This window comes from Musa acuminata, chromosome BXJ1-8 (genome assembly GCF_036884655.1).
Source record: "Musa acuminata AAA Group cultivar baxijiao chromosome BXJ1-8, Cavendish_Baxijiao_AAA, whole genome shotgun sequence".
In the NCBI taxonomy this organism is placed as follows: domain Eukaryota; kingdom Viridiplantae; phylum Streptophyta; class Magnoliopsida; order Zingiberales; family Musaceae; genus Musa; species Musa acuminata.
In genome coordinates this window covers 9,625,894-9,731,959 of record NC_088334.1, presented here as the reverse complement: position 1 = coordinate 9,731,959, position 106,066 = coordinate 9,625,894, and the positions used below count along the sequence as shown (strand labels likewise).

The 106,066-nt window shown below is 39.6% G+C and overlaps 8 protein-coding genes across 13 annotated transcripts; 2 read left to right on the top strand and 6 right to left on the bottom strand.

Moving 5' to 3' along the window:
* The first annotated feature begins 8,970 nt into the window (after positions 1 to 8,970).
* On the top strand, positions 8,971 to 11,096 carry LOC135583266 (uncharacterized). Of its 2 annotated transcripts, none has more exons than XM_065078910.1 (4): positions 8,971 to 9,274; positions 9,373 to 9,491; positions 9,679 to 10,717; positions 10,802 to 11,096. In XM_065078910.1, the coding sequence occupies exons 1-4, from the start codon at positions 9,191 to 9,193 to the stop codon at positions 10,874 to 10,876; spliced, it is 1,317 nt and encodes a 438-aa protein (XP_064934982.1). In that variant the 5' UTR covers positions 8,971 to 9,190; the 3' UTR covers positions 10,877 to 11,096. The 2 variants fall into 2 exon arrangements, with proteins under 2 accessions (XP_064934982.1, XP_064934981.1); XM_065078909.1 differs by having other exon boundaries at positions 9,367 to 9,491.
* Positions 11,097 to 11,104: 8 nt separating this feature from the next.
* LOC135587457 (BRCA1-associated RING domain protein 1-like) lies at positions 11,105 to 15,584 on the bottom strand. Of its 2 annotated transcripts, none has more exons than XM_065078906.1 (14): positions 15,394 to 15,584; positions 14,699 to 14,752; positions 14,549 to 14,619; positions 14,373 to 14,477; positions 13,966 to 14,282; positions 13,672 to 13,789; positions 13,548 to 13,594; positions 13,254 to 13,354; positions 12,741 to 12,927; positions 12,555 to 12,649; positions 12,341 to 12,467; positions 12,062 to 12,227; positions 11,783 to 11,901; positions 11,105 to 11,656 (listed from the first exon to the last, which is right to left on the bottom strand). In XM_065078906.1, the coding sequence occupies exons 1-14, from the start codon at positions 15,480 to 15,482 to the stop codon at positions 11,345 to 11,347; spliced, it is 1,908 nt and encodes a 635-aa protein (XP_064934978.1). In that variant the 5' UTR covers positions 15,483 to 15,584; the 3' UTR covers positions 11,105 to 11,344. The 2 variants fall into 2 exon arrangements, with proteins under 2 accessions (XP_064934978.1, XP_064934980.1); XM_065078908.1 differs by having other exon boundaries at positions 13,548 to 13,591.
* Positions 15,585 to 16,369: 785 nt separating this feature from the next.
* LOC103994226 (DExH-box ATP-dependent RNA helicase DExH1) lies at positions 16,370 to 33,680 on the bottom strand. Of its 2 annotated transcripts, XM_065078904.1 has the most exons (16): positions 33,390 to 33,680; positions 31,150 to 31,295; positions 30,476 to 30,575; positions 30,182 to 30,397; positions 29,966 to 30,061; positions 28,754 to 29,029; positions 25,449 to 25,652; positions 25,194 to 25,349; positions 24,254 to 24,346; positions 22,314 to 22,532; positions 21,073 to 21,228; positions 20,722 to 20,995; positions 20,433 to 20,625; positions 19,896 to 20,082; positions 17,341 to 17,709; positions 16,370 to 16,781 (listed from the first exon to the last, which is right to left on the bottom strand). In XM_065078904.1, the coding sequence occupies exons 1-16, from the start codon at positions 33,663 to 33,665 to the stop codon at positions 16,650 to 16,652; spliced, it is 3,093 nt and encodes a 1,030-aa protein (XP_064934976.1). In that variant the 5' UTR covers positions 33,666 to 33,680; the 3' UTR covers positions 16,370 to 16,649. The 2 variants fall into 2 exon arrangements, with proteins under 2 accessions (XP_064934976.1, XP_064934977.1); XM_065078905.1 differs by lacking the exon at positions 33,390 to 33,680 and having other exon boundaries at positions 30,476 to 30,579; positions 31,150 to 31,285.
* Positions 33,681 to 49,407: 15,727 nt separating this feature from the next.
* Positions 49,408 to 50,235, bottom strand: LOC135589079 (uncharacterized). Its single transcript, XM_065081386.1, has 2 exons — positions 50,132 to 50,235; positions 49,408 to 49,885 (listed from the first exon to the last, which is right to left on the bottom strand). The coding sequence occupies exons 1-2, from the start codon at positions 50,233 to 50,235 to the stop codon at positions 49,408 to 49,410; spliced, it is 582 nt and encodes a 193-aa protein (XP_064937458.1).
* A 5,636-nt stretch (positions 50,236 to 55,871) lies between these two features.
* Positions 55,872 to 63,443, bottom strand: LOC108953669 (protein NPGR2). 3 transcript variants are annotated; one of them, XM_018830829.2, is made up of 7 exons: positions 63,124 to 63,442; positions 62,889 to 63,039; positions 61,813 to 62,061; positions 60,821 to 61,070; positions 58,767 to 59,980; positions 58,349 to 58,499; positions 55,872 to 56,346 (listed from the first exon to the last, which is right to left on the bottom strand). In XM_018830829.2, the coding sequence occupies exons 3-7, from the start codon at positions 62,044 to 62,046 to the stop codon at positions 56,030 to 56,032; spliced, it is 2,166 nt and encodes a 721-aa protein (XP_018686374.2). In that variant the 5' UTR covers positions 62,047 to 62,061; positions 62,889 to 63,039; positions 63,124 to 63,442; the 3' UTR covers positions 55,872 to 56,029. The 3 variants fall into 3 exon arrangements, with proteins under 3 accessions (XP_018686374.2, XP_018686375.2, XP_018686373.2); XM_018830830.2 differs by lacking the exon at positions 62,889 to 63,039 and having other exon boundaries at positions 58,767 to 59,977; positions 63,124 to 63,443; XM_018830828.2 differs by lacking the exon at positions 62,889 to 63,039.
* Positions 63,444 to 66,960: 3,517 nt separating this feature from the next.
* Positions 66,961 to 70,688, bottom strand: LOC103993162 (cyclin-dependent kinase inhibitor 4). Its single transcript, XM_009413122.3, has 3 exons — positions 70,068 to 70,688; positions 67,594 to 67,794; positions 66,961 to 67,465 (listed from the first exon to the last, which is right to left on the bottom strand). Exons 1-3 carry the CDS (start codon positions 70,454 to 70,456, stop codon positions 67,396 to 67,398), a joined length of 660 nt encoding a protein of 219 aa, XP_009411397.3. The 5' UTR covers positions 70,457 to 70,688; the 3' UTR covers positions 66,961 to 67,395.
* A 9,224-nt stretch (positions 70,689 to 79,912) lies between these two features.
* Positions 79,913 to 81,128, top strand: LOC103994227 (vignain-like). The gene is made up of 4 exons (XM_065081375.1): positions 79,913 to 80,357; positions 80,434 to 80,660; positions 80,743 to 80,883; positions 80,964 to 81,128. The coding sequence occupies exons 1-4, from the start codon at positions 79,913 to 79,915 to the stop codon at positions 81,126 to 81,128; spliced, it is 978 nt and encodes a 325-aa protein (XP_064937447.1).
* A 6,619-nt stretch (positions 81,129 to 87,747) lies between these two features.
* LOC135588973 (carbonic anhydrase Nec1-like) lies at positions 87,748 to 89,449 on the bottom strand. The gene is made up of 7 exons (XM_065081302.1): positions 89,250 to 89,449; positions 88,951 to 89,168; positions 88,754 to 88,860; positions 88,575 to 88,680; positions 88,317 to 88,474; positions 88,179 to 88,232; positions 87,748 to 88,077 (listed from the first exon to the last, which is right to left on the bottom strand). The coding sequence occupies exons 1-5, from the start codon at positions 89,347 to 89,349 to the stop codon at positions 88,325 to 88,327; spliced, it is 681 nt and encodes a 226-aa protein (XP_064937374.1). The 5' UTR covers positions 89,350 to 89,449; the 3' UTR covers positions 87,748 to 88,077; positions 88,179 to 88,232; positions 88,317 to 88,324.
* Positions 89,450 to 106,066: the final 16,617 nt, after the last annotated feature.

The window sequence follows — 106,066 nt, the reverse complement described above, 5'->3', positions numbered from 1 at the left end:
GAACTATTAGTACAACATTAAGAAGATCTACTAGAAATAAAAGATTAGCAATTCCTAATGATTATATTGTATATCTATAAGAATCTGATTATAATATTGAAGGAAAAAATGATCCTGAAATATTTTCACAAGCCATAAGTTGCAAAGAATCAAATTTGTGGCATGATGCTATGAAAGAAGAGATGAATTCCATGATGAGCAATGGAATCTGGGATCTTGTAGAGTTGCCTAATGAAGCAAAGGCTATTGGTTGCAAATGGGTCTTTAAAACTAAGAAAGATTCGTTAGGTAATATTGAGAGATACAAGGCAAGACTTGTTGTAAAGAGATTTACTCAAAAGGAGGGAATTGATTATACGGAAATGTTTTCTCCTATATCTAAGAAAGATTCTCTACGTATTTTTTTCGTATTAGTTGCTCATTTTGACCTTGAGTTACAACAAATGGATGTAAAAACGACATTTCTTAATGGAGATCTAGAGGAAGAGGTTTATATGAAACAACCTGAAGGTTTCTCATCTAGTATTGGTGAACACTTGGTTTGCAAGCTTAAGAAGTCTATATACGGTTTAAAATAAGTCTCTCACTAATGGTATTTTAAATTCTATGAAGTGATTTCTTCATTTGGATTTGTTGAAAATCCCATGGATCAATGCATATACTAGAAGGTTAGTGGGAGTAAAATATGTTTTCTTGTTTTATACGTAGATGATATTTTACTTGCAACTAACGATAAGGGTTTGCTGCATGAGGTGAAACAATTTCTTTCTAAAAATTTTGACATAAAAGATATGGGTGAAGCATCTTATGTCATTGGCATTAAGATCCATAGAAATAGACCTCGAGGCATTTTAGATTTATCACAAGAAACCTATATCGATAAACTTTTAGAAAGATTTCGGATGAAGGATTGTTCACAAGTGTTGCTCCCATTATGAGAGGTGATAGGTTCAATTTGAACCAATGCCCAAAGAACAACTTTAAAAGGGAATCAATGAAAAACATCCCATATGCTTCTATTGTAGGAAGCCTTATGTATGCTCAGGTCTGTACTAGACCTGATATTGCATTTATTGTGGGAATGCTAGGTCGATATTAGAGTAATCCAGGTATGGACCACTAGAGAGCTGCAAAGAAAGTGATGAGGTATCTACAAGGAACCAAAGATTACATGCTTATGTATAGACATACAAACAATCTGGATGTGATTGGTTACTCAGATTCAGACTTCATCGGTTATGTTGATTCTTGTAAATCAACATCAGGATATATTTTTATGATGGCTGGTGGAGCTATTTCTTGGAGAAGCGCTAAGCAGACCTTGACTGCTATTTCTACCATGGAAGCTAAGTTTGTCTCCTGTTTTAAGGCTACTTCACATGGTGTATGGCTTAAGAGTTTCATTTCTGGACTTCGAATCATGGATTCTATTTCCAGGCCATTAAGAATTTTCTATGATAATTTAGCTACTGTCTTTATGGCTAAAAATAATAAAAGTGGAAGTCAAAATAAACACATCGACATTAAGTATTTAGCCATAAGAGAACGTGTAAAAGAAAAGAAAGTGGTCATCGAGTATATTAGCACTAAATTAATGATTGTTGATCCTTTGACTAAAGGCATGCCACCTCTGAAATTCAAGGATCATGTAGAGAAAATGGGACTTGGTTCCACTTTGTAATGATATTGAAACTCTTATATATTGTAATATTTTCTCATTCATGTGCACATTATTTTGAGAAAATATATTGTTACTGAACCAAGAATAAACATAAGGTTTATTCATTAAGTAATATTACCATATTAAGATTAAGAAACTAAATATATTGTGATACATAGATGATAATACTCGCTCTTAGAGGACTTATCGCTATGATTCATGTATTTATTTCTTAAGAAAGTTATTCGAGAAAGATTAATTCAAATTATTAAGCTAAACGTATGGACCAAGTGGGAGAATATAACCGTTATTATTAAATATCTTATTTAATAATAATATAACCGTTCTAATTAAGATTCATTATTTATTATCATGAATTTCTTTATTTATTATGATTTAAATGATTTCAGTCTTTTATTCATTATACATGAATCATTATTATTAAATTAAATATTTAATATCATTAAAGTTCTTTATTATGGTCCAAACGTTACAAATATGAATTAAATCTTGAACGTTATGAGTTGGTGATGATAAATGTTCTTGATGGGAGAACATCTATATATATGAGGATTTTGGTCCCTAGGCTTGTTAGGATCGAGAGCACTAAGAGGGGGGGGGGGTGAATTAGTGCAGCGGAAATCTTTCAGCGATTAAAAACGAAAGCTGCGTTCGTTCGATAAAAACTATTTTGATGCAAAAGCCAATTCTAAGATTACTTATGATTAAGTGCAGTTTATATCTAAACACAGTTTGCGTCTAAGCGCAATTTATGCAGTTTGCAGTTTGCGTCTAAATGCAGATTGCGTCTAAGCGCAGTTTGCATCTAAGCGCAGTTTGCGTCTAAGCTCAGATTGCGTTTAAGCGCAGTTTGCGTCTAAGCGCAGTTTACATCTAAACTCAGATTGCGTCTAAGCGCAGTTTGCGTCTAACCGCAGATTGCGTTTAAGCGTAGTTTGCGTCTAAGCGCAGTTTACGTCTAAAATCAGATTTTACGTCTAAACACAGTTTGCGCAGTTTCCGTCTAAACGCAGTTTTAAAGGGATCTGAACTTAGAAACTTCGTTCGTAAAAGCGCAGAAGACAGTTTTGCAGAATCAAAACGTAAACGTAAACTGTAATGTATGAAAACACCAATTTACGTCTGAATGCAGATTCGGAAAGATCAGCACTTAGAAACTTGTTCGTAAAGGCGGAGAGAGCAGTAGCTATGTAGGAGGTTTGCAGTAATGATAAAGTGCTCAAAATAAATGCAAACCAGAGATTTAGAGTGGTTCGGTCAGTCTTGACCTACTCCACTTTTGGCTTCCTCCACCGACGAGGTCACCGACGTCAACTAGAAGCCTTCCTTCAATAGGCGAAGGCCAACTACCCTCTTACAGATTCACTCCTTTTGACGGGCTTAGGAGACAACCCTTACAGAAGTTTTCTCTCCTCTCTTTACAACTCAAACTTGAAGAATAGAAAGAGGAGAACTAGCAGTTTTGAGCTCTAAGAAACACAGAAAGATAGCAAGATTTCGAGTGTGTGTTATGTGCTTTCAGTGCTGAATGGGTGGGGTATTTATAGGCTCCAACCCAGTTCAAATTTGGAGCTCAAAACGATCAAATCCCGGAATTCCGGGATCAGGCGGTTGCACCTCCTGACTGGAGAGGTTGCACCGCCTGGCAGAGCTCGAAGACTGAGCTCAGGCGGTTGCACCTCTATGTCAGGGGCGGTTGCACCGCCTGAGTCTGGCTCGGAGACTGAGCCCCGGGCGGTGCCACCTCTTGACTGAGGCGGTTGCACCTCTCTGCCAGAGCTCGAAGACCGAGCTCAGGCGGTGCCACCTCTCTGTCAGGGAGGTTGCACCGCCCAGTCTTGCTCGAAGACTGAGCTCAGGCGGTGCCACCTCCTGCCTGGGGCGGTTGCACCACCCAGCTTCGCTGGGAGATCCTCTCCTGGACGGTGCCACCTCCAACCCTAGCGGTGCCACCTCTTTCACTATTTCAGCTCACTTGGTTTGGCTCCAAACTTGGTCCAAACCAGTCCGAACTTAGGCCTAATTGACCCCTACTTGGGTTATAGGATTAACACCTAATCCTAACCTTAATTAATGTGCTAACTATGATTTTAAAGACATTTTCTAAGCTATTACAAAGTCCGCAAGTCAAGACTTCTTCTGGCGAGCTTTCGGCAAACTTCCGGCGGTCTTCCGATGAACTCTCGGAAACCATTCTGTGGACTCCCGGCAAGCTCCTAGACTTCACGATTTGATCTTAGCGAGTTCCAACGAGCTTCTTCGGCAAGCTCCGATCTTTCTCGGCGAGCTCCGCGAACTTCCAACGAACCTTCCGGTGAGCTTCCGAAAATCCTTCGGCAAGCTCCCAACTCATTCTCGGCTAGTTCCGGTAGCATTCCCGATGAACCTTCGGACTTCCGTCGAACTCTCGAACTTGCAACAAATCCTTCGCGCTTGACTCCGACACTTTGTTTCGCTTTATGTCTTCATCGTTATCATAGTTAATCCTGCACAATTAAAGCAAAACTTCGATCGAGACAATTAATCCTAAGCAATTAACCAAGTTGTCCGGTATGACATTGGTCCCTCGACGCTTCGTCTGATTCTTCGGTGCATCGTCCTCTCCTGCGGCCTATTGCCCAATCGGCCAGTTGACTCCGCAACTCCGATATCCTTGGCACAATAACCGCTCTTCTTGGCCCGATGCCCGAGTCCACTACCCGAAGCCTTCTGTCAATACGTCGACCGATCTACCGGCCCGACGTCCAATCTTCTGACATGTTCCTCCGGCACAACATGATTTTCCTACTTTAATTGTCTCATCCTGATCAAAGCATCCTGCGTCACTCAAAACACATATTAAATCATAAACATATATCAAGTAGTTTCATTATCAAAATACGAGATTCAACAAGGCTTAATCATCTCTTTGAAGCAAAAGGGTTTCCTACACCATCTAAAGCGAGAGTTTTGAGCCGAGAGGTGCCAAAGTTCAAGAAGAAACCTTTGCAGAAATTCTTGATAACAATGGCTGAAGGTATGGTATTTTGTTTCCACGTCAGTTTTATTGTGTTTCCATTATAATGATTTAGAAACACAAGTTGGCTTCAATGATTTCTTACAGGTACTAGATTGACTCTTGTATTTCTCTTTGAATCGAACCCCATTTGTTGTTGTTGATTTTTTTGCCATTGGTTGCGCTCGTTGTTGGCAACCAGAGCGCCATTGTCCAACCTAGTGGTTGAAGGAGTCATAGCTATTTCCTTCTTGTTGAGCCTCGGTGGTTGCATTGTCACAGACGATTGTCGTATATCCGTAACATTTTCGTCAATGGATTGTTCATCTCTTTTATTTATTTTTATCTATGTTTGTCAGCATGTTTTGTCTTGTTTTTATGTTTTTTTATTTGAAAAATATAAGCAGGAACCATTTGCAAGATTGTAGAATGATTACTCACTATAATGAGCAAAATTGTTCCAAAATGGCTTAGCTTTCGCGTGCCATGATCTGGCTTTTATGTGCCATGACTTGTTTTCTATAGGTTGTAATGTAGAGAAAAATATCAGTCATCTTAGCACCATAGAATCTTCAAGTGACACTTGGCTAGATGAGGCTTTAAGGTAGTGTTGGGAGTTGATTGGATTTATAAGTTCGTATGTTAGGCCTATGGGAACTTACTAACACGCTCAACACCCAGTGAGCAGTCATTTGTGAATTCATTTGTCTTCTAAAGTCCTTATTTTCTTTTTCCTCTCTTGTACATTGTTTACTGAATTGTTTATAAAGTTTCCATCTTCGTGAGATGTTAGGACTTCTTCGCTGTTCGTTTTTGAACTAATCAATTTACTATTTTATAGGTCTTTCAAGATCTGAGTGAGGCTGCAACTACACTGACCCTTTGTGGATGAATAACGCAAGGGTGCTTCATGACTTAGGAAATACCAGTTAAGTCTGTAAAAGCGTAATAGCCTTTGCTAATAGGAAAGAATGTTGTTGTCACCATCCTAGTGAGTGTTGATGGTTGCGATCATTGTTGCTAGGGTAGGAGCTCAACCTTGCCAGTCCGTTGAACTTTGGTAGTCATGGTCAATGTCATCAAGGCAGGACATCGCTATAAGCGTTGCTAACAGGGCAGAAGGTCATTGTCACCTTCTCGCTAGGTAATGTTATACTCGAGTTACACTTGATCACAGTGTAACACTATCCAATGGCGATGGTACTACTTATATCTAATGGTTTATTAACCATTGACGATGGTGTTGCCTCAAATCAAGCAGTAGTATCGCATAAAATTATAGTACCCTTTTTGAACAATTTAATTCCTAAAATCATCTAAAAATAAAAAAATGATACTAAAATATTAGAATTATATTAGGTTTGTTGAAAATTCTTTAAGTTATACTTACGTTATACTCTATACTCTAGTTACATTTGTGTTACACTCAGATTATATATTCAAAATATAAATATCATGGACAAAAATAATCTAAAAATAAAAAAATAATATTATACATACTAAAACTATATTAAGATATTTATAGAGGAGTTTTGATAAGTTTGGTGAAAATTTTTAGAGTTACACTTGGTTTATACTCAGGTTACACTCAATTATAGATTCAAAACATAAATCTTTTATTTAGATAATTGATCACTCTAAAATTAAAATAAATTAGAAAAACTAGTATTAAACATACTAGAATCTTATTAGGATATTTAAAAAAGGAGTTTTGATAGGTTTGATAAAAAATTTTGAGTTACACTCGCATTACACTCAGGTTACACTTGAGTTAATTCGATCGATTCAACTAAAAATATCATATTTGGATAATTAGTCATTTTAAATTTAAAAAATAATTAGAAAAATTGATACTAAACTTATTATAATCATATTAGGACTTGTATATATATATATATATATATATATATATATATATATATATATATATATATATATATATATATATAAACAAACGGTCTTTTTGACGTTTAACTATAATATCCCAAAATCCTTTAGGTAACTTTTTTTTTCCTAAAAATGGATTATATTTTAAGGCTTCATATATTTTCAACTTATACATCCTATGGACTGTCGATAGAGTAGCTCTTGATCGATCCTTAGGTGTCGCAAAATGGATTACGGAAGAATGGATCATCAAATGATCCAAATAAATGATCATTCATACCTAGGGTCATAGGATGGCCCACTCTATGATCTTTAAGTATCTTATGTAATCTTTTAATTTTATTTTATTCTTATACTTAACATATTCTTGATCCTTAATTACATATGTCCTATAAATAGTTTAACATATCAAATAAAAAGTATATTCTAAATGTATAGATAAAAAATATTAAATTATTATTCCTCGATATTCTTAAACGATAGTAGATGAGACTTAGTAGCTGTCGGGACGAGCACTTGATATACTTGAGCACTTGATATACTTGCATAACATGTGTATACAACAATTATAAGAAAAAGTTCTTATCTCACTCCTATTTGATAAATAAAAAATTATCTTGCTCTCAATTTGCTTGGGCTAAACTCAATTAAATGTAAAAATGTATCCCTTTGTCTAATATTTTCAAATATTATACAGAGTAAATCAATATATAGAAATGTTAGGAATATCTACTAAATGATCAACGAATAAGATGTATGAGAGGGGGGGGGTGGGGGGAGCTCAAAATTGGAATGGGTGTTTGAAAGCTTCTTCAACTTCAAACCTAAAAATAAAATTTAAATAGTTACATATAACTTAATAATGATTAATACAAATGTTTAAGTTATAATATATATTACCTGTACTAAGGACTTAAGCTATCTTCTTTCCACCAAGTCTAAGGGATCTACGTAATGTCATAATTATGTATTTATGTACAAAATTAAAGGTTGTAAATGAGGGACATTATATCCAAAGTTTATGAGATAAAGAAAAAAAAATAAATTCGAAAATAGACATATCACAATATATTAGAGAGTTTAACACCTTTATATTCTAATCAAGCAATATACATAACTAAATGATCAAGTATAATCAAATATAACAAAAGTGTAAATAGGAGAATTATCTTCAAAACTATTTAAACTTCTCAAAAATTATTATAACATATTCTAACATATTTAGTACAACTTTTTATAATTATCTCTTATTTTAAGATTTATAATTAATAAAATAAGAGATTTTTTATCTTGAATCTATGATTAAGTGTAGCATGAGTGTAACATTAGTGTAACTAAAGTTTAAATATTAAAATTTTCTCCAAACCTCTCCAAAAGAATAATAATATTTTCTAGCATATTTTGTATCATCTTTTATTTTTTTTCTAATTTTTGGGTCATTAATTAGTGAAATAGAGGAGTTCTACGTTACATACGTCATATAATGTAAATCAAGTATAACCTGAGTATAACTTGAGTTTAACTTAAGTGTAAATATATTCAATTATTTTTAAATCTACTTAAACTTTTTTAAAACTATAATAACATATTTTGTATTAATTTTTATTTTTTTATTTTAAAATTAATAAATAGTGAAATAAGAGATTTTTTTATTAGTCTTGACTTTATTTTTTTGGTGTTATTCAACTTAGTTATAAAGTTTTAAAGAAGTAGTATCAAAAATTAAGTTTTTTTTTAATATCTTACATTTGTGGTCGATGATATGATGTCACAGTCAACAAAAAGATTATACTGTTTGTAATCGAAGAGGAGATGAGATTACTGGAGAGGTGATAATGTTGTCGAGAGGAGATGAGGTTGCCATCGCTCAATGATATCGTTGATGAAACTATAGAGGATGCTATTATCGTTGATTGTCGGAGAGGATCAAAGTAAGCCGTCACATAGAAGAGCATATGTTACACTAACCATCACTATTGGATTTGAATTAGATCGTCAAGATCACTATAAAAAATCAAACCATTATAAGAATATTTTTAAAATTTTAATAAAGGGACGTCCTTAATAAGTAAAACAAACATGAGACACTCTATGATAAAACCCATCATTGGAAATTTTTTTTTTGATAAAATGCCCATAAAAATAAGAAAAGTAATAGTTACATAGTATAATAGTTTAGAGGGATATTTTATAAGATCCAAGACCCTACAATTGTAACACGCCGTGGACCCCACGCCTGCGACTGGACCCCGCCAACAGCTTGTGACCCTCCACGTGCGAACTTTCCAACGCCGAAGATGGGTGCGGGAGCGTGTACCCAACGATCGGGTAGCCCTCATTATTCCTCCTCCAACGGTCACATTTCCCTTCACCCTCAAAATGAGCACATCTCTTCTCGACCGTTTTGGCTTCTCCCCCCTCCCTCTGTCTCTCTCACACTTCTCCCTCAAGCTGTGACCGACCCAAAACACAGCACAACCCAACGCGATCCTCTTCTCTGCTTCCGATGAGGAAGCTCTGAGGACGTCGGATCGGATCTCCCCAGAGAAAGCATCTCGCGAGTAGGGAACAGAAGACACAGAGCTCTTCTTCTTCTTCTTCTTCTTCTTCCTTTCCTCCTCCTAACAATGGGATGCTTTCTTGCCTGCTTTGGGGGTTCTAAGAATCGAAAGCGCCGCCGATCACCCAGGAAGTCGCTTCCACTTGAACGGGTAGGCTTGATTCGGTTCCCCGATCAATTAATCTAGGGTTTCAGGATACGATTGTTCTGTCGTTAATTGGATCTTGCGCATGCACTTGGTAGGCGCAGGAAAGGTGCAGGCCGCCGCGACCAAACGTCTCGACGAAGCAGATCACGCCGAAGTCCCTCACGCCGGATCTTTCGCCGCTGAATCCTGCAGTGGAAGACAACACTCTTCCGGAGCTGAAGTATCGCGTTCTTGCCTCCACTAACTGTTCATTAGTTGTTCTTTTAGCCGTGATTCCGAATCCTTTGTTTCTATCGCTTTTCATGTGTTTGTTGAAATGTCGATTCGATTCCTCTGTCCTGTGGTCTCTCTGTCTTGTACTTTTTCTTTAGCATTTTGGATTTCTCTTACACTGGTTTTGGTTGCAGAGAGAATCTCGCGCAGGGGAGCTTAAGCCGCACTAGGAAGAAGGTGACGTTCAATCTCAACGTCCAAACTTATGAGGAGGTATCAGGCGATGAAGATTCAAAGTGTTTGTTGGAAGATGATGAAGGACCCGAAGCGGTAGACGAGGATGGGAAGCCACATGAAGGGCAAGATGAATTCTCTCCCAAGTTGGGAGCTTTCCCCTTAAACCATAGGTACCAGAATTGTGAGATCAGCGATGACGACGGTAGTGATTGCGGAGGAGATGAAGAGGAGGACTACTCGGATAGTGATTTTGACGAGGAAGAGGACGATGAAGTGGGTACCGAAGAGAAGGAGGAAGAGTCGTATGATTCATTCTTCTCTTTGGCAATTGATGAGGAGCCGCAACGGTTGCAGGAAGTTCGTAGCCCCGAACCCAAGTGTCCCTCTTCCCCAGGTAGGCAGCCGATCCTTTTGGCCGGAGGTGGTAACAAGCGCGATAGGAGCCAATATGTGCATCCGGTGCTGAATCCCGTGCAGAATTTAACTCAGTGGAAGGAAGTTAAGGTGCATTCGGCACGGGCGAAGAACGCAAAGGTAGAAAATGCGGGCACAGAGAAAGAGAACCAGATGATGTTCTGTTCAGAGGCAATGAACAACAAGGCTAAGAAGCCCCAAGGATCCGTCGAGTTGGATCGCACCCCTAATTGCTCTACCAAACAGGAGATCTCTGTGGATGCCAGCCTTTCGAATTGGCTGTTGTCATCGGAGAATTCGACTGTGGAAGGGCCTGAGGCGAGCAATTCTCCGAGGTCTAACTCAGCATTTAGCCGAGAGGATCGGCCTATCTTAGGTGCTTTAACTGTTGAGGACCTTAAGCAAGCATCGGTTACATCTTCGCCAAGAAGGTCGCCCAGCAGGAGCACAGATGAAAAGCCGATATTGGGTACTGTGGGTAGGTACTGGAACAGTAAGAACCAGGGAGATGATTCAGCTTCTTCTCATCAACCTAGCAGCGGACACAACGGAAGTCCAAACACCACAATCAAGTACAGAGAGGTAAATTGATTATTGCACTGCATGAAATTTACCTATTAGGAGGATTGTAAGCACTTACTTCAAATATCGCTTTGACTGTTGCAGGATAAGCCGGTGAACTGGAATTCCACTCCTTTTGAGGTGATGCTGGAAAGAGCTTTAGAAACTGGTACAGCTTGAGCATGGTGATGTTAATTTTCCTTATCGGTGAGGTGTGAGTTGAATTGGCGTGCCTTAATAACGTCTACGTTCTCTTGTGGCTATCAGATTCCAGATTTTTCCTGCTTTGTTATTATAGTCATGTCTTCTGCTTCTAGTCATTGATTTTTGTCATCCCATAAAACCCACTTGTATGTGTACTGGTTGATGATTTGTTAGCAGTAACAAATATTATGCTTTATTTATGTATACGTGGACTGACTCCTGAAGAATCAATCTATAGTGATTATTGATCAGGCAAATGAACACTATTATGTGCAACCTCTAATAGCATCAAAGAGAAGTGATAACAAATAGTTACACTGATAAGTTAGCTAGAATCAACTCATGGATAAATTAGTAGTGGCATAACAATAAATCACATGCATGGATACAAACAACAAATTCAAAGCACACCAACAATCATAGGAGGAGATAACTCGAAAGCAGTTAGATGTTTCGTGGCAGATTGCAAGCAGCTATTGCATCCAAAAGCCAAGTGTGGGCTATTACCCGAGAGCATGTCTTAACTGCAAAAGCCTCAGCATCTTCTTTCCTCTTCCTTATGACTTCGTTTAGGTCATTTGAGTCGCTTCCTTGCGGGGGCTCCACACTATAGACGATGAACGTCATTGGAACCACTTCACTCTTCTCCAAAAATCTCCCACCAGCGGCAAGAATCAGATTTTCCAGATATTTCTTGTAATTTGGCATAAAATAACCATTGAAATAAAAGGTTAACTCAGCAAACAATTTTGGTGCCTGCACAATAATCGTTACATCATCAAACGGTGCAGACCAAAAACAAACAAATAGCTTCGAAAAAGAAATAGTGAGGAAAGCTATTCTGTTGAATCGCATGTATGATATAAAAGATATGAGAAAAACCTTTTGCATGGCTCTCATTCGTCCATTTCTTGGTCCATCGAAGGATCCATGAATGTCATGACTGATCTCGTAAGGTTCCTCTGATACTGGATGACCAGCCTCCATGCAAGCTTTAAGCCCTGCATGTGGCAACACAAGTAGCCGAAGGTTATCGTAATGCAGTAAAGATAGGCTGATTTTGATAACATAAGTTATTATGACATAACTGAGCTATAATTTACTAGTCGAGTTCATATAAGTGACAGCTTACAGAAGATACCATCTGAAATAGGTACTTACAATCTACACGTAGAACCCATTTTCCAGCTAGGATGGCCATTAGAACTTTAAGCGTTCTACTGCAAGCACCATGCTCATCTGTGGCAGCAATTACATGCGTGATGCTCGAGTTCCAAAGACTGGTTGCAGCTACCCCAGTTAAGCTGACAAAGTCTTCCAGCACATCCTGAATACCATTCAAGTAAATGGTTTAAGCATCAATATGAGCAAACAGTTTAAATAGAGCGGACTCTTAAGATGTGCAATGATTGAATCGAAAGAGAATGTCAAAATGATCACCTTATCCTCCCTGGACAGGGCAGATCCACACAACATCCATTCTCTTGTCTCGCAAGGTGATGCAATCCAAGCATCTCCAGGATGTTTCATGGATGAGGTCTGATCCATCCGTGGACTGGAATGACATCTAGTACCAACACCCAGCAAAATCAGGAGGAGATTAACTTATATAAAGTAGCAAGAAGAATGCATCAAATATGAAGAAAATACACACGGTGTGTTACTGGTTGATTGCTTCTTCTTGCTACTTGATCTATCACATGGTAACTTATTTGAAGAATGGACCGGGCAAAGCAACAGAAATTTCTCCTGATACAATAAAGTACGCAGACTATGATTGTGATTCCTCAGTTGCTAAAAGAATAAAGAAATGAAATCACAAGGATGGGGAAAAGCTTACATAATCCCATCTGCACCCTGAGATGTCATTGGCACAAGGGACATGATAACTTCTTCTGCAGCTCTTGGTGTAACAACCAAGTGCTGCCCCTTTCAAACCGCAGTGGCTGCATTTGATCTTTGACGCACGTGCTAGTTCTGCCTCCAAATTCATAGCAGTCTCACCAACAAAATAAACTTGTGGTGCCCTATATCAACAAAAGTTTCTATACATTAAAGTAAACTAAAAGACAACAGGAGGTATGAATAGTTTGGAATAGGTAGATTATCACCCCTACGAGCAGATACTTGCCAATATAGTACCAGTCCCAAATGCACATTAACATGATACAACAAAACTAAAGATAAATGAAATACAATAAAAAAAAACCAGTTATAAAGATGCAATTGCAAAAATACTATAACCTAGTTGCCATCTCACATAAATTTCATCCCTAGAGAGAGTGCAGTTTGGAAATGAACAATCTAATAAAAGGATCAGTCAATCAATCATGACAGTAAAATATTGTCTTACCATTCTATGCATCTTTGATGGACATGTAAGACATTAGCCTGCAAAGCTTGGTCATCTGTCATTTGCTCACCATCAAGATAGTGTAACATTGGTCCAACTGCCTGGAAATTTCCCATAACACATTTAGAGGTCCTCTAAATTCAACAAAGTTTGAATATAGTCAGCTAGGGAGGGCTCCCAGTGAATCAAAATTTATGTTACCACTTACCCATGAATAATAAATTTAGTGAAGAAAAATTTTTAGGCTTTATTATGAACAATTGGTACTACTAAGAAGGTTTCACTATGGAGTACCTCTGTGGCTCCTGAAGTATGGCAAAATGCACAATCCACCAGCTCTTCTGTATGTAAATAATTGATGCTTAGGTTGCAATATGTAAATAAGATGACTCAAAATTATACATAAAAAATTCCTTACCATTAACTTTATCTAACTTCTGCTTCTTTGATTCAATAATACAGTCATCTTCTATTTGGCAAGCTCCACTGTCCAGACCCCTCTTGGACAAAACTTTAGGGGACAATCTTTCAGTTGTCTACAAGAAAAAAAAAACACTTAATTGCATACTGAATTACATTAAAAAAAGTACAAGGACAGAACTACAATTTCTGTTTCTGTAAGCATTTTGTACTGTGTAGGTAACCAAGTACTTTCAGTCTAAATTATCCCCAATATCCTTTGCAAATATACATTGATAATAAGCCAACTTACTGGTTCACTTCTAGCATCATTGCTGTCATAATCTGAATCCTTCTGGGAGCCAGATGACTGAGGACTACATGGATGCCTTTCTGTAAGAAATTTATTGACTCCAGCTTCTTGTCTAACCTTTTTACTTGCATCCTTTTTGTGTTCATGAGTTTCCCCTTTATGGTTGAATTTTCCAGTACTCACTGTACCAAATAATCTTGTTCGTGACTTCACATGACCAGACCTTTTCTCATCCACATGTAACACTTCCTCTTCAAACTTCAGATTCATGTTATTATAGCCTGAATCTGGACTTCCATCTGAATGCATCTTTATGTCTAAATAACAGTCAAAATCAGAGTCATTATTTCAGTCACCACATAATGTAATAACAAACAAAACATACATAAAGGGCACATTGACATCACCAGAAATATCAACTTGTGGGCCTTGTTTGAGAGCAGCACTGACGCTAGAATTCATATTTTTGCAGATACTAACAATTGCCTCAATGTGAACGGCAGATCTTAATTCTGCAACATTTGAGCAAACTTGTAAACAAAAGCTGTAGCATCAACAAACTTTTCAATTGGTATCGAAGTACCTTGTTCACGAAATGCTGCTTTGCAGATGGCACAATCATATGCCTTTGTCACCGAAGTAGCAATACAGGCTCTGGCAACATCCAAGAAAATTAGAGCAATGCATATTAACCATTTATATTATTCAATTCATAATTGTTTGGAACCCAAACCTGCAATACATATGATTACATGGCAATAACATCGGAATTTTGAGCAATTTCAAACTGCCACAAAAGAAACAAAATGCATTAGACCACCATGAATACAGACGTCACAAGCAATTGACAATGAATATGACCTCAACATATAATTTATCAAAACCACCGAGTCAAAAAAAGTAAAACATTTGGTTAACGAGTGCATGGATCGCAATATCTAGTTGGTTTGTATAGTAAAACATTAGGGTTTTGATTGCCAAATAGGGTTGTGCAGATGCCAGCACACACAAACGACAGGCCCAAGTCGAGAGTAGAAACTTTTATGCAATCAACAAAGAAATGAGACTCAGACCCATATCGCCATATTGTAATATTGAAACCCCGGCATATTCCATCTACAAAGGATATAGAGATCTAGTAGAACAGACAACTCTCGTCAAACGGGATAGGAAACTTATGGCAAACAGATTAACCAAGAACTCAGCACACAGAAGTAGCTCCATGAAACGAATACAGTTTTGGAGACTTGATCCTTATACAAACGACACACCAGAAGCCAGCATCCCTCTTAAGCAACCTAAGAATCAATGTTCGGAACAAATCCTTAGACCATCGATGCGGTGGAAACTCTCATTCCTGAGAGAAACCACCTAACTTCTGATGCGTATAGAATCTAAAGAACGATTAAGAGAAACAAAACCAATTACCAAATGGCGCACGTCAACTCCAACTCCATCTTCTGAAGATTGAGAAGCAAAGGATTCACGAACCGCCTGAAACCCTCTGAATCCCTCATTCTGCTCTCTCTCTCTCTCTCTCTCTCTCTCTCTCTCTCTATCTATCTATATATCTGGTTGGAGATGTAGGAGGATGAACCGAAAACTCTCTATGGTGGGGGATTTGGAAGGAAGAGGACCGACTTCGGACCATATACCCTGGACGCGAGGGGCGGGATAGCTCCCAAATAGCGCATCGGGATCGGCATACGGACGCGTGGATGGTGGGGATCTTCGCTGGGCCTTCCATCGGAAGGGAAGCGCGCGGGACTTTTGATTCCGGTACGGGGGCGCGCGCGGGATCGTTTATTTGGCGCAACGAATTGGAAGTTCTGGTCAAGATTTTAAGAGGAGAGTCAATGGAGAGGTTCGGGCTACATCATGTTCTGGTCCCAACTCAGCCCATCCTGTCTCGTTGGACCTATTGGGCTCACCTAGGCCTGACCCAAGACTCGTATATAGATTCGGGATCAGCCAGCTACACCTCAAATATCAAATAAAATATATAAATTCTGATGTCTTCCTGTCATAATATATTATTTCAGAAAATATAAATATCTTGTTACATATATATATATATATATATATATATATGATAAAAATAGGCCCTTAAGCAAAACATGTTATTATGTGTCATCTACCCTACAATAATAATAAAATCGGACTCATCCACGTTGGATATGCTCCAACGGTAGTTATAAATGTGGAACCTCACCTCAGTCATGGTAGTAAGATGCTTAAATGGTAACGAACTATAACAAGTAGCAAAATATCACAGTAATAGTATGAAGCAAAATTTTGAATCTCGATCAGGAATCAATTTCCATGGATATACCCACTCGATAATTAATGAAAAATATTTTAAAAACAAATACCACAATATTGAATGAAGCCAGACAACAAAAAGTTTTCAGGAACAGTTAACCAAGGAATCATTATAATCTACTATTTTTCTGTGTCATCATTGGATCACAAAAATCATGCCATATGATAGCAAAAATAAAGTGCCATAGTTTCACATCTCCTATGGGAATAAGAACGCTCAAACGAGAAGCAGAATCACTGTTGGAAGGAGGACGTGCAGCTTCTATCTTGCTTATATAAATTGCTGAAGGATGAGAAGATAGGAATACTCTCTCTCTCTCTCTCTCTCTCTCTCTATATATATATATATATATATATATCATTCAGTGGTAGACATTCTGGCTGTGCAATAGTTCGACAGCTGCAGCAACAACATCAATACCCTCCGAATGGACATCAAGCGCTGGCTCCTCAATTTTCCTTTGCAACAGTTTGTTAAGCTCTCCTCTCAATCTCTGTCAAAATTCAGTGATTAATATGCAATTTGAGCAGTCTAACTTGTAAGAATCATGACATGAGTATTTACAAGGCACAATAATCCAACATATATGATCAGAAACTCATTGTTTCTTTAACACGTTCATCTCATTCAAAATCACGGCAGGTCTTACATTGTTCCTACTAGTTCAGCAAAGCATCATTCCAAGATTGGTGTGCTTTTTATTAAAAAAAGAATAATATGCTTCGAATTTGGTCACCTGATGCTTCAATCAATAAGCTTTTTTATCCTGAGTAAGATCTTTATTTTTTTATGGGAAAGCAAACCGAAACAGACTGAATCAGCATTAACTCAATAAATATATGACAGGTCCCCCTGTTGGCATATGCCTCATGGGATGGTACCCTAACCACTATCAAGCATTTAAATTAGACTTAAAAACAAGGAGGTCATATATATATATATATATATATATATATATATATATATATATATATATATATATATATATATATATATATATATATATAATTTATTCTTCTTGTACATTATTTCGATTAGGAGGCTTTCCTTACCTGAATAAGATGTAGTGTACTCTTTGGTGCCGAAAAGTGAAGGTATCCACCCAACATCTCGATGCCCTCTCCAGATTTACTTGGCATGAGGCTGCCTCCAAACAAGAGCAAAGCATAGTCTGAAATATTTGTCGAATCCCTGATATATATACTTGAGGTTTTCACTTTGTCGCTGTAAATCATGTAAGGCAAAGGGAATAGATGGACCCCTGCATTAACAGAGGAAGGATGGATATCAACTTTCCCAACATCTTTGCTGTAAAATGCTGTCCTCTTCCCTCTCCTTTTGCATTGGATAACATTAGGGTAAAGCCCAGCACACAGAACGGCACATATCATTTCCATATCATCTCCATAGTGGTTATATGCCTGAAATCAAACATACAAGAACATCATATGCATACAACACCATATTCAGAAGGACGCATATATAGTGATTAGAAGTGCTAAGACACCAACAAACACTTATTTAGAAGATCCTAAAAGCAACAACAATAGAGTGGCCACAGCTATTTGGTATTTGGCCACATAGTTCATTTCTGACCATCTATTTTATCAATGCAGTGCTCTCCTTTAAACCATAGATATTGGGCAAGTCTTGTTCTCAAATGTCTTTCAGGAGCCTTTGCCAGCAATTGACAATTATGTACCATTATCAAAAGAGGATAATCTTATGAGCTTTCCTTTGTTTCGAAGTAGCACAACATGAATAATTCTCTGAATATAACCACGATAAAGCAAATTCAAAGATACATATACATTGAGAAGTGCATACCAAATAAAACCTTTTCTGTCAAGGGAACATTTTATTTAGAAAGGCTTTTTTTGCTGGAGTACCATCCTAGAAACCCATCTTAGTCTGGAACTCTGGATACCCCTGCAATTGTTCCAATTGCCCCTGCACCCCTGGAAACTACAAGAGGTACCCCAAGATGATCACTTAAGGTAGTCCCTGTTCACACTGGTTGCTGGTGCTCTATCTCTCTCTCTCTCTGGTAAGTCCTACTGGTCACCATGGCAATCTCTCTTTCTCCATTTCACGTTCTCGCTTTGCTGTTGATCTCTCTTGATTTTGCTATCAGTCTCGATCTCTCTTCTGATTTGGCTCTTGATCTCTGTAAAACCTTGAGAAGTGCACACATTGAGAAGTGCATACCAAATAAAACCTTTTCCATCAAGGGAACATTTTATTTAGAAATGGTTTTCTGCTGGAGTACCATCCTAAAAACCCATCCTAGTCTGGATACCCCTGCAATTGTTCCAATTGCCCCTGCACCCTGTAAACTACAAGAGGTACCCCAAGATGATCACTTGAGGCAGTCCCTGTTCACGCTGGTTGCTGGTGCTCTCTCTCTCTGGTAAGTTCTACTGATCACCATGGCAATCTCTCTTTCTCCATTTCACATTCTCGCTTTTGCTGTTGATCTCTCTTGATCTCTCTTGATCTTGCTATCAGTCTCAGTCTCTCTTCTGATTTGGCTCTTGATCTCTATCTCGAAGTGTCCATCATCTGTCTCAGTGTCTCTTGCCATCCTGAACTTCTAGTTGCTTTGTCAATGTCCAACTATCTCCATCTCCAATCAATATCTCTAAACATCTTCTAAGCATCTCTCAAATATAGGCAGCTAAGTCTTTTTCATGTGAGCCATTCGACCATGCAAGCAGTTTGAAGATTTATAAGTAACTAATGTGTCGGGACTGTTTCATATTAGAAGTTTAGCTAGCATAGCTCGAGGATAGTTGCCAGGAATTCTGTTTCCCACTAAACTTTGTATTACCTGGAATTCATGTCGGAAATATCATTCAATTATTTTCTCAAGGTTTTTGGGAAACCTAAACCTTGTCAATCCAACACATAACAGAATTTCTATAATTAGCAGGAAATTCATAACTAACATACACAGTTAAGATATTTCCGACTGTTTCATATTAGAAGTTTAGCTAGCATAGCTCGAGGATAGTTGCCAGGAATTCTGTTTCCCACTAAACTTTGCATTACCCAGAATTCATGTCGGAAATATCATTCAATTATTTTCTCAAGGCTTTTGGGAAACCTAAACCTTGTCAATCCAACACATAACATCATTTCTATAATTATCAGGAAATTCATAAGTAACATACACAGTTATTATAGTTAAAATGCACCCCCTTGTTTTATTACATAAATCAGTTTGCTAATAGATCAATATACGGGGAGTAAATGATCAAATAGAAGTATGAATGATACCAAGTGAAAAATCTTAATCCATGGTGTATACTTTATAGTTTTCTATGCATTTCTGTAAAATAAAAATGCATTTACATGATCAAATAAAAGTACAGTATGCACCTTATCTTCTTATACGTCTCTTTCCTATTCCAGCTTTAAACAATTTTTAAAATCCACAATGATAACTAGCTTCAGAGTAACCAATCCAAGGGTCACAAAAGTCAACAGATCCAAAGTAAAAAAGTTTGTAAAAATATCAAAGTTCGCTCACGAATATCTATCCCAAAGGAAGAAGATACTGTAAAGTGGAACCATCTGGACACGAGAATGAGTCCAGAATACAAACCTTGGCACCTTTAGCCTTGTTCACAAAACCTATGTCAGATAATAGATCCAAGAACTGGTTTCTCATGTCGTCCATCATTTGCAAGGTTATGGGGGACAAGAAATTCTCCCAACAGAAAGCTCGTTCTCTTCCACTGCGTTTAGCACCCTTCCATGCTTCAAAAGCTTTTAAAAGAGCTATGTGATCACTGCAAAAAGTTCAGGACTCCATCAAACTTGTGCATAAGGCACTTGGCTATTTCATTGATCAGGGCTAAGAACATAAAATGCCAGTAACTTCCTATACTATAGTGCTAATAAGATAAAATCCCCTGTGAAGCATTAAAATATTACAAAACAAGATGAGCAGTGTTAGTTATTCTTAAAAACTCAATAAAGTTGAGCACTGCAGGATTTTCGGAACACAATGTAACACGGAGTAGCAGGGTTTTTCCTCCAAAAATAAGGGCAGCGACTATTGAATTTCTGTGACATATAATTTCGTATACTATGAACCTAAAAAGATCAATCAAGTAAGGCGAGCAATGGGTAATCCTACCTGCAAGAGTCACCAGCAAAGGATCTTTTTACAGCATCAGCTTCTTCTTTTCTATTTATTGGTAGAACAAATGGGTCACGATGTGCAAGAGCAGCAGCAATCGTCAGTGCTGGATCTAGGCACTGGAATATAGACCCCATAAGCAGCATCTTTCCAATATTTGGATCCAAAGGAAGCATGCACAGATGGCGTCCTGTATCAATTAAAATACATTTAAGAACACTAGTGAGGAACAAAATGTGCTTCAGTGGAGAACAACTTCAATTAATTACATCGCACCATGACACACCTAAGGCAGTAAGCTCCTCGGTGTCATCTAGCGCTCCAATAGTTTTCAAAATTTCAATTGCATTTTTAACAGAGAGCGGATCAGGAGGCTGAAGTGCCTTGGCCAAAAATGTTGCAATTGCTCCAAGCTGTAAGCTTTTAATATTAAGGCATAGTTCTTGTAAAGGGGTTCGAAGAATTTCAGGTAATTGATACTGGGGCATAGCATCATGAAGAATTTTTGGGTACAGCCTATAACACACCCCAGGTTGAACTCGACCTGCACGTCCCCTTCTCTGTGCATATACTCTGACAATCAGTTGTTACATTGAATCTATAATATTTATCCAACTTCAAAGTTTAATTGATTTACCTGATGTGCTGAAGCCTTTGATATCCATGACGGTAACAGGCAAGCCAGTTTATTGAGAGCATCATAACTTGTTTCTTTTGCTTTTCCACAATCAATGACATAAACAACATCATCTATTGTAATGCTACTTTCTGCAATATTTGTCGCTAGAACAATCTTCCTGAAATATCAACAGAATTTCATACATGTTCAGATGCCAAAATCCTGTACGTCTCTTCACAAAGAGAAGTGTTTGGAATCCTTAAAAACGAGGCCTCCTAGGCTTTAATGGCCGCTATCAGCACTTTAACAAAGTGTAAAAAGAAAAGGCATAATGCTACAAATGCACACTACGCACACAACCTCTAGCATCACAGTTTAAAAAAAAATACAAGTTATTTTCTGTTCTCGATATGCAGGCAAACAATTTTCCCGTGTATCTACCTCTCCTAGTATTTACCATTATTAGGAAAAAAACTCAAACTCAAGTTTGCTCATTCAAAAATCTGGCTGTCATGACACAAAGTTGAATGAACTTCAAATCTAAAAACAAATAATTCGAGTGTATAAAAACACAAAGAAGTTAACTTCCACAATCTCACATTCAAAAGCAAAATTCCTCAATTTAGATTGATGATCTATAGATGGATATCCTAAATTATAGGATTCCAGTGTCTCACCTTATTTCAGCATGAAAAATCAAGGTTCACAATTTCATTGACCATACCAGTGCACCAAGTATTGGTACAACAGCACATATTGAGTTTTGTAAAATCCTAAAAAATAAAAAAAATTAAAGAAATTGCTTGCTACAGGACCTGTACCACCCTATACCAAGTGGTATGGGCCCTATACTGGGCACACTACTCAGTTTACCCTAGTCCACGTACCGATAGATTGTCAGACCGATAAATACCTCCCGCACCATACATAGTAGCTGTCTCCATTCATTTAACAGAAACATCAAAGCCTATTTAAAAGCCTTAGACATAGTAGCTATCTCCCTTCATAACAAAGGTATCATTTTATACAGAAAATAACATCACTTTTGCATCCGATTTGTTTACTGTGACAAACTTGCAGATATAAGCAGTACAGAGAAGTTACAAAAACAACTTTGGAAAGCCTGCCAAAAAACATAAAACTTGGTGAACAGAGTCATGTGTGATATCATGCAAGCGTAACATTACTGACAATGAATAATAACATAATTCTCAATGCAGCAGCTGAGCTAGTTCTTTTCAAAGTTTTACCAAGAGAACTTGCCTCATATTACTTGGAGGTCTGTCAAAAATTTCACGTTGATTGACAGTGGGCATTGAACCATGCAAAGGAAGAACAAGAAACTTGCTAGAATTCCCAAGATAAGTGTTCCCTTTAATTTTTTCAAGCAGCTTAGATATCTCATCCCAACCCGTAAGGAATACAAGGATAGCTCCATCCCCTTCATGGCGGCAAATATGTTCGATAGTTGCTTCCACCTAAAAGTTAAGACAAAAGATACATAATAAATAGCTATTGCAGATGAACGCAACTCTATAGAATAAAGGTGCTTTTGTGGTACAGAACTGAAATGGATAGAGTAATTCCAGCTAATGAACATATTTGTTTGTCTGATCATCAGAGGCATCTGTTCATGACTTGCATTTGAAAATATATACATATATTATAAAATATGTTCGATAGTTGCTTCCACCTAAAAGTTAAGACAAAAGATACATAATAAATAGCTATTGCAGATGAACACACTTCTATAGAATAAAGGTACTTTTGTGGTACAGACAACTGAAATGGATAGAGTAATTCCAGCTACTGAACATATTAGTTTGCCTGATCATCAGAGGCATCTGTACATGACTTGCATTTGAAAATATATACATATAATTATAAAATACATAATTTTCTTATACACCATTCATTTAACAGCTGGGGAAATCACATTTACCTGATATAAACTTTGGGACCAAGTAAAAGAAGAGATGAAAGTAAGGCATTCTGGGGATCCATCTAGAACACATCATTACAGAAAGTAAAAAGAAAGAAATATAAAAATGTGACAATCATGATTTAAAATATCAGTCCAATATGGATTCCAATACATCATCAGACTGGTACCAATATACTGACATGTACCGCAGGTATTATTCACAAAAATAATAAAAATATACTGATCAGTATTTGAGCCATCTAATCCTTGTGCAGAGAGGAAAATACACGTGAGCACATGCGAGTCTGATTGGTAATGGAGAACATTATTCAATTATGCATTCTGGTGAGATTTGAAAGGGAGAAACATCTCCATCAGAAACTCCAGCAAACTGGAAGTCAGTTCATGCTGCATTGAAGTTGAACCATTACCTACAAGTTTCTCTAAGTAATTTTGGGTGAATACCAGTAGTTCTACAATTTGTTTCGTCTGAGGACATATCAGAAAATTTTGTTTGGTGCAGTTTGACAGCTGGCCATAATTTCTCTTTTAAGAGAAACTGCAGGAAGATGCTATGGGGAAGCACTTCTGGAGGAAGATGGTACTAAGTCAAATCCAGTTGAGGAACTGTCAATCATGTAAAAGGTAATAGACGTGATATTTGGTTAATTTTTTATATGTATATTTGTGTTGGTTTGTCACCGAAATAGCACTTCTAGTGTTCTATACTACAAGTATCTTATTAGATTATTTATTTCAACCCTATCTGAAACCTCAGGATCCTGTTGTACTGGCTAAAACTGTCCTCTGATCACTAATGAAGTAGGCAAAAGGTAAAACAGAGATAATATCAATTAGTTCACCTTTCAGTCTCCTAACAATTTGATCTCACTGACGAAAAAGAAATCCAGATGCCGTTTGCTCGTACAGAATGATTATTTTTGGATTTGTTTCCACATATTATGAGAAATTAATAAAATAATCACAACAAAAGGGAGAAAAAGCTTCCTGTTGCTCTTAAGGCTTTTAGAGTGCCTTCATGCAGTCTAGTAACAAATGCACTAGCTGAATGTCATTCAGTGCAACTGACAACTTTCTAATAATAAGTAGCAGTTATCAGAAATATGCCTTAAATAGGTCTATTCTAGCAGTCTTCACTTAAATGGCTTAAAATTAACACATCCAAAAGTCACGAGAAGTGTCATAGAAAACACATGAAACTGCAGACAAGCAAATTACAAGGAAGCTTAAATCAGGTAAAGTTCAAGATCTTACAAGACCCAGATCCAGTTGTCCACCATCCCAGGCTTCAAGAGACTGTCTTGTAGGAATGCTGTAGTTCTTGTACTGTATATCAACATCAACATCCTATATGACAAAAGAATGTGACTTTTTTATAGGCAATTGAGTAGGAAACAGTAAGATGAAATTAACCGTATCTCAAGTATTGCACCACATCAAAGTCAGCAATTTGCATCAGAAAGCACCCAGAGAACTCCTCACAATCACAATACCAAACCTATTGTTACATCTATCAAATATAAGGATAATTGACACACATAAGTACCTGGAATGACAATCATGACAACAAGAATAAAACCAATCAAAGCATGTTATCCATCTCTAAGATTGGTAAGTTAACCTATGCTGGGAGGTGATTGGCTGAAAATGATCAGATCATCCTTGAAGATAATTTTAGGTGACTCTGGCCTCAAAGATATTCACTGATGGAATAACAAAATCACCATTGAACAGGTAGCAAGTTCTCAATAATTTTCTCAACCGAAAAGGTTGTTTCTTCAAGGTAAATGATAGCACACAGACAAAATAGATGGAGGGCCAAGGTGTACCAACTTAGGCTAAGGCTTTATATTTGATAATTGAGATCCAAGTCATGATGACTATCTTCTGATAATAGATACGATGATATGATTAGGTATACTATTTTATGTTTTAATTAAATATTTAACTTTCACATTTCTTAAGTTATTGTTAACTGTTATCTTTATATTCTTTAATTACTACGTTATCAGGAACAATCTCTCATTATTAATATTAAATAATATAATTAATTACTTGTCATTTTTCATGACATGGAACTTTATGTTGCATGTAATGAAAAGGAGAGTATAAACACACAATTTTAGGAGAACTTAAATTTGCTTTTTCAAAGGTATAAAGTAATTCAACATGAAAATTAAGAGAGGGCATCTACCTCAAACATTTCTGTCAAAGGATCACTTTTTGCCGATGGTTGCCTTCTTCTCCTCCTCGAGTTCCCTTGATAATTATCCAACTCATGCTTAATCTTGTATCGAGTCTTTTCCAGTATGTCCTCTAGAAACAGTTCTGCTACAGGAAAAGTAAAACCCTCCAAAAACAAAAAAGCAATGAAAGAAAATTATTTCTCAATTTGTAGAAAAATGGACACAAGCATAGTAACTAAAGTGTGCATAAAAGTTAAGAATACCGGTATGTGGATGACTGGTGCATTTCCAAAGTATCTGGAGAAGAGATCAGCATTCAAAGTAGCACTCATTAATATTAGCCGAAGGTCAGGTCGCCGTGGCAGAAGATCACGCAAAATTATAATGAGGAAATCCTCATTAATGCCCCTTTCATGAATTTCATCAACAAGTAGATGACTAACACCTGCAAGGTCTGGCTCCTGAACCTGTCATATTAATGCCAGTTTGACCAGTAAAGGCAAAAGTTTCAGACTCAGTTATCTTTAAATGCGACAATAAACTTATTATTATATAAGAATAATTTGTATTAACAGCTCTTTAAGAGTTAAGACAAAGTTGAACTTGAATGTAAAAGTATGATTCGAAATACAAGTGAAATGTGATAGCTGAACTATTACCAAACTATTCGAGGCATATGAGAGATCAAATATGTTCAAGAGAAATTTTCTCAATACAGAATACTAAAATTAGAGGTGCTTGGATTTATGCCTAGTGATCTGTGGTTGCATGGGTACATGTACGGCAGATGCATGGAAGTCAAACAGCGTAATAACACTCCTTTTAGTTACATATACCACATCCAACAGATGGCACAAAGTTGCATAGACTTACAGCATTTGGTTGATGATTATACAAATTACTCGATAGCACTAATAGTTCGATTCATCGTACATAATGGTATAAGTATATGACCATCAATCATCATCATAGCTTGTAAAACCATATAGTAACTACAACCCATAAAAAAACAAAGCAAGGCTTGCAATACAGTCATGTAGAATTCAGTATGGCTTTTCTTAGCACTCGGCATGCAATGGGATACCAACCCTCGGTACATCGGTGTGGATCGTTACCGTACCAATCCGAGCCCTGACTGGTAATTATGAACCTTGGAATGGAGAATTAATGCAATAAGACGCCACCGCAATATAGTACTTATTAGGGAACTCAATTTCGCCTGGACTAATTCTTACCAGCCAATATTTACCAATTAAAGTACACAATCCAGGCACTGCCTGCTTGTCCCCACTGGTCCGCCTGGTATGCCTCCTCCTCCTTTCCCCCTTCACTTCCTCTTCTTCTCACCCCTCTTGTTATCGCAACACATATCAATGTACTGTGTATTGGTAGGCTGGCATGGATCCGTTCTCTAGCAATCCAACCATAGCCCAGCATGGGTCTGGTACCCAAAACTGCTATCCTTGGCACTTATTTTTCACTCTCACTTCCGTCTCTTTTAGTTTTTTTTCTCCTCCAGTCTATTTCTCCTCTGACAACTTCCTTTTCTTTTCTCTTTTGTCTTCTCTTCTACATCTTCCTAACACAGATCCCCTTAACAAGAACCATGTCTTCAGTGTTAGTGACAACATAATGGCAAATTATTTTTGCTAAATCTCAATACGGAAATTATTTTTCTCAAGCACAAGCCTCCTTTCCAGTAGCACAAGTTTTTTTGATCAAGTTCTATGAGTAGAAGCACACAATGGTTGTTTACCGCACAACATAAGTACTACATCTAAGTATCACACAAATCAATTATTATCACTGTAGATCATCAATTCAAATGGCAAAAATATCTATTTTCTATTTCTAGTGTAACTTAGCCTGCTAAGCTCAAATAGTCTTCTATCCAAAACTGATTGTAAATCATTGTGTGTAGAGACAAGGTCTTTCAGGTGCATCAATTTCATAGCGGTTGATTGATAGGATAACACCCTAACAACCATTTCTCCAATCAAAGGGGCGAATAAGGCCTCCCAAGCTATCAATCAAAAATTTAAACTAATAAGAGAACTTTGTTCCATAGAGAAACGGACACAACATCCAACCATAATTTCTTGGCCTTACAAACTATCACGTATAAATAGGTGTTTATGGGTAAAGAACTTGTATTGACACAACATATAGATCCTACCAAAAGAGATCCGAGACCTCTCACAATATGAATGCCAATAGTAAAATAACTTGGCTAACCTGTATTAGATCCATGTTGGGGTTCTTATATAGAAAATAAACTTTATTAAACATTGAAATGCTTTCTAAGAAAGCATTCAAGTTTAAGAACAAAACCAATCTCAAAATGACAGGAAAAAAATTTATATATTTTACTACAAAGAGCCCTTGAGAGGGCCTGGTCCGCATATTCTCTGCAACGAGTGGTTTGGAGGTTGTTTCCATCCCACTCCCACTGCAAAATTGAATCGAGATCTTTTTCCTTCTACAGCAGGAGCCATGGTGCTCCTTGTCTACTCACTTGTAGTAAGTGAACACCCTCTTGAGATATGCACTGCTTTCAGTTGTATCTCTTTTAGGGCAATGGCTTGAATGTGTTAATGGTACGTAACAACACTAAGCACAGGCATGTGCTGCACATACTAGTATTGGCAGAACACTTGTTGCACTGAGGTGATATTCTTGCTCAGGACTATTGATATGGGGTATATTTTTACACCAAACATAAGCAACATGTGGCCCCAAATTTCTCAAACCCCATTATTACCGACTAGCATGATCACTGTGTCAGCATCAAATCTCGACAGGGAACATTTCCCTCATAAACCGGATGATAATTCTTCACTAAATATATGCAGTTAGGGCCAAAGGGGGCCTCTTCTCTAGGTACAGGAGGAGTATTATATCTGACTATGTAAAATACTTGTTTTTCCCCACCTCCGACTGATCCTGACTTGGAGGGGCCTCACTGAACATGCCCCAGGCACAAGTTCTAAAGGATCTGGACACCTCGGAACCGACCACATCAAGAAGAGTCACCTCGGCTAAATTCCTCTTGGGCTAGCTTCTCTCGAGCTCAGTGAACTGCAACAATACGTTTTGCTGAGGAAGTGGCTAGACCGGATCAGAGTCAGTGTATCAGATTGATGATCAAGCTTGACCTCAACAACAATGAAATCGTACTTACTATAGTAGCGACATGTGTCAGACATTTTAATGAAACACACTTCTCTTTTTATGGACGTGCTACTCTATCTTGTCTTTTCTCTCTCCTTTGTAGAGAAAAAGATGACTCAGAATTGCACGAGTCCATTATTATTGTCATATGTTTTGATGAGAAGCCTAGGAAGAGTTAATTTTGGTTAGATAAACATCACAAGTGATGGGAATGGGATAGACATGATGCTCTTGATGATTGCTGAATGAATCCAGATGGGAGATCTTGAAGCCAAAGCCATTTTCTTGTATGGAAAAAAAGATCAGAAGCTTAATAAAATGAAACAAATTCAGATTTTGATAGAAATAGAAAATGTAATTTCATCCATCAGGATATCATTAAATAGATAGGGAGTACCAGCCTTCGGAGTAAGACTCCTGTTGTGCAAAACAGTAAACGTGTTTGCTCAGAACGCTTTGCTTCTAAACGGATCTGGTAACCAACAGTTTCTCCAAGACTTTCACCCCTTTCAGAAGCAATGCGTGCTGCAACAGATATAGCTGATATCCGACGTGGCTGAGTACATATTATACTACAATCTGCTCCTCGTAGATGTTCAATCTCCTGCTCTAATATGAATTGAGGTAGCTGTGTAGTCTTGCCACAACCTGTCTCTCCAGAAACAACAAGCACCTATATGTTCAAACAAATTGGTAAGGCTATCTGGCCAAATACCATGCAGTTAAAGAAACACCGTGGAAAAGAAACCTTGTTCTGAGAATGCATAAATCAGGCAATACAAAGCAACTTGTTAAAAGAATGCCTATAAGTTCATTCTCTGATAGTTATAATCTAGGGATCTCACAAAGGTTTCAACGGATTAAAGAGAAGAGGGTGTAAACTATGAATTGAACTGTTGGTAAATGATGGGCACAAGACAGAGGTCCACAAGCATCTCATGTCAACCCATGGTAGCACAACGCTTTCATACTTGGTGTATATCAATCAGTTAGAACTTACAATAATGCAAAATTTCACCTTGCTATCAGGGTTTAACTATTTTCTAAAATGATGAAATTGGTAATGTCAACATTAATATGAAATCAAAATGGAGGATGTAACTTACAGTCAAAGGAAAATAATTGTGATGTAAGGAACATGATGAAAACAAGATTTCCCATAACATGTTAAATCCATCATACATGTTACTGCTATAATTCTTTCCGACTCATATTGCCAACCATTTTTCACAAATAACTGATAGAGAAATACACATCTTCAGTTCCATCTGGTGCGACTTCAAAAATAAACCATCTTTACATCGTCAAGAATGAATTCCAAAAACCTATACCTGACAATGATCCTAATCATCTAAAAAATTTTACCATGATCCCAGTCCTAAATAAGTTTGTTGTTTATGTTACTGCCAATACCTTGGACAGTCTAGTAACATAAAAATTAAAACCCAAATTTTGGAAATGATAAAAGAGCCAAAAAAACTCAATACTTCTATGCAAGCCCAATATTGTAGCACAGCAAAAAGACACAGCATGATCTCAGCCATAGAGTGATTACACAAGACATGTGATGATATACTCCAGTGACAATGGCCAGGAAGAGAAATTTTACCTCATTGCCTGCCACAGCTTTCAAAAACTCATCCTTGAGTTTGTAGGCTGGTAATTTTTCCCTGAAAGCAAGCATTGCTTTAGTGTTGGGGGATGCCTACAAGGAGCACATACAAATAAGATATAATGACAGGTAGAAGCAACAAACTAACGACTACTTCCATCTCACATGAAGCAGTGTCATCTAGAGAATAAAAAAGAAAAACCAGCCAAGAACCTTCTTGGAGTTCTGCAGCTCCCTAAGTTCAGAACTAAACTTCTCCTTCATAGTATCAAAAGATGAAGAGGATTCAGATCTAGAGATGGGCACGCTAGACAAAGGTTGCTTCTCCGCCTGAGTGAATGTACTGGTGGAACTATTTTGGGTTGATATATCTTTTGATCTAGCCAAAAGACTTCCGACTCTTCTTTCAGTTTCTGTGGACATTTTAATCTGCATATACATGACAAAATCTTCAATATTTCAAGTTGTAAGAGAATTTGCAAGTCCCAATTAATAGTTATGAAGTACCTCTTTTTGTGTTGATCCATGTCTTTCATCAAGATCAGCACGATAATCTGGTAAAGGAACCTTGCTAAATACGAGTGCTTTACCTTTGTTGTATGCATGGCTTCCTTCCCAAACAAGCAGACAAGAAAAATGCAACATCATCAGATATGGAAAAAAGCTGCACATTTTTAATGTCAAAACATGCACCATATATTTTTTTCTGATCCAAATATCAGGACATTAAAGCTTGTTATTATTGTCGTTGTTGTTACCGTATATAGCATAAAGCTCATGATCAAATATGTCTATATAACTACAAGTCCAATCAGCAAACAGCAAATAAATAATAGGCTGGACAGAGATGAAGTGAAATGATCTATTCAGCTGCATATCTGGTGAATGTCTCACTTGATGCCTAAGTGGATTCATCATATGGATGGTTGTGTAAGTGAAATGCAGCCAGTATAATGTGGCAGCAGCCTTATTCTTCTTCATTTTGTGGCACATGATAACAGCCTTACCACTGTTATTCTGTACATGTCAATGTCATCACAATGTTCCAATAATAATATTCTATAACTTAGGCGTACAATCATTCATTATTAACAAATAGAAGAAAGGATTATTTGTGTTAATTATTGCTTAATAAAGAGAACCAAGTCATGCATATAGCACCAGGAAAGTAGGAATCTTACAAGTATAAGCCTTGATTCTGAGCCATATTTGCCAGAGTATCCTGACCATCACGCCCAAAGTTACGTTTAACTATCAGCTCCTGCTGGCTACCTTGTTTTAATTGTTGTATCCTACTCCACCATTCATTTTCATCCAGCTTTTCCACCTTGATAACATCAGAACATGAAACAATATATCCATTTGTCAATCAACATACCAGTCCAAACCATAATATTGCGGCAGAATTTTCAAATGCTTGACAAGAATAATGTTCTCCAAAGAAGAAGCATTTGTGGAGCCAGGAATAAGAGCACAGGGACTTTTGTTTCCCCCAAAAGTTGGTCTCATAGAACATTAGTTTGGCACTAAATAAATGTAAATCAGATACCAGTGCTAAAAAGAATGCTTTCATTAGATGAGAGCTCCAATTCCAACATCCTATACTACTGACAGTAATTGATCTCCAAAATCAAACATATTCTAGACTTTTGGAAACAAAAAGCAAATGCATGTTTTAAGTATAAACGAATATCATGTCCTCTCAAATTTCCAAGTAAGGATCTTCATCCAGGTTTCTCAATGTAGATTTTTGGGTGGAATCTGCAGCTTATAAGATGGACAAATACGAAGGTTTTCATTCCTTCTCTTTACACCTATTGAAAGCAAATTCTCGTCCATGAAAACTTACTTCCACCCCCAAGAAGGATGTATTGATGCTTTTAAATCAACTTTCTTGGTAGCTACGGTAGGAGAGATCTTGTTTTTGAGTAAATACTTATTGATAATTTTGCAGTCTTAAGTTTCTTTAACAGTCAAGAAGTAGAAACCTTTGCTTCCTAACATCGTTCAAATCAATGCATCTCCTTTGTCACCCATCTTTGATCATGAGGTCCAACATGCTGAGACAGCTGCAACTCGAAATCAATAGCTAATCTTTCGATCATATCTATTCCTAAATCCTGAAACATCAGATTATTCCACAAACAGGTAGACAGTGAACAGATGCTACATGCTCCGTCCCAAGAGGTCATTCTACAGGTTAGCACTTACAGAGGAAAATTTTCCCAGGAAATTTTATAAGAGTAATTTTTTCTTAATTTGCATTAGTTCAAACAAAATAGCATATTTAGATCATTAATTTTTAACAAAAGAAATGAACTGTAACATGTGAAAAAAATTGCTTCAGAGTGGGCAAAAAGTAAAAACATACAAAAGTCAAAGAAGACAAAAAAGGTTATAATCAAAATCTATTAACCAAGTCCATGCTATATAGATGTGAATACCATAACTTAATTAACCATCATGTTCATCAGTAAGAGGCCGATGTACTAAAAAAACAGCAGCTCACTTCAGAGGCATAACAACAAGTGAAGAATATGGCCCTACAGAATAGACTGTTTGATAGTCCAGCTTATTGAACAAGAGAAAGAAATATACTACATTCGTTTTCATTTTAATCAGTCAAGAATGCAAGACAATTTCAACATAGTTAGAACCAGTGGATGCAGAATGTCTTCTGAGGACCAGAAAGAGAATGAGATAGAACAAAATAAATAAAAACATGCTTGCTTGATGTTTCTCAAAACATTAATTCCATGGAAACTATTTGACATTTGAGTAGCTTTCTTTTTATATTTATTATTTAATTATCTAGAAGATAATCAACTATTCTATATTCCTCCCGCATAATATCATCGTCAAGAACCCATTATCTCCATTTCCACCATAGGTCCAATACATGGCAATACAATCCATGAACAAAGTATCAGAAGGAGAAAAGGAGCGAGATCTTTGGTAAAGTGCAACTAGACTTGTTGTCACTCATATACAACAAGCTCAACCAAACGTAGTCCTTTATTTAAATTTCTCACATCATCACGATGAAGAAAGGGGCCACAAAAAACAACCATAGGTATCACAAGTCCATCAAAACCATGAATCGCCTGCTAAACCAGCACGTTGTTGGAGACCTATGGCAAAACATGTAGGGGATATATCAACGAATTCTCTGACAATAACGGAAAAGAAAACCAATTAACTGTTTTCATCCAAACATCCGATCAAGAATCAGCAAATCGGATCAAGTATTAGTGTTCTCCTAATATGGAAATGATCTTATGATTCGTAAAATGTATTTATGAACCGAACAGCCGAATCTTGGTAAAGATGACATCAAAAGCAAGGAAACAAAGGAAAATTAAATGACAGAAAAGGAGAACAGTACAAAATGAGATGAGGCAAGATAGGAAGAGGGAATCACCTCGCCGGCCATCTGGCGAAGACGCTCGGCCCTCCATTGGGGATCCCACCACCTCTGCTCCCCGCGACCGCCGCCCCTTCCCCCGCCTCTTCCGCCGCCGCCGCCGCCGTCGCCCCTTCCCCCACCTCTACCGCCGCCCCGGCCCCCCCTGCGGCCGCCTTGGTAGTTGGGGCGGTAGGACATGGGACGAAGAGTTCCCACGGAGAGACGGAGCTGTAGAGACTTGGAGAACGCCAAGGAGTGGTGGCGACCGCCTGTAGCGCAGCACAAAGTCATCAAGGCAACTTTAAAGAAACGAAACAATGATAAAGCCAGCGTCTTTGGGCCGCATCGGTTCCTGGGCTTCGGCTTATCGTTGTTCACATACGATTTCCCTACCCAGATGCCCGCCCAACTTGAGCCAATCTCAAGTAAACCCTAGAAGCCACTCATATCACCTAACAGTTGTTTCCTTTGTACATGAACTACGACCACGTGTAAACTTGCGGGAGGGACACCACACTACCTGCCAATGGTGTATGCGTTTTGTTTGAATTCTGATTCCGCTAGTGCAGCTGATATCTTATCAAATGAGCAGATCCGAGGCGGCCAATTCCCATTGACCCACGAGAGGCTCCTCGTCTCGAGAACCGCCCTGTCGCCGACGCGTACAAATACCGGTAGAGAGGCATCTTCTTCCTCCGCCCCCAATCCTCTGGAAGATTCATTATATACCTAACACCAGAACAGTAGGCTCTTCGATTCATATGCTTAAGAAGAAGAATAGAGAGATTCTAAGTAGTAAAAAACCATGTTTAAGATATGTTAACAAACAAATACACTGTGATTGCTGAGTCAGCATGGTTAGGTTCGCGGGTCGATGTCGGAGGCTTTGTAGTGAGTTGGATAATGTGGTGGCTGTGTCCTCGAAAAGGAGCGTCGGTTGACGCTGGTGGGGATCCGGGCTGATTGACTGTTCTCCTTTGCGCAGGGGATGGAGCGCCCTAGGATGAGACGTTTGTCGTGCACGGGTGGTCGTTCGCTTACAAAAAACAGCTCTCATCGGGTGATTTTCGGCTTTTGCCCCTCCGACAAGCAAGTTAGTAATGGGATCGATTGTGCTCTTGTTGCCTCTCCTCCAGGCCGAAGGCCGGCCTGAGGTTTTATAGTATTGCCTGAGGGTCGATAGCACGTCGATTCGGCATGGCCACTGACCCTCGAGGGATGGGACGGCACCTCTGACCGGTCGTCACCTCGGGGCATGTGAAGCCACGTCAGATGGCATCGCCCCAAGCTCTCGGGACGGGATAAATGGAACAGCTTCTCGATACGATTCGGACTTGGCGTGTTGTCACGGACTTAGCTAGTTTTGCCTAAGTCGTGCGGCACCCTTGCGTGTCCATCCGCAAATGTCAACCTCCCCGAAGCCTCCCATGTTCCTTAGGACCCACAAAAGAGAGAACGGGTTAGAGAAAACGTCTCATTCGGGATCCACAAGCAAACATCTCTGAAAACACTTCACAGATAATGTAAATTACAAACAGACTTTACAAGCTCTGAATAGTTACACAACAAAGGGTAAAATGGTCCATTATAGATCAAAAATCACTCGCAAGTGTCCATATGATACAACCTTTATTTACAAGCCTAAAGCGGCCACCAACCTAACTGAAATGAGACTATTAAGTCTTCGACCGTCCCTCTACATGTTGTACAAAGCATGAACATACCAAAAGACACGGACATACATAAGCATTACATCAAACATCATGTTTAGAAGTTTGTCCGTGACATTCTCCCCCGCTTATTCCTTCGACGTCCTCATCGAAGCCTTTGTCGACACTGCAACTCCTCGCCTTTGTTGAGTCTTCAATCTTCTGCTCCAGCTGCAATGCGCCTCTTGGCTCCCAGCTACTCTCCATTGTTGTTTTTGAGTAGTCGAACATTTGATCTGCCATGCTGCTTCAACTCACCAATGACTCTGACTCTAGTGTGGGGTTGGCTGAGTTATGTTGATCCTTGTTGATTCCTGCGGATCCTCCAAATGAAGGAAAAGACCATTCTTACTGCGCCAGTCTCTCAAATGCCTCATGCTGTTTGAACTGGGTGGATGCTTGTTGGAGCTTTTAACGAGCATCGTCTCGCAAACTTCTGAAGTTTTGGGTCCTTCCTCCACAAATTTGTTCATTGACTCTTCTTTCACTTAGTTGTCACATCTAAGTAGGTTCGCATCACTTCCGCTTTCGATTGGCATTTTGTTGGGAAATGAAGTAGACAATCTACTCTCAATAATACTGATCACCGTTGGTGAGGATTTGACAACTATTGTCTTCCATTATCTTCGAAGGGTCTTTGAACATATGTAGAGCTCCTCTATTGGATAGATAAGAGAATTGGGATACTCGGTTTCGCCCATTCTCTTAAGAGTTGAGAAGGCAAAGGTTACTTGACTCCATCCGCCTCCTCGAGGTTGTACTCCATGCATCGAGCTAGTTACTGGCCTTCGCCTGCTCTTTGCTTACACTTCTGAAGCACTTGAAGTGTTTGCACTCCTTGCGTTGAGTTAGCTATTGTGATTCACCTTCTTAATGCCATCGAACTTCTGGAATGCAGGAAGTTTTCACCCCAACTTGGAGTAATTCTCTAATAGATTTGGTCACCTCTAGGATTGTACCGTCTTCTCTATCAACCCTATAGCCTACTCCCCTGAGTAGCGAAGGTACAGCACCGCGTACTGCCTGCTTCGTTCCTTGGTCGTGCACTCTTGTATGACCCGAAGTCCTTCACTTTCGGCTATCTTGATGAGAAGCTCATTGACACCGGTCTTACAAAGTTCCTCGACCTCTACCCTTCAGCCTTGTCTTGGTACTTGGAGATTACCTCTGCATACTCCACCTCCTCGGCCCCTTTCACGACCAAGTGCTCTCCCTCCATGAGAGCAAGGGATCAATGACTTTCACGGAAGTCCCGCCTCTGCGGTACCATGGCGCTGCCATGCCCATGGCCCTACTATCCGTCGCCTCGCATCTGTATCCCTTTTCTTCATGATCAGTAGATATGTCTCCGTGGTACTCGTCTGAGTCCACCTCCATTCTAACCGATGCTTGATTTTGGGTAGCTAAGTCCCTCTGGACTCGTCATCGCTTCCTCGCCCCTTTCGACCCCCTGCTTCAACACCTCTGTGTTCTCCAAGCAGTCCGTTTGGTCAATGGAAAGACAGACTGCAAACTCCCATGCATGGCCTCTGCCATCACGTTGTAGGGTTTGCACCGATTCTGTTCTCCTTAGCTTCCTTGGTAGCAACGTTCGCTTACTCGACCTTGTCCTCTGACTTACCAGGCTCTCTTAAGCGAATATGCGCTCTGGAGCAGTCCAACTCTCCAGCTGCTTCAATCATACCTCTGTATGATCAAGTCCCTCCCATGGGACTCACTGGTACTTGCATTCGAACTTTTCCCTTGGTGGAACACAGCCCCCATATGCTGATGACCAAGGCTTTCATCCGATGCAAAATTCGATGCACGCACGAAAGACCCGCCTCTACTGTACCATGGCCTTCACTCCTTGAATCCATAGCCCTTCTTACTGTCATGTTGTTCACCGAAGTGGAGCTTCCAGTAGCTCCCGATCATACCTCCATATGATCTAGTCCCTCACGGGACTAGATTGTGTGTATCGCATTGCCATGAACTGTTCCACCATGATCCGCTGCTCCATGTCACCTCCTGGTGACATCTCTATTGCATTCTAATCCTTGTGGGATGACTCGAATTGTGAACCCTCCATGTGTGGCCTCTGTCAATACATCGCAGGGTCTCTTCCACCTTCGATTTTGTTCACATGACACAACCTTTATTTACAAGCCTAAAGCGACCACCAACTTAACTGAAATGAGAATATTAAGCCTTCAATCGTCCCTCTATATGCTGTACAAAGTATGAACATACCAAAAGACACGGACATACATAAGCATTACATCAAACATCTTGTTTAGAAGTTTGTCCGTGACAGTGTGGCGTCAGCGGTGACATGCCCGGGGTCCCAAAATATACCGTATCACTTCTCCCCCACCACCCCCCCCCCTCTCTCTCTCTCTCTCTCTCTCTCTCTCCAAGGCATACAGTGGGGTCCTTAAATGGCCAGGAGGCATGCCTAGGTTATAGTGATGTTGATCGCTTATGAGGGGAAACTGAATTGACTCGTCGTTGGGTGTTTTAGAGGGGCGACGCCCCCGGGCAGGATTGACTATGTTGATCGGGCGATCGGGACCTGATGAGGCGAAACGGATGTATCGTAGGTCGGATAACCGGTTTGGCGCGGCTTGGAGTTATGGCCACCATGCTTGCGAGTCGACGAGTGAGCTGGAGCGGCTCGGTTAGTGACTTGACGAGCTGCAAGTCGCGGATCGATGTGGAGCAACTCGGATAACGGACTAGGCCGGGCGTTGGATCGATCGAGATGCGACTCAGGTGTTAGATAGGGGCGCGAGGCATGGCTCGAGCGTTGGATCGATCAAGATGTGACTCGGGCATTAGACTGGCCGCGAGGCATAGCTCGGGCGTTGGATCGACCGAGATGCATGGCTCGGGCATCGGACTGGCCGAGATGCAACTCGGGTGTTTGATTGGCCGAGATGCGTGGCTCGGACATTGGATTTGGCTGAGATGCGACTTGGGTGTTAGACAGGGTGCGAGGTGTGGCTCGGGTATTGGATCGGCCGAGATGCAACTCAGGAATTAGACTGGCCGCGAGGCGTGGCTCGGGCATTGGATCGTCCGAGATGCATGGCTTGAGCGTCGAACTGGCCAAGATACGACTCGAGTGTTAGACAGGGCACGAGGCGTGGCTTGAGCGTTGGATAAGCCAAGATGTGACTCGGGTATTAGACCGGCCGCGAGGCATGGCTTGGGCGTTGGATCGATCGAGATGCGTGGCTCGGGCATTGGACTGGCCGAGATATGACTCGGGTGTTTGATTGGCCGTGATGCGCGGCTCGAACGTTGGATTTGGTCGAGATGCGACTCGAGTGTTAGATAGGGCACGAGGCATGGCTCGGGCATTGGATCGGTCGAGATGCATGGCTCGAGCATCAGACTGGTCGAGATGCAACTAGAGCATTAGATTTGGTGCCAGCAGGTCATAAGTCGAGAGTGATCTAGAGCGACTCGGCCATGAGCTGGACCTGCGGGTCGAGCGACTACGCTCGACTCAGGTTTTGGTGCTGGTGGGTCACCTGTTGAGAGCGATTTGGAGCGACCCGGACATGAGCTAGACCTGTGGGCCAAGCGACTATGCTCGGCTCAGGTTTCGGTTCCGACGGGTCGCTTGTTGAGGGCGATCTGGAGTGACCTAGGCATGAGCTGGACCTGCGGGCCGAGCGACCATGCTCGGCTCAGGTTTCGGTGTCGACAGGTCGCCTGCCGAGAGTGATCTGGAGTGACCCAGGCATGAGCTGGACCTGTAGGCCGAGCGACTATGCTCGGCTCAGGTTTCGATGCCATCGGGTCGCCTATCGAGAGCAATCTGGAGCGACCTGGGCATGAGCTGGACCTGTGGGCCGAGCGACTATGCTCGGCTCAGGTTTTGGCATCGGCAGCGCGCTGATTTTTTGCCCGGACGCTATCATGCCATGTGGCAAGATAGGTGAAGCGACATGGGGCCTAGCGGGAAACTTTTGCTTTGAATGGCCTTCGGAGGGCAGTTTCGGGTGATGGGACGCCTTTGGTGGGAGCTCCGAGGCGGGCGAATTTGAGGGGTTGTGACGGGTCTTAAATGCTATGACTGTTTCTCTCCTCAGGAAACGCCAATCGCTGCCTTGCAGTGGGGCAACCCACCTTTTAGAAACCCTCTGCAGAGCGGTTGCGCTCACCCTTGCCATTTTGCTTCAATCTCTCATCCCGCGACCCGACTTCTTTCTCGCAACTTTGAGGTCGGGATGTCTCTGTCTTCATCTTCGTCTTCTTCACCCACTTCCTTTAAGAATCCATGGGATGAGGTAGTCAGTGTGTGCTCAGGTAGTGCCTCCTCAGAGGCCTCCGAGAGTTCTGCCGTGCTTGAGGCTCTCAAGTCATGGTATGACGTAGACTCGGTGGCAACTGAGGACCTTTTAAGTGTGCTCTAGGATCGCTATCACATCCCAAAGTGTTATGGCCTCCACGCCCCTCAACCCGGGCAACGGTCATACGATCGATTTCCCGATGGGTTCGGGTTAACCATGGGGGCGCTTGAGGCGGGGCTGCGATTTTCGATGCATCCTGTCATTGGGGACTGCCTTCATTTCTAGGGGATCTCGCCATCCCAGGTGTCGCCAAACTCATGGTGCTATCTAGTGGCCTTCATCTAGGAGTGTCGGGGGGCTGGGATCGAGCCGTCCCGTGCCCTTTTTCTGGTCTGCTTTCGCTTGTGCAGGGGGCAAGGCGGGTATTACCTGACCGCCCGCAGTGGATTCAAGATCAGCAGTGCACCTTCCAACAACAAAGGTTGGAAGAAGCGTTTCTTCTTTGTTAGTTGCAGTACAGAATGGGGCTTTAGCACTGGGTGGGTCTTCCGAGCCATCGATAATGCCTTCCTGTTGCTCTTTGATGGAGAAACAATGGTCGTGGATCGATTGAGGGCCATCCTATCCTCTTCTTGGGCAATTAAGGCGATGACCGAGGAGTGGATGGTCGAAGCAGAGCTGAGCCCCGCCACCGAGGGTATGGCCATTCGCATATGATGGCTCATCCATTCGTGCTGCACCATCTGACCGCTCGGTATTTTTTTGCAGAAATGGTGGACCTTCGATCAGTGAAGAAGACACCCGACGCCAAGGCTGCCATGCCCCCATCTCGGGACGAGGAGGGTTCCGGAGGCGATGTTGCCCCACAGGGGGGCACATCGAAAAGGGTGCCAGCATCTCCGATAGTGGGGCACCTCAATGAGTCGCTCGGGAGGCTCCAGCAGCATCGGTGCTATGGGTCCTTCACGGGGTCGAGGGCTTGAGTTGGTCAAGATTTCCTCAGGAGAGTAACCACCGTGAGATAGCATCGCCTTGACTCCCCTGGGTCACTCCGGGCCTCCCCGATCCCTGTCGAGGTCGGAAACTTGATGGCCCTATGGTAGGTGGAAACCATCGCCTTTAACTTGTTGAGCGTCATCGGCCGAGGATGACATTATAGGTCGAGGGCAGATCGACTACCATGAAGGTAGCCAATACTGTTTTCGCTCTCGGCTCTTCCCCAATGGTGATAGGGAGGACCGTGGTTCCGAGTGGGGAGATGGAATTGTTGGGAAATCATAGGGGGGGCGACATCATATGCGCAGCGGAAGAACAAGAAAACAAAAATCCCCGATTCCCAAAAAGATGTTCATCGTCGTGCGAAGATTGGTGCGCAAAATCCGCAAAAACACAAAAACTGCGTATAGAGATTGTGTTACCTAGGGAGATCGTATATCCCTGTTTCCTTGCAGATCCTTAGGAGAGGGTGAAGGAGGTCAAGCGTCCTCCTCTCTAGCGGTGATCCACACAGCAGGGTTGCGACGACGCTCCTCAAAACTCCAGGCCTACTCTGAGGTGGAGAGGGAGAGGAGAATAGGAAGGGCAAGCAAAGACTCTAGCCTATGAGGCTGTGAATCCCTCCTATTTATAGAGATCCCGTGTCAAAACCCTAATGGGTCATTTCCCTAGTGGGTATTGGATCTGCATCCAATAAGACAAGGGCTCCGTCGGATATCTCATATCCGAACCTCTACTCATCGCAATGCCTACCATATGTGTGTGACCCTCTAGGCCCAATATCGAGCTGGCCGTGAGTCATACCTGTCAGAACTCCTTCTAACTAAGTGAATTATTATCTCTGTAATAATTCACTCGACTCATCGACTACGGAAGTACTAGGCCACTACGCCGTAGTCCCCAGACGATACAGGGGAATCCAATCCATTGGACCTGTCTGTCCTCAGTTACCATGTACCTATAGTCCCTCATCCATCTAATATCCCAGAGACCGTATATCGAGCATGGTGCTGTCAGACCCATACGGTTTCTACTCGAGTCTCGCTCTAATCGGATTCTCCCGGAGAACTCTTTCTCTCTCAACCCGAATGACCCTGGCTAGGGATTTGTCTGAGCAAGAACACATGGGATATTCCTCTCATGATACCGAGAGTGGATGATCCTCTATCGACACTCAATAGCCCTCGTAAGGTCGACTACCACTCCCAATGACCAGTTGTACTAGATCTGGGAACAGCCAAACCTATAAGTCTGGTATCAAAGAGTGGAGCACTCATACAGGACATCCTTGGTGTCTCAAGTCTAAGAACCAGATACACCACTAGGACTACGGAATCGTTGTCTGACAATAAGGCATCATCAACCATCCAGCATTCCGTAAGCGGATCAATCAGTAAACTCATTCTCCAATGAGCACCTGTACTGTATCCCTAGTGTCCCTACACGAGCAGCTATGAGACCAGCTGCATCCATCATATGGACGGGTATACAGCACACCAGTCTATCCGGTTATCACGATGTCCCTCTCGAGTAACCTATGACCGGGATTATTTAGGATATGTGTTTAAAGGTGAATCGATCTCATTATCGTGATCTCATCACGATCCGATTCCCATTGCACAAATCCAAGGACATCACAATATATATGCATTTATGCAATAGTTATAAAGTGATATACGCCAAAATATAATAAGCAAAAAGATTCTGTATCAAGTCACACGTGCCATCACTCACGTGATTGGCTTGCTGGGCACTTATGACTAGCAATCTCCCACTTGACCTAAAGCTAATCACCTATGTGTCTGATCCCCATCAGACCCCTGTGACGCTCAAAGACAATCTGAGACAATGGCTTTGTTAGTGGATCTGCAATGTTATCTTCGGATGGAACTCTTTCCACTGCTACATCTCCTCGGGTCACGATCTCTCTGATAAGGTGGAACCTCCTCAGAACATGCTTAGATTTCTGATGAGACCTAGGTTCCTTCGCTTGAGCAATTGCCCCGTTGTTGTCGCAATATAGGGAAATCGGCTCCTCACTATCCGGCACGACTCCCAAATCTGTGATGAACTTCTTCAACCAGACTCCCTCCTTTGCTGCATCTGATGCAGCAATGTACTCCGCCTCTGTGGTCGAGTCAGCAGTGGTATCTTGCTTGGAACTCTTCCAGCACACTGCTCCTCCATTCAAGGTGTACACATACCCTGAATTCGACTTGCTATCATCGACATCAGACTGAAAACTTGAGTCAGTGTAGCCTTCAACCTTAAGGCTATTACCTCCATATACTAGTAAAAGATCCTTAGTCCTTCTCAAGTACTTAAGGATACACTTTACTGCTTTCCAGTGCTCCAAGCCTGGATCCGCCTGATACCTGCTCGTGACACTCAGAGCATGCGCTATATCAGGCCTAGTACATAGCATGGCATACATGATAGACCCTATTGCTGAGGCATAAGGTATCATATCCATGTTCGCCCTTTCTTCTGGAGTCTTTGGGGACATACTCGTAGAAAGCGATATCCCATGTCTCATCGGTATGAGACCTCTTTTGGAATTTTCCATGCCAAACCTTTTGACAATAGTTTCTGTGTACCTGGACTGGGACAAGCCAAGCATCCTTTTGGATCTATCTCTATAGATTCTAATCCCCAAGATATAAGATGCTTCTCCTAAGTCCTTCATGGAGAAGTGTCTAGATAACCAAGCCTTTATTGTGGATAGCATTCCTATGTCATTCCCAATGATGAGGATGTCATCCACATATAACACCAAAAAGCTAATAGCGCTCCCACTTACCTTTCTGTATACACAAGGCTCATCTTCGTTCTTAACGAAGTCATAAGATCTGATTGCCTCATCAAATCTTATGTTCCAACTTCGGGAAGCTTGCTTTAGTCCATAAATGGATCTAAGCAACCTACACACCTTATTTGGGCAGTTCTTGGACACGAATCCCTCAGGTTGCATCATATACACCTCCTCCTCCAGGTTCCCGTTGAGGAATGCGGTTTTCACATCCATCTGCCAGATCTCATAATCATAGTGTGCTGCAATAGCCAATAGAATTCTGATGGATTTTAGCATTGCTACGGGTGAGAAAGTTTCGTCGTAGTCAACACCTTGCCTTTGACGATACCCCTTAGCCACTAGCCTTGCTTTATAGGTCTCTACCTTTCCATCTACTCCGATCTTTTTCTTAAAGATCCACTTGCAACCGATGGGTACAATACCTTCGGGTGCATCAACTAGGTTCCAAACCTTATTGGAGTACATAGAATCCATCTCAGAATTCATGGCTTCTTTCCACTTCCCGGAGTCTATACTCATAATAGCCTCCTCGTAGGTCTGAGGATCAATATCCTCTACATCCTCTGCTCTAATATGTCCCACATATCTCTCAGGAGGATGGGATACTCTATCAGACCTGCGTAAAGTTGAAACTTGTGTATTAGATACCTGAACAGACTCGGGCTGTAGAGTGGTGCTTGAGCTTGGTTCTCCAACCTTGCTCAATTCTATCATTCTCCCACTGTCTCCATCAAGAATGTGTTCCTTCTCAAGGAACACTGCTCTCTTAGCTACAAAGACCTTTTGGTCCTCGAGATGATAGAAGTAATACCCACAAGTTTCCTTGGGGTATCCCACAAATTTACATCGCCCTGTCCTTGATTCTAACTTATCGGGGTTGTGTCTTTTAACATGGGCAGAGCAGCCCCAAATCTTAACTACTTTAAGATCAGGCTTCTTCCCTTTCCATATCTCATATGGTGTAGACACCACCGACTTAGTTGGAACTCTGTTCAGAAGGTAAGCTGCGGTTTCTAGGGCATATCCCCAGAATGAGATGGGTAGGTCAGCGAAACTCATCATGGACCGTACCATATCTAATAATGTACGATTTCTCCTTTCAGAGACACCATTGAGCTGAGGTGTATAAGGAGGTGTCCATTGGGATAATATCCCATGGTCCTTGAGGAAGTGAGTAAACTCTGTACTTAAGTACTCACCTCCTCGATCTGATCGAAGAGTTTTGATACTCTTTCCAGTCTGGTTCTCCACCTCATTCTTATACTCTCTGAATTTCTCAAAGGCCTCGGACTTGTACTTCATTAAGTACACATATCCATACCTTGAGAAATCATCAGTAAATGTAATGAAGTAGGAGTAACCTCCAATGGCATGAGTTGACATGGGTCCACATACATCACTATGTATGAGTTCCAACAACTCAGTGGCTCTCTCTCCAGTTCCACTAAATGGAGAGTTGGTCAGTTTTCCACGAATGCAAGGCTCACAAGTTGCATATGACACATAGTCGAATGGATCTAGATATCCATCATTTAGCAACTTTTGAATCCTTCTTTCATGGATGTGACCTAGCCTACAATGCCACAGGTATGCACTGTTCAACTCATCTCGTTTCCTTTTGGACACATTTATATTCATGATATGTGGAGTGGTGTCTAACATAAATAAACCATTATGCAATGTTCCTTTCGTGATGATCTTATCATCTAATAATATCGAACAACCATTGTTCTCAAAAACAAATTTATATCCACTAACTGTTAAACATGAAATGGAGATAATGTTTTTGATAATAGAAGGAACAAAATAACATGCATCTAATGCAATAAAAGCTCCACTAGGCAGATGTAGGGCGACCTCGCCAACAGCTAATACAGCAACTTTTGCTCCATTACCCATCTTGAGGTCCATCTCGCCTCTCTCTAGTCTCCTAGGCCTTGCCAGAACCTGCAACGAATTACATATATGATAAGCACTACCGGTATCTAATACCCATGTGTTATCATAAGAGTCTGACAAATGGAGACTGATCATGAATGTACCTGAAGCTTCATCAAGCTTTTGTTTCGCCCTTTCTGCAAGGTACTCTTTGCAGTTTCTCTTCCAGTGCCCATCTTTACCACAGTGGAAGCACTGGCCTTTGTCCTTTGTTGGGTCTTTCTTAGCAACCTTTGCTTTACCTTGTTTGCCCTTGCCCTTTCCCTTCTTAAGGGACCTTTCTGCTTTCCTTTTCTTTCTGGTCTCACCAGTGTAGAGAACTGGCTTCTCTTTCTTAATAGTACTCTCTGCCTCCCTCAACATATTGAGGAGCTCTGGGAGAGTCACCTCAAGCTTGTTCATATTAAAATTCATTATGAACTGTGAAAAGGAATCTGGTAGGGACTGAAGCACAATGTCCACACACAAGTTATCCTCTAGGACCATTCCTAGACCTGTGAGTTTCTCTATCCACTCAATCATCTTTAGGACATGGTTCTGAACCGGTGTCCCCTCAGTCATCCTAGCGCGGAAAAGGCTCTTGGATATCTCATATCGTTGAGTCCTTCCCTGTTCCTCAAATAATTTGCGGACATGTAGGAGAATGGATCTGGCATCCATCTTTTCATGTTGTCTCTGTAACTCTGGAGTCATAGAGCCCAACATATAGCACTAAGCAAGAGTGGAGTCATCAATGTACTTCACGTAGCGAGCGATCTCATCCTCGCTTGCCCCTTCTTCGGGCGTAGGCATCACTGTATCAAGGACGTACACGATTTTCTCCGCTATGAGAACAATTCTCAAGTTACGGAGCCAATCCGTATAATTTGGACCAGTGAGGCGGTTGACATCAAGTATGCCACGTAAGGGATTTGAAAGCGACATTTTCTGAAAATAAAGATGTAGCAAAAATGAATAACATGCAGATTTTGCAAGAAATAAACTATCAAGATATGGACTTCTATCTTAATATGCTCCCACTATTTTACTAACAAGTCACGCGACACCCTCAGCACGTGAAACGGAAGTCTCCGGCAGACTTCTAGTGGGGATCAGGATCCAATCAGCGTCTTAGTGTAACCTCGAGGGACTCGACCAATCACACTAAGCCTAAAAGGTAGACAACTCTTGCCGATCACAACTCCTTGTGATTCCCGTCCTGTTCGGCCTCCGAATCACCATGGCCTCGAGGGACTCGACCAACCATGATGCTCGGTTAAGTCAACACCTTCGTTACAAGATGAGTCTGATTTGATGATATACCCTCGAGGGACTCGACCAAGCATATCATGCCCTCAGGTCACCGGTGACATCTCTATGTCGTAAGCAAGATAGCGAATCGCGATATAGGTGAGTCTCGAGGGACTCGACCAACTCAACCTACACCGGGATTCGGTTCCTACTCATAACGATGGAAGGTCACGTGGGTCAATCTAATTGCCTCACGTTTACCGACTTAATATTATCGAGAGATGTTTCTATGATTTGGTCTCCTAATATGACATGTCACACATATACATATTTAATATATATCTACATCGCATGCAAATATATATACATATCTAGTATGTGTATAAGCAATCACACCAGATGATCATGGACCACAACCTAATATGATTAGGCCCGAGCCAGTAGGCCTAATCACTCACATCAAGATCTATGTGTGCAACGGTGCATCTCCATGCCTTGTGATCGTCCATCTCGTCCTCGTTGGTTCCGTCGACATCTTGATGCATCTCCATGCATCACGATCGTCCGTCTCGTGGGTCCCGCTATGGCTTCCACGCTCCCGCTGCGCCTCCTCATGTGATTACAACTTAATCATAGGCACGCAGGCCCGACAATAAACGAGAAATATAATGGAGGTTCGCAGACCTCAATAATAATAATCACAAGTACACACATCACACGGTCCATGATCATCCGTCCACTCATCATACATCACATGTATAAATAATCATCATCATGTAGGACTACTAGATAATAATAAAAATAATAATCAACTAAACCTTTTAATTAATTAATATTTTCTGAAATCAGGGATATATAGGGAATTTCTCAATTCCTAAGGGTATTTTCGTAATTTGGACAAAAGACAGAAACTGGAATTTCTCAAATTTCGAGGGGCAAAACTGTCTTTTGCGCAGAAAACCCTAATACCCTTTCCCCTTTTCGCTGCTGCGCCGCCGCCGCCGCCACCCTGCTGGCGGCGGCCTGTGCGGCGAGGGCGAGGGCACTGCCCTCGCCTGCAGGTGGCACGCCCGCTGGGGTCGCTGCCGCTGCAGGTGGGCGCCCCCGCGGGCGCCGCCACCTTCGCGGGCGGTTCTGCCCGCGAGTCAGCGCCCGCAGGTGGTGCTGTCTCGCTGGCGGCCGCCCCTGCGGGGTTTTTGCCCGTGGGAGCAGCGGCCACAGGCGCCGCTGCCCTGCGGTGCCTCAGCCCGCGCTGCTGCCCCGCGGCGCCTCTGCCCGCGGGCTCAGTGGCCGCAGGTGCTTTTACCGAGCGGGCTCCCAGCCCCGCCGGCCGCAAGCCTGCTGCAAGCAGACCGCCGGTCGGTTGCTGCAGGCACAGCGCTTGCGCATGCGCCGGCGCTGTGCTGCCTGGCTGCGGCTGCGGCTGGCTGCAGGCATGCAGATCGAGGGCAGCAACTGTTGCTGCCCTTCCTTGCTTTTGCGTCAACGATTTTGACGTCAATATTCTTCCTAAACACAACACACGCAGTTCAAAAACCAATCATTCGCACGAACAACCTGGCTCTGATACCACTGTTGGGAAATCATAGGGGGGGGCGACATCATATGCGCAGCGGAAGAACAAGAAAACAAAAATCCCCGATTCCCAAAAAGATGTTCATCGTCGTGCGAAGATTGGTGCGCAAAATCCGCAAAAACACAAAAACTGCGTATAGAGATTGTGTTACCTAGGGAGATCGTATATCCCTATTTCCTTGCAGATCCTTAGGAGAGGGTGAAGGAGGTCAAGCGTCCTTCTCTCTAGCGGTGATCCACACAGCAGGGTTGCGACGACGCTCCTCAAAACTCCAGGCCTACTCTGAGGTGGAGAGGGAGAGGAGAATAGGAAGGGCAAGCAAAGACTCTAGCCTATGAGGCTGTGAATCCCTCCTATTTATAGAGATCCCGTGTCAAAACCCTAATGGGTCCTTTCCCTAGTGGGTATTGGATCTGCATCCAATAAGACAAGGGCTCCGTCGGATATCTCATATCCGAACCTCTACTCATCGCAATGCCTACCATATGTGTGTGACCCTCTAGGCCCAATATCGAGCTGGCCGTGAGTCATACCTGTCAGAACTCCTTCTAACTAAGTGAATTATTATCTCTGTAATAATTCACTCGACTCATCGACTACGGAAGTACTAGGCCACTACGCCGTAGTCCCCAGACGATACAGGGGAATCCAATCCATTGGACCTGTCTGTCCTCAGTTACCATGTACCTATAGTCCCTCATCCATCTAATATCCCAGAGACCGTATATCGAGCATGGTGCTGTCAGACCCATACGGTTTCTACTCGAGTCTCGCTCTAATCGGATTCTCCCGGAGAACTCTTTCTCTCTCAACCCGAATGACCCTGGCCAGGGATTTGTCTGAGCAAGAACACATGGGATATTCCTCTCATGATACCGAGAGTGGATGATCTTCTATCGATACTCAATAGCCCTCGTAAGGTCGACTACCACTCCCAATGACCAGCTGTACTAGATCTGGGAACAGCCAAACCTATAAGTCTGGTATCAAAGAGTGGAGCACTCATACAGGACATCCTTGGTGTCTCAAGTCTAAGAACCAGATACACCACTAGGACTACGGAATCGTTGTCTGACAATAAGGCATCATCAACCATCCAGCATTCCGTAAGCGGATCAATCAGTGAACTCATTCTCCAATGAGCACCTGTACTGTATCCCTAGTGTCCCTACACGAGCAGCTATGAGACCAGCTGCATCCATCATATGGACGGGTATACAGCACACCAGTCTATCCGGTTATCACGATGTCCCTCTCGAGTAACCTATGACCGGGATTATTTAGGATATGTGTTTAAAGGTGAATCGATCTCATTATCGTGATCTCATCACGATCCGATTCCCATTGCACAAATCCAAGGACATCACAATATATATGCATTTATGCAATAGTTATAAAGTGATATATACCAAAATATAATAAGCAAAAAGATTCTGTATCAAGTCACACGTGCCATCACTCACGTGATTGGCTTGCTGGGCACTTATGACTAGCAGGAATCCCCTATGAATCCTTTGAGTGTTGACGCCATGGGGGTGAGGTCTCTCTCGGTCAAGCCGAGCTTCTTGAAGGCATCAAAGTAAAGGATGTCGGCGGAACTCCCAGTGTCGACCATCACCCTTTTGACTCGGGCATTGGCAACCTGGATAGAGATCACCAGAGCGTCATCATGATGGGAGCGCTCGACTTCTTTGGCCCCGAAGGTGATTTCAGGCTCATGTTTGGACCGGGGTCCTTTCTCGATCATGCTACGGGCGTAGGCCTTCCTCGACATAGAGCTATTGCCACCGACTGCTGGTCCCCCGGAAATGACATCGATTTGTCTTTCAACGGGTCCCTTGGGGTGCGGAGTTGCTTCTCGGAGTTCCCTGAGATAGTGTCCGAGGTGGCCTCTCCAGATCAGTCCCTCTATTTGATTATGGAGGTCGTAGTAGTCCTCCGTGTCATGGTCGTGGTCCTGGTGGAACCTGCAATATTTATACTGATCTTTGTGAGTGGCCTTCATGGGACAAGGCTATCATAAGAGACCCTTTTCCCTAAGTTGGAGAAAGATCTCGATGCGAGACGTATTCGGGGGGAGAGGCGAGGGCCTCGGGAGCAGCAGCTCTTATCGGTCGGGCCCCCGGCGGGGTGGTGCCAAGGCTGCCGAGGTTGTTCCCTAGGATTGTTCCGCCCTTGGCCTCTTGACTTTCGTACGCTTCCCGGCCACCAACGCTTCGGCGATGACATACTGATTGGCGCGCTGGAGCATTTCGGAGATGGTTACCGACGGCTTCTCGATCAGCGACCAGAAGAACCTTGAAGGCTTTAAACCCATCAGGAACGTCTGCATGATTAAAGAGGGGTGAGCGTCCGGGAATCCCCAGATCTCAGTGGCAAAATGTGTCACGAACTAGGAGAGCGGCTCGTCTTCGCGTTGCGATTACACGAGCAGGGTGGCCATAGAAGGCCTAGGTCGCACGCTGGTGAGGAAGTTATGCTCAAACTCCTTGGTGAGCTGGTCGAAGGACAAGACCGAGGATTGGCGCAGCCGACTGAACCACGCTCGTGCTGGTCTCCTCAGGGTGGTCGGAAACGCCTGACACATCAATGCATCGGAGGTGCCATAGAGGGCCATCTGAGCTTGAAATGCTGAGACGTGCTCCGCGGGATCAGAGCCACCGTCATATGTGTCCAATGCCGACAGCCTGAAGTTGAGTGGTACTGGCTTGTCCTGTACTTCCTGGGTGAAAGGGGATCTGCCCAAGCCGCCTTCACTAGACTCGTTCTGCGATTTTTGAAACTCATGCTGGAACTTGTCCAGACATTAGTTGACCCGGAATAGCTGGGCCCTGAGCGAGTCATCCACCGAGACAGATGATATGGTGTCAGGCTCGAAGTGGGGTAGTGTGACTCGGCAGGGTGCAGGTATGCTCTCCATGGGCAGACCTCTCGGGTCCGTTGTGTGCTCTCGGACTTCTCTTATCCCGACCTGCTCCCTACTCGGCCTCTGTCGGGTCGGGTCAGTCGGGGGTGCCGCTAGTCGCACGATCTGGGGATAAGCGGAGCGAGCATCATCATCATGCCTGCCATAGTTTGCACTTGCTTGGTCGGGCTGAGGAATGCCTCGGGTGTCATGATCGAGAGTTTTGTGGTGAATCCGGGGAGCGACCGACTCGGGTCGTTGAATAAGCGCCAGTAGCAATCTAGCGTCAAGGCTAGAATCCCTGCATCTTCGGGGGTGGGGCGGGCTTGATCTATGGGTTCGACGGAGGGGAGACTAGCCGGTCGTTCTCCCTCGGGGAGAGCTCCTACGACATGACCCTCCTTCTATCGCCAAAATGTTAATAAACAAATACACCGTGGCTGCTGAGTCAACATGGTTATGTCCGAGGGTCGATGTCGGGAGCTTTCTATAGAGTGAGCTGGATGATGAGGTGGCCGTGTCCTAAGGAAGGAGCACCGGTTGGCGTTGGTCGGGATCCGGGCCTATTGACTGCTCTCCTTTGCGCGGGGGATGGCACGCCCTGGGACGAGACGTTCGCTGCACATGGGTGGTCATTCGCCTGCAAAAAACGACCCTCGTCGGGTGATTTCCGACTTTGGCTCCTCCGACAAGCAAGTTAGTAATGAGATCAAATGTGGTCTTGTTGCCTCTCCTCCAGGCCGGAGGCTGACTTGGGGCTTTATAGTATTGCCCGAAGGTCGGTAGCACATTGATTCGGTATGGCCGCTGACCCTCGAGATATGGGACGACACCTCTGACTGGTCGTCGCCTCGGGGCGTGCGAAGCCGCGTCAGACGGCACCGCCCCGAGCTCTCGAGACGGGACCGATGGAACAACTTCTCGATACGGTTCGGACTTGACGTGTGGTGTCAGCGGTGACATGCTCGGGGTCCCAAAATATGCCGTATCAAGATTGACGAAGTTTAATTGCCTAAGCGTCTGGAGACACAAAGATGGCATATTGATGAACTGCTCAAACAGCATGGAACTTGTGGATTAAAATTTATAGATTCTGATTGTTTTCCTTAAGTTTGTGAGATACTTTTGCTTGATCAGTATGGATTTTTCTTTTTTTACAAAAGATAAAAATTTGAACTCAGGATATTATGATATACTGAGAATTTTTTTTCTGAAACACCGAAGGTTGGTGAGGGTGCTGCTAATGAAATAAAATGCTGCTTCGGACAATATCACTGTAGAGAGAGCACGGATTGGAAATACCATTTCAAGGACTCCTACCTCGAAGGAAGCAGAGTTGAGCAAACATGAGGTTGTGACTGCAGGCTCTCTCCGGAATGGTCTCTTTCTAGCAGGATTAGAATGGTGAAAGCATCTGTGAGCAGTCCGTCAACCTCAGCGTCTTGGTCATGTAGATGCTGATGGACGACCTCAGGTGAACCTCCAAGGAATTAGTTCATGCACGCACTGCTATAAACCAAATTAGGCCCTCAGTAACATGCACATGCTGAACACCCAGTAGATTGCCAATCAGATTACAAGCATGACAGAGACACAGAAAGCATTTCATATATCCTACAATATTAATTTGTTGGGGGTGATCAAATAAACACAACATTTCTAGACACAAAGCATTTCTAGAAATTGATTAACCAAAGGAAGGGCACACTACATTTGAACCGTGCAAGAATGTAAATAACAAATCAACATGATCTCTACGTATGCCTACAAATTTCGCCATCGAAAGATTAGTACAAGGCTTAAAAAATCTCAATGGAGTGCATCATTCATTTTCTTTATCTACTTGCCCATCGACAGAGAATCTAAATTCTGGCACACGAATCTCTTGAAACCAACTGGAATGTATGATTCTAAACACAGATTTTGAACTTTAAATAGATTAGCAGCAACTAATATATTTCCTTAGTACCATGCAGCAGAGTATCGTAACCCAACTATGGCATCCTTCAAGGAAAAAACTGAAAGCGAGAAATTGGCATATCTTTACATGTTGGGTAACTGAACCACAAAATACAACAACAAATCAAAACTTCATGTTCGATGGAAAAGCTTAACATTCACACATTATTTAAAGCACGAGATTCAGATAAGAATCACTCTTTTAAACATTAAATATGCTTTAAAAAAATCGCACCTTAGTATTGCGTACAGATTTCATGTCAATTAGCAATTCACAAAATAACTAAAAACCACCTGAACTATACGATAAGCACATTGAGCACCATATATATATTCCTACCTCCAAAATCTTACTAGCTTTGGCTCGTAGACGGTATCAGTTGCCTGTTAAACCACACACTGCAAACAATTGCATGTTTGGACAAGCAGTACATATTTTCAGTCCACTTTTCTTCTATACCCTAGAAAATGTGCACATAATATTGAAAGCTGTGTTGCTTGTAAGCAATGCAGAAGGATGCCCTCTTGCCTTCATGTAAGAAAAGAAAACATCTGTGTATTTAGTTTCCATACAGAATAGACGGTTTCCATGTGCCAAAGCAAAAATGCCTATCCAACAGCAGCAAGTTTCCATACAGAATAGACAGTTTCCATGTGCCAAAGTAAAAATGCCTATCCAACAGCAGCTAGTTGACAGTACGTGAACAAGATCACAGGGAACATTCAGTTCAGATGCCCCATCTTCTGTCATCAGCAATGTCCCTAGACCAACCAGGTTTACTCTAATAATACTTCATGCAAAGCCCAAAAATTGAGAGGCATATGGACATGTAAATGTGCTTCGAAAATTAAACAAGAGAAAAGGTTGCATTTACAAATAGGAATATGTTAACTTCTTCCGAATGGTATCTTGTTAACCAATTACTCATAAAATCAGTATGACTTAGCATTGCATAACAGGTAACTCTAAATTCTTCATTTGTTAAGTATTTAAAAAAGTGACAAATAAGAAACATGATAGCCGTCGGGACCACATACAACACAAAACCTAGTAAAAGTCTAGATTAGTAAACCATGCCAACCAAATAAGCCATAAAAAACTTATTTAGCATTAGCTTACAAATTATAAAGGAGAAAATTGATATACGAAAAAGATAAGCAGAATCACGAGCAGGGCTTATAATAAAAATAACTTGAATCTAAGAACATCCAAATTCTCATGATGACCAACATATGTCCCATGATTTTATAGTGCAAGGTTTATCAGTACACCAGAGCATTAGACCAACTAGGCCAGACCTATAAAGCAGCAATATGTCTAAAATCAATTGGCATATCATCATCACTAAAGCCTCTTTCCCTAAAGGACAACATACACCCACAACCCAGTTATAAATCAGGGTTAACAATTAGTCAGCAAACAAGAGAAAGTAACCCCATCAGCATCATGAACCATGGTAGCTAATTCTTCAAATTTCAAGCTTGATTTTTTTGCCAAAAATTAAACTGTAAAAGTATCTCCAGGTGACTAAAATGTATGTGAAAGCCGGGCAAGTTTTGAAGTGATCGATGGCATGGATTTCATGAAGCACAAAAAGTTCATGTGGTGGGGGAAATGATGATTGCTTGAATGGGAATTATTTCATGATTGTAATAATATAGAGCATGAAAGTATTGTACCAAAATTTAAAGCTAAACCTCCCACTACTCCTATGAAAAAATTATTAAAAATTAAATCTCCCCCTTACAAATTGTTTAGCAACTCATAAAACCAGAAGGCACAATTTTTTTCATGTAACAAAACCAATCTAACAAAATGCAGGTACAAATACATGTCACAGCAAAGTAGATGATAGCATCATCTAAGGCCTAGCTGCAAGAGTCTCTTACTTCACAATTGGTGGTTAGCTTCATGCTCAATCAGAGAATTCGGTCAACTTTCTAAAAGATGGTTTAGTTTTTGCCCCATAGTTAAAGTTTTTATCCCCAGGGGCCCTAAACCAGGTGCCAAATTTTCGTTTCTTGTTTCTGCCCTGCATATAAGCAGTTCTAAGTATCATAGCTACTTTATAAACTTCTTGCAGAATATTTTTCTTCATCCTGAATCACAGTGAAAAACCAGCTGCAAAGAGTGTAACACAAACAGTTGTCCAGTATTTATTTTACAAGAGGTTTAAAAAAATCTTAACCATTCACCAAAAACGAAAAGAAAAATCTGACTGTAGTTGACAGTTTCATGTGTCAAACACAAAGGGTGTTGCTCTTACCTTTGAGCAATGCTTATAAATTAGTGACCAAAGGAGATAAGCCATAGTTCATGGTCGAGTATAGTAACATAAACACCAGGGTTTGACATAAAAGAAGAGCATAATAAGCCAATATTTAACTAAACCAAAGTTTTTTAGACTTGAAGATTGAGGCAACTTAACAGCTCCACGTGGTACGTTCATATTATAAGAGACATGTGGACATTAATTAATGCATATAATGAAACAGTAAAAAAGTCAACCATTTCAATAAACAACAAGAATAAAACTTCACTTGTAACTTGTAAGGACAAGAAAACAAGGCTAAAGTTCGGAATAAAGGGCACGGGATTCAGAATTTGAGCCAAAATTTCCAACAGTGTTCTCAAAAAGATGTTCTCAAATGGTACAGGAAAAAAAAAACGAACTACCTTCAGATAATTATATGTATTGCCGCAATGGCATATCAATGACTATTTTCATTTATTTGCTACAATTGATAGAGGAACGATTCATGTGTCAGAACAGAATGTCCCACTGTTTGTATGTACTTGCTCTGCTAGTGATTTTGAGAAGTTCAGTAAAATTCATCTTCATAACTCACAAGTACCAAATTCATATTCGGAAATACCAAACACAAACACACTGGACCATGACATTCTGCTTCTTTATTGGTTGAATTTCCTTGTTCTAGATTTCAAGTAAAATTCTCCATAAATTAAAGAAAGAGTGACTCTGTCATGCCAATCATGTTGCTGATTAAGATTAATTGCAACAAGAAAAGATTTTCTATTTATTTACCATCTGGGAATGCTGAGTTCTTGATTCGAGAGAGTGCCTACATGTGAAATTTGTCACTTTTAAATAATTTGAATACCTTTAAAAACCGCAATTTTCAGCATGCTACAATTCACAAACTGCATATCCTATATACTGCAGAAACTTAACGTAGCCATGTAGGTTTACAATAGCTTACAGAGTTAACTACTCCAAAAGAAAAGTCATCGGAAGGGTTCAACTGGTGCAGTTTCTTCAAGAAGGGCAGCAGCCTGAAAACACTCAGCGGCCTCAAGTGCTGATCTGGCACCTTCAGCCTTATAAAGTAGACCAAGATTGAACCAAGCAACATGGTTAGTCCGGTCCAGCCGAAGTGCATCAGTCAGGAAGCTCCTAATGACAACCGATGGCTGATCACCAAGATGTCTAAGAACAATTGCTGTTGAAACCAAGCTCGGGACATGGGCTGGCTCTATATTCAATGCTTTAGCATATGCTCCTAGAGCTTCCTTAAGGAGTCCTTGTGCTTCATGCAGCTGCCCTGAAACATCAGCAATTGAATTTGACATCCAATGTTAATATTGAGAAAGTAATATACTTTAAAAAAGAGAAAGAAAAACACAAGAAACAGAGGACAAAATGTGGTATCATCACACATCTAAAGAGACAGATGGTTCTAAAATCTAATTATAGCAGGATTATAATATTCACGAAAGCAATTGACCATTCAAGCAAATGATAAATATCAGTTACCAAGCAAGCATTAAACTCTTCATGAGGCTCATGTAGTTACTGTAGAAAAATCTGTTTCTAATATTTGTTGACATAACAGAGTAATAAACTTCCAACATATCTAGTATTGATGGACGACAATTAAAGACTCCGCTTTCAGGCATACTAAGAAGACAAACTCCTACAAAAAGGAAATTTGTAAAATTACACTTTTGACAAATCTTATACTGTACTACAAGTCCAGACAACAAATTGGTTGCGAACCCTCAACGAAAACACGGAAGAATCCATCATCATCATCACCACCCATGAAGGATAACCAACAGAAAGAAAAGATGGAACATGACGAGTGAGAGATTGTGCAAGTAAAGCCAAAAGAGGCAAAAGGAGCCTTGCGAAAAAAAAAAAAAAGAGAAGGATGCATATCTTACATAATAAAATGCAATTTTAAGAAAAATGCATGTTTAATAAGTTGAAAAAGAAGAGGTTAGAATTCACAATTCAGTACTGTTTGGCTGTTGACAAATTCCATAATCCCCAAAAGAAAATGTTTCACTACTGCTCTACTGTAAATTTACAATAATCAGCACCTAGTTTACCTCTTTGCATGACTGCAACAAGAAAAAGAAAGGAAAATTTTTCTGGCATGCCACTGCAATATGCCATAATATCTCATAAACCTCTCCAAGAAAGCAAATATCTTATATACCCAACTAAATAACTAATCTACACAAAACTCCACAAATATCTCATATATCCTGCAAATCTCAAAAACTCCCCCTTATATTATCCTGCCATTAGAACTACTAGACCCCGCTAGGACCCATTTAATTAGTTCCTATCCACCATCAACCCCGGTTAAGGAAAACGGGTCCGAACAAGATCTAGCAAGGTTTAACGTCAAGGCCATATAAGGGGGTTTCTATGTTTGTAAGGGTACAAAGGACATTTGCATTTTTCTAAATTCTAAGGATAAATAAAATATTATGGTTCTTTGCAGAGGTACACCAGAATTTCAACCAAAAAAGACCTAACAACACGTATTAGTATATTTGAAGTGGAAAGCTTAAGTCTATGGCAATTGATAGAACCATTACATAAACAGGAGATATCCCCAAGTATATTCGAGAAAATAACTGGAGATGAACTGAATAAACCTCCCACTGAAGTAATCAAACAAACCACCAGAAAAATATAAAACATCCACGACTCATACTCATGGTAAATTATAGTACACAGACATTACAGGACATTTCTTGAAGGAAACTAGGGCAAAAGAATTATCTTTTGAAATTTTCAGATGAACTGTCTGTACAATCAAATCTCACAGGACAGTCTTACCAGATAAAGATTAGCACTATCATCTTGTAGTAGACTTATGTTGCAAATAACTCCTGTCTAGATTAACCAGGGAACAATATGTAAATAAAACCATGTTTAGATGAAAATCATTCTGATCTTGGAATATGTTCTCTTCTGGACCTGCCCATGGCAGTTCACAGCCAGCACCTATAACGAATAGGATACTCTTTAACATGCTAATCTGCACATGTTCTAATCTACCAGCTTATGTTCTCTTACTCATGTTTTACAGCAAACTCAAGAGGACAACAAATGCAATATTCTCCATCAATCAGCGAGCCCCCATAAAATCAGATCAAAATCTTTTGGTAAATACAAGTTCAAACTGTATAACAAAAATATAAATATTATAAGTAGGAAAAGAAAAAAAAGTAGCAAGCATATCAATCTCGTATAGGAACATTGGAAACATAACACAAACAAGAAAGTACAAGCGAAAATTTGAGTACCTGTAGCATGCCATCCTAAAGCAGAGTAAGGACTTATAGACTTAAGTTTAGATAAGCAAACTTCAGCATCCCTCCATTGTGACATGCTTATGTAGACCTTAGCCAGGTCATGCCATGTCTGGATTTCCAAACTTCTATCATTTTTGTCACCCTGTAAAAGAAAATTTGAAAAGTGCATAAAAAATTCCATGCATTTGAAATCAAGAACAGAACATAAATGCAAATGATAAACCTCATAAACGATATAATAATAGCTAAGTGCAAATAAGGAAACACGTTAAAGTTAAAAGGGAAATATACAAGGCAGAAAAAAAGGAAAAGTCAGTATATTTAAAGGACTTGCAGAAAAGTATTGAGTCCGGAGAAAGAGCACTACAACAACAGCAACAAGATATAGGCTAAACAAACGTGACATTACCTTTAATGATGTCAGTCCAACACCAAAACTTTTAGTCCTCAACTGAATTATGGCAAGAAGATGAGTATATGTCTCAATGGCATTCTTCAGTTTTCCCTGTGCAATCTGAATTTTAGCTTTAGTTCGCAATAGTTCTCCATGGCTCCACTTTCCTGTTTGTTCCAAAGCAGCATCAATAATGGTCTCCGCATCAACAAACCGTTTCTGAGCAGATAATATTCGAGCTAAAAGAATCCATCCAGCCTCATTTGATCCAGCCTCTAGTTTCAGAAGCTGCTTGGCATAGCGAAGTGCTGCATCCAACTTTCTCTGTTCAGCATTTGCTAAGCTGAGATTATATATGGTCCTATAATCTTTTCCAGGAATCATTTTTTCAGCTTTTTCAAGCACCTCAAGTGCCTCGGACTGCCTCGAAACTCTTTCTGAATCAGAGGTAGAAGATCTAGCCTGCGCTGAAAGAGAAATGCCGAGTAAACAGTTAGCTACACTTCCAATTTGATCACAGCAACCATGGACATTGGCAAGCGCCCTGCGTGCAAACAAAACCCCTTCCTCTGCACAAAAACTATTCTCACCACAAACTTTAGAAGCAAGTAACAATGCTTTTACACAATCTGGATCCTCGCTAGCACTCAGTAGCTTCCTCAGCAAATTCAGAGCCGTAAGGTCATCATCTTCCCCTAAGTAACACAACGCAAGAGTATAATACTGTTCTTTCCTCTCTAGGATACCAGGTAACAACTCTTCTACCTGACCGGCCAGAGAACTTAGCTGCCCGGAGACACATAGCGCATAAGTCAGATGATCAGCGATAGATGGATCCCACTCAATTCTCTTGAGAGCAAACTTCCTCAATAGAATTATTAACAGAAGAATTGCCTCTTCCATATTGTTCCTGGGTATAAATGCACCATCCATTTGAGAACGAAGGTTTGGAGGGCTTGCATCGCAGCCTCCATAAAGAAGAAAAATAGCAAATTCTTTTTGTATCTTTGCCATAGTATCAGCATCAAGATTCCAGTGTCCAAGGAGGGCCCGCCGGTAAGATGAGATGGCTTCATGGGAGAAACCAGCCAGCTTCCAAAGCTCCGGAAGCAACTCAACTGCCTTGCATACTATCTCCTGTAATTTATTATCAGTAATATTCCCTGGTGAGCCATCAGGTAATGCAGACTCTAAAGTGTCCAAAACAATGTTGCATGATTGAGCAGCTTCTGCAACAATGAGAACTGTTTCAGTCATGCTAAGCATTTCAATATATAGTTATGAACGTCTATCCATCTCTATCATGAGTAAAGAATACTCCCATAACCCATACAAATAGTTAGAAGCAAAAACTCTCTGTAGGAATTGACAGGATAACCACCTTGAGCATCAAATCAGGAGGCTTTGTAATTGACCTCAAGGCCCCTGCTTTTCTCCATAAAGAAGCATATTATCACAGTGTCACCACACAACAGCTTTAGAGGTAAGAAATCTATAGACAATTGTATCTTCTTGAATCTTGACCATATTGAGTACTGACACTTTACCTAAATTTGATGACAGATCCAAAAGTTCAAGATCATATTAAAGAACCAAATCAAACTAGTCTTCCTTATAGAAGTTTAAACCTAAACTATATTTGTAAATGATGGAATAGCTAGGATGTAGTTAGTATAAAAAAGAAATCAGAAAACATTGATATGAAATGCATAAATGAGTAATAAAATAACAAGGAAAACTGCTTTATAAGCACATCTGAAATCATCAAAATAAAAAAATATATAAGCCATGCCTGTACCTATTTTTTTATTGTACCTAACCAGGTAAGATTAACTTTTGCAAGTTTTGTCTTCAAAAACATAATTTCTCATCTTATAAGTACATAGGATATGATGTGGGCGGCAGTGGTGTAGATACAAGATATGATTTATAAATCTTAAGCCTGTCATAGTACTCTCTGTGTAAGACTCAATAACCTCCAAACAGGACTATTTAGATTCCACAAATGATGCAAGAGAAACAGATGACTACATGTGTTCAAAATAAATTATTCAAAATATTATATTTACCTTTAAACCTTCCAAGATCTTGCAGTGCTCTTGCTTTCAGATATACTGCTTCAACAAGTAAGCTAACTGCATGTATGGACATTGGTCCTGAATCCCAGTTTGAATGAAACTTCCGGCGTTCTATTCTTTTAGTAATAGCAGTTCTGATCTTAGGGCCTACCGAAGCAAGATCTATTCCATCAAAAACACGAAGTGCAGCTTCCACATTTCCTCTTTGATATTCTAGCCTTCCAAGCAGGGCTCTTGCTTCCTGCAAAATATAGTTCCATTAGATAATCCCAGATGGAACAGCTAATAATCTTATTTTGCATGTCTATATAGTATGATGAACATTGCAAGAATATAAGAATTTGTTTGGCATAAGAACACAATACAACGAGGGTAGTATGATTAATAGTGTTACATTTGTCTTATATTGCAAGGACGTGGAGAAGGCTTCCATCAAGTATCAATATTATTCTGCTAGAATAGAATGAACACCAGAGGTTCTAGATATATGTTTCTACTTAGTGAAAAATATAAACAAAAAATTAAATCAAAATTAAAAAATGAAGCAAACGCAACTTGCCAACCCGCCCATCATAGACTTAAGCTTAAATGATTCTAATTTAGGCTTAATATAGTATTGATCAAATATATATGAAATCAATTTTAACCGGCATTTTAACCGAAAAATTAACTAAAAGCGAAGCATGAGCATGGATAGACTCACTCAGGATTGGCTAAATTAAACCCCTACCATACAGTTGAATAAATAACTATCCAAATCAGCTCAAACAATTAACACAACAACTACAACTAGATGCAAGAAAAAGAAAACTCTTTGGTGTACTGTTAAGGCAACATATCATGAGCTGAATCCAATGCCAAAAAAGTACAATTAATGCTGAACTTAGAAAACATGAGACTAATATGTGTGTAGCAGAACCTGTCAAGGCCTTTCTAATTCCTTCATATGAATAAAGCCAAAAGGGACATGTTGAAAGACCAACCTCATAATTTAAGCAGAGACCTTCACGAAGAGATGATTCAGCTTCTTCAATGTTTCCAGTGTCGACCCTCTGCTCAGTCTCACCATTTTGGCATGAATAACGTACGGCTGAGCACTCCTTGGTGGCCAGGGACTCAGACGACCGAACCATTTCATCTACTTGTAATTGTTCACCAGAACACAAGCACTTCATTGTGTTCTTCAAAAGACTAGACAAGGGTCCTGGTCTCTTCATTCATTTCTTACCACTCTGCTTCATGATAAACAGAACAGTATGCTTATTCAAAGCACCCAACAAACATGGGAAGGGGAGTTATAACAATTGCTGAAAAATATTAAGTTCTACAACAATTGTTGGGAAACAAAACCAAGAAAGCAAGCAATTATTTCAGACCCCATTGAATTTAAGTACAACAACATTTATTGAACAATAAAGGTACAAGTAAAAAACGTTGTCAAAAGACACAAAATACAGCATCCAGATTTTAAAAAATTGTAATTGGATGCTAATAAACAATAGGATTAATCATTAATATAAATCGAACTATAGGAGCCTTAAGACAGATTTAACTATTAAAGAATTCACCATGGGAAGATCTCCCCGCTTTGTTAACCAAAAAAAGAGGGGGAAACAGTCTTTAACTCAATCAGCCACTCCTCAGGGTCAGAAACATTATGTTTGAATTCAACAATTACAAGCACAGGCAGACCATTAGATATATGCCCCTCAAGACCAACGCTTCAGAAATTGTGCAAATAAATTCCCAGCTGAATTTATTTCTATAACTTGCAGGATCGAAATCCATTTCAGGACAAAGAAAACGCAAATAGAATAAAAGATCACAGCAGAAATCTGAAACGTAGAAAGACTTGGAAACCAAGCGACGACCTTGATTTCTATTGCAACACAAGAAAATCAACTGCATGTTCGAAGGACAAAAAAGAAGAGAAAAGAATAAACGATAAAGCATCCGTCCGAGAACAAGGACCCGTCAAACGCGCCAATCTCATCACAAAACCCTAAATCCTAACAACCCAAGAAGCATCGACGAACGAACCAGGAATACCAAAACCCACCTAAAACCACCCTTTCGCCCCGTCCTCTCAAAACCCTAAGACAATTGCAGCAAAGCGCCAAAACGAAGGAAAAGCCTCGCCAAGATTTCTCCAAATTCACCTCGAGATCCCATTCCAACCCGGTGGCAGACCCCTCCCCATCTCCCTGAACCTGCCCAAAATTAATGCTGCTTGTCGTCCAAAGGGATCCCAGGCGGCACCACAAATCATCGAAGGAGTGCATTAAAGAACGTACCTTTCCGATCAGGAGGCTGTTAAATCCCACCAACTCCGCGCTGTGGCAGGCCCATCCAAAGGAGATCCAACGATTAAAACCTCGATCCTTCGATATCGTCGAAGGAACTCCACCGAGAAAAAGAAGAAAATTCTCGATCAGAATCCACCGATCAGAGGATCAAAAGAAGAAACCAAGGAAAAGGGATCCTTTTGCCGTCTAATTCATCGAAATCTTCGATCTCGGACGAGTAGCTTCCGCGGAACGATTCAAAATCGCGGGGCAAAAGGTCTTGGGAATGCGGCAAAGAGGTTTTGGGCCGATGACCGTCTCTTTTAATTAAAGCACGTTACGTTGATCGATTGTTTACGGCCAAATAGGAAAGGAAGGGTAAATTAGAAGCTGATCCGTGTGGGGCCGGCGACATGCGGCCATCGTTCCGCCACGTGGCGTGGGCGATTCCCAGTCGCACGGGGCTCGGCTTGCGATCCACCGTCGGGACGGAGGCTCGAGCCCGCCGGGGGGGGGGGGGGGAAACGCGTTTCCTCGATGCATCGTGGTTTTTCCCCCAAAACAAGTTTTTACTACCCGTATTCACCCTGAGAGAGAATGACTAGGGGGTCCCACCTGTCTCCTCCAATATCCTTACTTGCATACGAGCGGGACTCGAATCTGGGTAGGAAAAGAAGTATTCGGTTTTAGTGTTCTCAAAGCAGCCGTCTTGTATTCTCTTAAGCTTTTATCTTTAGATTTACAGCTCAGTGGAGTGGAATGGAATAGAATGGAATGGGGGCATCACCAAGCTTTGGATGATGTGATGACTGGGTCGCCCATGGAGCAGCAGTCCGGGAGAGGAAGCTTGTGAGCTGGAAAATTACGGAGACATGATTCGATGACACTATTCTATTATCAATAATCAATATATTAATTAATTAATTAATTAATTAATTAAATTGATTGATATTCTAAAATGATTTATCGAACTGTCCATCGGAGTTAGTCGTATTATCATTCGACCCAAAATATTATAATCAAAATTATTATTTCATTTATCACGAAGATTCGGTACGTACTGTTCTGAATATATAGAAGACGGGACTAACAAATGACATCGTAAACATCAATATGTTGTCGACTTTTACTATTAAATTACTACTAATTTAGCCGCATGTGATGCATATCTCAGCGTTGCAGGTTTGACTGAAGTTTTGTGAGGAGTTGATGGATAAAGAACATATATAATTTGGATGAACCCAACTCGGTATTTTGTCTGCTAATCTGCGGAGTGATCGATTATTTATGCGTCATTTCGTTTGTTTAGTCTGATGATGTGACATTGTTATGCTTGATTTATTTATTCACTGTTCCTTACGATTCAGGAATTCATCATACAGTTTCGAGATATTTTTATGTCCTTCAGGAAACATCAGAACAAGAAAAAAAGAGCATCTACCTTTTGAGTCATTCACGCCTGGAAAGGTGCAGCCCAGAAGTCTCCCTCCCTGTTTCTTCTGTCTAATTGTGCCATTAGATGATGATGATGTTTGACTTGGTGGTTCCACGTTTGTTTTAGCTGGTCCAGTTCCGATGCAAGCTTGCTCGCAAGGAAAGGGAACTGCTGATAGTTCTTAAACCTCATCTAATATTTTGTCCCCAACAAAAAATATTTTATTTTAAGAATATAGATAACCTTTTTCCGTTGATTTTGATTCCTTCCAAACTTGTCTACTTATAAGACTTGCTTGTTAATTGTATGGAGTGACGAATAATTTAGCTATCTTTAGCCTTTAAGCAATCTCAACATTCTTTGCATAAAGCTAATTATATATTATCCTAGATTTTATTAGTATTTAGATATTTACATTTAAAATTTTATATTAGGATTCTTACCATTATAAAAGTAAAGTATTTAACTTTATTTACTTTAAAAATTATTAATTTTGTCAATAGAAAATATAGCACGTATAGAAATGATGCTAAAACGATGGAATAATTGATATTCTCAGGAAAAGAATCTAGATAACTTTTTTTTCCGTTAGATTTTGATTCCTGCCAACCATGTCTGCTTATTAGATTTGCTTGTTAATTGCATGGAGTGATGAATAATTTATCTATCTTTAGCCTTTAAGCAATCTCAAGTTCCAATTTCAATTGTAGCATGAAGCTACTTATATATTATCTCTTAATTATAATTAGACTTCGTTAGTATTTCGATATTTAGATGAAGCTATTCGTATATTATCTCTTATAATTAGATTTCATTAGTATTTTGATATTTAGATTTAAAAAATTTATATTAAAATTTTTATAATTATAAAAGTTAAGTATTTAACTTCATTTATCTTAACGTCGTTGGTTTTACTAATATAATATATGGTAGATACAAAAATGATTAAAATTAATGGATAAAAATATAATTTTAACATTTAAGTTACGTTTTCATTAGTAATGGATGACGACATTGCTGAAGGTCTCGGATGACTATTGTAGAAGAGAAAATAGAACGACGACAAAAGACGAGACAAAAGGAGTGGGAGAAGAAGATGATACATATGCCGACATTTTGCATTTACATTAGTGCCGATAATAATGCCGAGAAGGATGATGTTGCTCTATATCTATATTTAGCACCGATGTGATTGTCGAGCAACACCGATGCGGATGCATAACGTCAGTATTTAAGTCATCCTCTTACTCCTCTCTCTTTACCTTACCTCTCGTCTCCTCCTCCTCTCCCCATAATAAGAAGCTACATAAGTCTTCATCATTCTCGTTGATCACTACGTCGTTCTCGCTGACCACAATTATAACAGTCATCCGTGATGTTATTGTTCATCATCACCGAAAACATAATTAGGATGTTAAAAATATCTTTTTGCCCATAGTTTTTTACGCAAGAAAATAACATTAGAGTAAATAAAGTTAAATATTTTACGTTCATAACCATACTTATTTCAATATAATTTTTTAAGTATAAAAATCAAGATATTGAAAAGATCTAATTACGAGAGATAATATACAATTAAGACGGTGTTAGAGAAATCTCTTTCTGCCTGCAGGAATATCCATGGGAAGTCAAATGCAGCAACTTCGATTGGTTTCTACTAAATGGAAACTATTCTTCATCCAAGCTCTTAATTGTGTTTTCGTGTACAATAAAAATTGACATACAACACAGACCAGGAAAATTGTAGAGCAAGTCATGATGTCTAAACTATGGAGCTGAAATTAAGGGGAATCGTTTATGCTTAGTCAGATTTGTGGGGTGGAAGTCAAAGTCTCTTCAGCTGTTCAATGGTACTTTGGTCAATGAATCAACAGTCAAACACAGCCTTTTCCTTACCAAGTCCAACTTGAACACATTGTGGGCCACCAGTTGCAGAGGATCCTGTTGTTGATGAGTGACATTGAAGAGGACAGGAAAATGTGTGAATCATTTTGTTGTCCAGGTGACATTGGGAGAATAATGATTCCCAAACTGTTCTTTTACATATAGAGGCAATAACAAAAAAGCTATCACAGAAAACTTTTGTACAAGGAACAAAGAAGACAAGATGAACTTTTAGTTGCCCTGCTCTTTACACTTCCAGTGGAGTCAACAGTTGGATGCACAACAAGGTGCTCCAACCACTTTTTTCTTCCTCATAGAGTTTATTCAAATTCAAACTGTCCATTTCTTCTAGCATTTCTTTTCCATGAAAATTACATATCCATCCAATCCAAGGTGAGATTTGAATGCTCAAGAGTTTATGGCCTTCAATTTTTTGTGCTATTTGAAAAGTGAATCACAGCTAAGAAACATCTATTTGACTACAATCAGGTAGCAAAATTACAAAATCAAACAGCATGATCTTGTGAAAGCCCAAAAAGAAACTTAGGAGTGCAGTGAACTGCATCTGGGCGTAGGAGAAAAAGGTTTGTTTCACCATGGAGATCAGCCTTGACCATGTTTGTTTCACCATTAGCTTATTAGGCCCATCAAGTAGACTAGATGCAGCACTGTGTACTCCCAGTTCCTAGTCACAAATACACAGATGATTGACTTCTATGATCCTTTGAAATGATCTGTTAAACAAGTTACAACAATTTTAAAGCTGCCAAGGTTCAGAGTTCTCATCAGCTCTATATGTTACACAACACTATACTACACCTATTTTTAGGACCTTTGAACTTTTACAACAGAAGAAAACTGATAGTGATTGTTTTGAAGCCCTGCCCTCCTTTGAAAATTCTGGGCAGAGGGTATGGGAGAAGATGCAGGAAAGGAGCCACACCCAGCTAAAGATCTGCTATCTAGAAGTCAACTTTCACCCATTCATATCGACCAGGAAGTGGCCAGTCATTTACAGGATCAAAGTTGTACCTAGAGATGTACCAAGAGAAGAACAAGATTAGATTGTGAGAAACACCTATGATGGTAAAAAATAAGGCTTTCTTATGAGTCCAAGAACATATAAGCTTTTGTAAGAGACAGTGAAAAGACACCTATACCTTTCTATAAATATTCGTTGCTGGAGTTGCTCTGCCCCTGCAAAAAACTCTTCCAACTCCTGAGCAGTAGGAATGTTATGACAAACACTTTGCGGCCTCAGGCTAGTGGCCATAGATCTGGCAGGCCTGTTTGTAGAACCTGGAGTCTGTATCGCTTCTGGATCCCTGATCAGACTGCAAGGTGTGGTCTCCCTAGAGAACCTGAAGCCAACAAATACTACGTCAGAAACATAGCATTCGCATGGAATTTAAAAAACTTCTAAGGTCCTTAAAATTGAATGTTTCTCGATGAAATGTAGCTAGAAGAAAGTCGATAAGAATAGACTTCAGGAATTTTAAACAGCTCAGAAAGTTGAGTGATGTAAATGTATTTGTTTCTCTCTTTATGCATGCAGTTGCAAGTGACAAAGAAACACATGATCTATTACAAGTTCACATCGTGTGTGCAAGTTAGAAGACTTATTAGAACATGTAAAATCTATATGAGATCCCTAAGCATTAATCCACAACAGCCAACCAAGGGCCTCAAATATTGCCCATGCCTTGAACAAAGGGTACAGAAAGCACAGTCAGTGATATCAATCCATATGAGATCCCTAAGCAAGTTAGAGGACTTATTAGAACATGTGAAATCTATATGAGATCCCTAAGCATTAACCCACAACAGCCAATCAAGGGCCTCAAATATTGACCATGCCTTGAACAAAGGGTACAGAACACACAATCAGTGATACCAACAGTCAGAGGACAAGTCCCTAACATTCAGCACTTGACAACGAGAGCATTGCACAATAAAAAAAGAATACAATAATTTAGTTACACCTGTTATTACAGGCAACTTCAGCAAGAACCAAACTAGACATTAGGATTTAGTAGGATATCCAAATTCTCTTTGTTTTTTTGTTCCTGTCCAAATATATACATTTATACATATATATACATACATATAGTAAGTTGTGTATATATGTATGTATGTATGTATAGATGATTGTTGTGTATCATGAAAGCTGTCACATGAAGAAATCAGGCAAAAAACATGTAGTAAGTGATGACTACAGCACTGTGGCATATATGGACTTGAGAAGAATTTGTTGCAGGCTACATTGTAGTACTAGTTTATATCAGCATCAAATTCTAAGTGGTTGTTCAAACTTTACAGTAGAAACTGGCATATTTTATTAGCCATGCATATTGACAAAGTAGTACTCAAAATAATCTGAACAATCAGGGAATTTACATGTGGTTTGGTTGTGCAAGCCCTTTGCATCATATAATCCCAAAAAAGGGCCTTGGGATTGCACTTTTGGAAAAAAGACTATGAGCTGAAGGAGAACAGGAAGGAAGCCGAATCTGCCTCCCATAAGAAAAATGTGAAGCATATAATTCCAAGAAACATGATAGAAATGTTAAGGCAGATAGTCTGGTAGAAATGTTAAGGCAGATAGTCTGAAACCAAACAGCTACAGAAGAAGCGAGGGAAGAAGAGGGAAGAGAGCATTAGTTTCTGGCCATGTCAACAAGAAGCTCCACTTGCAGGAATAAATGGCCACCAACAAATTTAGTGTCTCTAGTACCAAAGTCACAGGAGACTGAGATGAGAAAACCCCATTCGCCATAATAAGCCCAGCAATCAATGTTCGTGACCCTAAGTTGAGTACTCAAGTCCCAGAAAGAAACAAATCATATGCAACAAATGAAAATGAAACAAGTGCAATAACATAATAGCTGAACAAGTAATTAATACAAGCAATCTAAAACAATATGCCTCAACAACACCAACAGTGAGTACCCTGGATAAGGAGATTAAGAACAGATCAGAAACAGGGTTAGGCATCAGTACTCAAGATTGACTGATTTTAGATAGGAAAGAGAAAGGAAAATGTTTCTTCGCGAAGTACAAGCATTTACAAGCATGAAGAGAGCTTCCTTGCGGGAAACATTAGAAGATCGAATAATATTAATGCTAAAATATACACAGAAAGAACAAGAAAATTAAGGCAAAGCAACATACGGATAAAGTTATAGTAGATATAACACCATCATAACTTTCTTGTATACGACAGTGGAAAAGCAAAATAAGATTCGAGGATAGAAACGCAAGCACAAAGGATGGATTTTGGAACATGAATGTCGAAAATTGAGAGTATTGATTTCAAGAAAACAAGTTTCGGATGAAGATTTTGTTGAAGAGCTCGGATGTGATGATTATTTGGTTAAGCATGTAGTGTTTAAGCTTACAACACATACATATAGGAGGACAAACAACCAGAGGCGTTTCTCCAAGAATCCAACATTATAGCAACAAAATGCCTGTAAAAACAACAAATGATTCCTAGAGAAAATAAGAAAGGGTTTGAAGCAGCCCCACAAAAGTTAACTATGGATGAAAGAAACAGAGAAAACAGATGAAAGAAAGGAAAGGATGATTCAAATCGAAAAGGTTCGATTTTGCCGAAGATTCGAAGAAATCCCACCTGTCCAGAACATCGGCCTCGAGAATATTCTCCCCGAACGACACCTCCGCATCCGCCGCCGAGCATCTCATCGTCGAGACGGACCCCAACGGCCCCGAATAAGCTATCGAACTAGAGCTAGACTTCTGGGAGCTCACTCTAGGGTTGGGTTCGGAGTTAGGGTTAGGGTCGGGCCTCGGGGTGTCCTTGGACGGCTTGCATACCGAAGGCGGCGGGAGGGGCTTCTCAAGGCGACGGCTCCGGAGCTCGAGGTAGCCGCGGGAGGAGTCCTGGGCGGCTGCCGCGGCCATAGTCCGCGCGCGTGTGCGGACGCCGAGGGAAGACTGATGGGAAACCTCCATGACCGCCACCTCGCCGGAGACCTTGGCCTTCCTTATGTACTTGCCCATGTCCGAATATACCCCTCCCTTCTCCACGGCAAAGGCTGAGCACAAACAAGAGAAAGAGAAGAAGTGCAGAAGGCTGGCGCAGGAAATCACAGTGGGAAAATGAGAGAAGAGAAAGAGAGAGAGAGAGAGAGAGAGAGAGAGAGAGAGCTCAAAGTGGTGGAGGGAAAAGAGAGAGTTTTGAAAGGGGCGGCAGAGGAAAGATGAAATCTTTGGTGTAGACAGCAAAAGGGGGAAGGAAGGGAACATAGGAATGGGAGATGTATCATGATGTGCTTGCATTGGAATGTAGCGATACTTAAAAAAGGAGGGGAGAGGATATTTTGGGGAGAAATTGAATGGGAAACATCCCATTATATTATTATCGTGATTTATTGAGTTTGCACTTTCTTTCTATTTCATGTTTTGGAATATGCCATGAAAAGAAGTAAATCTATTGAAATTATCTGATTAAATAAATCTGTAAATGATAAAATATTAAAGTTTTTAATTTTAATTCTTAGTTGATTGACACCCTCAATTAGTAAAAAAAATGCAAATATAGCATATAAATTATTATTTTTTCCTATACATGTAATATATTTTTATAAGTGATAATAATTTTAAAAATATTATAAATAGGATTTCTATGTTACCAGGCATGTCTCAAGCATATTTGAATAAGTAAAAAAAGATGAATGTGATTAATTAAATTTACTGAATGAAACTTGGATATACCTTGCAATAGATACACTGTACAAGTTTTATAGTAGAAAATGTTACTATAAAACTTATAACTGATTCTAAGGTAATAAATATGAGAATATCTGCCCACAAGCATGAATTAGAAGAATGATAAATAATATACCCATAAAAGAACCAGTTGATCATAAGGCAAAATCAGAAAAAAGGATAATACAATCTTACGAGGTTGATATGGTGTAACTCTCTTTCAAGTGCTTCCTCACAAATTGCTAAAGATCACTGAAAACCTTAGGCTTTGTTTCATGTGATTCTGAGCATTTACTAAGATTACTAAGAAAGTTAGTGCGCTTCTTCTACCTGTAAAAGATCCTGCAGATAAACAATAACCAGAAATATTAGTAATTAAGTTATTGCAAAAAAGTGAGAGACGTCACATTTCAAAAGAAATCGAAGAGTATATTGGTAATTCTTCTACCTATGAGCAGTGAGATCAAATTTGTCCCTTATTTTCAACTAAATTGTTAATATTTGTTAAAAATAAGTCCTCCAAACATTGTCAACTAAGAAGTTGACAAGGTTTTTTAAACCAGAATAGATTAAGTAAGCACTTTTATATAAATATAAGCACTTATTCACTTAAATTGTAAAATAAGGAAAAACAACTTATCATCAAATTATAATTGCCTGAATTAGTATGAACTCATGAAGCAACTATACATTTTAATTGTAGGATACAGGAGATTAAATAAATAGAATATTAGTCTTTTGTCCTAACTGTCCAGAAGATAATTAGAAAATTTTAATTGACACCGTTTATAAAAAAAAATATAAATTTTGATGCTCATTTTACCTCATTTAGAAACACATCACATACTAACTCAAGCCTCATGGATAAAGCCTATAGAAGGTTGAGGCATATGTACCAAATAAATATTGTTTTCTTCATTTCAAAAATGCAAATTACATAACATGTCATAAATATTGAGGATCCACTCACTAAAATATAGAAGTGGGAACATCTGTTGTTTCAAAGAAAATTTCAAGTCATTGAACTATTTATTTTTCGTTTTAGCTTTGTATTACTCCTTACAATAGTATCTTAGTAGCTACATCCAGCACATGTCATATAAGTAAAACTTAGCTTGAAGGTCCTAGTTGTTAATTTGAAACACTGCAACTCATACTCACTAGAAATTCTTGCAAATCATACTCACTCTCATATTTTCTCTTTCTTCATTGTTTTCGATAGGCCAACCATCATGAAATATTATACCATCATCTTTTGATGGGGTTAGAAGGCCAGCCTTCATAGACACTCTCCTAAAATTACGAATCTTGTTATTTGGAGCCCACATGGAAGCAAAAGATTCAACATGAATGTTAAACTGAAGAAAATTGCATGTAAGTTTAAGAGTTACTAATAAACTATGTCAAAGTGAAATTTACACAGCTAAATGACAGCAAGGTTTCTCTTGCCTATCACTACTCATACAGCTAAAAATTATAATGCAGACGAGAGAGTCAGACAGAGCAAGCTAACCTAATTCAGGAAGTATAACAATTGCTCCTGCATCTGCAGGTATTAGTTTGCATATGAATAAAAGATAAAGAAATTTTTTTATATTGTAGATCTTTTTGGCTGAAAAAGAAGACAATTATTTCCAAACAAGCACTTCAAAGCACACATAAAGATGATGATCAATTGTTAACTTCCAGAAAGAGTAACTCCGTACTGTTATTCATGGCAGTGGTTAGTAAAATAGTGTGATGCCTTCCCTTGCCCTGCAAAGAGTAAGCATGTTGTGCTACTTGCTTCATATTGCTTGGAAATTGATGCTGTATCAGCTATTTTGTCTTTCCATGTAGGGAATATAACAATATTGTTAATGTTTACTCTTCAAATTGGATTCATTTTTCAGTGCAAGCTTATTATCCAGCAGTAGTTGACCAAGAAGTTGCAATTTACTCTACTAGACTCAATGTCATTTCAGCAATTTTGTCATAAGACTAGTTGCAGCTTGATTAAGAAGAAAAAAATATTTAGTACCAATGTTTGCAGAACAGGATATTAGAAGGAAAAAAACAAAATTTTGTTAATAACCAATGAGGTTCTAATTGAGGATAAGCCTTGGAACAAGATAGGTTGCTCCTTGAAACATAGATTAATAGGGTTTAGTTATAGAAACAACCTCTCTATTTGTAGGTGTAATCATGGTTAGTCTTATCGGTCCATACGGATGTACTGATCAATTATCGAGATGATACGTACCGAGTTGTACCTAGTCGTACCGAATATACTGATACATGACACATGGGGGTGTACTAATTTACTGTCTATACTAATCTACTATCGGACCAGTACTTACCACTTGTACCGAGTGGATAGTAAAATTGCATATTGTAATCTTGCATAAAGTTTCTTTTTGTATCCTTTCTTCTTTCCCTACTCTTTTTTCCCTACTTCCTACTGTAATGTCATTATGCCAGCCGCATGGACTCTAATGTCTGTACTTCACTGACATGTATGACAAGGCCACATCGAACCTTCAAACATGTTATTGTGCAGTTCTCTAATGAACAGTACATGGTGTAAGCAATCACAAACACGATAAATACTATATTTCACTCTCGAAGAGGATAATTTGTGGTTCTACCATCTCAATCTCTTCAACAAACACATGGGTTTAATTTCTTGTCATCATATCATCCAAATTGCCATGGTACAAAAAGAAAAGAAATAAAGGATATTAGGCTATCAGCCAAGTGCAAGTTTTCCTAGCGAGAAATAGCTAACAGATTAACCATGTTATTTACTTACATTAGACAAGACGACTAGCAGTTAATGCTTCTGAATGAGAACACAGTGGGTGGGACAAATTGAGAGAACTGAATGCTTCAGAATGACTAACAGTTTTTGGCATTAAATATGAAAAAAAAAGCATGACAATTGAGCAACAAATAATCCTGAATGTTGATCAACTAGGAAATCTTTTCATTTTTTTTCATTAGTTTCTGCAAGTCCATATCAGAAAGACACTGGAAAGAGACCTGAAGGACTGCAAAGCACAAATCTTCCAGTTCTGATTTTAAAGCCCAAACACCTAATCTAGAAGCAAGAGAACACCAAACTGCCAATGTCTCCTGAGCCACTGCCTGAGCTTTGGGCAATGATAAAGCATAGCTGAAGGAATTGACAAAAAACTGAGAAATTTAAGTATATCAAGAAGCATTCCTTATGATAGTTCAGACACTGAAAAGATTGTACCATCATTTGGCTTACCGAATTAATATTTCAAGCTAGTATCCATGATAGTCAAGGAAAAGACTTTAAGACAAATCAGAAATAGAACAAATACAAATGTACTTTAAAGTTTAAACATCAGAATATTGAAAAGCTAAACAAAGTGACTTTAGAATGAGAACCTGGTTCTTGAAATTTATTTAGTTCCTCTCAAAACATAGATTGGGTTACTTCAGCAAGAATAGGTTCCTTGTAAATGTAACAATACGGATTATATGCACCAACTCATGATTCAAAAATAGATGCACCCAGTAGATTGGTGTTCCTTTTTGACCAAGTAAAACATGCTTCTTTTTTTTCCAACAACTGGCCAAAACTGCCAAATGTATGTGTGATAACCTCAACTGGAGAAAATGGAAAACTTCGCAAGACACATATCTTATATCATCTTAAGATTTTACAACTAAATCAAGCCATCTCATATGCACATTCAGGCAAATATATATACCAATTCCATAACTACTTGAACAATATGATTTCTGTAAGTAATATGGTTGAATACTTTTAAACTCCAGATGGACAAAGAGAAACTGACGATATGATGAAATCATCCACATATTATAAAACAAACAGCTATGAGAAAGAAAGATCTAGCAGTAACACCCAGCAAACTTACATTGTCCGCATATTATGCAAACGATCTGCCAGCTTGATGAGAACAACACGAGGGTCATCAACCATCCCCAAAAGCATAACTCTTAGGTTATTTGCCTACAGAGCAGGTTAAAACTTTCAAGATATTAATAAAACATTAATTTAAGTGATGTCTGTCAACATATATTTTCAAATGTGAAGTCAGTCATAGATGTGGATAATAAAATCAAGCAACATTTCGTACCATGATACAGTTAATTCACAAGATAGTTTGTTTTCTTTTTGCTTTCTGTTTTTCTTTTTTGTCGTCCATATGCATTTACACGTGTGAGAACTCATGGAAGCTTTTTCTTACTTCTAGAGTAACCTAGACCAAGACACCGAGTGCCCAGTTAGGAAAAACTAAAAATAAGGATAACCACATCATATTCAACATCATAATGCACAATGCAATAGTCGTAGAATAGGCTGACAGTGAGTTTTGTGAATGCAAGTAGATATGAGTGGGAGACCCAGATATGTAACTGGGAGATTTCCCTCACTAACCCCTAGAGTATGTGTAATAACGTCTTTGTCCTCAATGCAAGGGCTCATGTAGACTTTATTTTTCGCATGATTTAACTGAAGGCCAGAAACTATACCAAAATCATTCAGTAGTCAGGTTTCTTACTGAAGTTGAATCATTCTGAAGAAAGATAAGAAGATCATCTGTAAAGATTATATGTGATATATGAATAGGGCCAGCTTGGGGTACCTTAATACTACCATCAGAGACCGCATATTCCAACATACAGCTAAGTCCTTTCATTACAATAGTAAAGAGATATGGAGACGCTTATAAAAAAAAAGAAAAGAGATATGGAGAGAGTGGACCGCCTTGTCGGATGCCATTCTTGCTCCCAAAAAAACCAATAGGTGAGCCGTTGAAGAGTATTGAAAACTTTGGAGTTTCTAAGCAACATTGAATCCAATTAACCCATTACTAAGGGAAGTTCATACCAAGGAGCATCTTATAGATAAAGTTCCTATTAACTGAGTCAACGGGAATCGGTTCCTACTTATAATGATGGAAGGCCACGTGGGTCAATCTAATTGTCTCACGTTTACCAACTTAATATTGTTGAGAGAGATGTTTCTATGATTTGGTATTCTAATATGACATGTCACACATATACATATTTAATATATATCTACATCGCATGCAAATATTGTTGGGAAATCTTGGGGGACGACATCATATGCACAGCGGAAGAACAAGAAAATAAAATCCCCGATTCCCAAAGAGATGTTCGTCGTCGTGCGAAGAGTGGTGCGCAAAATCCGCGAAACTTAAAACTACGTATAGAGTAGATTGTGTTACCTAGGGAGATCGTATATCCCTGTTTCCTTGCAGATCCTTAGGAGAGGGTGAAGGAGGTCAAGCGTCCTCCTCTCTAGCGGTGATCCACACAGCAGGGTTGCGACGACGCTCCTCAAAACTCCGGGCCTGCTCTGAGGTGGAGAGGGAGAGGAGAATAAGAAAGGCAAGCAAAGGCTTTAGCCCATGAGGTTCTGAATCCCTCCTATTTATAAAGGTCCTCTATCAAACCCTAATAGGTCCTCCCCTAGTGGGTATTGGATCTGCATCCAATAAGACAAGGGCTCCGTCGGATATCTCATATCCGAACCTCTACTCATCGCAATGCCTACCATATGTGTGTGACCCTCTAGGCCCAATATCGAGCTGGCCGTGAGTCATACCTGTCAGAACTCCTTCTAACTTAGTGAATTATTATCTCTGTAATAATTCACTCGACTCATCGACTATGGACGTACTAGGCCACTACGCCGTAGTCCCTAGACGATACAGGGGAATCCAATCCATTGGACCTGTTTGTCCTCAGTTACCGTGTACCTATAGTCCCTCATCCATCTAATATCCCAAAGACCATATATCGAGCATGGTGCTGTCAGATCCATAAGGTTTCTACTCGAGTCTCGCTCTAATCGGATTCTCCCGGAGAACTCTTTCTCTCTCAACCCGAATGACCATGGCCAGGGATTTGTCTGAGCAAGAACACATGGGATATTCCTCTCATGACGCCGAGAGTGGATGATCCTCTATCGACACTCAATAGCCCTCGTAAGGTTGACTACCACTCCCAATGACCAGCTGTACTAGATCTGGGACAGCCAAACCTATAAGTCTGGTATCAAAGAGTGGAGCACTTATACATGACATCCTTGGTGTCTCAAGTCTAAGGACCAGATATACCACTAGGACTACGGAATCGCTGTCTGACAATAAGACATCATCAACCATTTAGCATTCCGTAAGCGGATCAATCAGTGAACTCATTTTCCAATGAGCACCTGTACTATATCCCTAGTGTCCCTACACGAGCAGCTATGAGACCAACTGCATCCATCATATGGACGGGTATACAGCACACCAGTCTGTCCGGTTATCACGATGTCCCTCTCGAGTACCTATGACCGGGATTATTTAGGATATGTGTTTAAAGGTGAATCGATCTCATTATCATGATCTCATCATGATCCGATTCCCATTGCACAAATCCAAGGACATCACAATATATATATGCATATATGCAATAGTTATAAAGTGATATATGCCAACATATAATAAGCAAAAAGATTCTGTATCAAGTCACACGTGCCATCACTCACGTGATTGGCTTGCTAGGCACCTATGACTAGCGGTTTTCTGTAGTCTGCTTCCGCTCACCAAAACGTCAGCCATCTTAGCCCCTTTGAACATCTCGGGTGGCACAAGGCTAGATGGGGCTTCGGTATAGTGTTGGGCATTGAACAACCTTTCACAAGTTCACACGTTACATTGACGGGAACTTGTTGTCACGCTCGGCACCCGGTGAGCAGCTGTTTGTGGACTTGCAGCTGTTCGTTCAACCCTCTAAAGTCCTTGTTTTCCCCCTCTCCCTCTTTTCTCTTATGCACGCAAGGTGCTCGCTGAATTGCTTGTAAAGCTTCCCCTTTCACGAGACGTCGGGACTTGTCCGTCGCTCACTCTTCGAACTAATCAACTTTCTCTTTTTACAAGTCCTTCAGGACCTGCAAGAGGTCACAAGTAGGATGATCTTTGCGGAGCAATATCATAAGGGCAAAGCGTGAGTTAGGCAACGCAAGCTAAGTTCGTGTCTTTGCCGCAAGGGTGCCTCGCGACTTAGGCAACGCAAGCTAAGTTCACGTCGTGGCCACAAGGGTGCCTCACGCCTTAGGAAATTCCAGCTAAGGTCATGAGAGATCGACCGAAGGAGAGAATAGCTAACTTGGCACACGACGGACAATCAACTCCGCGTCGTCTGGGCCGTGCAAGTCAGTATCGCATGACAGAAGTCTGCATTGGTCGACTCGCACCGTCAGGAATGTATGGGTTGGTCGCTCACGTGATTGCACCAAATAAAGACAACGACGAGCATTAATGACTTGTGCACCTTTGGGTCGGCTCCATAGGTATAAAAGCCAACCCTCTAGTCTAGGAAAAGGGATCGAACCCTTTACAATACAGAAACCACTTGCTAACTTAAATATCGAAGGGGTTGAGTCGGGAATCCCTCCCCTCTCGATAACGACCAATCATGCAAAAACGTGACGTAGGGGGGTTGACTCAAGTCCCACCTCGAGTCAATCACAAAGACACAACAGAAGCTTAAGAGCCAACCTCCCAACCCAACCTCGTTCCTCTTTCCTCCTTGCTTAAGAATCCACATGCACCATCTTACGCTCTCGACACAAAATCAAATCGTATCGATCCCCGAATCATCTGTTATGAAGGACCACAACCCGAGGAAAGAGTCGGGTTAAGTGAAAATACCTCATTGGGGATAGGATTGAAATGCCACCACCACAAGGAGATAATGAGTTCTCGTATACGGTACAAAGAAAACTCGAAACTGAACAAGCTTATACTTGAAATTGGGCCTTTCTGATTGGGGTTTTTGTGTAGAAGACATGGCCATTAGAAAAGCAATTTTAATATGTACTTTATTATCAAACAAAAGAACAAGGTACCTTTTTTTGTTAAATATTGTGGGTTCTTTTATTTTGTAGTTGTTTCTTTGGTGAAGATGTGCTGTTCCAAGTCAAACCTTGCCTTGATGTTTGTAACTTTTCCAAACTTCGCTAGGGATTCTGTGAAGTGAACTTGCCAGTTGAGAAGTTCTAGCAATTAGTGTAATGTAAATTTCTTTTAGATAAACGGTGCCAAATTATTTCAGGTGTTATTTTGATCAATTTGTACATGAAATTTGTAATATATATGCAATTTTCTTATCAAATCTAAGAATGTGAAAAGATGAGCATCTTTTCCAACTTCCAGTTTGATCACGACTTCCAGAGAATCCTCGTCGAGGAAGATGCCAAAGCTCAATATAGTAATGAATTATGGAATGCTTCATCTGAAGCTGTAGAAAAGCTATTCTTAGAGACTTACCTATCGAGTTAATCTTTAGTCTTATTTATGCTACATTTTGATCAATATAATTCATCGAGCTATATGAGGCTTCATAATATCCATCTCTTTCCCTAATCAAACGCTAATTGCGATTTGGATATGCAACCTCACAGTTCCCATTTCTATAGGACTACACACTCTTCTCCCATATTGGCTTGGAAGCTTCTGCCCGAACCCATGCACATCAAACTACCCGAAGAGGATACCTTTTCGACGTATGCATGCATGCATGCATCGCTTAAGAAGATGCCAATAACAGTTACGTAAAAGTGAGCCTCTCCCATGACCATGCCCTAATCTCCTAACCGCCCAGTCGTCATGCTTCACTCCCAACATCTCTATAGATACCTCCTCCGATCCCTAACCCTACCTCCATCCTGTGTTTGGTTTCTCCTCGTTCACCACCATGAGAAGAGCATTCTTGTTCGCTGCCGTTCTCGTTGCGTTGGCCTTCGCAATGGGCACGAGCATTCCCATCACTGGAGATGACATCGCGTCGGAGGAGAAGCTCTGGGACTTGTACGAGAGGTGGCAGAGCCACCATGGCGTGTCACGCAGCGTCGACGAGAAGCGCATCCGCTTTGATGTTTTTAAAGAGAACGCTAAGTTCGTGTTCGCGTCCAACAAGATAGCCAAGCCTTACAAGCTTAGCCTCAACAAGTTCGGCGACATGGCGAGGGAGGAGTTCAAGAGGACGTACGCAGGGACGAGGATTCGTCGCCGCAGCACTCTGAGAGGAAGCGCGAGCCTCAAAGGGTACTTCTTATACAAGAACGTCACCGATGTAACTCCTACCGTCGACTGGAGGCAGAAGGGTGCCGTCACTGCTATCAAAGACCAAGGCAAATGCGGTGAGCTCGAAATATTTTATTTTTTTGTTGATGTGCTCGATCGAAATAACTGAAAATTTAGTATGAATTGTTGCAGGAAGTTGCTGGGCCTTCTCGACAGTAGTTTCGGTGGAGGGAATAAACCAGATCAGAACCAACGAGCTTATCTCCTTGTCAGAGCAACAACTGGTGGATTGCGACACCAACACCAACAAAGGGTGCGATGGAGGTATGATGGATGATGCATTCGACTTCATCGAAAGAAATGGAGGGATCACAACAGAGGAAAACTATCCTTATGTAGCTCGACAAGAACAATGCAAAGTAAAAAGAGTTACATGTTAATTTGCTTAGTTGTAGTCATTATCTTCTTCGTAAACTCTATACATATCATTGTTATTTATAGGAGAGATCTCCTGCGGTTGTGATCGATGGATATGAGGACGTTCCCGTCAACGACGAGGATGCGTTGCTGAGAGCAGTGGCGAACCAACCTGTATCAGTAGCAATCGAAGCAAGCGGTCAGGACTTCCAGTTCTACTCCGAGGTATGCACAACTCTCATCCATGCTTCTCTTTTGATGTAAACAGGTTTCAAAGACAACACTTTTCTGCTGCTTTGGTTTAGGGTGTCTTCACAGGGAGCTGTGGAACAGAGTTGGATCATGGAGTGGCCAACGTAGGCTATGGGACATCTAAGGATGGGATGAAGTACTGGATAGTGAAGAACTCATGGGGACCAGAGTGGGGGGAAGAGGGCTCATACAAGATATCCTTAGTGTCTCAAGTCTGAGGACCAAATGTACTACCAGGACTACGGAATCACTATTTGACAATAAGGCATCAACCAATCAGTATTCCGTGAGTGAATCAATCAGTGAACTCATTCTCCAATGAGCACCTGCATTGTATCCTTAATGTCCCCACACGAGCAGCTATGAGACCAGCTGCCTCCATATACAGTATACCAATCTATCCAGTTATCTCGATGTCCCACTCGAGTAACCTATGACTAGGATTATTTAAGGACTGTGTTTAAAGACGAATCGGTCTCATTATCATGATATCATCACGATCCGATTTCCATTATACAAATCTACGGGCATCACAATATATATGCATATATGCAATAAGCAATATAAAGTGATAAAAATATCAAAATATAATAAATAAAAAGAATACTTATCATGTCACACGTGCAATCACTCACATGATTAGCTTTCAAAGCACCTATGACTAGCAATCTCCCACTTGACCTAAAGTCAATTACCTATTGTTTGATCTCCATCAGACCCCTATGATGCTCAAGGACAATATGAGACAACAACTTTGTTAGTAGATCTACGATGTTATCCTCGGATGGAACTCTTTCCACTGCTATATCTCCTTAGGCCACGATCTCTCTAATAACCTGGAACCTTCTCATAACACTTCTGATGAGACCCAGGTTCCCTCATTTGAGCAATCGTCCCATAGTTGTCGCAATATAAGGGAATTGGCTCCTTGCTGTCCAGCATAACTCATAAAATATGTGATGAACTTATTCATCCAGACTCCCTCCTTTGCTGCCTCTGTTACAACAATGTACTCTACCTCTATGGTCTAGTTAGCAGTAGTATCTTGCTTGGAACTCTTCCAACATACTGCTCCTATATTCAGGGTGAACATATACCCCAAATTAGACTTACCATTATCGACATCAGACTGAAAACTCGAGTCTATGTAGCCTTTAACCCTGAGGCTACTACCTCCATATACCGGTAAAAGATCCTTAGTCCTTCTCAAGTACTTAAAGGATACACTTTACTGATTTCCAATACTCTTAGCCTAGATCCGCCTGATACCTGCTCGTGACACTCAGAGCATGCACTATATCAAGCCTGATACATAGCATGACATAAATGATAGACCCTATCGTTGAAGCATATGGTATCTTTGCTAGTCATAAGTGCTCAGCAAACCAATTACGTGAGTGATAGCATGTGTGACTTGACACGGAATCTTTTTACTTATTATATTTTGGCATTTATCACTTTATATTGACTATTGCATATAAGCATATATATATATTGTGATGTCTTTAGATCTATGCAATGAGAATCGGATCATGATGAGATCACGATAATGAGATTGATTCACCTTTAAACATAGATCCTAAATAATCCCGGTCATAGGTTACTCGAGAGAGACATCTGTCACGACCCCCCCCCCCCCCCCCACACCCCCCCGAATTATCGCATTCAGGAGGTGTGACCCTGTCTAAAATCAATAATATTATAATTCATCGTCAATTCAATCCAGGATCCAATCTAAAAATTTGAGGATACTAAGAAACCATTCAAATCAATATTCACAATTTATAAACCTGTACGTTTCATAAATCATACTCCACTTCACTCAAAGATTCATAAAATCCAAAGGCAACTCAACTAAACATCAACCACAACACCAATCCATAATCGTAGAAATATATATAATCACAAAAAAATAATTATTTAACATGAGTTCATATCCTCATACAACTTAAACTTATCATTCCATAAACATGAGCGGTCCTTTAAACTTTTACAACACATAAGTATCAACATATCCTTAATATTATATCAGAAGTAAAGTATACTATACAACAAAAACCTATCAACCAACAAAGCTTAGCCCAAAAATCTTCTAGCCTTTCACTGCTTCAACCCAATTCTAGCTTTTCAATGCATGACAAACTATCCTGAAAAATTTATATAATAACGGGGTGAGCATAAAGAGCTCAGCAAGCGACTAACATATCCATGGCGATAGGAGAAGTTCAAGCAGGCTTAGTATCAAGATAACAAAAGCAGAAATAAAAGTGTTCATTTGAAATCATCTCATTTGATATAAAAATCACAAAGGGTTACCTCATTCGAAAACAGGTGTTAGACATAACAAACAATAGGAGAAAGGAAATTGGAGTATTTCATTGGCAAATGAAGCATTTAGGCATGTATCAAATGGCACATGAAGCATTTAGGTGTATATCAAAGGCGTAAGATTGTTTTAGAGCATAACAATGACATACGAAACACTCTAAAGTATAATAAGTGAACCGAATAATAAACACTAGCTTGTATGTCATTTTTGATATAGCATGCATTCCATTTTTATCCAAAGCATAAATATAAAACATAGAGGGCGTTGTGGGACCACATACATAATGTGATTCATCCATTTCTGGATGACCACCAAGCATAAGTCTTCCACGTCTGGGAGCTCCATCCACCCACGTCTGAGTGAAGTCAATGGGGCTGGCAGAGCAATCGCGAGCTCTAAGCATAACTCCATTTACCATTTCTGGCAAAAGTTCACAATATCCCACAAGACATCAGAGTACAAAAGGGTAGTAGGAACAATAACATTGGCACATATAAAGCATTACATAATAAATTTCAGACATACAACAATTTCAGACATACAACAATTTCAGGATGAACAATACAAGAATTTCAAAGAACTAATATAAAGTTCAATTGAAGAAGAATTTAGCAGAAATCAAATTTTCAATTAGATGAAACTTGAATAGGCAAAACTCAACAAAGTTTTCAATTTTGGCAGAATTTGAATGGTACATTTCCTGATTTGTTTGAGTGACCAAGCATGCTCCAATTCACTAAAAATAGGTGTAATTGGAAAGCAGTATCAATCTATTTTCAGATGAACTCAGATTTATAATTTTTGAGTTCCTAACAGGAAGTTACAACAAATAGAGTAAAGGAAGGTCAAAATTGATCATATCTGTTTTTGCAGAATTGATAGAATCAATTTAAATAGATGTTTCAGAAGGTAAATATACTTCAAAATATCCAAATTAAGTGTTAAAAGAAAGATATGAGAATCTAGTTTCCAAAGAATCAAGTTTTACATAATTCAGAATTTTCACTAGAGAGTTACGAGGAATTTAGTAACAGAAGGTCTATTTTACCTAATACATGAGGTCTTTTCATTCATATGTTTGGATAAGTAAATTTACTCCATATTGATGCAGCAAAGTCATGGACTTAGCTGGAGTTGCCTAAGTCGTGAAGCACCCTTGCGCTAACTCTTTAGACTTAGCTAGGATTACCTAAGTCATGAGGCGCCCTTGCGACATATGTGTCCGCAAACGGTCAGCCTAGTTGCAATCTTGTATAGGTTCCAAAGGACCTGTAAAATAGAAAGTTGATTAGATTGAAAATGAGCGATGGACAAGTCTTGACGTCTCGCGAAGAGGGAAGCTTTACAAGCAATTCAGCGAGTACCTTGAGTGTGAGAGAGAAAAGAGAGGAAGGAGAAAACAAGGACTTTATAAGGTAAAACGAACAATTGTAAGTCCACAAACAACTGCTCATCGGGTGTCGGGCATGAAGACAAGTTCCTATCAAGTTAACATGCGAACTTATGAAGATTGTTCAATGCCTAATACTATACCGAAACCCCATCCTCCATGGTGCCACCCAAGGGGTTTTAGGGTGCTGAGATGGCTAACGTTTTGCATGCAATTGCGATCTATAGAAAATAGGTTATGACATGTAAAAACGAAGCCATTTTGGGTAGTTTTGCTCGGCGCAACGAGCGATCGCATTGTAGCATTGCAACCTATTTGAACATATATTTTTATAAACAAAAACATACAAAATTAAGACAAAACATGTCGCTAGGAGCCAAGTTACCCATTACCATACATGTAAATAATGTGGAAAAAATTAGTGCAAGATTAATATAAAAGAATAGTACTAGATTATACAGGTTTTCTTCCCCCTCTCTTAACAGTATCATCCAATTGGGCATGTAAGCTTTGCAAAATCCCTAAGAATGTGACGACCAAGTCCAAAGGCATGAAAACAAATATACCACCTAGAGCAACAAAAAAAGAGTACAACTAAAAAAACAAATAATACAAAAGTTAGTAGATGAATATATTTCCTCAAGCCACAGAGAATTGCTCGTGCAGCGCTACAGGCAAGCAAAGAAATCGTAGTCCATCCGTAATATATGATGCCTATAGTGCACGAGATACTTTGAACTGCAAAAGTTCGTCTTCTGGAATGAAAGTGTAGTCAATACAGCATATCATGATCCATAAGCGACATGTCCGCACAGACATACACTGACCAGTAGAAGTTTCTTATTTTAATTAACTTTTATTATTTGAATGCAGCATTCCAAAGTAAAAATTCTAGACAAGCAATATTTTCCAACCAACAAATTCATGCTGAGACTGAGTAATGGATATTAGGAATCAAGGTTGTAGAGGATTTACACTCTTCATCTCCACTCTTCATATCATTTTCCAAGTATACCAGAATAGGAGTTCCACATAAGCTACTTGGTCATTTGTAGTCTAGCAAACTTCATAAGCCTACTACGTATTTTGTTGAGTTCAAATAGTTGCTCAAGCTCTAATCAGCAACACTGACATTATATGTAAAAAAGCTTGATCAAGAATTAGTATTGGTTATAACCGATATATATGGTATAATTTAGAGATCACAATTTAGGTCGAAATGGCCATGTAAAAAGATCATCCAAAATTAAATGTTAGTGCAGATTTAGATTAAAAAAAGACCATCTTATTCCCATGTTTTCCCACTAATGTTGAGGTTTCCATTGACAGGAATTTCCCTTCAGTCTTATAGTATATATGATGACCTTTTTACAAGTTAAACCTGAATATGTATCTAGATTTCACAATCATTTCTTTTCCATGAGAAACTTAAATATTTAAGTTAATGCCTATATATCTACATGCTGGTCAAATGCAGAACTTTTTCTACAATCCAAAATTCTCGTTCATCAAAATTTACATATTGATGCTAGCTATCGGCGGTTCCGCTCACCCCGATGGAAGTGGCCTGGCCCTTCGCCCAGTGGAGACTTGATCTCCTCGGCCTCTTCCCTCCGATTTCGGGACAACGACGCTTCCTTATAGTAGGGGTCGACTACTTCACAAAATGGGTTGAGGCCGAACTTTTGGCCTCCATCACCGAGAAACAAGTTAGAAGTTTCACTTGGAAGAACATTATCACGTGATTCGGAATTTTGAGAGCCATCGTCACCGACAATGGAGCTCAGTTCAACAACACCAAGTTCAGGGCCTATTGCCAGTCATACGGGATACAATTAAGATTCAGTTCGATCGCGCACCCCCAAACCAACGGTTAAGCCGGGTAATAACCGAGATGCCCCCGCCTCGTTCTATCAAAGAGGTGCAGCGCCTCCCTGGAAAGTTGGCAGCGCTCAGTAGATTCATATCATGATCGGGCGACAAGTGCCTCCCCTTCTTCCGGGCACTACGACAGGTCAAAAGCTTCACGTGGACCCCGGAGTACGAAGATGCATTCGAAAGGCTAAAGGCGTGCCTCCTCCGCTTGCCCCAACTCGCCTCCCCCGAACCAGGAGAAACCCTTGGTCTTTACCTGGCGGCCTCGGCATAGGAGGTTAGCTTGGTGTTAGTTCAGGAGACGCCACCGATGCAACAACCTATCTACTACGTTAGCCACGTCCTCAATGGGGCCGAAATACGGTATTCCCCACTTTCAACCCCTCTAGAGATATATCCAGATATATGCCCAAGAATTAAATTAAAACCAATATGATGATTTTGATTTGACATGCTAATGATATAATATGTTAAAGAAGATAACAAGATTTTGCAACAAGAGACTGACCACTGGAAGTACTGTATATGAAACTACTTCTATCATTCAGAGTAATACTGCATTACAAAATACCAAGCTCTCCAATTTACATCAATCTTAGTCAGAAATAGTTTATATTTTGCATCTACTAACAGTCTCAAATTACATATTTAATTGAAATATAAAAAGTAACTCTCAACAGACATTCATCAACATGCTATAATAGTACTACAATCAGTGTCCACACAAATACATCATTACCGGACGAATGGATGATGGTCCGGTAATGATGTATTTACTTATTTGTTTTTGCTAATTCCTTGTTGTTCTGCTAATCATGTATTTACTTTATATTCTTCATGAGAAATTGTCAGATAAAACATGCTCGGTCCTACTCATTTTTCCTGCCAATGAAGACAGGCAAATTATGGTCTTGTCCATAAACAAGATTGATTCAAATATTTGTGGATGCCATGAACATGATACCAATTATTGATGGAGGGATATGACTTCGTTGAACACGTCCCACAAATCTGATCTGGCTTCTTCCTCAAGTTTCGTATTCTATATCTCACCTCCATCAAAATTACACACAAGTCTGTAGCTACAAAAGTCTTGGTCGGAGGAGGTAATAGCCTGCAGCCTCGGTTCCCAAGAAAAAGTTCTTTCTAGTACAGCTCTCGTGATCCAAAGATCTGATTTCTAGTGACGCTCAGTGTGTTTCCCATAAGAAACATATCTCTCTTGGCTGTATTTGATCTTTAATTTCCCAAAGAAAAAAAAAACAAGCTTATTAGGTAATCAAACGCGATGTTCCTTGCGTGCCATTTATTTCCGGACAACAGACATTGGCATATTACATAGTACTATTTTTTACTGGTAGATAGATGGCTTCTACCGCAGCAATAACGAAAGAGTGGCTGGTAGATACATAGTAGAAGTAGCAACCCCATTTCATCATCCTTTTCAGGCATGGAAGTGTGCGTCGTAGGCATCCGCAGTTTCGCTTTAAGAGCTGGCATGGTCTTCGTGCGGCGGCTTGTACATGTACACGTTGCGTCCATTGATGGGCTGAACTGGTCTTGCGTTGTCCTTCTGCGAGAACGAGGGTTGATGGAAGACGATGATGGTTAGGCAATGCAAGAAACAAAACGCTTCATCTTATGCATGGGAAAAAGATCAAACACCACACGTACATCATGCACGGGAATCCTCAGCGACGCCAGTTGACTCTCCGTTACGCTCTTCACCTAAACAACAACATACGATTCGGAGAATGATCATTCGACTTCCATGAGGAGATGGTAAAGGAGTGGCGGTAGGCACACGCGTACCTCTTTCATCACCGTCCATGTAACTGCTCACCGCAAGGTGGGGTTGTCAAAGAGCCACTGTACCTGAAGTATGATTCTCTCTCACCTATAAGAGGTGGGCGGATAGTCCCCACATTCACATTGTCCTGTGTCTGGAGAGCTATTAGGCCCTCCGACAACTGTGCCAAAAGAGACCGAAAGGAGAAAGAAGGAAGGAGTTAGTCCAGCAGCTGACGTGAGAGACATATTCAAGTCAGGCCATTGGTGGGGAATGCGAACCTGGTGCAAGAGAGGATCCGCAAATGGACCAAACTCGTACAACATGCCAATGACTGCTATTTCTCCCGCCGGAGTAGTGTGCACCATGTGCAACTCCAAGGGATACCTGTCGACAAAACTAGGAGTTGAGCTTGCGGATCGCTGGATCTACAAGTAGCAATTACCCTTGTAGTTCGAACCTTTTGCCATAGAGTTCATGCTCGGACGGTGAGTGCCAGTGGCACTGCCGGAGATGGAATGTCTTCTCGCCGATCACAAGATCTCCTGGCGACCACCTCCAATTCACCTGACACGCATGCAACATCACAGAGAACGTAGGATTCAGTACTGTTAAAGCCAAGACATGAGGGCATTCCGGACTCTGTTTCTCGATTACCAGGATCTCATGCCCCTTGTTCTGCAAGAAAGCAGGTCTGGTGCCGTAATTTGTTCTCAAGCTCCCCAGTGATGTGCTGACGATGATATTGCTTGGTTTAATCGAAATGGGTGATTGTTGTTCTCCAGTTTTGCACGTCTCCCATTCTTCATGAAGGTCTCCCCAATGTTGAGGTCCGAGCTCGTTACATGGATTGTAGCTGTACTCCCAATCAGCTCCTACCAGTAAAACGAGATGACTCAGTCAAAGAGGCCTAAATTTACATGAGACCTAAAGCATGGTCTTAGAAGGCCACTCACCGACACCACTTGCTTCCGTTGCCATGACATGTGATTGGAGGACGACGAGGAGGGCTAGTGAAGCACGCAGCCATTGGAATGGAATTCTAGAGTTCCTCATGCTCGGAGATACAGGAGGAATCGGTGCAGGTTATGTGATCGCAGTGCGCTTCTTCTTATATAGAGATCGAGTGTGCATGAACAGATGCTGAAACCCGGTGGTAACATGGAAACGTTTACGAAGACAGTGGATTAGCCCTCACCATGTTGTCGCCATTTTAGTAGTACTTCGTCCTTTGATGAAGACTTTGTCTTCTCTTCCACCGCTCACGTTTTTCAGATGACAACGTCCTTACCCTATTAAATGTCAATATGCCTTCTCCACAAGATTGATAATGAAGAGGTTTAGTAACACTTGACAACCTAATGATATCTCATTATTATTCTTTCGACAGATTCATCCACTAGCTTTGTCGTCTCGATCACTAGCTTTGTCGCATGCATGGAAGAAAACTGGGGGGCGGCTAACGTGAAAAACATGAAGCATCAATCTGACAAGATTGGGATAAGCTTTATCCTACGTTTCACAGCATGCAAATGTGGCTTGTGACCTATCTCCTCTCAACTTTGAATGATGCTATGGATAGTAAATGTTGCTGACACAAGTCTGTACTGTGGCTAGTGGTAATGGTTGGACCAGCATCTTTCTTATGGAAAGCACGCAGCAAATGCTACTAATAGGCCAAATAAGTACCCATGTGATTGTCTACCACAAAGTTTCATGAGAGTTACAATCTTGCTTCAACTTTATTTTCCCTTTTTTTTTTGACGAATGATGAGGATGTTAGTCCGTGATGTATCAGATATAAAAAAATTAAAATTTCATCTAATAATTTATACTAATCTGTAGAATATTATGTAGATACGGAACCTGTCAGTTAATTTCCTGCTGTAACAGAGTGAGATGATATAAATCTGAATGTGCTATTATTGATCCGAGAAAACTCATAGTGAAGAAGACGATGTGGTGTTATGTTGATATCTACTCATTGGAGACTATTCGTCATCAAAAACTCAAGTCTGCCACAAAATGTGCATTTTTGTTGCTATATCACGATAAGAAAGATAGAACAATATAGTCACCGTTTGAATCATGCTTTTTTGCCTCTCATAAACTCCGGACACAAGCTTTTGCTTTTTGTCGACCAAAGTAAACTAGAAAGCTTCATCTTCACCGGCTGTCACTAAAGGCTGCTAGTTATAGCTATCGGCAACACAAAGTAAATAGAAGACAACGGCTTGCAACTTCTACATGAGTACTTAGATAGATAGGGAGATCAAAGACATGTAATACGAATTAATAGCAAAAAAGGAGCTTTGTAGGAGCTTCATTTTCTATCTGCAACACCGAGTAGGTTGTAGCTCAGACATAATCATTTATTCTTCGGCTATGTGAATAGTTACTGCGGGCGAAGGTCAATCGACTTATTTAGTGACCAACTAAACTTTTGTGCTATCATGATAATTGAGGATCACTGTGACTATATATATACATATACTATATATAAAGATTTTCTTAAGAAATATTTATATTTTAGATTTTTCTCAATCGGAACCTCCCTTTTGTTTTTTGTTTCTAAACAGTATCTTTAATTATAAATAAATAAATTATTTCTTAAAAATATTTTCGTCTGTTATTGTGTTTTAGCCTATTGTAGTATTTTTAACTTGTTATAGTATTTTAGCCACCGTAATAAAAACACTATAAAAATTACTCGAAAACATCATAAATAATCTAAATGAACTCGTAACCTTAAAAAAACTAACTATAAGCCTAAAAATGTTATATTGTAATGATTCATAAATAATGACAATCAAAGAAATATAATATGATACCACTTGTAGTATTTTTCAATAATGTTTATAGCATTTTCAGTACCTTAATAAGATACTATAAATGAGCCAAATGAAAATACTGTAATAATAAAAAAATTGGTAGAATTTTTTTTAAAGATATTTTAGTTATTTTTTAAATTATAGGTACTGTTTGAAAAAAAACAAAAGAGGGAATATCTTTTCTGAAATACCCAACATATGAATATTTTTTAGAAAAATTATCCATATATATATATATATACATATATATATACATATATATACACATATATATATACATACACACACACACACACACACACACACATATATATATATATATATATATATATATATATATATATATATATATATACATATACATATATACATATATACATATACATATATATAATGTTTTGGTATTATCTTCTTCCTATGGATTCAAGAACATAGTGAATGTCATAGTTCTCTCTCTCTCTCTCTCTCTCTCTATAGGACATTGATCAAAAGATCCAGACATCCATTACATGTTGTTGTGAAGCTATCCATGACACAAAGTAAATACTTGAAAGCATTTGCTCTCTCCACCGAACAAATTTGACATATCCTATAGTGTAGTAGCAGATAACATTTAAGGGCAGTAGGGCTTTGTGTGTGCTTACAAAGATCACCAAACATCCTTCGGTACTCATCGATCGATATCTAGTGGTGTGAATCTGCTGACATGCCCAGAGTGTGTGCACATCATACTTGTTGTTCTTAGCATTATTATTACTATTATTATCATTGGCATTCTTTTATAGCTCCAAAAGGATAGCCAAATTATAGATCTACAACAGCTTTTCCCTTCTTCTCTCTAGTACTTTTGATGTTCTTCTTGATCTTCTCATTGCTCATTCTAAAGACAACTTTATTATCATCAAGCATGTATCCCTTTCCCTTAACCCCTTGAAGAGAGAAATCCAAGAGATTCTACTCAAGCCTTCTACTTTTAACACTTGTTTTGGAGATGATCATGACCAAACCAAATGTGAGAATAAGTGCAAATGGGATCTTCATTGTTGATAACCTGCAACAAAGCAAAAATTGACCATTTCAATACTAAGATCCTAATATATAAACAAATTTCAAGATATTTATAAGAAAAATAGGTTGGAAATCTTATAGTACCTTTCGATGATGCCCATATGTCTTATGAAACATAGGTTGCATAAGATAATTATCACACTAATTATATATGTCACATGCACCAATGAGACGGGGGAGGATAATAATCATGTCGCAGATGGACAAAATTGATTGCAATTGATACTACATTAATTTAACTATGTCTAACTTTTTATGTTTCTAAAAAAGTTAAGATATATGTTTCTCTCAAATTTCTTTTCGATAAAGATTATTGTCTAATTCTCTACTGACAAAATAATATCTATTTCTACAACTCTACTATCAGCATGATTTGCCAATGTGCTCCATTAGTTTAGAGATGACCAAGAAAAATGGCCCACCACAAGTATACTTATCTTGTAATCCAAATCGGAAAGCTTCTTTGGAAAAGAACAAAGACAATTAGCATGAACTTAGTCAATCTAAAATGATAATGATCAAAGGCTCCATTGTTCTATATACCATGAAAAAAATATCATGTTAAGTTCCTAACTAATAAAATGAACATAATTGTCCAATTATTACATTGTTGTTGTTCATTGCTTTGAATTAATGAAGCATCAAAGTAGTAAGCATAACCAAGCGTAAGTATATACATCATTATAATGATTAGGTTGGCTAAACTGGTGGCTGTCCAAAGATAAGGTCACATTGCTCGTGCAAGAGTCTACAATGAACCCCTCTAAAGACTTCAAGTCATGACTAACTTATAATTGTTTTTTAGCATACATTATGGACCATGCTTGGACTTGTTTTTGATGAATTAAATGATTTGTAAATCTAATTAATGGACAATCACAATATTTGCTTCGGTATTTGGCATAGAAAAACATCAAAACCATAAACCATAGAAGAACAATGGAGGAATCATTTGAAAGCAAACTATCTTGTTTCTTACGCCTTGATTAAGTTCATTGTTTTATGTACTTGTTATGTGTTTTGCAAATGTTCTATGTTCTCATGCTCAACCTTTATTTGTGTATCATGTTCGTGACATATGATTTATCTTTATGCTCATACATAACTCTCATGGTTCATAATAGCCATCAAACATCCATCATCATGAGTCCATCCCTTAGGTTATTTTGGTAAATAAAGACAAGGAGAGAGAGAGAGAGAGAGAGAGAGAGAGAGAGAGAGAGATGCCCCAACATTGTTAGATAAATGTAGGGTTTGCCCCACAAAATAACTCTAGATTTTACATGTAACATATGCACAAAAAGAAACATTGCCTATAACATCATGTATACTGAATTAACTAGCTGCTACCTACTTGTGTATCATAGATTAGAAGACCGACAGGTGGTCTTCCTTTTGGCCATTTGCCCACAATTTTCATGTAAAAAATTGCAAGTGATTTGGAAAGGAGCGGTCTGACTTTGTAAAGGATCGACAACTAAAAATTTTAGTGAATGCCTCATAGCTATCTATCACTCTTAGGAATTGGTACTATGTGGACAGTACATAAAACAAGCCAAGCCAGCCATGGACATTTTATTTTATGTAGTAGTAGTTCAGTACATTGACAGAAAAGCCCCAGCCATCCATGACATAATGATCTAAGCTATACATGGCAGCAAGTACTTGAAAGCATTTGCCCCATATACTGAGCAAATCTTACACATCCTATATACTATTGTAGCAGATAGCAGTTCATGGCAGCAGCATAGTCTTAAGGGTAGTTAGCAGAACCACATAAGCAGTGGTGTGGTAATTTGTCCGTGCGTTGAGTGCATGCCATAGTACTAACATCAAACATATTGTCATTCTCGGCATCCTTCGTGGCACCAAAGGAATTGTCAACTGATGCATCTGCAGCAGCTTTTACCTTCTTCTCTCCGGGAATATTGTTGATGCCCTTCTTGACCTCCTCGTTGTTGCTTCCACCAGCATTACTGGAGCTAAACACAACTTTGTTATCAGCATGCACGTATTCCTTTACCTGAACTCCTCGAAGAGAGCTACCCAAGGGATTCTCCTCAAGCCTTCTGCTCTCCACACCAGTTTTGGAGAGGATGATGACCAAACCAAATATAAAAACAAGCACAAATGACATCTTCATTGTTGATCAGCTACAACAAAGCAAAAAAATTCACCATTTCAATACTAAGGTATCCTATATGTAACAATTAATTTCGAACTTTGATATATTCAACAGATACATGTGCTAATATGGTTAAGTAAATAGCTAAAACTAGTACGAGTCTTAGAACTTACCTTGAACTCAATTCCTCCAAGTTTGAGATATTTTATATGAGACATGATATTTATAAGGGAACCTTCAAGGTTGGAAAAAATAGAGAAAGTAACAAGATAAACATTAGGAATCTTATTGTGCGTATCGGTCATGCGCGCATATCATTCGACACAGTGTGCCTACAGATTTATTGTGCGAATTATGTCATCTGCACCAATGAGATAGTGGTGAATAATAATCATGTCGCCGATAGATGAAATCAATTGCAATTGATGTCTAACTTCGTATGCTAGTCAAAAGGTTCAAATAGGCACTTCACTCAACCCTATATTGGACAACTATTAGTTTCCCTAGTTCTCTAATGATAAGAAATATCTACTTCTATACCTATACTATCAACGTTGTTTGCCAATTTGCTCATTACTCCATCATATGTATGCTTGACTTGTGATGCAAATAGAAGAACTTCTTCGTAAACAAGTGCAGGGACAATTAGTATGAATTTAGTGAAGTTAAACCAACCAAAAGAATCATGCTAAATTCCTAACTACTGAAATGAATATAAATTTTCAGTTTATTATGCATATATCATGGGAAATATCATGTTCAATTCGTGACTAGTAATATGAATATAATTGTTCAATTATTATATTATTGTTGTTGTTGTTCATGTCTTTGAATGAAGCATCATAGTCATAAGCATAACCAAATATATGTAAACCTACATCTGCTAAAAAACACAGATTTAATATTAGCACATCCAATTTCTATTTAACAAGTTGTATAAGTAAGTAAAATGCCATTACAAATTGTTTAACATTGTTGTTTTGAGAACTGATTCTTAACTTAGATATTTTGGTTTGACAAAATTTCAATGTGCCCAGATGGAATGTTGCCTTTAGGGTTGGATAGAACTGAGAAATCCCTTTTTCTTTTTTTGCCTTTGGTGTTGTGTTTTCTATGTGCTCCTCAGATGTTCTATACATCTAATCCTAGTTCACATGTTTCTGCTCATAATCATAACTCTTATGGTTTTTTATCATTACAAAAACTATTCCATGCATGCGTATATCCATCAAAATATGCAAATAAGAACCCAATATGGGGCCTCAGGTCTTCTCCCTCAGTTGATATAGTGCAAGATTCATTGTAGGACTCTATTTCTCTCGGTCCAAACATGAACTGTTAATGTTGTAACAATGAGCATTCTTTGATGGCTAGTATTCCTGCATGGAATAGTTTCTATTCTTACCAAGTCCATCAGAAAAATATATGTATAATTACTGATGGAAGTATGAACTACAACAAAAGATACAAGCATTCCTTGCATTCTAGTAAGCAGCATCGTGATAATTTGCAATGCCAAATAAGATTCTCCACATATGCTGGTGCCTCTCTTGGAGGAGTTGATTTATCTGAGGGTCATGCATATTTTTGCAAACGCACAAACATAAATTATGGTGCTGTCATATGCATTGAATCCCTGACTCTTTAGCGATAAGGGCACCAATGAGATATTGGAGAATAATAATCGTGTTGCCGATAGACAAAATGATTGAAATTGAGACCGAATTAATATAAATATGTCCAACTTTTTATGCCCATAAAAAAAATTGAGATATATGTTTTGCTCAAATCTCTTTTGGACAAAGATTATTGCCTAATTCTCTAATGATAAAAATAATATCTGCTTCTACAACTCTACTATCAGCATTATTTGCCAATGTGGTCTATTACTTGAGAGATGACCAGGAAAAATGACCAAGCATAAGTATACTTATCTTATAATCCAAATAGGAAAGCTTCTTTAGAAAAGAACAAAGACAATTAGAATGAACTTAGTCAATCTAAAATGATAATGATCAAAAGCTCAATCATTCTATATATCATGAAAAAAAAAAATCATGTTAAATTCCATACTTGTAAAATGAATATAATTGTTCAATTATTAATTATTGTTGCTGTAGTTCATTGCTTTGAATTAATGAAGCATCAAAGTCTTAAACATAGCCAAGCATAAGTATAGACATCATTATGCAGGTTAGGTTGGCTAAACCGGTGGCTATCCAAAAGATAAGGTCTACAAGGAACTTCTTTAAAGACATCAAGTCATGATCCATGCTTTGGCCTGTTTTTGATGAATTGAATGAATAGAAAAGCTAATTAACGGCTTGTTTGAATTAGTAAAACTTATGCTTAGATATTTATTTTTGACAAAAAATTCCATATATTCATATACAGTGTTGCACTTGGTCTGCTAGGAGGGGTATCGGCACATGGATAGAACTTTTAGACCAAAACTTCAGTGTTGACTGTTAATTATACTTGAAAATCCCATTATTTTCTTAGGTATTTGGCATAGCAAATTATCAAAACCCTAAACCCTAGAAGAACTACATATGAATTATTTGAAAGCAAACTGCCTTGGTTCTTAGGGCTTGATTAAGTTCATTTTTTTTTGTACTTGTTATGTGTTTTGCAAATGTTCCATGTTCTCACGCTCAGCCTTTATTTGGATACCGTGTTCATCCTCTATGAGAGAGAGAGAGAGAGAGATGTCCCAACTTTGTTAGCATAAATGTAGGGTTTGCCCCACAAAGAGACTCCAGACGTTACATGTAACACATGCATAACAAGAAATATTGCCTATAATATCATGTACATTCAACTAACTAGCTGCTACCTACCTGTGTATCATAGAAGACATATATAAATTATATATATATATATATATTCTTCATGTATTTCATTTACCATGTTATTATGCATGTATACCATTAGAGAATGCTGATCTCACAAATTTCATGTTTCAAGTGTATTTCCAAGTTGATTTAGTAATTGTCCTGGTTTGAAGGATTGCTCAGCGTTCTACATTCTGAGTTATCCATAGAAACAGTGTGGTCAATTTGAGGTTAGTATGTAAATTCTTCCTTCTTGTGTTTTTTTCAAAATAATCTTTTTTCACATGCTTCTCCTTGACTTTTTTACACTATCTGCTTATTCAAGAAGCTTTAAGACAGAAAAGTAGTAACATGAATTTTATAGTTATGGTGAATGCAGTTGTTGTTGTATTAGTACCTATGGCTTACAATGGTACTTGTTCTGTTATTGTCTCCAAACTTGTAGCATCCTTCATGTTCCTTTATACAAATTGATTTTTTATTGTACCAATAAGAGGACAACCTAAGCAGCAGAGGAAGATAATTAAATAATACACCATAGGTGGTCATCTTTATGCCTTTCCTTTTGTGGAATCCTGCCTTTCCTAAAGGCCACTCATGTTGCAAATTGCATCAGGCAAGGTTGAGGATATCTGGTGACTGATTTCTGATAGCCCCTAAATTAGCAAGCTGGTAGATACGTGTTTGAGAGGCTTGCTCAGTGCCTTCAAGATCTTGGCACTAATCAATTATTGCTATTAAAATATGCTTCTTTGGTAATGTATAACCACCCACCATCTTATGATTTTGACTTGAGTGGAAGGCCCTTAATATTTTAATCAATACCACTTCAATTTGCTTTCTGGTATCCTCTGTATAAATAAGCTTTCAGATATCTTCACAAATGATAGTAGTCTTCAAGATTCTAGACAGTGAATCCTGTGCATGCAAGACTTCCTTGAGTTCAACAGAAACTTATCTCCTGTTTCTTGTCATGTTCTCTACTCCACTTGTCTTGAGACTCTACAACTTTCCTTCTGAGAGGACTGGAACGCTCCAAATGTTGTTTTGCTTCCGATGGTAGTCATTGCTGAAACCGGCAGAGTAGATCATCTGCTTTTGACTAAGAACAGACAGTGTTGGGCTGATAACCCATATTCAGCCCATGTGGGCTAGGCAGCCCACAGCCCACACCTCCTTTTAATCTAATCCTAATTAAGATTAGAGGGGTGTGGTGGCTGCGTTTTAAAGTAGAAAAAGGTTATAAAAAGACAGCAACGAGACAGATCTTGAGTGTCACGGGATTCCAAAGAGAAGAAGGAGAACAAGACAGAAAAGAAAGGGAAGAAGACAAGGACAACGCAGAGACTGTTCTCAATCATCTAGCAGTGTTCTCATCTCAAGTTAGATCAAATCTACAGTAAACTCTTGCTGTGATTACTTGGAGAGGTTTTAGATATTGTGGGTAGTGATGTGATCCTTGTATATCAGTTATTCTCTTATGGTTGTTGCTAGGGTTTAGGGCAAGAGATTGAGATTTGTATATTCATTATTCTCATAGTGGATTATCTCTAGTTTGTCCCGTGGTTTTTACCCTTCACATTGAAGGGGTTTTCCACGTATATCTTGGTGTTCTGTTTGATTATATTTCTATTTAATTCCACTGCGTATTATGGTCTTCTAGTATTTGTTCATATACAAAAGCTATTCTTTTTTATATCCCCATCAGAAGCATAGGAAAGCAAATCTACTGCTTCTGTCTAAGAAAGATATGGCTCCATCATTTGGTGGCTGAAAAAATGACAAGTGAGATGGCTCCGTCTGCTGCGATGGTATTTAGCTGACAAACTAGGTTGTCGGATGGTAGCTGGAATACCATCCTAATCATGCTATAAGATGACAGTCTTGTCAGCAAAACAAGGAGCTTATCCTATGATGATCGTCTTCTATAGGATAAATGGAGCAGGACAGATCAGAGAGGTTCATAGACTCGAGTTTTTCTTCATGGAAATGGAAATCTATTTATCTCGCACTTAATCCACATCTTGAATCCTAAGTGCATGCCGCTGTGGATGTCTTGGCTTGTTTCTTCCTCGTTGCCTTTTGCTTTACTTCCACTTTGATATTTTCTTTTGGACTTTTCATCTATCTAATTCCTAATTGGATCTCTTTCTATTCATGTTTTACCAAAATTTCTTTGTTCCTGTCATTTTTATTATATCTTGAATGGGCTAAGTTTACTCTTATCTTTACTCAGGGAAAGGAAAAGAGAGCAAGATGTGACACTGGAAGAACAAAGGAGAATGAAGTAGTAGATGCAAATAATTGCTGAGAGGCTCTTGGAGCTGCACCAGTGACATGCTAACAGTTTCTGGTGGTTCGCACAAGGATTCATATGTACCAGAGAAGAATAACTTAGGAGGTCAGAACGTGTGCTAGCATAAGATAGTTGGTATGGTGATACTACCTCGCTGATCCAGCAAGCGAGCCAACGACTTCATAGTCGATGTATTCTGTTCGGTATGGCCAGAACGAGATTTGTTGGATGTATAATTCGTCTCGGCACCAAAGTAATGGCTCAAATTAAACACATAGAACCTGATTATATGGTGAGAAAGGCCTTCGGCCTGACACCATGTCGGAGTTTAAATTGCTGCCGATTCATTTGTAAGTTTAGTACATGAGAAATGATTCACTACTTTGTATTATGACACTTACTGTAGTGCTTGTTGACGTTATGGATGAATGCAATAGTTATCTCAGATGATGATAATGTTTCCATTTCGTCATATGATGGCATATGCTTTGCTTGCATTCAGGTTGGATGGAAGTTGAATAAAGAAATGAGTGCAATTTTTTCTCCCACAAGTACATGAAATACTTTGAAGGAGTAGATTTGAACTCATAAAATGCAATCTTCGAGTGTAGTTTGTATCAGCTAAGGTTGTGTGAAATCCAGATGTATCAAGTACTTGCTATGCATTGTAAGATCAATAAGAATAGCTTTGATCAGATCTCATGCTTGAAGGAAAAGGAAACCGAAAGCTTAAACTAAACTTTAGAAGTTGCAAATAATATCACATCTAGTGGAGAATTGCATGCGAAGTTATAGTCAATCATCACTGAATTCACTATTTTCTTGGGTTAATCATTCAATAAAATACATCTTTCAACGCCAGATCGCTATCAAGAATTTGTCAATACAAACCAAGATTTTGAGGAGAAACGATCTCGAGAAAAGACAGATATATGCATTTTTGCTTGATGATGCTTGTAAATAGTTAATTCAGCATGATAGTGTCAACTTCTTTTCCTTCGTATTATTAACTTCTTTCTACAAACCTTGACCTCCGTGTGTATGTGTAGAGAGAGAGAGAGAGAGAGAGAGAGAGAGACTCTTCTTATATTACAGAAGGGAGTAAGGTTCACAGAGCAGGGGTTGACATCCATGCGTGGTCTACGCACCGGGAACCTATTCATGTACTCTTAGCACGTATGGCATCTCACATGCTGCTTTACTCCAACCGTAGTTTCAGGAACCATGGCTTCATCCTGTGCCGCCGACATTTCCGCCATCTCCCGGCATGTACCCTGGACTATTCACCCAGTTGTTGTACTGATCTCTGGGTATGGCGTGATGGTTATTGGTGTCGGCATCAGAATAGCCAAACCTTTCCACTCCTTGCTCTCCCTCATCAGCTTGGCCTCCTCCATGGATGTCGTCTTCCAACAACACCTTCCTTGGCATCACTGAGCATGAGTTCATCACTAGAACTCCAAGCAAGAGAATCCCCACCAACTTCATCCTTTCTTTGGCTAACCTGAGAGAATGATTGATGTAGGCTGCATCACAACAATATACCTTACTTGAGAGACCTGAAAGCATAAGATAAATCTCACCAACACAAGAGAGAAAGCTTCAGACAGAGAGAGGTATGAAGGTTCTTACTGCGAGCTGGTGGTTCAGTGAGTATTGGGGCTGCTTTTATAGGCAAGAAATGTTACTGCCTCCTTTTTTTTCCCTTCTTCGTCTGAAGAAGAAGATATGTTACTGTTAAGAGTTGATATTCCATAGACTTTTCCTTCATGGATTCTCCACCGATTAAAAACAATATCAAGCGGGCACACAAATTAAACGGCAAAATGATGGGTTAATGGAAAGTGTCTTTTGCCTAAATCCTGTGGCATTGTCGGCAGGTCTGAGAGGAATTACTTGTTCAGATTTCGTTTGCTTATATGTGAATTCAATGTCATACAGTTAATTGTGAAAGAAGAATCCATAGTTAACAGTGTTTACTGTTAATGCAGTAAGAGTCAAGCAAATGACATGCAAAATGAATTCTGTTCGACGTGAAGTCCTTGTCCAGCATCCGTGGCTGACAATTTGATGTAGGATGACGGTGCACACAACAGAACCCTAATTTATGGAATCAGTAAAACATATCATTTTTCTAGGAAAAGGAGTCATGCTTACAAGAAGAACAAACGCCTTTGTAGAGGTTTCCCGTCCTTCTCTACAGGAACAAGGAAACACTCGATATTTTCTGGCCTAAATTCCAACCAAATGAAGCTTTATTTTCTGACTAATCAAATTTGAAAGCAAATAGAACAAAGGAATCAAATCTCATACAACTATAAATTAAAAAAATTACATACACATAAATAGAAAATGATGAATTTTTTTGTTTGGTGCCATATGATGCATGCATAAAAAATGTATCACTCTATGAGCAAACTATATAAGAAAACTAAGTGCTTCAAAAGAATTGAAACTATGTATGCTGATGAAAAGAAATAGCTTGTTAGCAATGATTACCATGCCTTGTTTCAGTTCACTCGACTGGTAATTGTCACTTCACTGTCTTGTTAAACTGGTTGTGTTCTTATGTACCTTCCACACGACTCCCTGTCATCTTCTATTCGTTTCTGAATCATTTGCATCTGGATGTTGATTGTTAGATGTGTCTACTTGGAGAGGTTTCAGGATTCTGTGCTGCTGATGGATTTGGTCATCTCTAGATCTGGCTTATCATGTCAACTATTGAGTAGCTAATCAACACTAACAGTGGCCATCACATCCCTTCACCTATCTCATCAGCAACCCCCTGAGTTCATTATACTCCTTGTTCCACTTCCATCCATGCATATTTAGAGCTCGTCGTCCAGTTCTTGTATATACCTCGATGTTTTCTTGGTCCAAGTCCTTGAATCCACGATCTGATTCTTGATCCATGCGAGCTTACAAATCTAGTACCATGTTGTAGATATCATCAACCGAGGAATAAGAACTCTTAACATGGCCTGCTCTCTTTCTGGCCCATTAATGGGCGATCTCTAGCTATATCCATCCATCTCCTCATCGAGTGACAATGTGTTTATGGATATCTATCATGGTTTTATATAAATGCACAACATATGAGTGTGGCATCATTGATATAAATGTTCCCTGAAGTGAATCTAGTGTTTTATTTTGAAAACACCATACAGTATTTTTTACCATTATCTGGCATGTTTTGAAAACACTATACAGTATTTTTATTTTGAAAACACTATACAGTATATTATAGTGTTTTCGAAATAAAAATAATATATAGTATTTTTGAACTAGCATTATAATGTTTTTGAATTCAAAACATTTTACAGTAATTTTAAAATAAAAACCCTATACAATATTTTTAAAGCACAATACAATTTGGATGATTTTTTTTTTTTTACTTTAGGCAGAAAATTGCATGGCAACTTTTGAGGGTATTTTAATATTTTTAAAATAAGATATCACTGTTTGAGAATTTTAAAAAGACGTAATATTTAAAAAAATTGTAAAGTTTTTTTTTTCCAGACAATCACCCAATCATTATTTACCATTTCATTAACATAATCCAAAACCTAGGGTTTCATGCAGGTGCGAGAACGCACTTGGCAGCTTTCATCATAGCCATGCATCTGCTTTCTGATGTAACCTCTTGAGTAGACCCTAAAGTTCTAACAAGCATACCAAAGTAGAGTTCTTGCTGGAAGACAAGATGAACTTTGTTCGTGATGAAAACTAGGCTTCGACGTCTTCATGAGGAACATATGCCAGATAAATTTATGCAAGGATATAATGGAGGTGTTTGGCTTGCAAGATCGAAATAGTTTTTGGTTCTCCCCGAGAGAGGGGTTTCTTCTTCCATGAAACACGTACACATGGTCGCAAATGGAGATTCCTTGACGCTTTAAAGTGCGACGCGTCTTGGAATCTGAACCAGATCAGACAAGTTCTATGATTGATGTCTGAAGAGTGAGAGTTATGAGATATAATGGAGGTGTTTGGCTTGCAAGATCGAAATAGTTTTTGGTTCTCCCCGAGAGAGGGGTTTCTTCTTCCATGAAACACGTACACATGGTCGCAATAATTGAATGGAGATTCCTTGACGCTTTAAAGTGCGACGCGTCTTGGAATCTGAACCAGATCAGACAAGTTCTATGATTGATGTCTGAAGAGTCAAAGTTTTGAGATAATCTCATCTTACATACATATGTAGCTTCGTAAATCAGTTTCAATATTATATATATATATATATATATATTGACAGAATCAGATTTGAGACACTACTCAACACCAAAATTTCTTTTCCTTTGCTTGCGTTTAGATCAAATTTATCACCTAACCAAATTCATTTACCAGTTCATTGACATGATTCAAGTCTCGAGAGGTTCTTGTGGGTCCGCCAAGAACAAACCTGACATAGCCATGTTTTCCTGTTCCGATAGGAACATCATTGCCATGTTAGTAAAGCAAGTTATAGGACGAGTACTGTCCTTGCGAGTCGTCAACTATTTCTCTTTTGGCTTGACAAACTGTTTCGGGTTAGGGTAAGAGTCCAAATAGCACGTACCATAACCTTTCAAGAAAACTCATGCTACGAGAGATCCACACGGAATGAATAAGATTGTGTGAGAAATATTTAACACAATACCCTCCATCTGCATCAAGAAAGCCTCACTGCATGAAATCTTCCAATATCTATCACCATGATTAGCGTACTACTTGATATAGCAATTTTCTCAAAATAATAACATGAGAAATGCTCACATATTGTGAGAATGCGATTGAGCATTAACTCACATAAGGTGTACCTGAGAGAGGAGGAAGATGAGAAGGCATTGGGCGTGTGCAACCAAAAGAGAGACAGTACATGACTGATGAAGTCAGTACTTGTCTCATTTGACAAGGCTATGATGACATGCATGGCTATCATGTCAGCTGTCAAGTATTCTCGTTAGGCCTGCACGAAACCCAATGCTTCGGATTATGTTAATGAAATGGTAAGTAATGATCTTTGGTTGGGGATTAATATTATTATTTTGTTCGAATTCTCTTTTCTGAGATCCAAGTCAAGAATTTTCTCAGATCCAAGAAAACTAAGTGAAGAAGATGATGTGCATTTTTTGGTGTGATATTGGTATCTGTCTACTCATTAGATATTATTCATCTACGTCATCAGAAGCTCAAGTCTGCCATAAAACAATAGTTATTCTAGTAGATAAGAGAGATTATGTATTTTGCCTCTCGTTTAACTTCATACATAAAGCTTTTGATTTCTGTCGATCAAAATAAGCCTACAAGGGTTTAATAAGTGTATTACTATCAACTTCAACTTAACTCCACTTTTGATGTAGGACTAATCGGGATATTATAATTTCTCCATTTAAAGGTTTAACGTACTCTTCAAGGTTTGACATAGCCCAGGTCAAACCCTAGCATCGTGCATATGAGGCATAGTTTAGTGGTGGATCTACATCGTGATGAGTACTCCATCCATGATACTGAATATCATAACTTGAGCATGATAGGCTAATTAGCTCATCAAATTTGTTTGACCTAAATCATTAGTCAAAATACTTAAGCTAAAATTGATAACAAGTAATACACTCATTAGACCCTTATAATCAATCTTAATCTTGCCCACATGAGACAAATTGAGGTGTTATAGTAGACAACACTAAGTAAATGGAAGACAACGACACACTTCAATACAACATATACACGAGTAATAGATAGGGAGATCCTTGCAGTAGCTCCATTTTCTATATGCACTATGGGCTTTGGTTACACATAGTTTTTGATGCTGCGTATAACACGAGATCCTTGTTTACACTTAATTTTTGGGATGGATAGGGAGATAGAAAACTCAAATATGCTAGACTAAAATAGATAAACGCTTATCACTCAAGTCCTACAACTCTTAAGAGATACAGAAAACATCACCCAAAGGAATCATAAAACTCAACTCTAAGGACTCAATAAGCTTTCCAATGATATAATGTTTGCCTCATAATTTTTTTAAAGTTCATCTTGATATTAATTCAATCTCAACACTAAGATTCTTTCATGGATAACGAAAAAGCTAATGTAAGCACTTTAAATTTTTTAAAGTCATTGTATAGAGATACTCCTGTTTCAATTTCTCCTAGATGAAAAAGATTCATCCTCAAATCTCTATGATAAAGGGATAGGTAAGCAACATTGGAAGTATTTAAGATACCATAGCTATTCGATAAATCAATCTTGTATGCATTTTCACCAATATGTTGAAGGACATTGAAAGGATCATTAGCTTTGCAATGTTTTATGCACATCCTTATATCTTTTTACATTTTTTGCCAATAAATTTTTTTACATGAGCGTCAAAGTTTTATCTCTTCTAAAGTGTCATCCGAGCCCACTAGCATGAGCCGTTATCATGATAGAGTCTCTTAAAGAACATGGAGAAACACATAGACGATTGGTCTTGAAGAAATATCCATCATGAAGCAAACAATGATCATGGAAAAAATAATATTTTAAATATCAGATTTATGCTTGATGGTAAAATCATAGGCTTGTAAAAATTCAACCCATGTAGTAAACTTTATCAAAGTTTGGCAAAGAAAGAATATGAGCTTCAGTTACC

What these genes read in the sequence shown, in the direction of transcription:
- LOC135588973 (XM_065081302.1), bottom strand. Translation starts at nt 89,349, where the DNA reads ATGAGGAACTCTAGAATTCCATTCCAATGGCTGCGTGCTTCACTAGCC. An exon ending in AACGGAAGCAAGTGGTGTCG is followed by an intron (nt 89,169 to 89,249) that starts GTGAGTGGCCTT and finishes TTTTACTGGTAG; the next exon opens with GAGCTGATTGGGAGTACAGC. An exon ending in CGGATCCTCTCTTGCACCAG is followed by an intron (nt 88,475 to 88,574) that starts GTTCGCATTCCC and finishes CTTTTGGCACAG; the next exon opens with TTGTCGGAGGGCCTAATAGC.
- LOC108953669 (XM_018830829.2), bottom strand. Translation starts at nt 62,046, where the DNA reads ATGAAGAGACCAGGACCCTTGTCTAGTCTTTTGAAGAACACAATGAAG. An exon ending in GTCTCTGCTTAAATTATGAG is followed by an intron (nt 61,071 to 61,812) that starts GTTGGTCTTTCA and finishes TATATTTTGCAG; the next exon opens with GAAGCAAGAGCCCTGCTTGG. An exon ending in AGATCTTGGAAGGTTTAAAG is followed by an intron (nt 59,981 to 60,820) that starts GTAAATATAATA and finishes TCATTGTTGCAG; the next exon opens with AAGCTGCTCAATCATGCAAC.
- LOC135587457 (XM_065078906.1), bottom strand. Translation starts at nt 15,482, where the DNA reads ATGAGGGATTCAGAGGGTTTCAGGCGGTTCGTGAATCCTTTGCTTCTC. An exon ending in AGCAGCATTTCGTGAACAAG is followed by an intron (nt 14,478 to 14,548) that starts GTACTTCGATAC and finishes CAAATGTTGCAG; the next exon opens with AATTAAGATCTGCCGTTCAC. An exon ending in CAATCAACCAGTAACACACC is followed by an intron (nt 12,468 to 12,554) that starts GTGTGTATTTTC and finishes TGTTGGTACTAG; the next exon opens with ATGTCATTCCAGTCCACGGA.
- LOC135583266 (XM_065078909.1), top strand. Translation starts at nt 9,191, where the DNA reads ATGGGATGCTTTCTTGCCTGCTTTGGGGGTTCTAAGAATCGAAAGCGC. An exon ending in AGTCGCTTCCACTTGAACGG is followed by an intron (nt 9,275 to 9,366) that starts GTAGGCTTGATT and finishes TGCACTTGGTAG; the next exon opens with GCGCAGGAAAGGTGCAGGCC. An exon ending in CCACAATCAAGTACAGAGAG is followed by an intron (nt 10,718 to 10,801) that starts GTAAATTGATTA and finishes TGACTGTTGCAG; the next exon opens with GATAAGCCGGTGAACTGGAA.
- LOC103994227 (XM_065081375.1), top strand. Translation starts at nt 79,913, where the DNA reads ATGAGAAGAGCATTCTTGTTCGCTGCCGTTCTCGTTGCGTTGGCCTTC. An exon ending in CAAAGACCAAGGCAAATGCG is followed by an intron (nt 80,358 to 80,433) that starts GTGAGCTCGAAA and finishes GAATTGTTGCAG; the next exon opens with GAAGTTGCTGGGCCTTCTCG. An exon ending in CTCGACAAGAACAATGCAAA is followed by an intron (nt 80,661 to 80,742) that starts GTAAAAAGAGTT and finishes TGTTATTTATAG; the next exon opens with GAGAGATCTCCTGCGGTTGT.
- LOC103994226 (XM_065078904.1), bottom strand. Translation starts at nt 33,665, where the DNA reads ATGACTTTGTGCTGCGCTACAGGCGGTCGCCACCACTCCTTGGCGTTC. An exon ending in TTCGCCAGATGGCCGGCGAG is followed by an intron (nt 31,296 to 33,389) that starts GTGATTCCCTCT and finishes GATGTTATCAAG; the next exon opens with GTGGAAAAGCTGGATGAAAA. An exon ending in TTTGCTGGTGACTCTTGCAG is followed by an intron (nt 20,083 to 20,432) that starts GTAGGATTACCC and finishes AACTTTTTGCAG; the next exon opens with TGATCACATAGCTCTTTTAA.
- LOC103993162 (XM_009413122.3), bottom strand. Translation starts at nt 70,456, where the DNA reads ATGGGCAAGTACATAAGGAAGGCCAAGGTCTCCGGCGAGGTGGCGGTC. An exon ending in GAGGCCGATGTTCTGGACAG is followed by an intron (nt 67,795 to 70,067) that starts GTGGGATTTCTT and finishes TGTTGGCTTCAG; the next exon opens with GTTCTCTAGGGAGACCACAC. An exon ending in CAACGAATATTTATAGAAAG is followed by an intron (nt 67,466 to 67,593) that starts GTATAGGTGTCT and finishes GTACATCTCTAG; the next exon opens with GTACAACTTTGATCCTGTAA.
- LOC135589079 (XM_065081386.1), bottom strand. Translation starts at nt 50,235, where the DNA reads ATGGGTTTAAAGCCTTCAAGGTTCTTCTGGTCGCTGATCGAGAAGCCG. An exon ending in CAGTATGTCATCGCCGAAGC is followed by an intron (nt 49,886 to 50,131) that starts GTTGGTGGCCGG and finishes TAAATATTGCAG; the next exon opens with GTTCCACCAGGACCACGACC.